The sequence below is a fragment of the Brassica napus genome, chromosome C3 (genome assembly GCF_020379485.1).
Source record: "Brassica napus cultivar Da-Ae chromosome C3, Da-Ae, whole genome shotgun sequence".
In the NCBI taxonomy this organism is placed as follows: Eukaryota; Viridiplantae; Streptophyta; class Magnoliopsida; order Brassicales; family Brassicaceae; genus Brassica; species Brassica napus.
The window spans coordinates 5,218,666-5,355,848 of record NC_063446.1 but is presented as its reverse complement, the minus strand read 5'-3'; the positions used below and the strand labels follow the sequence as shown (position 1 = coordinate 5,355,848).

Genomic DNA, 137,183 nt, shown 5'->3' with positions numbered 1-137,183 from the left:
AAATGGCGGTGGATGCTGTCTTGAGGCTTAAGGTTCGAGCTCTGCTTCCTCTTAGAACTCGTTTTGGAGTGCTATGTGATGTTTTTCTTACATTCCTGTGTTGTCGTTCAAATAGGGAAGTACAAACTTGGAAGCTATTCAAATCATCAAAAAACCTGGAGGCTCTCTGAGGGATTCCTTTTTGGATGAAGGGTAAGGAACCACTTGTACCTTTTTTGGCACCTGTTTTAAATTTGTTTCTGTGGCTATTGATCTCTATTCAGTATTCATTTGTCCATGGTACAGAGCTAATCATCATATTTTTAAGTATAGCCTTGTGTTAAAATGATGAAAGGCATTATGTCATTTTGTTATGTTGCGTCCTTTCTTTTGTGCATCCAGTAATTTTGTCTTCTGACATCTGAACCCAAATCTATGCCTTCAGATTTATTCTTGACAAGAAGATTGGAATTGGGCAGCCAAAGCGCATAGAGAACGCAAAGATCCTGGTAGCAAACACTGCAATGGATACTGATAAAGTGAAAATTTATGGTGCGCGTGTCCGTGTGGATTCTATGACCAAGGTTGCTGAAATCGAAGGGGCTGAGAAGGAAAAGATGAAAGACAAGGTGAACAAGATACTAGCCCATGGTATCAACTGCTTCGTTAACAGGCAGTTGATCTACAATTTCCCCGAGGAGCTCTTCGCAGACGCTGGTGTACTTGCTATTGAGCATGCTGACTTCGAAGGAATAGAGCGTCTTGGTTTGGTTACAGGCGGTGAAATAGCTTCCACCTTTGATAACCCAGAGTCTGTTAAGCTTGGACATTGCAAGCTCATCGAAGAGATCATGATTGGTGAAGATAAGTTGATCCATTTCTCTGGTGTTGAGATGGGCCAGGCTTGTTCAATTGTCCTAAGGGGTGCTAGGTATCCGTTATTCACTCCCGCTTCTTAAAATGAATCTGCATAGACTTGCCTTGTTTGTATTTTTTTCATTATGGTCACTTTGTTCTTGCAGTCACCATGTTCTAGACGAGGCTGAAAGATCACTCCACGATGCCCTGTGTGTTCTCTCCCAAACAGTGAATGACAGTAGAGTGTTGCTGGGAGGTGGATGGCCAGAGATGGTGATGGCAAAGGAAGTAGATGAGCTTGCAAGGAAAACTGCTGGCAAAAAGTCCCATGCCATCGAAGCTTTCTCACGGGCTCTAGTGGCTATACCGACAACGATCGCTGACAATGCGGGTTTAGACAGTGCGGAACTGGTGGCTCAGCTTCGTGCAGAGCACCACACTGAAGGGTGCAACGCCGGGATTGATGTCATCTCCGGAGCTGTAAGTAAACTCTATATACAAAAACAAAAAGGATTTGGTATGTGGATTAGACTTGAAATGTGATGATGAATGATATTTGGTCATTCACAGGTAGGAGATATGGAGGAGAGAGGAATCTATGAAGCATTCAAAGTGAAGCAAGCGGTTCTGCTTTCAGCGACAGAAGCAGCTGAGATGATTCTGCGAGTGGATGAGATCATTACATGTGCTCCTAGGAGGAGAGAAGACAGGATGTAAAAACACAGCACGTGCACATGACGGGAGAGAGCTTTCGTGATTGTGTATCACACCCTCCCGAATGACCATGTTCAATGCATTAGATTGTGTTTTGGATTTGGATTAGAAAACAGTCTTAAATGTTTAATGTTTTGATTCTTAAACTTATCTGTTTTGTTGGTTTTTTTTAATTCGAATATTGTTTTGATTATGTTTTCAGAGGTATCGATAAAATGTGTTCCTAGGAATTAATCGGAGTATTTTCAACTATGTTGCATATTTGAGTTTCTTTATAAGCTTTTAAATATTCTAACCTTGTCAGATGAGATTGACTTGTTTTTTTTTTGTTTTTTTTTGGGCGGCCATTGACTTGTTTCTTATTCGATAGTTTTTTTTGTTTGGAAAGTACAAAAACATTTTGTAGAAAAGAGGAAACAGAATACCAAATCTGTAAGTTGCATGTATTCATTGAACAACAGAACTCAAATTCATGATTCTTTCTGACTTGTCTTAGCAAAAATGATTCTTTCGGACTGTAAGAATTCTTTAGTTCATCTTATGTAAAATTCTACAAAAGATATTAGTCGTCACCTATAACTACAAACGTTGTGGTGGTTTGGCGTTGTAAAGTTTGGTCAACCGACCAGAACACGTTGTAAAGGGGAGCAGATCATAACATGGGACCTCATAATCGCGAGCTTTACTTATAGCGACACCCTTTTTAACAATTGTCTTACCAGAAAATCATGTAGCTTTTATAGAAGATTTGGTGATTTGAATCTCAAAAATATCCATGATTTTATAGCTTTAGATTTCTTTTACCAGAACAGTTACAAGACACATCAATTTGATAGAAGTGCATGATAATATTTGATCAGACATGAACTCACAGGGTTTCTTTTCAACATCTTGTCACCACTCTTTTATTCTTGAAACTTTTGCTTTTACTATCGTCCATGTAATGAGCCTTCCATTTTGTGTTTAGATGAATGCATCTTCCCTAAAGAAAGAAATCTTGACAATATCTTGTAGCTACATCGGATGACAGCAATTTTCTTGTTAGACACTTCGTTTACATTTTCTTAAGTTGTAATTATTGCTTTGAAGCAACCTAGTAAAAAATAATAAAATACACATAGATCTATGGATTCATATGATAAAACCATATTCATTTACAATTATAAGAGTTTGATTCTGATCAGTCTGGTAATAATAAAATAAAGGGTAATCATCAAATTAGATGATTGATTTGCATATGAGCCGATTAGGTGGTTGGTCGACTAATCTCAACTGACACTATCTCATTTGTGGTGTATATAAGTGTTTGGTATTTAGAATGATTTGATTAATTTTCAATAACATTTTTTAAAACATTGCTAGTTTCGAAGCATTTTAGATAATTACTGGGAGTGATTGGTTGGGATGTAAGAGCTGGATTTAGCTTTAATATTAATCTACAGTCTTTAAATCACCAATCATGTTTTATCTTGTTTTTTAAAACTACAGCCAATTTCTTTAAAAAAATGACTGTAAAAGCATTCTTTCTAAAGCTCCATATTTTTGGCGGTAGAAAATATATTGTTGTACCAATCAATTTTAAAACTACACCACTTACAGCTAAATCAAAAAATCATACGGTCTAAATTCTACGGTATAGTTTCTACTCTTACAATCCAATTAATCATCTCATTGTTATTTTGAAAAAAGAAGTACGCTATGGCGAAATGGTTAATTCAGACAGTATAGATATATATTGGAAGAAGTGCATTACAATGGATATATATGCATGGGTTGTCAATTCGTATCAGGTCTGCTTCTGACTGGGTCGAGCAAAGGACTGCGAATGAACAGCATTACTTACCAGAACAAAAGCAACCAACACCAATGGGAATGATCTACTATTTGTATGGATGACATGCTTTCTTTTGTCGACAAGCTGATGTGTTAATTAGTCAGATAAGACTCATTAGGAAAAGGTATTGCATAAGCGTAAGTATTAAATATAATTAAGCTCTTGGCCGGTCAATAATCACGTAGGTTTTGTAGAAGAAGATTGTGACCCTGCTAATGTGTCAAAAGCCAGAAATGACGCCACATATTTTAACTTTTCAAAGCATAAATTATTAAATTAAGATATTATTACAGTTTTCAACTCCTTTTGGTCATCGAATGGTCATATTCCACAAAAATCAAGATAACAAATTGTAAAATAGTATTTTCTCCTTTTGGTAAAGAAAAAGAAAGTAAAAATTAGAAAAGAGAAGCTGACTTAGTTGAGACCAGATGAGTATGACACGAACGGCATAAATGCCTTCCATCACGTCATTAATTTGAGCCATATAGTTTTTTTTTTTTTAAGAACCACAAATTGACACGAATCTCCTCCAATTTTCTTGAAACTATGTGAATGATTTGTGTGAATTAATCAAATAAAGCTGCAATAATTATATTATCATTACATTTATTAAACATATCGTCTCCTTTTACATTATAATAATTAAAGTGAATATTCTCAATTCAAAATACTAAAAAAAATAATCATGTCCAACATTCCCTTTAGTGCACATAATCACAAACGAAAACTCGACACCTGGTTTGTCAAAACTAAAAAATAAAGACATCCTAAATAAACATAATTAATTAACAAAATTGATTGTTCAAAAAAAAAACTGAAAATAAGAAAAAACAATTAAAGGCCATAAGTAAAAGAAAGGAACCCACCACTAACATAAAGCATCAGCAAGTAGCTTTACTCCTACTATTTAAAACGTATCTGATTCTTCATTTTTTCATTCCCTCTCTCTCTCTCTCTCTCTCTCTCTCACTCTCTCTCACTCCTCAAGCAACATACAATGAGCTTCTTCATCGAAGATTCCGGTCTCTTCATCACTCAGCTCCTCTACAAAATGGCTCTTCTAATCACCGTCCTGAGATGGATCTTCTCCTGGATCTTACGCTACCGATCCAGATCTGCATCCTCCACTCCTCCGATCTCCTCCCAAACCATCAAGGAGAGCCTCTCCGTGACGACGTTCCGCGACGCGACGGAGCGGTATCCGGAATCGATCAGCGACAGTTGCGCGGTGTGCCTCGGGGATCTGGAAGACGGGGACGAGGTCAGAGAGCTCAGAAACTGTAGCCACGTGTTTCACCGAGAGTGCATCGACAGGTGGCTTGACTACGAGTGTGATGATAATGATGGCGAGGAAGATAATCACCGCACGTGTCCTCTGTGTAGAACTCCGCTGCTTGCTGCTAATACGTCGTCGTGTTACGGAGATTGGCCGACGAAGAATGAACCTAGCTGGGCCGTTGAACGGCTTCTCTACCTATTCGGAGACGATCTTCTCAACTGATTTTTTTTCTTTTTTAATCTTCTTTCCAATTCTATTTGATTTTAGTAGGGGTGATCATGGTCATTAGAAATTGTTTTGGTAAATTTTGTATTTTTAAAAAATTGTAGGATAGAATACGAAATATGATAATAATATCAATTTATCAGAATTTGTTTGTGTATCAGCAAATCTATGACTTCGGTAACGTTTAATTTAAGCGTTACGAAAAACGTTTTAGTTCAAAAAAAAGATAGAAACAAAAACTTTAATTTGGTGTTTATGTGTTCATACAAAAATTAATATTAACATTCTTGAAAGTTCAACTAATATTTTTGATTGAAAGATGTCTTATTCCTGTCTCAGTGAAAATCATGTCAAAAGTGATGAATGTTATATTTGCCATTAGAATCATCCATCAACTTTAGAAGTTTATATTTTTAACTTGATTTGCTATATTGTGCATAATTTTTTTTGTTAAGATTAATTCTTTTTATTATTATGTCAATTCTACCTAACTTGATTTCCGTTGGCCGCTCAGACTTTTTTTTTTTTTTTGTTTGGGGCAATTCTCGAACTGACTTAAATGGTAAGAATACATAGCTGCTGCGAGTCTCATGGGAATAGTCTATAGCCGGAAAAAAAAATTACCAGTCTCGCCAACATTTTACTAATTTAATCCACAACTGGAAAAAGAAAATTAAAACCTAGAATGGCGAATCCAACATTTTCACAGTAATCTCACTCTGGGAACCCAACCCAATGCCATCATTAATTTAATTTGATCATGTTTCATAGTGTTGTGTAGAAGTAGAACTGTAGAACCAATACATTTCCCAAACGTTCTACTTTCAATCCTGAAACGGCCCAAACCTGTAAAATGACTAGTGGTTTTAACGAAGCAAATGAAGCACAGTCGTTTTTGACGAGTAGGGCAACTGGTGGGGTCCACTCTTTCTTTTTCTTCTGGATAATAAAAGTAAAAAAATTGTTCCTATCAATACCACCCATCTTTCAATGGCGGCACAAACACAGATGCTATACCAAGCCCAGCACGATGGATCTACAGATTCACTCATGGAATCCATAGGAGAGGTGCAAACGACCATGTCCCAGCTTCACTCTTCCGTCGGCGTACTGATCAATTCCATGGCGGAGATACTAAAATCCATGGCGGAGATGAAAACAGCACTCCAACACACAACAACGACGACGGAGGAAGAATCAACAGTCACGGAGGTCAAACAAGATCTCCCCGAAGCTCCGGAGAAACAATCGATCCCGGTAGATACCTCCGTCAAGGAGGAGACTCTCCGCATCTACACGAAGAGTATCGAAGTCGAGATGCCAGCGTTCGACGGCCACACTCGAAACCTAAACCACTGGATCATCAAAGCCGAGAGATACTTCGAGTTCGGAGATTTCACCGAGAAGGAGAAGATCCTAGTGTCTTCCCTTAGCTTCGACGGTCCAGCGCTGAACTGGTTCATCGTCACGGAGCGTCTTCGTCCTTTTGACGATTGGGATGATTTCAAGGCTCAGCTGCTGGAACGGTTCGGGCCTTTGGAGTCTGCGATGACTCGGTTACTCGCTTTGAAGCAGGTGGGATCTGTTGGGGAGTATCTTACGAAGTTCGAGGAGATCGCGTCGGAGTTACCCAAGGGTAAGGATAGGCACGAGATGTTTCTGGAAGGCGTGTTTGTTAATGGGCTTAGGGATGAGATTAAGGATATGCTTCCTTTGTTTCAACCTAAAGGGTTTGATGAGATCATTGCGCAGGCTAGGAGGTTGGAGAATAGTCGGTTCTTGGAGAGGTTGGTGATGAGTTCTCCACGGGATGATTAACGAGGTGTGAATAGGTAAGCTCCGTTAGGTTATAACACATTTCTAGAATGTTCTGGGTTGTTTTCGTTATTGGACGATAGTTTCGTGGATTTCTTGATGCTTATTGCAATCTATAAAAGTCGTCTCTTTTAATTTAATCTCCAAAGGCTGACACTTTACAGTGGTGTAAAGTTTGAGACTTGCGATCTTATATATTAGTTCGAGTATTTGGGTTCGGTTCGTACGATTGTATTGTGGGTTAAAGAAAGTTTCTAAACTTTCCTCGAATATTCTCTAAGTAAGACCCAAAAAATGGTCTCCATCTCATACACTCCATCCCTTTCTTCTTCACCCTCCTCCCTCTTATTCATCTCTCTTTCGTATAGTTTTATATAGTATGCGTAAATGACATTAATCTCTTATAGGCTGACCATGTGATATCCTTTTTAATATGTTTGTTGAAATAGTAGAAGCAGTAATCTTCGCTTGGATGATTTAGTTTGAGGTTTCTCCAATGGAATCAAGTTACCTTTCTTTTTTTTTTTCTTTGGTCGAAAGGAATCAAGTTACTTATTACATCTCTCTTGTATAATTTTATTTACACGTCAGTATATGCCTAAATGATATTAATATTTTATATGCTGACCATGTGGAATCATTTTTAATATTGTTTGTTGACATAGCAGAAGTAAAAGAAGTCCTTGCTTGGAGGGTTATGAATGAGATTTATCTCAAATGGAATCAAGTTAACTTATTGAACCACCTTCACAAATACCTTTCCTTTACCCTCTTTCTTCCACATACTCATCTTCCTTAAACTCCAATGTCTGTCTCTGTTTATATTTGTGTATATAAACATTCACACAAAACATAAATTTCTCATTAGACCCCACTCACTGAAACAATCTTCCAACCCAAAACATGGGTCGTCATGATACGTACGACAAACTCATCTTCTTCTGCCTATCCATATTGTTACTTCACATCCCATTGAAGAATGCCGACGCCTTGGCATGTAACTGGGGGACACAAGCGAGCCATCCTATTCCACCAAACATAGTGGTAAAGCTCCTCAGGGACAACGGGTTCAACAAGGTTAAGCTATTCGAAGCTGACCCTGGCGCACTTAGAGCCCTTGGTAAATCAGGTATTCAAGTCATGGTTGGTATCCCCAACGATCTCTTGGCAACCATGGCGTCCACTGTCACCAACGCCGAGCTTTGGGTTCAACAAAACGTCTCTCAATACATCTCCAAATACGGAACCGACATAAGGTATAGTTTCTAAATACTGAATTTTAAAGTTAAGATCATGCTTAGAGTTTCTAAACGATTGGATTTTTAAATTTGATTCAGATACGTAGCCGTGGGGAACGAGCCGTTCTTGAAGACCTACAAGGACAGATTCGTCAAATCAACATACCCGGCGCTGCAGAACGTTCAAGCAGCTCTGGTGAAAGCTGGTCTCGGCCGGCAAGTCAAAGTCACGGTGCCTCTCAACGCAGACGTCTACGAATCCGGCGACGGTCTCCCTTCCTCCGGCGACTTCCGTTCCGACATCAAAACACTAATGGTCTCCATCGTCCGCTTCCTCGCCGACTCCGTCTCGCCCATCACATTCAACATCTACCCTTTCCTCTCTCTCAACGCCGACCCAAACTTCCCCCGCGAATACGCCTTCTTCCCAGGCTCCGGCGGCAGCGGCGGCGGCGGAGCTAAGCCTGTAGTCGACGGATCGATCTCTTACACTAACGTCTTCGACGCGAACTTCGACACTTTAGTCTCGGCGTTAGAGAAGAACGGATTCGACGCGGAGAAGGTGGAGATCATCGTCGGAGAAGTCGGGTGGCCTACCGACGGCGACGTGAACGCGAGTCCGGCGCTGGCTCAGAGGTTCAACCAAGGGTTGTTGAACCGTATCGTTCAAGGACAAGGGACGCCTCGCCGGAAAACGGCGCCGGAGGTTTACGTATTCTCGTTGGTCGACGAGGACGCGAAGAGCATCGATCCCGGAAAATTCGAGCGGCACTGGGGAATATTCTCTTACGACGGCGCCGTTAAGTATCCGCTCAGTCTCGGTAACGGACGTCAGTTGGTTCCCGCGAAAGGGGTTCGTTACCAGGCACGTGAGTGGTGCGTGCTCTCTCCTCAAGCTGCGGCGGGAAACGGACCAAACGGCGCCACGTGGACGTCGTCTGTAGAGTATGCGTGTCAGCTCGCTGATTGCACCTCTCTGGGGCCAGGATCCTCTTGCGCGGGTCTAGACTCAGCCGCGAATGCGTCTTACGCGTTTAATATGTATTTTCAGAAGATGGATCACCGCCGAGGATCATGCGTGTTTAACAATCTAGGGGTTGTTACTAAGATTGATCCGTCTAGTGGTTCGTGTAGGTTTCCTATTGAGATTGACACGAGCAGGTTGCGTCCGCGGAAGAATTCTGGTGCGGGTGAAGGGAAGTGGGGGACGGTGGTGACGGTGGCGATGGCGGTTGTTTGGGCGGTGTTTTATTGATCGTTAAGTCTTCTCTTCGCTTGTAATTTTTTTCTATAATTATTTTCATTCTTTTTCTTACACCTGTAAATAAGACAATGGATATATCATTTGTCTGTCTTGGAATTGGTGTACGCAACTATGCCATCCGAATTATATAAATTAGATATGGGCTTAATATGATATCAAAATTAACAATGGGGGGTTTATATTGACTTGATCGAGCTAAATATTAAAATATATCATGAATAAAAAACAGCAAAGTGGGTCCATAGCTCAGTGGTAGAGCAATTGACTGCAGATCAATAGGTCACCGGTTCGAACTCGGTTGGGCCCTATTCCTTTTTTTTTTCAGTTTAGCAATAATTCATGTATTATATAATAGCTTTAGTTAGATAATTGGCTAGTTTTTAACTTTTGGTTGCTAATATTCCCACTCATGATTTCAATTGGCAATTTTTATTCCTGAAATATATTTTTTAACTTTTAAAAGTATTCTATACATTTTATTTTAATGAATAAAAATGGATTTTTATCCTCTCAGTGTTAGCCAAAGAAAACCTACATGATACGCCAAAGAAAATTAAGATCGTGAGTTGTTAAGAAAAGAAAAGAAAAAAGATCGTGCTATGCCAAAGAAAATCTACATGCGAGATGTTGTTTGTGTTCCCAAACCATCTCTATTAGGAAAATATATGTGTTTATAATCAAGTCTCTCTATGGGCATCGCAAAGACCTTAAAAGCTTCTTTTTTTTAGCCAACTAATGTTGTTTGTTTTACAATGCATCATCGAGATTACAATTTACATAACGAGAGATGGACAAGAATACATCCATTGATCGAAAAGTGTTATCACCTTTTCGGGCTCGAGTACCGGCACAAGAATTTGAAGTTCTATTCAAACAAGAGAACTTGATGGAAGTGTACCTAATTCGGGACAGTGGTGATGTAGGTAGTGTTGCTGCTTATGATGATAAGTTGTTTTTGATTAATACACCATTATCTAAGTTAAATCATATAAGGAGAGTAACTAACAAATTTGGACGTTTTCTATTAGTGGGAAAGAGAAGTTTCATCGTTGAAAATTTTATTTAATTAAGAACCATAGTTTTCAAACAGCTCTACAGATGGTATATATAATGAATTCAAATTAAATCACTTGTGGACCGAGCAAATATCATACGGAAAGAAAAGAAAGTACTTTGAAATTGAATAGAGGTTTGGAAGATATCAAATACTGTCTTGAAAAAAAGTAACATAGCTAGACAGTATGTAAACACAAAACTATAATTTTATTAAATATAAATAAATAAACTGAAAAACTCCACTGTTTAATATTGCAGCATTACATTACTGATATGCTATTGGATAGCTAAATAATCTAGAATTTTCGTTAAAAAAACATAAAATCAGCTTAAAACCAAAACAATAGTTAAACAAAAATACTTATAAACCACCATCATCGGGTGCAACTTGTTGGCGGTTGCCGCCACACCAAATCCATCCAAAATGCCAGAGAACAACCAAGAAGATCAAACCGAACACAATAGCGCAAGTTATGATGTAACCAATCTTAGCATCCATATTGTTTCTTCAAAAAAACCAAAATTTTGTTCTTTCTAACTTTCTTTTTCTTCTTTTAAGTTCAAGAGAGAACTAGCTTATATATATATATATATATATGGTTAACTTTATTAAAATAGAAAAAAGTTAGACATGAAAAATTCTATTTCAAAAATAGAAGAAATCTTCTAAATCTCTTGAAAGTCTTTGGCTTTTTTTTCTTTTAAAGAAATTTGGCGAAAATTGTAAATCATGCATATGTCATTAAGGATTATTAACAAAGAAAAACTGAAAATTTTACATAAGTCATTCACAAACGTTTGATGACATATTTCTAAGCTATTTGATCGAATATGTCGTTAAAAAAAAAAGTAAGGACTACGAAAATTTGGAAATGTAACATTTTATGGTTCTCTATAAAAGTAACTATGGGCTTTAAAAGCTAAGGCGAATGAGGTCCAATAAGGAAAGCTAGTCCCAAGACTTGTTGGAGAAGCCTTTGCATAACAGTATTAAGTGGCTGTGGCGCTTCTTTCAATTCATTTTCACAATTTCGCCATTTCCCTCCACTCAGAAAAATCTCCTTTTGCTCCCTCTCGCTTTCTCCGGTGCTACGAATCCGTTCTGATCGAGAGCGATGACGACAATGGAGCAGCGTAGAAACCAAAACACTGTTCAGCAACAAGACGATGAAGAGACCCAGCACGGCCCTTTCCCCGTCGAACAGCTTCAGGTACGATTTCTCCAGAAATTCACCTTCTCGGAGCATAATCTCCCACAGATCTAGTGCTACTCGAAATGGGTTTGGCTTAAAATCACCAAAGAACCTTGCTTTTTTCTACCCTTTGTTCGTTCTAGAGATGATGATTAGGTGTGAATCCGAAGGAGAATTGCGTTTCGCTACGGACTGTAGAGTGAAATAGTTTTAGGGTTTTTGTTTGATTCAGATAAAGCTAACATCTTTGAAGTATAAACTATGTGGGTCTTCTGAGTTATTTATGAATCAATGTTTTTCATGCTCTCTTTGATTCTTATTTCTTCAGGCGGCAGGTATAGCTTCTGTTGATGTGAAGAAGCTTAGGGACGCTGGTCTCTGCACTGTTGAAGGTGTTGCATATACTCCGAGGAAAGATCTCTTGCAGATTAAAGGAATCAGTGATGCTAAAGTTGACAAAATCGTTGAAGCAGGCATGTTGTCATATGAATACAAATTCACTTTGATCCTTTTTGGAGTTTATGCATTTTCTTATTTGTGTGTGTTTTACCTCTGTGACAGCTTCGAAGCTGGTTCCTCTGGGTTTCACTAGTGCTAGCCAGCTCCATGCCCAGAGACAGGAGATCATTCAGATTACATCTGGATCCCGGGAGCTCGACAAAGTACTTGAAGGTTGGTTAATATGGTTATGGTTTTTGGTGCGTATTGAAAGGTCATTTTGCTGTTATGATCTTACTTTGTCTTTACTGTCAATAGGAGGAATTGAAACCGGATCCATCACTGAGTTGTATGGTGAGTTCCGCTCTGGGAAGACTCAGTTGTGCCATACACTGTGTGTAACTTGCCAAGTAAGTACCATTTTGCTGAACCACTCAGCTATTCTTACTTATCTTGTAGGAACCAGTGAACTTTAAATTGAGAAATGTATTCACATTGAGGTTCGTGCTTTAATGTTTAGCTTCCCATGGATCAAGGAGGTGGAGAGGGAAAGGCGATGTACATTGATGCCGAGGGAACATTCAGGCCGCAAAGACTATTACAGATAGCTGACAGGTATGCTATCTTTGTACCACATGTGAGAGCACGACGAGGGTTCTTGAGGCAGAATATTCCGAAAGAAATCAATTTAAAATGATGCAGGTTTGGACTTAATGGAGCTGATGTTCTTGAAAACGTTGCTTATGCGAGGGCGTATAATACTGACCATCAGTCAAGGCTTCTGCTTGAAGCAGCATCTATGATGGTTGAAACAAGGTGCGTTGAGTTAGAGTTTCCTTTTGGTGTTCAGATCCATTATTGTTCATGATGAGAGTGCTAATTGTGAAAGTTATGATGTCGCAGGTTTGCTCTCATGATTGTGGATAGTGCTACCGCTCTCTACAGGACAGATTTCTCTGGAAGGGGAGAGCTTTCGGCTCGACAAATGCATCTTGCAAAGTTCTTGAGAAGTCTTCAGAAATTAGCAGATGAGGTGACCATTCATTAGTATTATTAACTGTTTAAATTCCTCTGAGACACACCATCCTGAAACTTTCTCTTGAATGTTTTTAATGGCTCTCTAGTTTGGTGTGGCTGTTGTTATAACGAACCAAGTAGTTGCGCAAGTAGATGGTTCTGCTCTTTTTGCTGGTCCACAGTTTAAGCCGATTGGTGGGAATATCATGGCTCATGCCACCACAACAAGGTCTGTAATGTTTGCAAATTATAAGCCTTGTTTTCTTTTCTAAGGTTTCATTGGCAAAGTGTGTGTATTGTTTATGATGTATGTATCAATAATACAGGCTGGCATTGAGGAAAGGAAGAGCAGAGGAGAGAATCTGCAAAGTGATAAGCTCGCCATGCTTGCCTGAAGCAGAAGCTCGATTTCAAATATCTACAGAAGGTGTAACAGATTGCAAGGACTGATTGTTTTGCCCTTGGTTCTCTGCCCTTTTCCAATCCTCTTCACTTGTAGTTATGTCAAGAAACCTTTTTTTATCTTTTGTTTCTCGTCACTGTGGATCAAGAAGAGATTGCGTAAGCATAAAAAGTAGTGACGAGTGAGTAAAAAATAGATTTGTAAGTAGGAGTAATCACGGTAATGAAAGTTGCTACCTGTTGTTGTACCCAGCCTCGTGCATATGGAATAACAATTATAGGTTTGTGACTGTTTCACTCTTTGGTGTGTGGTGTGACTAATCTTACTTCTTACGGCCACTCTCAAACCTTCACGTTTTCTTTAAAAGGTTTACTTATGAAAATATACAAATTGTACACGTTAAAAGAACTATTTGACCATTCAGAATATTAAATACTAGTTAACTAGGATAAGACGTGAGCTTATATAATAAAAATTAAAAATATATAGTATTGATAAATTAAATATATATATATATATGTTTGATTGATTTTTTTTAATATGCATATATTTATGTTTTCTTTATATAATCATCAATATGTTGGACTGTGCATTTGTAATTTTAATTGTGGACCAAAATCTATTTTGAATTTATGATGAGCCTGATCGATTTGGGATTAAAATTTTTATCACCTTGTTTATACCTATAAAAACCGTAATGTGGTCATAAAGTGAATTTTTATTACAAAAACATGTTCTACATTTTTTTTAAATAATTTACTTTAACATCACTAAGAACCATTTTAATGGTTTTAGAACTAACAACTTAGTATTGTTTCCAAAATCGAATTACTTTGACCTTAGTCTTCCACATAGTTTTGAAGGGTTTCAACTGGACGACTAAATTGATGCAGTCCATTTTCTTGCTTTAAGTCGTTAGCTGAATATATATATTATTTAATTTGAATATTTATTAAATAAAAATCCATATTATTACAATTTTATGATTATTTGTATTGTGTTATAACAAAAAAATAAGCCATTGACCCCAAAATTTTCAAAGTGGGATTTTAAAATTTCTAATAATTTATATTCATTTTAAAAGATTCAAAATATAACATATAAGAGAAAATCTATTTTTTTATTATACGGTTAATGTGATTGTTTAATATCTTTTAATAAAATAAAATTAAACAAAAAAGATCTAAGATACAAAAATTGTTATCACATATTTATTATTCATAACCATTAATTGTCATATATACGTTAATCATATTAGGTAATTCCGTAACTTTTATTTAAGGAAACTGCGAGAATATTCTTTTTACACTATTTATCAATTTGATAGTTAATTAAATAAAAAGCATATAGGACAAGACTTGCGCCTTGCGCATGGTGAGTTTATTTGTATATATTATTGACATTTTTTTTATATATTTGATCATTTTATTTATACATGTACAATGTTTTTTGTTGTTATTATATAATTTCTTTAAAATAGACCGGATTAATTTTTATTAAAAATTGTGGAAGTAAACTATAATTAATATATCATGGGTTGGTCGGATTGGATATTAAATAAATTATGACACAAAAACTTTATTTTTTTTTCCACCGAACACATTCTTGAAAAAAGTAAACCGTAATGTTTCCACAGTTAAATTAGTTTGACTTTTATCTTCTATTTTCTATATGGTTTTGAAAGGTTTCAGATCAACAATCGAATTGATACATGTCATTTTAATGCTTTTAGTTGTATGCTTAAGAAAAACTTACATTTTGTAACTTAAAATTGTTTAAAAAAATTCAAAATAAAGTATATAAGAAAAAATATAACATATAAAGTTTCCTCATTTTGTAATTTAAAGTCGTTTTAAAAAAATTTAAATATAACATATAAAGTTTCCTCGTTTTTGTAATTTAAAGTCATTTTACAAAATTCATAATATAACATATAAGAACAGATCTATTTTTTTATTATATGGTTAATGTGATTGTTTAGTTTTTTTAATAATATAAAATTAAACAAAAATGAAGAAGGATGCCAAAATTGTTATCAAATATTTATTATTCGTAATCATTAATTACCATATATATGTTAATCATATTAGGTAATTCCGTAGCTTTTATTTAAGAAAAAAATATACGCTTCATATATTTTGGGTTAATATAATGTCTTCTAGTAATTAGATTTGGACCAACATTTTTTTTAATTGATTGTTAAGGTGCCACATAAGCGAAATTGACATCCTAATTAATTGACACTTAAGCAGTGTCTCTTTTTAATTAGTACAAACTTAAGATTACAATTTTTTAAATGATTCTAAATTAATATATAGAGAATATAAGTTAAGATGAACCAACCTATTTTTCAAATAATTCTGAATTTCATTCTCATGGTGACACGTGGCTACAAAACAATGTTGTAATGTTTCTCAATTAATATATCCTAAATAAGTGACACCTAAGTACTGTCTCTTTTTAATTAATACAAACTTAAGGTTACAATTTTTTAAATAATTCTCAATTAATATATAGGAGATATAAGTTAAGATTGACCAATCTATTTTTTTAATAATTCATTTTCAATAATGACACGTGGCTACAAAATGTTTTTCGATTAATATATAAGGATATTTATGGTAATCTTCGATGGGGTTCTTGAATAATCTTATTTTACTGTATAAGCTAACACGCAAACACGGTAAGCACAAAAAAATTAAAACATAAAAAAAGAGAGAGAGATAGTAATCGTTACTGTCTCAAAAGGTTTAATGGGTCAGGAGGAGTGTTTGCATTGCATGCCCCTATCTACCAATTACCATCACTGAATATAGTATTATTATTCAATTTCGTGTTGGCGTCAGCATTTTCCCTGATAAGCTAAACATGTTTTTGGTTACCTTCTTTTTTATAATTTTGCTAAAATTGAGGCGTTCATCTGTAGATAATTGATTTATTTACAGTTGAAAAAGAAGAAAGAGTAAGAAGTTGTAGAAAGTGCAGCTATTCCATTAGTGTCCAGACAGCTGTAAGTATAAATCATTGTCACGAGACTATTATTTCTTCTTTCTTTTTTTTTTTTCCCGTAAATCCCCTATATAAAATAAAAATAAAAAATAAAAAATAGAAAATTGTGGTATGCGTCGGCTCTTTGTTTCTCGATCCAATCTTCTCCTTCCTTCTCTCGACCGAAACAAAAGAGAACACAAGACAGAGCTGAATCATATCATCATCATCATCTCTCTGATCTCTCCCTCTCTACATCATAAAAACCCCTTTCTCTTGTACAATTCTTCGTCTAAATCTCTTAATTCTCCGAATCTGAGCTTCCTTCTTCGTTTTTCTTTTGAGATTTTCGAGCTGGCGATCTCATTGATCGGAGCTGCCTTACCTATATCCCTTGAAAAAAAAGCTCGCATTTTTTTATTTTAGATTCGAGAGCAGCAGAAGAATCTCAGTAGAGAATCTGCGTCTCTGCTGCTAGATTGTTTGTAAGTCCCAAGGTTTGATTTGGTTTGTTTGTTTCTTTCTCTTTCTTTCTCCTCTGAGAAAGTTCGAAATTGGTGAATGTTCCGGCGAGAGAGATTGTTTGTTCCGGCGGCTTTGGCTTAGATCTGTAAGTCAAAAGGTCACTGTCGAAAGGAAACGAGTTAATTTGGGAATCAGCTATGACGACTTCATCCTCATCAATGGAGAATGGAGGAGGCTCATCCTCCTCTGGATCATCTTCCCTTCATGGCTGTATGCAAGAGTTCAAGCTCTTCCAGACTCATTCCGTAAGTAAAGCTTCCACCTTTTGAATCCCAAGGATCATTTGTATTACTGGTTCCCTTTTAGATCATTTTACTAACATGTTTTTTTTTCCAGAATTTCTATATGATTGGTTGGAATGGTAGTGGAGTCCATAGAGTACTCAAGATAGACCGTCTTGATGCGTCTGAGCTTAATGTCAGTGAGGACTCTACTGCTTATACCAAAAAAGAGTGCTACGAGTTGCTAAAGCGGATACACGAAGGAAACAAGGCCACAGGCGGACTGAAACGTGTTGCTGTCTGTTATGGCATCATTGGTATGTGTCTTTTTTGTGTCTCAAGTTATGTTTACAGGAGAGTAGATGGCTTTTGCTTTTTACAGCTTGTTCTCACCATTTGTTTTTTTTTTCTTCTTTCCTTTTTGTGTGGTCTCAGGATTCATTAAGTTTTTGGGACCATATTACATGCTGGTTATTACTGAAAGAAGAGAGATCGGTGAAATTTGTGGTCACCGGGTGTATGAAGTGTCAAAGAGTGAGATGATTTCATTGCAGCATTCTAGCGTGCTTTCAAACATTGCAAATTCAAGAGACGAGAACAGGTATTTTGATATATCTTTTTACTAGATTTTACCCTTTTTGTTTGTTTGTTCCAAGCTCATTTTTGAAGAAAGTTCTGTTTGGTGAAAAGAGAGAGTGCATGTGTTTAGTTATTATACCCTTCTACCTTTCTTATGAACTTTGCGTATCTTTATCTGGTGTTTCTCACTTGTTGTTAAACAGGTACAAGAGGCTGCTGAGTATGGTGGACCTTACGAAAGACTTCTTTTTCAGCTATTCTTACAATATAATGCGAAGTTTCCAGAAGAATGTGTGCGACCATGAGAGTGGTGGTACTCTCTATAAGAAAATGTTTGTGTGGAACGAGTTCTTGACTCGGGGAATTCGACATCATCTTCGGAATACCGTGTGGACTGTAGCATTGGTGTATGGTTTCTTTAAGCAGGTAAGAATAGAAAGTTTCTGGGAGCAAATACACGTATTCTTTTCTTTCTCACAGCAGCAGTCGTTTTTTTTCGTAAAAAGGCATTCTGTCTCACATGCAATTTTTATTTCTTTCCATTTTTATATACTTGGATGTGCTATTTCAGATACAGCTATGAAACACTGGCATCTTTATTTTCAAATAACTTGTAGTTTCACAGTACTGTTTAGCTTAATGGGTTGAACCTTCGTTTGTTGTGCATGTAGACAACTCTTTCTGAAGCTGGACGGAATTTCAAACTCACTCTTATTGCTAGGCGTTCCCGCCATAACGCTGGAACCAGGTATCAGATTTCATCACTCCCGAGTTTGCTGCTCTGTGGTCTAACATGATTTTAATTACTCGCTCTGTATTCTAAACAGTAGTTGTAACTTGAAACCGTTTCAAATAAAGCCCAGATTGTTAATCACATTAGAATACATGTGCAAGCACTGTTCAATATTTCTCCATCTCTTGGGTTCGTTCCAGCATGATGAGAATTAAAGTATACACCTTTACTTGAGTTAGTTATTATGCTTTGTTTCTCCTAAACGCCTTCTGATTTTAGGTACTTGAAACGAGGAATAAACGAAAGTGGCAATGTCGCTAATGATGTCGAAACAGAGCAGATAGTGTCTGAGGACGTTCCTGAAGACAGCCCCATGCAAATAAGTTCTGTTGTGCAGAACCGTGGCTCAATTCCTCTGTTCTGGTCACAGGAAACCTCACGGATGATTCTTAAACCGGATATTGTATGTGAGTATTTTCATACTAATTATACTGCCTTGTCCCTTCTCTCTCTCTCTCTCTCTCTCTCTCTCTCTCTCTCTTCTTTGTGTGTTTGAATACCTCAATGTCAAATGCAGTGTCAAAAAGGGACCTGAACTATGAGGCAACTAGACTTCACTTTGAAAACCTTGTGGAGCGATATGGAATCCCCATCATTATTCTGAACTTGATCAAGGTGAGTTGCCTAATTTTGCTTGTTTTAACGTTCTTATTATCTTTCATGCCTTAAGCATTTCAGCCTAGGTACTTTTTGTATTGGCAAGTGATGCGTCTTCTTGCACCTTAATCTAGATAAAATATCAATGAAAGGAACTATTGTGTCTGCATTATCATTTAGATACTTTCACACCTCAAACATTCCATTGATTTTTCCTGTTGCCCTTGACAATCAATAGACAAAAGAGAGGAGACCCAGGGAGTCGATTCTCCGGGCAGAGTTTGCCAATGCAATTGACTTTATAAACAAAGATCTGCCTGAAGAAAATCGTATAAGATTCCTTCATTGGGACTTGCACAAACATTTCCAGAGGTATACTTTAAATTTCTGCTTCTAATTATGAGTAGTTATACATAAATTTTCTCTTTTCTCTGTCTTCATTTCAGCAAAACAGCAAATGTCTTGGCACTTCTTGGCAAAGTGGCTGCATGTGCTTTGATGCTAACAGGTTTCTTTTATTATCAAGTTACCCCAGCAATGAAGCTCGATGGTGGTATGAGCTTGTCTTCTTCTGAGTAAGTGTTCTTACTTGAGCTCCTGGAACTTACTTGTTCATCATATCCGACGTATATTATATTTCGTGATCGATTTAAAGATGAACCTTGTCGGATGTGGTAACTTGTTGACTTTCATCAACTATCCGTAGTTTGTGTTACTATCTGAAACTCGGTGATAGCGTTAACCTATAACTTGGTGGAAAATGATGGTGTTTAAAATAATTCTATCTGAAAAGTTTTGTTTTTTTGCAGCTATATACTAACTATTTCAGTACTTATACCTTTATATTGCAGTGCCGACATGTCTACACATAATAGCTCTGATGATGATAGTGGGGAATATGATTCCCTAGAGAAGAATCTTCCCCCAAGTAAGAATGTTGCTAATGGCGATTATGATAAGCCTGGCATGCTTCAGAGGGGCGTGCTGAGGACCAATTGCATAGATTGTCTTGATCGTACAAATGTTGCTCAATATGCATATGGTTGGGCTGCTCTAGGACAGCAGCTCCATGCTCTGGGAATTAGAGATGTTCCAACAATAGAACTTGATGATCGTTTGTCTAGTGCTTTAATGGGGTTATATGAAAGAATGGGAGATACGCTAGCTTACCAATATGGTGGATCTGCTGCCCACAATAAGGTAATTTCTTTTCTTCTTTTCTTTTTCCGGTCTATCCTGACATATCATCGGTTCAGCCTATTTTATATTCAGGGAACTGTCTTATACTATAAAATCTTCTGCTGGAGACAGTTGACACTAAATTCTAGGCTGTTTATTATGAACAAAGTTTATCGTATTTAGCCCCACTTGAGATTTTTTTTGTGACTGGCTTCATGAGATGAATTTTTGGACCATTTGATATCATTTGCAAGGATATTGGTCTAAAGAATTTTACTGAATCTGGTCTATTTTCTGATCTTGATCTTTGATATCCAATACAAGTCTTATTTTAGGTGAATTATTTTATATGTCATCTATGTTATATCTCAATGACAATTGGACCCTTTATTATTCGTGAAAGGATATCGGACTTTAGACTAGTGTTAAATTTCATTCTGTAATCTCTTCTTTTTGGTATCACTGAATAATGATGCTCGGTTCTTCTGCAACTGACTCAAGTTAACCTTATGTTCTCTATTGTTTGGATACACTTGGTTGATTCCTAGAATTTGTGGTGTGAAATAGGTTTTCAGTGAGAGAAGAGGCCAGTGGAGAGCAGCAACCCAGTCACAAGAGTTCTTGAGAACCCTGCAACGTTATTATAATAATGCATATATGGATGCGGATAAACAAGACGCCATTAATATGTACGCTTCTCTCTGTCACTCTCTATCATATATGCATGTTACGCAATGATTTGTCAGAGTCTTACAGAAATTCATTGGGCTTTTGTGACTGTTTCTATGCAGATTTCTTGGTACATTCCAGCCTGAAAACGGGAGGCAGGCGATTTGGGAGTTGCGTTCGGATTTCCGCTCTAATGGACAAAATGGAGAGATAAGCATAGAGGAAGATGAAAGGTAGGTCTCTGTGACTGCAGCCATGTAGGCATATGCATATAAAACTTGATGTTCATCTTCCACCGATTATAGGAGTTATACGAGATCTGGTAGACCTACTTGCAATGCATTTTGTATACGAACTTTGAAACAAATAGGCTTCATGGATTGGCATTCGCCGCCGTAACTTCTAGTTTCCATCCTATGAAACTTTTGTGACTAACCGTATGGAATGATCATATGATTTGGACATAAGGAGGAATGAGCTTGTGTTATATTAGACTTAAGGAGTCAAGGGGGAAACTAGGATTGATTTGTCAACTGCATCGAACTTTAATTATTTGTTTATGAATTTGCTTTCTTTTTAGTAGATGAATATTCCATTTCTATTATTGACTTTAGAATGAACAAAAATATTTTGACTTTCGCTGTATCTATGATCATAGCCTAATACCATGTTTTCCAGGTTTCTTGTGAAGAGGTGCTTATCGGATGGTAATATTCTGCATGAAAGTCGCACACCGATGTCCGCAATGAGTAGCAAGCATGAAAGCATATCACATAAAGGCTTCGTGTCTTCACGCCAAGTGAATCATGTAACTTCAGAGTCATCACCAGATATGCCAGCTGCTGGGGATGTATCATTATCGAGGTTTGTTTAAAGTCTTTCTTACATTTTCTTCTGCTTATAGCTAAATAAAATATGTACTGCTGTTTCCTTTAGCTTAAGTGTCTATTCTGTGTATGCATTATGATTTTGCTTGGTGCAGCTCTATTGTGCATGCCAATTCCATCCATATTATATCTTTACTTGTATCTCTTGTTGGTCTGAAACTTCAGTTGTAATATCTTCTGTAGGTGTACTCCGTCAATGCCTAGCACACATTTTTTTGGAGATGCGAAGAAGATTCAACATAATGGTAGTAGCTCCTATTACTTGTCCGAGCAGGAAGACATGTCTAGTGTCTCAAATTTTGTTGATGTCGAGTGGCTTTCCTCTTCGGAAAATCTATGCGAAAACGATCAGTTGTACAGGTAAAAGTAATGTGCATATAAAGAAATCGATGTACTACGTTTTTAAGCAGTCAATGGAGTAACCAGATCACATATAACTAGAAGCTTAAAGTGTTATATATCTAGAGCATCATATTGGCCATCGTTCTTAAAATCCTGCTGATTATGTTTCTTCCAAAAATGTTATCATAAGATTCCAAGTATCCATCTATGAAGGGTTTTTTCTCCGTTGATGACCAAAATAGCAGTAAAAGCCTATTTCTTATGAACGACAAACAATTTTTTGAATATGCATTGCTCTTTTGGTAGGCCGTCACCGCTCACAAGCTATTCAACCGCGGAAGTGTCATCATCAGAGAATATCATCAGTGAAGTAAAACAGTCAACGCCTGCTATAAGCGAGAACGGATCAAGCAGCAGGAAGGTCAGTACCTTCCAAATTATATTCTGCATATCTCCCTATCTAGTTTAATGCAGTTAGAGTTTGTTGTACTTGATTCTGAGTTCTAGCTCGTCTCTTAATGATATCTTCTCTGAAACTTGGATGAACCGTTGGCCAAAATTAGAATAAAAACTTAGTTTTAAACCAACTCAGACGGAAGCAGATGCTATAGTAGAGGATTTTAACAAGCAGAGTATATCCAAAAATAGCTGAACCTATCATAAATGGATGGTTCTGTTGACTCCCATCTTTTACAATGTTTATAGCGCTCGGCTTAAAACTTTGTATCATACATACCACTTATCACTCTGCTCTCAGATTATTTGAGTGCATATATTGTCATTTGGCTACTCACTTGAAACTTGACCACATTTACTTCCTTTGGCAGGGAAAAGAACCTATGGAAGGCGAACCATCCACAAAGATTTACGATGATTTTACTGATAGCTTCAAACAATGGGTAGCATACGGAGAAGCCCTCTGCCATTGAAGCTCTTTCAACTTTCCATTTCCAACAAGAACCATACTTATGGACATTTGGATATTACGGTGCAAACATGGAGAAGGGACTGGTAGAAAGATTCACAGTACCACATATTTGAAACTTCACGGTGATGACCAAACGGTCAAATGAGGTATTATACATTATAAAGAGGAGCAAATAAAAAAGTAGCTGAGAGGTTTGAGTTTAGGGAAATTCTCATCTTTGTGGAGAGAAACTTATGATATTCTGAGACTTTTGTTAGGATCTTTTATTGTTCTCTGGTTTGTAGTCTACTGTAAATATATGTTTGGTTTATTGATCCATCATGTAACTTCTTTTCTATGGGTAAAAAAGTCATTTCTTCTACCACCTGCTGAGCCTGCAATTTTATTGATCGATCTTTGAGCTAATCTTCATACTGTTAAGAGGATCTTCCAGAGCTCGTACTATTGGTTTTAGATCTTTCATATTGGTATAAAAACTTTCAGGGATTGTCCTTGTGGTATGAGCTAAGTTACAAACTGTTTGAAGATTTTTCAGGGATCCAGATGATTCTCTCCTTTGAATATCATATAGTATTGTTTGTTGGGACTGATGTCTCGTAACATTATTGCTATTATAATTTTCATCGTTCCTCGAGACGCCATTTATTTCAGATATGTTCTAGACGTGTCTATTGCTATATTATTACTACAACAGAAACACATAGCTTTTGCAAAATTTGCATGCGCCCCACATCTAGTAAACGTTAAGCCTCGATTTATTTATTTTACTTTTCCTGATCTAAGGATGATCGTTTTTTTTTTTGCACCTCTACGGCTCCCTTGGTCAGAAAGATTTACGGGTTGAACTAGCAGCTCCGAATAGGATGACTAGTTTTTACTAATTCTATATAATCTTAATATAATTTTTGTTTACCTTTGTTAATTGACTATAGCGATATATCAATTCTTGAAATTTTACTCACTAGATTTTAGGTGCTACAGATAAATTGTTGTAGAGGATAAATAAATGGCTGTGCTGAAGTATATATATTTAAGATAAATAATTTTTGTTTAGCTTTAAAGTTCCATTTAAAAAAGCATCTCAAGTATCATTTTATATAAACCACAAGTCTTAATCCATGGAAAAGTTTCAAACTATCAGGTAAGGACTAAGGAGTATATAGAAAAAATGTGCTATAAAGATTCTCATAGGTTCTACAAATAGCTAGAAAACAATCATATCGTAAAACACAGAGAATCTGACATATAGATTTGTCTCTGTCGGAATATAAAATTTCCAAGATGTTATTATATGCATATTAATGTCTTTGAATGAACAGAAAAATACAAACCCTATTTAAGAAAAGGCGACGTGTGAGTGAGTGGTAGATATCCATTATAACATATGGTTTGTTAGAGAAAGTGATGGATGATCGTATATAGCAAAAGAACTTTTACTATTTGGTGTTGCTTGCTTCAGTCTTGTATCAATTATCGAAGAAGATGGAACTTCAAATCCAAATATTAGGCAAACCTAATGGAAATCATGTCATGTCTGACATTTACCTAAATAATCAAAAAGAATTTTATATTTTAGAAATAAAACATTATTCTGTTCATATTTTACGTTAGTATTATATTTTCCCAGTTAATGAAGATCAGGTGCTGTTTAAATGAGCGACTAATATATTATTTTTTCTATAATTACTTCATATAGTAACACCATAATATTAACGCATTATTTTTCGAGACGCTGGAGAATTGGTTTTGGTTTTTCCATCGTTTAGATATAGACCTTTAGCTTTTTTTTTTCTTTTTTTCTGGGGCAAATAGACCTTTAGCTTTTGTTGAGTAGGAAAGGCAACAAAAAAGTTTAGTGCTGTAAATCTATGGCTTTGTGGAATTACACAGGCCCCCACAATGATTTTACTTTATATTTAGGGTTAGGTGGAATCTCTATTGCTAATTGGTAATTAGGCAAAAGGAAAAGAGCTAATGGCGATGTAGTTATGATTCATAGCAACCATAATTGAAGGAGAAATATGTCAAGGGATAGAAGTGTTAAAAATGTAGTATAGAGAGAAATAAAGTCGCATTTGTATTATATATAACCTACCCCACTTCCTCTAAATTATATGCACAACTATTAAACTTTTTTCTTTTGTCAACAACCCGACAATTATATTAAAGTGCGTAGTTACGTAATTTTCTCAAGAAATAAACGAGCCCAATACCACTGAACTTAAAAACCATCCCACACCCACAGAAGCAAATAACAGCGGACTGTGTTGGTATAGCACTTAGTGGACCAAATATTACTCTTTCCGTACGACATTGAAATAGTCAAAAGAGTAATACTCAAATGTTATTACAAATTGTAACAAAAATATGTTATTTTATAATCGGAAATCGGTGGGAAGGTAACATCACAATCAACGTTGGCCTTATCCAAAGTCCATCTCCTGTTTAGTTGGTGTAGCTCCTAGATTGACTAATACCCTCACTCCACGTGTTACTCTTCGTCTTTCTCGACACGTGATGGTGAGACTAGTAGATACGTGAAGAAAACATAATATACACCACAAACCATCTACAATTTTTTATTTATTAAAATGTTTCCATAATATTTCCTATTTAAAACCAATGATAACTTACCTAATGGTTGACCAGCAAAATCTATATTATAATAGTTGCGTTTTTGATCGCTCTTCAACACACCACGTCAGCGTTTTGTGGATCCTATTTTTAAAAAGTGTGAAAAAGTGTCAAGTTCATGGTTTGAAACCGGGTTATTGAAATATAAACACCAACATTTATACCACTAAGCTAAATGATACTTTGTACATTGATGACCGAACCTAATATATATTTATGAAAGTAATACATGAATATGTGGAGCAAATCAGTTCTGTCCAGGGCTCTGACCTCACCAAATAAACAACTCGAGTCGTTATTCGTCTCCTCATTGATCCGTAAGAAACAATCAACACATAATTTTCTTTATATTACTGTCTATATTGTGCTAACATCAAATCAAATATATTTCCTACCCAATATTTGTGGTCGTCTATTTATCTGTCTTACTTATCAATCTAATTTTACACAAATCTTTATTTTACAGCTTAAAAGAAACCACAATTAACCCTAGGGCTGGGCAAAAAATCCGGATCCGAAAAATCGAACCGAACCCGATCCGAAAAAGTAATACCAAACCCGAACCAAAATTGATTAAATATCCGAATGGATCTAAAATTTTGGTATTTAAAGAACCGAAACCGAACCCGATCCGAACCAAAATATTTCGGGTACCCGAATGTATCCGAAATAGATTTATAAACCTATATATTAATTATTTATTAGATTTAATGTATATTAAAAAATATCCAAAATATATTTGATACTTTAACTTATCCAAAATACTTGAAAATATATACAAATAATCAAAAGTAAATGTCTTAAATAGTTAAAGTATACTCAAAATACCAAAAATAATTAAAATATTTATTTATTCTCTATCCAAATATTCAAATCAAACCAATTTATATGTTAAGTTTACGTATTTTGACATGTGTTATTCAAATTTATATGTAATATATTATTTTGTTTATAGATTTTGAGTATTTTAAAATATATGATGAATTTTAAAATTTTAAAAATAATTTAAATGGGTTATCCGAACCCGAATCGAACCCGCAAAGATCCTAACCGAACCCGAATCGAAATTTAGAAATATCCGAATGGGACTGAAATCTTTGACCCCGAAAACCCGAAACCCGAATAGACCTGAACCGAACCCGAATGGGTACCCGAACGCCCACCCCTAATTAACCCAAACAATCAAAACACCAAAAACTAGAATCCCAAAAAGCCGAATCATTAATGATCACCTCTCTTTTTGTCTAATCTTACAAATAAACTTCAAAACAAATATATCAAACCAATAAACTCAACTAAAACTCAACGATACATTGAGCCAGCTAAACAAATACAAACTACACGGCCAACTATTTACAATTTACAAACTTACTTTCGCAGATGCTTACGAAGAAGACGACAACCAAGATCAGTGAAATTACCTAAATAAAAAAGAAGAGTAAGTTACAAACTCTGATAAATACAGCTAACAATGATTTTTGTTTACATATTACCCATCAAATAAAAGAGAAACAAACACAACCACACCAGGAGATACAAGAGACAATCCTAACAGACAAACATCTCCACCTACTCACTCCTCTTGTCTTATAAAATAGCTTACATGCTCAATGTCAAAAGACCAATGCTATTGTCTTCTTATGAGAAATACATATATTCGTTTAAAATTCATTAAGGCCTAAATACTAATTGTCACTTCTTTTATAGTTATTTCTACAAGTTTTTAAAGGTCCGGTAAAATCAACAAGTTTAAAAATAAAAAAAAAACATATAATCAACATAATAAAAACAAAAAAAAAAATTACTTAACACTCACAACTTACACAACTAAACTCGAGAAAAAATATCCATAAACAAAAAGTACTCTCAACAACCTTAATATAATTTATGTAATCTCAACAGTACAAGTAACAAATTAAAAAGACAAACAAACAATAAGTTTCAGTGACACAGCAAACAACACCACGAACTATATCAATCACATTACTAACACAATTTAGTTCTTCGTGAGTGCAGAACAGTGCATACACAGTTCATCATCACAACTCTAACCCTATAACAATAAAAAACTTGAAAAACAATGATCAACCCAAAACGCAAAATTCACAGCTACAATAACCCTAACAAATATTGAGATGAAATAAGAATTTTGTCCATAACTCCGCGCTTGCGTAGGGACAACGCCCCTAGTTAATAATAATAACTTAGCCAATGGTTTCAACCCAGCAAAACAAATTGCAGGCAATGGATGAAACCATTAACGGTTTTACATTGAAAACCATTTGAACGTTTTGTTGCACATTTCACAAAACTAAATCAAAACCGTCAATTGAAGTCGATAGTAACATTTTTTTTTCATCTATTATTTTATTAATGGGTCAAACCCAACGAATCCAAAACATTAAACATAAAACATAAAACATAAAGCATAAAGCCCAGGACAAAGGGCAAACTAAACATGGGCCTTAAGCCCAAACCACAAACCGTGCGGCGCCTCACATTGCCACGCGTCTAGAACCTCGCAAGGCCATCCACGTGTTGAAACCCACCCATGAACGGGACACGCGTCACCCGATCACGACATCGTAACCCAACCCACGAGGTTCACGTCAGAGGAGACGAAAAACGGACACGTGTTTCACCGGATAAACGCCGTAGCTAGAACCACCGCGCCCACCTTCGTCACCAATACTCTTTTTAACGGAGAGATCGATCGAGACTATCCCGAGATCTCATCCAGAGCCACCTAAACCACCACCGACGGCTTTAGAACTACAACCATCTCTTCCTTCTTCACCGTCGTATTTCAAAAATATAAACGCCGAATGAAACCGGCACAGAGCCAGCCGTCGACACCGAGGGGTAAGAAGCGACGCCGGAGTCAGAAGCCGGCAAACGACACTGAAGGAGCCATCGTTTCCGGAAGGAAAAACCGATCACGAAACCGAACTCATCTCATCTCTGACCTTATGATTTATGATTTGATATGAAGGTAAAGATCGAAAGAGTTTTCTCTCTGTAACGTAAGAGAGTGATGAACGGGTTTTTTAAGAGGCGGTCTGTTTCGTAAGTGGATAGTAACATATTGATGGTGATGATGAAAAATGATTTAATGATGGAAATGATTTAAGGAAATGGTTGTAATGTCAAATGAATTCTGTAGACTAGTCAGTATAATAGTTACTTTATGGAGCAGTATAAACAATATAGCTGAGAATAATTTTGGAAATATTCTAATTTTACCACAAATTGGATTATGTTTTCAAATTTATTCGTAAAAATAATCATTTTTATTAATTTGTGATAAAAAAATTTATCTAGCTCTCGTAAATCATTTATAAAAGAGTATTTATAGAAATTTATAAATTCAACTCCACTCCTAAATATTAAATCCTAAACAATAATCAATAAATCATAAATTAAAATGGACTAATATGTGCTTTTTTTAAAAAAAATGGACAAATATGTATTAGGTACAGGGACTTTTGTACATCTTAGTATTTTTAACTGTGAACATTTTCAGGCACCATTAATTTGTGCAAAGCAACTTCTCGTCAAGTTGCATTTGAATTACAGAGTGAACGATGTGTTTTTGGAAAGCAGAGACCAACGTCTCCGTGTCACTGTGTCCAAGCATCAACTTAACTTTATTACTTTGGTTATGAATCTTATGATTGGTAAACAAAAGCGTAACTTAAATGAAAGTAAAATGGTAGAATAAATAAAATAATGAAAAACAAAAAAAAAAAGTTAAAAGTCAGCGTTATATGTTTTCTTCCTCTTCAGCATACATGGGATAAATAAATGAACTTATTTACCACTAATTAAAAATAGTATACTGCGTAAGAGAGATGAAAAGTAAATAAACTTGTTTTCAATTGATTGGTGAAATATGAACTGAATTAAGAGTAAATTAGATATTGACCTGCGGGTGTTAATTTTCCTTTTATATATTTATATTTTTTTCATGATTATTGTTATATATTTTATATGTATCATAATATAATTAATTGTATAAATATTTTAATATTTTTAAGTTTTTATACATCAAAATCAAACCCGAATCAAATATGGTAATATGATTACTTTGGTTATTTGAATATTTTTAGGTTAATTTTAGTTTGAACTCAAAATACTCGAACTGAATCGGTTAATATTGTTACCTTTGGTACAAATATCCAAACTCGCCTCAAATGCATTAGTTTTTGAATATTTGTAGGTTTTTATATATATTTTTTTTATCAAATAGGTTTTTATATATCAAACTGAATTCAACTTAACTCGAGAAAATTCGATTCGAAACTCACATAAAAATTTAATTTATAATACTCGAATGAAACCTAGTTTCACAACTCAAAAAATCTGATAGCAAAAAAAAATAACTAGTAGTTGAACTAAATCAACAAATAGTTGTATCAACCTTTACCAAAAATTGTATCAACCTTTACTAATAATAACGTGTCTCTATAAATTTGAAAATCTAATGAACCAAACCACCACGATTCACTGAAACCACTATATACTGCAAGTCTGCAAGGTCCTCTTCTTCTCAGCTTTTTGTTTTTGGTTCACGTTATCATTTTAACATATTATAGATTATAATGCTAGCTAGCGAGACAAGAATTTTTTGTTTATTATTCTTAAAAAAAGAACAGAAAATGATTGTCCTTTTTGCCTAAGAAAATTCTTGCCCGAAAAATCTCTGGTTAGAAGAAAAACAGCAAACGTCTTTATATTCTGGAGAATCAGTCGTGCATTATTCTATTTTCTCGCTTTTTTTAAAGAGGGATTTTTTTCCAAGAGAATTTTCCAGCTGTTTTCCAAAGAAAAATGAGTGTAATTTTATTTTATTTAATTTAACATTTTTAGAAAATTCTTTTGCATGCGGAATCATTTTCTAAAAAAAACTATATCCAAAATCCACTATAGAGTATTGTACTGTTCTAGAAAAAATGTATAGTTTTCTTTAGATTTGCCAATAAGTTTATTTTTATTTTGGTGGGTGTCTTGTTTTCTTTAATGTATTGTATGACATAGATATTTGCATGCACTTTTTGATCAAAAAAAAAAAGAAGATATTTGCATGCACTTTTAAATATCTTTTTTAAGCAATATGGTACATTTTTGTATTTATATTATATTTTTGCATCCACTTTTATAAGGTCGCACTTGGATTTAAATGTGACGAGGCCTAAACACCATTGCTTTTATACGGATGGTGGACAGGAATGTTTAGCGAAACTAATAAAATTGTTGGATAAAGCTAATCCATAAAATATCATTCTGAGTTTGTACACGTCCAAGTATAGTTCAAAAAATATAATTTTATCAATTTAATAAGCTCTATGGTTATATTGTAATACCTTAGGAAGATCAAGGCTAAAATAGTTAGAAAAAGTCAAGTATTTGATCAATAAGGTCAATAAATAAATGCTATATTAATTTATCTAACTCATAGTTTTCTAGTATAAAATGTGAATGTGGGCAATGCAAAGACTCATCATCTCATTCATAGTTTTCTTTGTATCTTAATTTTCTCTCTGCAGTTTCCAAAAACACTTTCTGTTGTCTCTTTTGGATCAATGGTGAACGGTGTGTTAACGCGCGTCCACAGCCAGCGTGAGCGTTTGAATGAAACGCTCGTTGCTCAAAGAAACGAAGTCCTTGCCTTGCTTTCCAGGTATCTCCTCGCATCAATCAACTTTTAAAATGGTAAGAAGAGAAGATAAAAGTTTGATCACACTTACACATGATGAGTCTATAGGGTTGAAGCCAAAGGTAAAGGCATCCTGCAACAAAACCAGATCATTGCTGAATTCGAGGCTTTGCCTGAAGAAACCCAGAAGAAGATTGAAGGTGGTGCTTTCTTCGACCTTCTCAAAACCACTCAGGTACATTCACTCAAATGGGTTACTACTGAAAGTTTTGATCTTTGTGGTAGTGAGAGTTTTGGTCTTTTTGGTAGTGAAAGTTTTCACCTTTTGGTAAAAAGGAGTTTTGATCTTGATGGTAGTGAGAGTTTTGGTCTTTTTGGTAGTGAAAGTTTTCACCTTTTGGTAAAAAGGAGTTTTGATCTTGATGGTAGTGAGAGTTTTGGTCTTTTTGGTAGTGAAAGTTTTCACCTTTTGGTAAAAAGAAGTTTTAATCTTGATGGTAGTGAGAGTTTTGGTCTTTTTGGTAGTGAAAGTTTTGATCTTTTGGTAAAAAGGAGTTTTGATATTTTGGTAATAAGTTCTGATCTTGATTGTAGTGAGAGTTTTTGTCTTTTTGGTAGTGAAAGTTTTGATCTTTTGGTAAAAAGTTTTCACCTTTTGGTAAAAAAGAGTTTTGATGTTTTGGTAATAAGTTTTAATCTTTTTGGTAGTGAGAGTTTTGGTCTTTTTGGTAGTGAAAGTTTTGATCTTTTGATAAAAAACCTTCACCTTTTGGTAAAAAAGAGTTTTGATCTTTTGGTAATAAGTTTTTATCTTTTTGGTAGTGAAAGTTTTGATCTTTTGGTAAAAAGTTTTGATCTTTTTGTATTGGTATTGGTTAAAAAAAACAGGAAGCAATAGTGTTGCCACCATGGGTAGCTCTTGCTGTGAGGCCAAGGCCTGGTGTGTGGGAATACATAAGAGTCAATCTCCATGCTCTTGTTGTTGAGGAGCTTCAACCTGCTGAGTTTCTTCATTTCAAAGAAGAACTTGTTGATGGAGTGTATGTCTAAACCACTTTCTAACTTCAAATTCTGTTTTTTACTGTTTGTGTGTGTTGCACACTCAATGATGTCACTTTTGAATGGCAGTAAGAATGGAAATTTCACACTAGAGCTTGATTTTGAGCCATTCAACGCGTCTGTCCCTCGCCCAACGCTCCCCAAGTACATTGGAGACGGTGTTGAGTTCCTTAACCGTCACCTCTCTGCTAAGCTCTTCCATGAAAAAGACAGTTTGCTTCCATTGCTTAAGTTCCTTCAACTTCACAGCCACCAGGGAAAGGTAAACTGTTCAAATCTCTTCTTCTTTAAACACAGAATCTTGTCTGAATGATTTGTGTGTTTTGTCGTGTAGACCCTCATGTTGAACGAGAAAATTCAAAACCTCAACACTCTTCAACACATCTTGAGGAAAGCTGAGGAGTATCTAGCCGAGCTTTCACCCGAAACGCCTTACGAAGACTTTGAGGCCAAGTTTGAGGAGATTGGTCTTGAGAGGGGATGGGGAAACAACGCCGAGCGTGTCCTTGACATGCTCCGTCTTCTTTTGGACCTTCTTGAGGCCCCTGACCCTTGCACTCTTGAGACCTTTCTCGGAAGAATCCCAATGGTGTTCAACGTTGTGATCCTCTCTCCGCATGGCTACTTTGCTCAGGACAATGTCCTTGGTTACCCTGACACTGGTGGTCAGGTTGTTTACATTCTGGATCAAGTCCGTGCCTTGGAGACAGAGATGCTGCAACGTATTAAGCAGCAAGGACTCAACTTTACTCCAAGAATCCTCATTGTAAGCTTGCTCCAAACCTTGGAATCTTGTTTGAATGTCTGAATCTCACTTTGTGTGTGTGTTTTGCTTCTGTTGCAGCTCACTAGACTTCTCCCTGATGCGGTGGGAACCACATGTGGTGAGCGTCTTGAGAGAGTTGATGGATCTGAGTATTGTGATATTCTCCGTGTGCCCTTCAGAACAGAGAAGGGTATAGTTCGCAAATGGATCTCGAGATTCGAAGTCTGGCCATATCTTGAGACTTACACCGAGGATGCTGCCGTTGAGCTTGCCAAAGAGTTGAAGGGGAAGCCTGACCTTATCATTGGGAACTACAGTGATGGAAACCTCGTTGCCTCTTTGTTGGCACACAAACTTGGTGTCACTCAGGTTAGGCACCTAACTCAGTTTAAATAGTATTCAATAAATTGTGAAGCTCTAACTAGTCCTTTAATAGAGGACAATCAACTCTGCTGATTGTTCGGAGCCTAGGCCGCGTTAACTAATTATTGATTTATTTGATATATATTGCATTTGTATAAAATATTTTAATTTTTGGTTTTAGTTATAAAATTATTGTGATTTAGATATCAAAATTAGATATACAAAACAAAAGAAATTAAACAAATTTGTAGATTCCTACTAACCATATTGTTTGTTGTTTAATTTAACCGATAAAACTAATTTAGACTAGATGACAAAAAAAAAGACTAGTTAACTGATTATAACAGCTTAAACTGATTTGAATAGTATAAATTGGATTTTAAGAAAATTGTTTCCCAGCTTAGACCAATTTTTGAACCATGGTTTAAATATCTGTTTAATGATAAATTTTCAAGCTTCAAGCTAATGCTGTGTGAACTCTTTCTCACAGTGCACCATTGCTCACGCTCTGGAGAAGACAAAGTACCCTGATTCAGATATCTACTGGAAGAAGCTTGACGACAAGTACCATTTCTCATGCCAGTTCACTGCGGATTTATTTGCAATGAACCACACTGACTTCATCATCACCAGTACTCTCCAAGAAATTGCTGGAAGGTAAATAGATATTGAATGATAAATGGCTTATAAGAGAAGTGTTTGTTTAAATATTAAGAATGGCTCTTTGTTTCACTCATTTTTCTTGCAGCAAGGACACTGTTGGACAGTACGAGAGCCACACAGCCTTCACTCTTCCAGGATTGTACCGTGTTGTTCACGGAATCGATGTGTTTGATCCCAAGTTCAACATTGTCTCCCCTGGTGCTGATATGAGCATCTACTTCCCTTACACAGAGGAGAAGCGAAGGTTGACTAAGTTCCACCCTGAGATCGAGGAGCTACTCTACAGCGATGTTGAGAACCAAGAGCACTTGTAAGCTTTTGAAACACTCTTTCATCTTGGTAACGTTTTGTTTATGTGTTCTTGTTTTTTGAAACAGATGTGTGCTCAAGGACAAGAAGAAGCCCATCCTCTTCACGATGGCTAGACTAGACCGCGTCAAGAACCTATCAGGTCTGGTTGAGTGGTACGGGAAGAACAAACGCCTCCGCGAGCTTGTTAACTTGGTGGTTGTTGGAGGAGACAGGAGGAAAGAATCCAAAGACAACGAAGAGAAGGCTGAGATGAAGAAAATATATGACCTCATTGATGAGTACAAGCTGAATGGTCAGTTCAGGTGGATCTCTTCCCAGATGAACAGGGTTAGGAACGGTGAGCTCTACCGTTACATCTGCGACACCAAGGGAGCCTTTGTGCAGCCTGCGTTGTATGAAGCCTTTGGTCTGACTGTTGTGGAGGCTATGACCTGTGGTTTACCGACTTTCGCCACTTGCAAAGGTGGTCCAGCTGAGATCATTGTGCACGGCAAGTCAGGCTTCCACATTGACCCGTACCATGGTGAGCAGGCTGCTGATACTCTTGCTGACTTCTTCACTAAGTGTAAGGAGGATCCGTCTCACTGGGATGAGATCTCTAAGGGAGGGCTTCAGAGGATTGAGGAGAAGTATACATGGCAGATTTACTCACAGAGGCTTCTGACGTTGACTGGTGTGTATGGGTTCTGGAAGCATGTTTCGAACCTTGACCGTCTTGAGAGCCGCCGCTACCTTGAGATGTTCTATGCGCTGAAGTATCGCCCACTGGTATATATGCTCAATACTTGTGGCCTTTTTTACACACTTTTGGCTGTCTCTAATGCGGTTTCTGTGTTGTGTCTCTTGTAGGCTAAGGCTGTTCCTCTTGCTGAGGAGGAATGAAGAAGATGTGTGAAGAATTAAAGAGCTTGAAGAGAGAAAGAGGTTGCAGTGTGTGAAGAATAACAAAAAATCTCTTTTTGATTCTTACTGTCATTTTGATTTTAGGAGCGCTTTTTGTGTTCCTTTGCTTCTTTGTTATTTTCAATCCTTTTGCCTCTCCGGCAATGCGTTGTATTCTGATTGTTGAGGGAATGAAATTTCGATTTTTCTTTCTTGAAATTTGTCTTTGCATTGTCTTTCACAATACTGTATTTCACATATTTGTACTTCATGAAGTAAGCGCATACAAGAGAAGTGTATTGAACTTCATGGATACATAATCTTTTGTCCCACTAAAATTTCAGAAAATGAATTGACAAATCAAACCGCTCCAGCTAGTTGCAAGACTTTGTTATCTCAAAAGTATACATGTCCTATGTTTGATCTATATTGAAATGTGTTAGTTAGTAAGACCGTTGAGAAAAAGAAAACACATGTCCTAAACACATAACATGATTGTTTAACAGAATCAGTGACAATACTTGCAAATACTGTATTAAGAGTGTCATTAATCTTTGCAAGTGGATAGAGGGACGCATAAGTCCAATACACACCAACTTGTTTCACATGTCTTTTCTTGTTTGGTATGGTTAACAACGATAGTCTATGTCTCACATATGTAGTGCAGCAATCTTTGTAGATTTACATGTCGATGTTATATAATATGTGTAAAAATAACATCATCAAATAATCTAAGTTGGTAGAGATTGGAGGATATTTTTTCCTGCTATGATTACAGACTCCAAGCATCATTTGTATACCCCTGCTTGTGTCAGAATTATTTCTAAGTTATGATTAGTCCATATCATTTACATGTATCTACGCTGTGTGATTGAAACATATACAATACTAGTATTATAGATATGGGATTAAAAGATTCTTAGTAGGAATAATAAGTTGGAAGAAAAAGGGATAATAATACAGGGAGATTTTTGGTTTTCCGACAATATATTTTTTAATGATTAATAATATTTTGAATAAAGACATCAAAGGATCCAAAAGGGTCCTTCGCTTACCAACATAGTGTAGAGGGGAATAAAAATGGTTTATTAAGCATTTATAATACTTTAGGTTTTATTTTTAAATGTTTCCTCAAAACAAATGTTTGGTTTTATTATCCAGAGGCCATGTACTACTTAAAAGTGGTGAACACCTATGTGTGTGCATTCCTCTTTGGTTAGGGCACTTCTGAAAGTAACTAAGAACTAAAGCATATCATCAAAGTAGAGAAAGATTTAGTGGTTGTATATATGTTTTGAAGTGTGATTTTGGGGGATATACAAGTTGAAGATAACTACTCTTTTGTTAACAGTTTTTTTTTGTTAAAATTTGTGCACTCTTGTATTAACAGTTGATGAAAATTGTATTGTTTTGTAAAATTGTTTTATCATTTAAATTTGGATGGCAACATACATACAACTATGGTATTCACACTATTATCAAATCGTACAGCCTTTCGGGACCTTGGTTAACAAAATGCTGATAACGAAAAATGAGTAGCATCAGTATGTCATGTACTTGAGAGAGGTTAAATGGTTTGTCTACAACTTGACGCTTTGGCATGTGAAGAGCTGGCTGAAAAATAAGAAGTTGAATCTAACATTTTTTTTGTCATTTTTAACAAATTAATTTCTATGAAGTTTTTGAGTGATCGTTATACTAGTATCTTTTTCTTTTATTTCATCTCTATTTGGACTCTTTCAGCAATCTTTTCTCTCGCAGTTCTAGTTAATATTATCTCAAGTTTAAGAAGAAGATTGGTGAATATTTTTATTTTCTGTAAGTTGACAAACTAGAAGGAGGTGTGATTAGCTGACAAAAAAAAAAAAAAAAAAAAAAAAAGAAGGAGGTGTGATTATTGATTAAATACTAATATTTAATGTTACATGATTTAAAAGACATGCTCTTATGTCGGCCTATTAGGATAACAATTTTAAGTTTAAAAAAAAAAAACAAATCTTCGGAAACTCACATGCTGTAACAGTAGTCGCCAATACAAATAAATCATAAATAAAATGCACAGAAGAATAATGTCGAAGTCTAGTCTAACCACAACAACATGACAAATATAAAATTGCTATTGTTATAAGATAAGCATTGAAATGATCATCCACTCATTTACCAAATTAAGCACCATCTTTATTATTTTATGTATTGTTGTTCACTATAAATATCATCACTCATCTCACTCTTTTGTACACCAAAAAAACAAGAACAAGAGTTTATAATCAAAGAATCATTACATCTTCTTCTTCTTCCTTATAATAAACTCTCTCCCTTATACTAGTGTTATTTGCTTCCTACGGGTATTAAATTCTACTCTTATTTAAATTTCTCGATACTATAAATTATAAGTTATTTCATAACACGTTATCAGCACGATCGTTCTGCAATTCGGTAAAATTTATTGTATCATATATACTCTGCTATAATGGTCGGTATACCGCATGTACTATTATTTATATTATGTTATAATGGCCGGAATACCGCCTATATTATTTATTAATATTTTAATTAATTTATTGGTCGGCCGAGCCGTCTTATATTCTATTTATTGTTAACTGGACGGCCGAGCCGCCTTTATTTTCTGTTTGTTGTTAACTGGACGGCCGAGCCGCCTTTATTTTCTATTTATTGTTAACTGGACGGCCGAGCCGCCTTTATTTTCTGTTTGTTGTTAACTGGACGGCCGAGCCGCCTTTATTTTCTGTTTGTTGTTAACTGGTCGGCTGAGCCACCTTATATTTTGTTTATTGCTAATTGGTCGGCCGAGCCGCCGTATAATTTATTTATTATTCTGCAATGACCGGCTGAGCCGTCGCATAATTTATTATCACAAAAAAAAATATTTATTCACCATAATTTTTATTTTTATCAAAATTTTATGAAATTTAATAGATTTGATTGATCGTTTAATACGATATTTTCAGACTGATTTTTAGTGCACTCGATTTAACCCCAACGGTCACAAAGAAAAATTTTCAAAATTTTTCTCTTTTTCAAACGACTATGAACAGTATTTTCATCTATAAATACAACTCATTCTTCACTTAATTCACTCATCCAAAACATTTCATCTCCTCTCAAAATTTTCAAATCGCCATATTTCGGTTTTTCAATCGCAATGAAGATGAGTCGCTTAGCTTTAATTTTATGTACGATTTATATTTTTTTGGCTATGTATTTTATTTTTGTTGGAGGAACCACTGATGAATATTTTGGCATTAACATCGCCTTATGTTTGTTTACATTATATTTACTTGTTATTGCTTGTATGATTAATGTAAACGGTTTTTAAATTATGAAGTTCATAATAAATGGTTCATTTTAAAATTGAGAAATTCTAAAAAAAAAAAAATATATATATATATATATATATAGTCATTTTAGACGATGATATATATATATATATCAACGCTTGTCTATATGTAAGAATAATAGTTATTTGATGAATTAAATTTTGCTTATTATACTTTAATATGCTTCATGGTTTAATGGTATTAAGGAAACATACTTTATGATTCATGGTCTAACATCATAAAAGAAATTATTTGTAATCGGTTAGTTTTGTAGTCGATTAGTCTTTGGTCTAATATCATAAAAGAATTTGGATTATATGTTGATATTTACTAATGTAATGGCCATGTTTATATGAGCAAAATTTAAAGTTTTCAGGATTGTGTATTCTCTCGGAAAGATATGTACAAGTTATCAGCCAATTCAGAAACGTGAACGGCTGAAACTTTCATTGACGATATACTTCTGTTTATAAGATAAGTATTTTTATGCTTTATATACAAGTTTAACAAACTTGATTAGATAAATCAATTTGCATGAAGTTGGCAGTGATATAAATTTGTTCATTAAATTGATTTATAGGTTAAACTTTGTTAAAAAGCATGAGAGTAATAATATAGTCTATATAATAATTACTATGAAAGTTTTATTTATTTTCTGATATAATAAGACACCTTTGTTAATACATATTTATATATATTTGAAATATTTTGATTTTATTACCATTTATATTGAGGATTTTAAGTTTAAAGCTTGACTCTAAAAGATCCATAAGTTTTGGAAGATAATATATATAAAAAAGGTATTATCACCTGAAGTGATTACCTAAAGCTCATTTTGTATTTTGCATTTAAAGATTACAAGATCTGAAGTCTGTAAATAAAGCCAACTATGTTAGATGTTAAGTTTAAAAGTAAAATTTCTTCAAGAAATTTTTTTATGATGCATATATATTGAAAAATATCTATTGATAAATCACGTCTAGTTGATTATGATTCATTCTCCTGAAGAGAATATGACATTTAAAAAACTCATAAATAGTGGTTTTAGACGTAAGCATAAATGAGGTCAAGGTCCAAAGAGTTTCTTTATAGAACTCATACTCTCACTTAAAGTTGAGAAAATAAACATGGTAATAAAGAAAAGAAATTATGAATTCATCTGAAGATGAAAGAAAATTTATTGTGTTTACAATACAAGGTAGTAAAAACTTATAGAATGCTTAAAAATAGGATATATATGATGCTCCAGAAGTATACATAGTATTACTGCACATAAAAATTTAATTTAAAGTTCTTAAGAATGCAATTTAAAGTTCTTAAGATATTGTATTTTTATAAGTATCAAAAGTTAAAAGGATCTACGAAAAATACATAACCCATGTAGGATATGTTGTTGATTAAGAAAATGAGATACATTCGAGATTGATAAACCTGTAGTATTATCATCTCGAGGGGAAGAGTTAAAGAATCTCACTTTTTTTTGATAAGTCAAACATCCAGAAGATTATGTTTACACTAAAACTAAGATTGATGAATTTTTCTCAAAGTAAATCCATGAGATTTTGAGACACTTATGTTGAGACAATAAGCAAACGAAATGATATATACATTTCAATCAGAAATAATTCTCAAAGCAGTATAAGTATTTTCGAGAAAATGTCTACAGCCTCTTATATATTGTACTACACAAAGATTAGTATAATGAAGATAAATGTATAGTAAACTAGAAGTTTACATTTGGCATGAATCAGTTAGACCATTTTGGTTCATTAATAATGCAAATATATACTTAAAGGTCATATGCATAGTCATATAAGAACCCGAAGATTCTTCCGAATGATTTGACATATGTTGCTTACCCATAAGATAAAAGGGTAATATGGTTTTCACCAGCCAAAATAAGATATTGGCATAAATAACGAAGATGTTAGTGGACTGATCACCCACTATGCATTTTTATAATATTGGTGAATTCACTTCTTAAAGTCTTTAACGACTATAGCACATTCACTGAGATAAGTGCTAAACATTTTGAGCAACACTGGTTCGCATCAAGCCAATAAATATTCACTAGTTCTCCCCATCATTGGTATAGGATCAGAAACCAATCATTTTCATCTAAGAATGTTGGATGTTGCTCCGCCACAGAGCTTCAAATGAAGATGTGTTTTCAAATGAGGTTGGAAATATATGTTGGATATAAATCTCTATTGACACTTAAGAATCCAGAGCCATCCCCGAAAAATATAAGTAAGGCTACACATGAATTCTAAAAGTGAGTTAGTACTTCCAACATAAGGGGGAGAAAATAAACAGCTGGAAAAGAAAATAAGTTGAAATGAATTATCATTGATCCTCGGGCTAAACACAATGTGAAATAGAAGTCCAAAAGATAATTCATTTCAAAACTTACTAAAGCAGTTGCCAGACACGACCCATATAAATATAGTGATCAAGTCACATATACCAGCTGTAAATGCTCCAATAAGAATAAATGTTCTACAAGAACAATATCAAACTGCTAGTCACGCCTGCAGCGTGGTAGATAGATTGGTTCCCAAGATAAATCCTCGTAAATGAAAAGGAGCATATATTGATAATGGTCAAAACGAGGCAATATAGTTTTGTATGATCTCCAGAAGAGAAATTAAACATGACTGACGAAAATTCAGGTACCTGAGACAAATGAAGAGATCTCAATAAGTTATGTCATGTATGAAACAAAATGGAACCGATAAGAAAATTGACGTCGATGATATTATACATGCAAAGTAGCAGTTGATATAATAAATGAGAAAGAGGATCATGAAAGAAAGTCTATTGAAAAGTGTACACAAAGAAATGATTGGCCAAATCAGAAAGATGCAATAGACAAAGATATAAACTTCTTGTGAAATAGAGAAGTATTTGGACCAGTAGTCCATACACTAAAAGGTGTAAAACAAGTGAGATGTAAATGAACCGTTGCACACAAAGAAGGATCAATATGAAATTGATTGTGAAGAGACATAATTTCATATGGTAGATGCAACTAGTTTCAAGTTCCTTATAGTCTGGTAATAAAGGAAGAACTTGAATAAAACAATCCACTTGAAAAATGTTAATCCCTGAAAGTATAATCCATGAAGGATTGATGATATCAAAATCATGTTCCCGGGAACTCTGCATATTCGATCGAATTGAAACAAACTATTTTATGGGATATATGAAATATTATAAGGTTAACAAATGTATCCATTTGTATTTATCAAGAGATTATAAATCAATAGAATCATGATTTGAATATAATCAAAACTCCTGAAGAGTTATAGAAAAATTATATTTTGGAGGAAAACTCTTGACAATACTATATTGTTTTTATGTATTCTAAACTGGAGATCTAAAACTGAGATGTTATCATAAAGATCCTTAAAATATTTTATTTAAGACGTTCATATATGTTTGGTCCTGAAATACCATACGTAAGAGTGTTATTTAAGAAAATTATTAATCTTTTTCATTACTGAAAGATGTAATTTCATATGAAAAGAAAGAAAATCATAATAGTAACTTCTATAGTTACAAATGAATAATTCGTATGTACGAGACGAATTTCTATACGATTATATGTAAGAAATTTGGTTTGAAATCCAAATAGACCAATAAACTATTGTCTAAGTCAAAAGAGAATTATGGACAAGAAGTCTAAAGGCCCTAGATATCATAATAGAAATGAATAGAGTTTATTCTCTTAAGCTTAATTCTCTGAAGAGAGTTGATTGGAATGCATATCCTGAAGATATTGTTTCCAGAGAAAGAAATATGATAGTAAGTGTGGTTGTACTCTTTTTCCTTATCATGGTTTTTTTTTTTTATCCCATTGGGTTTTTCCATGACAAGGTTTTAACGAGGCAACAAAGAACATACAAAAGATAAACACCCAAAGAGAATGTTACAATTTGAGAGATGAAAATCTATCATTGTTCTAAAGGTTCTATGACTACTCATTCGAGGGGGAGCTTACGTAGTTGTACTCTTTTTACTTTTACTACGGTTTTTCCCATTGGGTTTTCCATGACTAGGTTTTTAACGAGGCACCACGTAATACAAGATGGATGATCAAGGGGGAGTGTTATAAGATAAGCATTGAAATGATCATCCACTTATTTACCAAACTCAAGCACTATGATCATCCACCCCTTTACCAACTCAAGCACTATGATCATCTACTCATCAAACACTATGATCACCCACTTATTTACCAAATTAAGCACCATCTTTATTATTTTATGTATTGTTGTTCACTATAAATATCATCACTCATCTCACTCTTTTGTACACCAAAAAAACAAGAACAAGAGTTTATAATCAAAGAATCATTACATCTTCTTCTTCTTCCTTATAATAAACTCTCTCCCTTATACTAGTGTTATTTGCTTCCTACGGGTATTAAATTCTACTCTTATTTAAATTTCTCGATACTATAAATTATAAGTTATTTCATAACAGCTATATGTTTTTGTAACATGTTATGTGTGAGAAATGGATGATAATTCAAAAAAGCAATATTGTAGATATATAGAATACTAGTTAGCCAATGGCATACCTAACAAATAAAAAAATCGTCAAGCCACTTTTAAAGTTCATGAACCATCTCCTTTAGTTGTTAACTTAACCTAAAGGAATAATATACTTTATAGTTGTTATTTATATTACCCATGGCACTGTTTTGGCAAGGATTCACAGTATTTACATGAAAATTACAATATCTAACCATAACTTTCGTTAAGAACTTAATTTGCACTACGTAACTATAGAAAGCAGACGGGATGAGACAGCTCACTTGGAAAGGACGTCTGTGAGCCAATTGTCATGTTCACGGGTTCGACACCAAGCGGAGGCGAACTGCCCATTCTGTCACCAAATGCGGTACTGGGTGTTGGGCCTTGTCCCCAGCCCAGATAAAGCCCTCCCGGGTGAAGTGGACCGCTGCCTAACCGGACCCAGGGGAATGATCCACGTAAGTAGAGAACCCCTAGATTATCAAAAAAAAAAAAAAAAAAAACTATAGAAAGCAATTTAATTAGGTATATGGAAAAGAACTGTGCTTTTTTCGTAAAACCCAAACTTAGCCCTTCAAATAAACTTGAGTCTATATCTTCTTTTTTTTTTCTATTTTTCTTTCTTTGGTCTCCGTTCTTCCTCATTGGTCGTGAAATTCTCTACCTCTTCCATTGATAAATAACTATTTTTTATTTCTTTTTTCCTTGTCTCTTTTCTTCCTCATTGGTCGTGCATGTTCCCAAAATAAATAACTGTTTTTTTCGAGAAATCCCATTCAATTCACCATAACCTTTTCAATTGACATTCAAAGTACAAATATAAAAATTGATACTTATGTGGATTTTATTATCACAAGCCAGATTAGCTATGTATCGAGACCCAACTTGTGACAGTTTTTTTTTAGTTTATTTTACTTTTTTGCTGATAAAAGATGTTTTCCTGAATTGTTTTCATCTTCCAACTGTGAAAATCAGGAAAATCTGAACAATAAAAAAGTTGCAGTTCGTACACATCATTTTCTTCATCGTATCTTCACCTACTTGTGATTATTACCCCCTATATTGTTGTGAAGTTTTATGTAATTTCACATACCCTCTTTGTTTGATTCTGCAAATATTTTTGAAAAACGACCATCTACCTAATTACCATGACTCTAAGAACTTTATTTAAAAACTTTAGTTAAAAGGTTATAACCAAAGGGAACTCTCTAAATTTATGTCTTAACCACAACTTTAGTTAAAACGTTAGAAAGTTTTTATCTAAATAAAATCATCATGCTTTGATATAAAAAACATAAAATGCTTTTTTGTAAGTATATATATATATATATATATATATATATATTTGTCGGACAAAAAAATAATATATAAACGAAAATAAATTAGATAATTACGAATCTACCCTTGTCAACTTAATATAAGACCCCATTCTCCATTCTTTCTTGGACATCGACATCTCTCTCCTTCTCTATATCCCTTTCACCGGAAAACTCACTCCGACGTACATCTCCGACTTTAGATTCTCAAAACCGAATTTGAAATTTGAAATGGCGAAAGGAGGTAACAAACTGATGAAGCTGAAATCAGTTTTGAAGAAGCTAAACTCCTTCAACATCAAACCAAACCAGCCACCGGCTCCGGCCAATCACGGTCGATCCTCCGCTTTGAGTGCATTTCCCTCAGAAGAACGTCACACTGTCTACGTCGGCAGTACACGGCGTCTGTACCACGTGAGCTCTGACGTAGTGAGCCATCCCCTCTTCCAGCAGCTAGCGGCGGTTGATGGTGGGTGCGGCGGCGAGGACGGTTCGATCGCCGTGTCGTGCGAGGTTGTCTTGTTCGAGCATATGCTTTGGATGCTTGAGAACGCCGACGCTGACGAGTCAGGCCTGGAGTCGGTCCACGAACTCGTCGAGTTCTACTCCTGCTAACTCCTACGATAATTAATTAGGTGTCGTCAAATATATGTAATTAATGATTTATGTTTGTATATTCTATACTTTGTATACTTTACAGTCTTTTGTTAAAATCTATACTTTTTACTGAGTGATACAACAACCAATGAATAAATATTTCAATATGTAAACATTGTCTTGCAATTTGTAATATAAAAATGTTTTTTTTATAAACTTATTGCAATGTCAATGTAGATAGGATACATATATACTCGTGGCTAGGTCGGTCAAATGAGTTGACCGGACTCTGCTGGCGCCTTGTGCGAACAAGATCAATCCTTACAAATTTAAACTCTAATCAAGAAGTTAATATGTTTACAAAAAGACGTAGTTCATCTAATTTACCGTAGATTGGCCTGTATGATTTTAAAATATTTCATAAAATCTTTTCCTTCATAATTAATCTGTATCAAAAATATATACATGCATGTACATAAACATAAAATATATAATAATACAACAAAAGGTATATACGTATACTATATATCATATAGTCTAAAGTTTCTAGACTAATGTACTAATTTCCTTTCTCCAAAGAAATATACATGATATATATATATATATATATATATATATCATATATAATATATAGGTGGAGTAGATTTCATACAAAGGTCATGTAAGAAAATCATTCTGTTTAGTAAAATACAAAATCAAGACTAATTTTCTAAAGTTTTATTATTGAAGTATCGAATAATATAAAACTCGGCAAAAAACTAGCTATATAAAATATAAATTAACACATTTTTATACAAGAGGTTATGTTTTATTAAATCTTGTGACATTTTCATCACCAAATCCTTTCACATATATGTCCTAGAAACTTAAATCGTCTCTTGAAAAAGAATGGAGAAGGAAATAAAAACCAGGGATGTACAATTACACCCCAGAGTAGTTAATCATTCCTACAATTTCCATCAATATATGGTAAACAAATTAAACAAAGGATAAGAATAATCATAAAAACAAAAGAAATGTTTTGAACAGTTTTTATCACTTGATTTGTGTACACTCTTCCATTGCTGCTACTGCATCTCCAGCTGCATAAGATAACACAAAACCATTAGTGTTGGCATTTGGTTACTCGAGTTTATCAATGTCCCAAATAACCAATCTCTTGCTTGGTTTCATCAAACTATCTGGAAATGTATGTATTAATGCGGTTAACTAAATAAGAAGAGACATGGTATAGTAGTCCTAAAGGCTCAGGCCGGCCCATTCTAAACTAGGAGATGTAAAGCACTGTTTTTATGGTTTGAACTCATCTCTGATTAAACCTGTTGGCATGTCTGACACATGAACTGGACCCGGTTAGATATGGGCAAGGTTGTGGGTTGGCATGGCCGGCCTAGTTCATTGTATGATCTCTATATAAAAGAGATGGTCTTTTAGCTTACCAGAACCATCGTCCGGGTGATGATCTTTAGAATTGTTCTCCATGCATTTAACCAAGAACTTGAAAGTCTCGACCTCGCAAGGTATGGTGAGGGCGCCACTCTGATCAAACCCAAACTCTTCCTCTGCCTTTTCGAGCAACACCTTGAACAAAGAGTGGCCGAGATAGCTTGTTGGTATGATAAACCTCCTTAGCTCGGGTCCAACATAAACCGCAAGATACCCTCTGGGAACATCAACCGGAGGCTCAGGGCTTTGGCAATTTTCCTCATCCGAGTCACAGTTCTTGACAGCTAATAGCCTCTTGTTGATCGCCGGTGAAATCATTGCCGCCGCTTGCTTTCCAGCTGCCAATGGTGGAACATCTGACTTGGACCCTATAGTTACGGTTTGCCATTTCTGCAAAATCTCCTTAAGCCTTACGACTTGCCTGATTCCGGTTAACTTTGCCTCATTATTTTCATCCATCTGTCCTGCCTAGTAAGATGACTCGAAACGTTTTCTTCAATGGCAGATCAAATGTATCATAAGATCTTTATTCCTTGTAGCTGCAATTACAAATATAATTAAATTGTATCAAAATAAAAAAACAAAAACATTAGACCATGATTAATGCAGGTCTAAAGAGGGTCTTTTAGCGAATATAAGAGATTCTCTTGCATTTTAACTAAAAAAAGTTAAAAAACATCTGTTATATGTCTCTTAGTTTTTTTAGTTAAAATCTAAAAGACGTCTCTTATATTGGGTAAAAGATCCTTCATAAGAGACATGCATTAATCATATCCTTACTAATTCTGCACGAGACCCGGTTGCGGACAACAAATCCTTCAATAGTAAGCAGATTCACAAACTAGAGAATCAAACGTGTACAAAGTGAATATATTGTCATCTGTGTTACAAAAAAAGAGAAAAGAATATGTTGTCATCAACCAAAGCAGGGGACCCACATTCGGACTGAAACAGAATCCAAAGCAGACTTTTTCAAAAGGAATGTTTTTCCAAAATTCAACGCAAATCCCAAACATGAGTGCATAGACATGGAATCTGCAACCCGAAGTCCTAGAGGGAAGAACGTTATATCAATCTCAAGAATATGTTCCTAAGTATTTATATAGTTTTCAGCAAACTCAGCAGATCTATATAACGCACGTAGCTCATGGCAAAAAGAAAAAAAGAATCAAGACTGGATCAGGATCTATATATTCGATCCAAATTTCTCAGAAAATATAAATAAGTCAGATGAGAAATCATAACCCGTCTAAACATATTTTACATGTGTGTTATGTTTACCTGAAGAATAAAACGAATTGAATCACTCGTAGCTATGGACTCGATTTGTAACGCCATGCACAAAGGAAAAAAAAAAGCTCCCAAAGATTTGTATCTTTATTTTTATTTTGTCGTTTTGTTCTTTTTTAGGTTTAGGTTTTTTCTGTTCTAAGACTGGGAAGCTCAAACGTCGATGTTTTCAAGTATTGAAACTAAAAAACCAAAAAGAATGAAGAAAAAACTGTAAATTAATAGAATCTAAAAAAATTGGTGGGGGCAAAACGAACAGAGAAGCGAATAATGGGAGATCAAAAACTGGTGATTGGTGTTTTTTGGATTTATAGTTTTTTCATTTAACTGATTTTCTCCACCGCAAAAAAGTTTTTGTTGGCTTTCCCGTCACTCTCGGCCTTTTCAGGTTCCTCTGTTATCGCACGTTCTCTACGCCGAAAGTTAGATTGTTTACATTATCACCTTGTTACTCTTAATTATAATAACGAACCTACATCTCATTTACGTGCGCTATATAAAAGTAATGAGTTTATGACTTGACTTTTTATGGACAGCATGTGATACATTTAGCTAAGGTTATGTGGTCATGTTTTCTAGTATCATATATCGAGTAGCTAGTAATAAGATGAGTTGGAATATTTTGTAATACTATTACTAGAAAAGAACATGGTTTCTACTGGTGTATATATATATACATGTACGACGAACAATATTTTGCGGTGTATCATTTTGTGTGTATTTGACATTGTTATACACATTGATAAATCACAATGATACGGAGATTGAGAGAAATCATATAAGGATATTGAGTAATTTACATATTTATATTAGTTGATATATTAAAAATGAAAACTAGAAATGAGTGACAGATTGATAATATCTAAGAAATAGAATATATAAATATTTTGATGGGCGAAGATCCCTCCAAGTATTATTGCATGCGTCGGACATGCACAAATCGTAAGCAGACAAAGAGAGCCGCCTAGTACTCTAAGTAGATGAAAACAACATTGTATATTTATATCCTAAAATATGTTGTATTTTGAGGTCCAAACTCAACCATTTGTTATATGTTGTTTTATAAAATAAATTAAATCTTTGGGGACCAACAAACCCATGGTAGAATAAGTATATGGCTGTCCGCATCTTCCTTCAACACAAAGCATCTTCCTTCTTGATCCTCAGCATCTACCAAATATTCACACTTCCACTTGACAAAATCCAACGGCTTAGCGTTCCTCTCTATGTCCACACGACCCATCTGACGGTTCAAATTTCATCTCTCTCTCCCCTCCTTTATATAAACCACTAAACCTACCACCTCTTTGCTTATTCAAAAGGCAATAATCAATAATCAAGAGAGAAAGAAGGCATGGCGACTTTGGATTCTCCACTAGAGGCGCTGGCTTTCCAGTACGCTAGCTTCGGTGTTCTCGGCGTCGTCAACAACGTCTGGACATGGATCGCTGTCGTGACGGCTGCTGTCAGCTTCTGGAGGATGAAAGTCACTACCATCGGAGACAACGATGGTCATGGGTGTAGCTTGTTGGAGGATGCAACCACCTCGAAAGCTGAACAAGAATCCGATCATCAAGAACCGCAAAAAATGGCTGGTCCGGTGGAGGAAGCGGAGGCGCCTCCAGTGAATGAAACGGATGTTAATTGGGAGCCGTTGATGTGCGATGACGGCGTGACGAAAGGGACGAAGCTGACGATGTACTACGAGGTAGACGTTGATCACGAAGAGCGGTGTGTTGATGGAGAGGGAGGGTTACCGACAGTTAACTATGGAGGTGGGTTTGGTAATAGCGGAGAGTGGTGGGAGAGATGGGAAAGAGTTGTGAAGATGAGAAATGGTGATGACGTTTGGTACCGTTACGTGGACTTGACGGTGATAGACGGAAGTGTCGTGAGGTTATGGGATGATGACAAACGGAATCCGTAACAGTGGCAGGTGTCTAAGCTAGAGGATATTCCTAATTTGGAAAATAAAATCCTTCAAACCTTGATTGGTTTAAAGTTTATTTTTGGTGGATTATGATTATAATTTGTACATAATTTTCCGCCACAAGACCAGGAACGCTCGAGTTATAGAAGAAACCAAGAAAATCAAATATTAAAATGTTGCTTCAGTAGTGTTGTTACTCGAGCATTTGGATACTTACGCTAGCTATGCCCACCAAAACTTGACTACACGCGTATACTGATAAACGCTGGTCCATTGAAAACTTGATCACATGGATTTGTTCCTGTTGGTTTGTTGCCATGGCCAATTCCGGTAACATTGGCTAAGCCCACTAGACTCTTAAGTCTTAAATTATTTAAAAAAAGAAGAAGCTATTTGTTAAATTTTCTTTGAATTGTCTATATTCCTCAAAATTTCAAAATCAATCTTAATTGCATCTTATATTTCAAAATAAAATCGCAAGAACTTTCGGATAAAATCGTAAAAATAAATGGAAAGCTAAATTAAACGGGCATATATTTATTTTGAAGTTTTTGCAGCAGAAAAAAATAAAAGAAAAGGTATATTATAGCGTAGCTTTCATTTTTAGTTGAAGTACTGGTAAATCCAACTTACTTACGATTACTTTGAAGATAAACTACATCATAAACTTACTACATTTTCATAACACAAAGAATGCAAATTGATATTATATTTACCAATAAAATGTTGTGGAATTAAATATTCATAAACATTTTGCAGAAAAAAATATTTATAGAGAATGAAATGATCATCAAATTTCACAAAAACGTAAACAGAATCTAAAGAGGAAAATCCTTCTGCAATTAGGAACTAATAGAATACATTTATGCTATTGATGCAAATACTGAATGGTATAGGTATGTTGTTCTTCCTTAACTCTGGGCCAAGACAACAAATTGTAAAATCTTCAAAATGGGAACCTCCACCGATAGGATGGATTAAGTGTAACTTTGATTATAGTTCTGCTTCTGGAGATATAATGGATGGTGTTGATTGGATTTTAAGAGATGATTTAGGAAAATTCTTGGATGCGGGAAGTGTTCAAGTACAAAAGATGCAGAGATCTTTAGAAAGGGAAGCTTTAAGTTTCCTTATAGCTCTTCAACAAGTTTGGATTCGTGGTTTGCGAAGAGTGTGGTTTGAAGGAGATAATCAGGAGTTGTGTGCAATTATTAATCAAGTTAAAGAGCATGGGGAATTGGGGAATCTGTTGTGTGATATACGTCATTGGATACAGCTTCTTCCGGAAAGCTCACTGGACTTTGTGAATAGGGAAAAGAATCAAGCGGCTGATGCTGTTGCTAAAAATGCTATTCATCAAAGTACTTTTGCTCTATTTTATCATTTACCTCATGTTTGGTTAATTAACTTTTTGTATTATCTGTTTACAACTTAATAAAATCTACGTGGTTAAAACAAAGAATAGAATACATTTATTCTTTTTTCATACTCATTCAGTATATACCATTTATCTTTGTTCCATCAATTCCATTTTCTCTTTACAATTTAGAGCCAAATTGACTACTTAGAACACACCTCCTAATTCAACTTATAACCAGTTAAAATTTTATCCCTGTAACTTGGCTACTACACATTGTGTTGAGAGATGTCGAGGTCGAAGCAAACATGGAGCTCATCGTGATGCACAAGATCAAACATGCTACCATGGCTGTTGGAGGATGGGCCGTTGGCCCATTCGCAAGTTGGGCATCAGAAAAGAAATCCAAGAAAGGCCCATCCTGAAAAGGACATCCGCGGCGCACGCAGGAAACATGAGCCTAGGACGCATAGGCTGCACCGACCGCCGATTATAGTTAGGAAACCTACGCAAGTAATAGGGTGATGATGAGTGTCGAACCAACTTCCTAACATACAACTACTACGAAGTGAAAAAGGTATATCCGAGCAAGTATAAATAGAGGGGAGCATTCAATGAAGAGGAGGACGGGCGATAGAGAGATAAAGTAGAAAGAATCAATCTCGAGTTCATCTTTAGAACGACGAGTTTTTCTTTGTATTTCTCTTCTGTTTTGCCTAAACACTTCAATAAACGAAATCTTTGGCCTTTCTTAATCTCCTTTGAACACTTTTTTGATATTCTAATTACCCGTTACCGGATTTAGGATTCAACAATGGCTAAAATTATGCATTCACACATTGATCTTGATGTATAAATGGATCTCTAGAAAAACAAAAACATACGAAGACTGGACATTTTCTGTTAAGTGGTCATTCTTGTTCAATTGGGTATCTTCACCTTTTTCTTTCGTTGGGCTTCACAAATTGAATTACTAGAGACAACTTTAACAAAAAAGAAAAATGATTGGAGGCAAAACTTTTGCTTAGTTCGGTGTTATTTGATTACCAATTGAATGTCGATAGTTAAAGAAGCTGTTTGTTATCAAACTCATTTTCAGAATGTATGATTTTTGAATTGATCTGTACTAAGTTTAATTCGTTTTAAAATTGTACTTTAATAGTAAATTTATCCTGAAATGATACTTAGTGTCGAGCAAAATAACTGGCAGATAAATATTGTCTCTGAAACCACTTTCGTCAACTCATAACAAATGTGGGTCCAATATTCTGAAACCTCTTTAAATATAATTGGCCTCAGGTGACCAGTCGGCCAATAATTTCACAACTTTTGATCTTTTTGAATCGTTACACATATATATTAGTCATAAATTTTTTATATATTAGACCATAATAATCATTCACATGTTATTCATTCAAAGAAAAAAAAAAACCATTCACATGTTACATGAATTGGACTGGACAGTCATTCGTTTGTCGCTAGACTCGCTATATTTCTGTAATTTGCGGTGCATTTATTTTCCAGATTTTGCCCATAATCATAAGGTGATGTATTCACCATGCTACCCTTATATAATGCACGTACACACGTCCATAGAGTGAGGGTAATTAAGTAATAAACCATAAATATGTTCATACAAGGACCTACGTACTTTAAATTCTTACCAACTGGTCACTAGACACAACTCGCCTCTTACCAACTGGTCACAAGACACAACTCGCCTGTTTCATATACATAGATAACTGTGTCTCGTCTCTTTCCAGTTTAAACCGAGAGAAACAATGGCTCCTCCACAGAAGCTCTTTCTCGCCGCCATTTTCGCCGCTGTCATTGTAGCCACCACCACCGGAGATGGATCTAATAATGCTGCTGGAGAAGATATTGTACATTCCTCTTGCATGCACGCTAGCTATCCATCGCTATGCATCCGTACGCTGTCTACTTACTCCGGTCCGACCATCACAAACCGTCGTGAGCTAGCTCAAGCCGCCGTTAAAATAAGTCTCTCCCACGCTAAAGCCGCTGCGAAAAAACTCGCGGCGGTGCGAGAAACCGTGGGGAAGAAACGGGAGAAACCGGCGGTTGTGGACTGCGTGGAGATGATTGGAGACTCGGTGGACGAGCTGAGCCGCACGCTAGGCGCTTTGAAGCATCTCCGCATCTCGGGTGGTTCGGTGAACGAGTTCAGGTGGCAGATGAGCAACGCGCAGACGTGGGCGAGTGCTGCGTTGACTGATGACGACACGTGTCTCGATGGGTTTCAAGGGATCGACGGTGAGATCAAGTCGGAGGTGAAGGAGTGGATGACGAAAGTGGCGAGGGTTACGAGCAACGCGCTTTACATGATCAACCAGCTAGATGATAAACGTGGCAAGCCCCACGTCGTACGTCCTTGATGTTATAATAATGCACTTGGCCTAATGGACTGTTGTGATTTTGTTAACTTTTATTCGCGTGTGTTTAATTACAAGTTATCCTCTATATAAACTATAAAGAAAAGAGTTTTTGAAATTACATGCATTGTCATTTTTAGTAGTTCTGATAATGGTATATAACTATATCCTATATTATATAAATGTTTAATTTTTTGGTTCGCTATGTCACTATATCGTATTATGTGGTTCCGTTCGGATTCGCTTGCATGTGATTTTGTCTTCACATGAAACTGAAAATAGGAATTTAAAAGATTGATAAACTAAAACGAAAATCATATATACAAAGTAGTACAAACTGACGTAGCGGAAATTATTCATATAAATAATTTTTTGTAAGCAAACTCTTAGAGCATCATTAATCCAAAAATCTATTTTGGGTCTCTTAATATTTTTTTAAGTATTAAATTTACATAAGAGACCTAGTTAAGAGACACCAACATTTTTGTGCTTCAATGAGAATCTCTTATCTAGGAGTTCTTAAAAAAAAAATGTAAACATTGTTTACCGGTGAAAAAGGGAATCGGCTTTGGCTCGTTCTCTCGACATAGGTTTCAAATTTACAGAAGAAGCACCAATCGTCGCGCCTGTCAAACAAAACATAGGAAACCAAAGTTGAAAGGGCATAAAGAAAACCAAACGAACGAGTTTGAAGCATTGATTAACAAAAGACAGAATTCTACATTCACTCATGTGTCCTCTCTCTAGTAGGTATGCAACAAGAGGACGTGTCCATAATAGGCATTGTAGAATCACATTCGCTAAACAACTGAAAAAAGAAATACATATTCAAAGGGGAGGAAACATAAGCAAGTAAAGCAACTCAATCAACCAGATCAGCACAAACATGTTTCCACAGTTTATGAGTCCACATGGAGCCAACTCTGGATTGTCCCAGTTAAAATATCTAAGAGCATCTGATGCATCAGTGAACTCCCCATGGAGTTCACGCAGTTTTCGAAAAAAAAATATATTAAAATAAACAAAAACAATGAACCTCTTGGGAGTTCACTGCACTGAACCCGGATCATCACTGTAGCGCGGACCCCACGACACGTGGCGGCCCGCGATTGGTCCGATTAATAAATTTTTTTTTTTAAAAAAAAAACAAAAATCAAACAGAAAAAAAATAATAATAAAAAAATACTTTGTGAACCCCTTTGATGGGGTTCACTAATGCTGATGCTCTAACAAACTCTTTTTCATATGGGAAAATAACCTGCAGAAGATGCAAAGCAAGAGTGCAAGTAAGATTTTTAAATGGTCATTCAACCAAAAAGAGTGTCAACATAAGAAGAACAAAGGAAAGATACTAAGAACGAGTAAACGTAGCATCTTCACATAACCAATTCAACTAAAGAAAAACAGGTGATATGAAACACAATACCAGGGAGAGCAAGAGCACTTGAGGTTCCTGTCTGCTCAGGTTGACGCGGAGGCTGCTGACTAACATGCTCCACACCTCCAAAAGCAACCTTTATCTGCACAACAAAACGTCTGAGAATCAATATCATATACGCAACTCACAGCTCGAACTAGGTTTGATCAGTGAAAGACAGAGAGTTTAAGCAAATTATAAAACTTTTAACCTAAAGTTAGAAGCTAACATGTTCAATTAGCAAAAAAGACCAATTACAAGAGTATCAGTTGAAATCAAACAAGTAAAGACAACATCTTCAATGTCCCTTAAATTTTTTTTAAATATCAAAAGGCATAAAAGTTTCAAAGCTGACAACAAATCTATCTTATTACACAACATAAACTGCTGCAAGTAACACTTTGTTTCTGTAAAGCCAAAAAAACTGATGTATCTAATCTATTAAAACAGAAGTACAAATATAAATTAACCCTTAGTTTTTCAAATTATTTACAATCATATGCCATTGAAATAATAATCACCTACCTTTCAGTATTCTTGTCTTTTACAATTTAATTAATGCATTTTCCTAAAATGAAGTACAACAAATTATGTATTACTTATTTAAAAAATATTTTCTATAATCTAGCTAAACAATAAATTATACTTAATCAATGTCAAAAATATAACAAGATTTTATTATTACGGGTTGGTGATCTTTTTTATTTTGGTATACTAACTATGTCTAAAACAACATAAAAGTGTTATAAAATACATAATATAAAAAAAAATTGTAAATAATATATTGAATTATTTGATCGTATAAACCAAATATAACCACAGATAACAATTTTATTTTACATTTTATTTTTGATCCATAAAAAATACATTTGCACGGACACACGGGTTATATTTTAAAAATATGGTTTTAACGGTTAACGGATCGAAAAATAAAATAAAATTATTCATTATAAATAGTAAAATTATTGTGTTTAAAAATATATTAAATAATTATTTAATATATATAAAATTTAAAAATATATATTACCATTTATATAAGATAAATATTTTTTTGCTAAACAAAAACGAATACCCGCGCATAGTAAGCATTAAGAATCAAACAAACACAGAGCATTCAGAGAGCCAATGTAATTGAATCTTAACAAGCAAATCACACCAAGATCAAGACTTGCACATTTTCTCAAAAAAAACGATCTTCATAACCCACCACCGACAACATCAAAACAAAGCCAAAGTCACGTCCTTTTTTTGATCAATCTTCCATTGAAACCCCACATGCAGAAACAGAGAAAGAATCAAGCTTTTAATACATACCTCTTCGATGCGAGAGAGATTGAGATGAAAACGGCCGACTGGTTCTCGAGGCCGTCTCTGTGCCGTCGCACAACAACTTCTCCGCCAAGCGCCAAGACCTCCTCACTTTTGCGGAAATCAGGGACGAACCTAGTTGCGAAATTGACGTCGTTAGCGACGTAGAAGAAGAGGAAACCGATGATGAGCTTCAGTGGTCCAACGAGGAAGAAGACGTGTTTGCTTCGTCGAGGAAAGCACCGTTTTCTTTTCCTATCAGCACGTGTCCAACAAGAGACGCTTCTTAGAGCATCATTATTGCAGGCTCTTAATGGGTCTCTTATGTTAATTTTCATTTAAAACAAAATCAAAAACACAAATTAATACAAGGGACGTTTCTTATTTAGGGGAAGCAAGGGACGGTTCTTAATGGACACTTGTCGTCGTTTGGTTCTGTTATTTCTCTCTCTCGAAACCTTTCTCTCTCGATCAAAGTCGCAAACTTTGCTTCGAATTCAATCCATCTCTCACCTTCCCTTGCAATCAAATCTCCAAATAAATTAATCTCTCTGCGCGATTCTCGCTCTTCTTCTCCGACAGAGAAAGGTCTCGAGCTTCGTCTTAGGTTGAGCCTAGGTCGAAAAGGGTATCGAGATTGTAGAGGTTTCTCACGCTGATGATTATTCTTCTTGTTCGTCGTCATCACCTTCTGATTTTGTGGCTTTTGTGTGATCTAGAATATCTATCGTGGCTTCATCTCTCCTATTTTTAAGCAAGTAAGTAACCTTCTATCTTCTCTTTCTTACTCCATCTATTGTCGTCTGATCTGTTGATTCTGTAGTTCTGTAGTTCTGTTATGCTTTGATGTTTAATTCCTCTTTGCGAGCAAGTAATATTCTATTGGAAACTTGAGAGTTTGGGTTTGTAAAGTTCTTGCGATCGTCATTGTTACTTTAATTTTCTAATTACTCTGTCAAAGGTCAGAACTTTGCTTCAACCCTTTAAGCCACCAACGAATATTTCATTGTTTTCTACAGGAAAAGAAAAAGCAGATAGTGGGTGGAGACATGATGGAGCAGTTTGTTCTCTATCACTTGCAAACACTTTTCGGCAGCAAAATCTTTGACTATATGATCATTGTCTTTACCGGTGGAGATGATTTGGAAGACAATGATGAGACTTTGGAGAACTACTTGGATGCTTGTTGGTGATGTTCCGTGGAGGTATGAATGTTTATATATAGTTCTCATGCTTTCAATGTTTAGTTCAACTTTACCTCCAAATTTGAATCCTGAAATGAGTTTTACTTGTGACCAGGATGTTTATTGGTTCTGTGAAAAGGCATTGGAGTCACTTGCACTCTTGTGTAGAAGTTAAAGAGTGGAGCATTGGAGTCACTTGTCTTTCTTGTACTCCCTTGTATTCTCATATTATCATGTCACGGACTGGAGCTGATCTTGCGCTTCCGCCTAGAATCGTATGTTGCTTTGTTCTCCCTCTTCTGATGTAAATATAGTTGCTTCTTTGCTTGACCTTAACATATAAGTTTTTACTTCTTAATAAAAAAACTTATTTTTTTTTAAAAACCCTTGATTAAGAGACTTGCATTGGAGCACATAAATTTTTGGGTCTCTTAGTTCAATCTCTTAATTCACTTTTGCATTTTAAAAGTATTAAAAAAAAAATAAGTGACCCATTTAGAGTATGTGGGATAATGATGCTCTTACTTCCCCTAATTAAGAACTGTTCCTTATCTTAATATCTATTTTTTTAATTACTAATTACCCTAAGAAACATCCATAAGAACTTGCGATAATGATGCTCTTAGAGCAACATTATCAGTAAATACTATGAGGGGTTTAAAAAAAAATTAATATTTTAATTATTTCAACTCTAACTCTAGAAACTCTAACTCTAGAAACATGTGTTGCTTTAATGTTTCAATCAGTTCTAAACTTCCTTAGTTTAAGATTTTTTGTTCATTTTCTTTAATATCTTTATGATATTTTTTTTTAAGTTAAAAACTTCTTATAAACGTTGGAGCTGCTCTTATACGCAATTTTTGCTAACTATCGAATTTAAAGGCAACGGGCCTGCGGCATGAATATTTAGATACAATAATAAGCTTCAAGAGGAAACCTCGGCTCACGTACGTGAACGATTGAAAAAAATCATATACTTGCATGGTTTTGATTTTGCATAACTATATGTTTGTTTATTGAAATCAGTGGTGGAGCTAGTGCTTTGTGACTTGTGAGAGTTGTCTCTGACCCATGTGGATTTTCATATAAAAACAAATTTTACTTGTATTTTGAATAAAATAACTGGAAAAATGTTACGAAACTTAGCATATTGACCCATGTAATTTATGTTTGTTAGATAATTGTCCCCATTGAAATATGCCTTGTTCAAAGCCTAATTTGAACTGACAAATATGGTCAATAATAGAGGAGAAAATCATGAATTGGATAACTTGCTATATGACATGAGTTTAGATGATGATGCTTCCAAATTTATCTGTCATTAGGACAAAAATCAATCATACTAATACTAATTAAACACTACTAGTTAGTGCCGCAAAGTAACATAAATACCTACAAAGATGCAACACCATCATGCACCCGAACATATTACATCATTTTACCCACTGGTGCAAGGTCCACCACCTTAATATAACTAACCAGGGTCGATTCAACGTTATCGGCGGTCCTAGTCGAGACTAGAAAAATTTACCCCTTTTTATTTGTTATTAAAAACGCATAAACCGTACTTAACTATTGAACATGGTTTATAACAACTAGTTGAACATGGTCATAGAAAGATTAATATCGCTATTTATGTCACCAAAGTCGCCTTACTTTTTCCGTCGTACATCCGTTAAGAACTCTAGAGTTAAGCGTGCTTAAGCTGGAGTAGTGGAAGGATGAGTGACCTATCGAGAAGTGATTCGCGATACCGTGTGAGTGCGGCCAAAACACGAGAAAAAGTTATGTGGTGATTGTAGGGTCAGCAAACAATGATTTCGGGCCTTGGAAAATTAACGCACCGCCTGTTGGAACGGGATGGAGCCCCCGGACTGAGAGAGTGGGGGTGAATGGCCATTAGCCGTGGACGGTCGGAGCGTTACAAGTGGTATCAGAGCTGATTAGCCATCCCGGTTCTGACTCGAGAAGCGTCTTGAGACATGTCGTGGGGTGCAACGAAGATGTTGCGTTCTTTGAGAGAGAGTGAATTATAACATCCCGAATTGTGATATATGAAAAGGCTTAAGATGATTGATTTGACTATCTATATCACCAAGGTCGACTTACCTTTTTCCGTCACACATCCATTTAGAACTCCAGAGTTAAGCGTGCTTGAGTTGGAGTAATGTAAGAATGGATGACCTAGCGGAAAGTGATTCGCGATACCGTGTGAGTGAGACCAAAACACGAAAAATGTCATGTGGTAATTGTAGAGTCAGTAAACAAGACCTTCGGACCTTGGAAAAATAGAGTACCGCCCGTCAGACAGGATGGGGCCCACGGACTGAGAAAACGAGCGTGGGTGGCCCATTAGCCGTGGGCGGTCGGGACGTTATAGAGGTTGACTAATCCAAGTCCACTGTGAAATAGATTTTGCAAAACAGCTCATGTAACTAAACAACAATTAGAGCCAATGTAAGTATGTAACAATGTATATTTTATTTTGAATCAAATTTAACATTATCTGACAGGTGCAAAAGCAAGGTTCAGTTGGGGAGATCAATAGACGTCAACCGTTACAGAGGTTAGAGGTTAGAGGTTATGATGAGCTGAGGCATGATCTTGCACGTACGTTTGGGATCCAAGGACAGCTTGAAGATTCGCTAACATCAGACAGGAAACTTGTGTGCGTAACTACATTGATCATGAAAAAGATATACTTCTTGTCGGTGATGATCCATGGGAGTAAGTAGAGAGCTATCACATTCTTCAACATAAGACCATTTGAAAGTTCCATTCCTTTTTTATAGCTTTTGAAACTTTGGATTTTTGCAGGGAATTTGTAAACTGTGTTCAGAGCATATTTCATCAGGTGAGGTTCAACTAAGTTAACAAAAGTAACTTGGTATGAAGAATCAAACTCAAGTCTTAATTTCAGATTATGTTCTCAGGCCGTTTATGGAAAAAAATTCCACAATTGGGGATACAAATTGCAGGTTCACAAAGATATAATAAACTAAGAAAGGATAGCCATCACATCTGAAGCTCTCAGGGCAATGTAGTTTGAACCATCTTTGCCCTTGAAGTCGTTACCTGCATACTTGGAGTAAAGTACTGTGCTTCCAGTCGATATCGATAGTGGCTGAACCTTACCTTCCTCATCTAGAGTACCTGGTCCAACTGCTATCACCTGCCAATAAGCAAATAGGATATTATGTACAGTTGACACTTGATGAGTGTCTTGAAGTGTATATGATGATATCAATGTGTGCTTACCGTGCCAATAGAAGGCTTCTCTTTGGTAGTCTCAGTTAGCAACAACCCTCCAGCTGTTTTCTCCTCTGCCTCAGCAACCTAAACCCACAAATTTCAAAACAAAAGCTTCCTCTGATTATCAATATTCTTGCATGCACAAGCAATGAGATTACTGAGATAAGCACAAGACGCGAACCTTAATGAAGACTCGGTCGTTCAAGGGCTTGAGATCTTTGATGTCCTCTGTCTCAAGAAGACCAACAATGTCATCTTCCTTGAGAATGAGATGCTTCTCATCGTTGAACTCCACCTCAGTTCCTGCGTACTTGGAGTAAATGATTTGTGCTCCAGTCTGCACCAGGAAGAAATGTAATATTAGCACGAAACGAAGCAAACAAAGAAAGAGCGGCTTGAGGGGGTGTCTTACAGGGACAGTGATGTCGATTTTGTTCTTCCCAATAGTTCTTCCTTCGCCCACAGCAACGACTTCACCTCCTTGAGGTTTTGATTGAGCAGTAGATGGAAGTAAGATACCTCCCATAGTCTTCTCCTCTGCCTCCTTGATCTTCACCAAAACTCTATCTCCCAATGGTTTAATTGAAGTATACTGTAAACAACACAAGAAACAAAACAAAACTTATAATTCATAACTAAAGGAGAATGAACCTATCCAAATATCTAACAAGGCTACCATTAAGTTACAAACCAAGGTTGCAATGTTAAAAGCTAAGCATCTAAAGCTAAGTTTTTTTTTTTTTCAGACTTCATGTAGAGGATTGAGATAATACAAGAGACAGAGCTATAGGAAACAGCAATAAAACATTCAGATAAGTTACACATGTTCGTTCACACCAACTAAGACGAAACTACGAATCAAAAACATAGAATTGAACAAGTAGTACCTTAGGAGCAACGACCGAAGCAGCTCTGACAACCAAAGAACGGAACTGGCTCTGCTTAAGGGTGCCTGGTTTCAAAGTTCCAAACTTGGGACTCGAAGCTCTGAGACCTTCCAGCGAGGCTAAACTCCTGGCTGAGACAGTCACTGGTGATGCTGTTAGTTGTGTCGCCGCCATTTCTGCTATCAGTCAAAACAAATAAAACTTTCAGTTAGTCAGATTCGACCCAGATTTGCCTAGTTCTCCGCAAAACCCAATAACTTATTACTTTCTCCGCCCAAAGTTGAGACCTTTATGGTCAATTCTAGTTGTGAACCGTATAAGAACCGTATAAGAGAGCAGAGAGAAAGAGATTCATACCTTGAGGATAAGAATGTGACTTTGGAGAGTAAAACCCTAAGAATTGCAGAAGAGATGGATAGACTGGAAACACACACGACTGTCTCTTTTTATTGCGAGGAAGAGAACTCTATCTAGAACGCTCTACCGGGTGGGTGGGTTAAACCGGTCGGTTCGGGTCGGGGCGTTACCTAATCCTCTTAGCACACTTTCTATGTTTTCTTTCGTCACGCAAACATATTCTAACTGTTGTTGTTGCTTAGTATAAACGTCACAGTAACCGCATAAAAACAATTATTTTCAGAGAAATTAACCATTAGTCCACTATAAGCCAAAATTATGAAACTTTTGGTAAAATATAATAAGGGAACCATTGTTTCTACTCCGACAGCCTCCATGCACCTCACTGCAACATCGGAAGAACTAAGACAGGTTTTCAACTGCTCTCAAAATTTTGGTTGGAATTTTCATTGTTGTTTTCTACTTATGTATGTTTTCTCTGAACGTGGACTCTAATATTACAAGTGAAAATTTTCTGAAGGTTTCCTCTCTTTTTAGCCACCTATATTTTTCGTTATGTTTTAGTTATGTTAATTTATGAGTTTATCGTCCAGTATCTCTCTGATTGTAACTGAATTAGTCCATCTTTAATATAGTGTTCGAATAAAAAGGAACCATTGTTTATGTACAAACCGGAATTAACTAAAAAAAGTTTAACCAATCCAATTTCTTCAAACCAAAATACAATTGACATTGTTTGTTTGTGAGGGTTGAGAAGGCAAGGGTGACAAAACGTTCAGAGAACACAGTAACAAAAACAGATTTCCAGAACATAAATTTCCAAAAATTTCTATTAATCGACTCAAAAAGGACAAAAAGTTGAGTTAGGTTCTGTTCTGTAAACATGGTCTGACAAAGCCAGGGTATGGTTGTTTACCTGTAAGTCCTGTACCAGAATAAATACTATAACTTACATCTCAGGCCCTACTACCTCAATGTTGTATAAAAAGCTATCAAAAAGGCTCACAACCCCTTTCTCTGCTGATGCAAAAACATTATATCATTGCGAAAAGGATCTCATTCCACGTATCAGGAACACCAGGCAAGCACCAATGGAGACAATCCTGACCTCCTCTCGAAGCCGAGACACCAAACCTCGATATATGCCCTTCGTCTCTAACACCAGACAACGCCGTTACGTCCAAAAGCTTAACCCCCGTACCTTTGACCGCATGTCCCGCGCTGTAATCACTAGACTCCTCTTGCAAAACCTCTTTCCCGATAGACATTGGCGTCGTGTTATTACAGCTCCCTCCCGTGTTCCACTCCCCTCCCACAAAATGTCTCGGGGAGAGGCTTCTGTAGAAGGCCTTAAGACCCGGATGGTTAGTGAGCTGTGAGCTAACCCAACTCACAGTGCTGTGGATCGTGAAGTTCTTGGCGTCGCCAAGAGCGGCTAGCTTCCTGTTAGCGTTGGGGACGCCGTTCACGTGCATCACCCATCTGTTGCCGTTGAGCTTCCCTCGGTTCCAGTGGTGGCCCGTGTTCATCACCAAGACATCGATCTTGTGAAGGTAATTGCGTAAGAACGCAGGTGGGCGATCTAGATGCATGGCGTGTTCGGTTAAAGGGTTGGAGATTTTGATCGGTTGTATGTCGCAGAGGGTTGATGACCAGTGGTATAGGACCGTTGTGTTGGTTTCTTGGAATCTATAAGCCCATCCACCGGGACGAGCTCCGCCTCTGGGAGTTATGAATCCAAACTCTGGTCCCACGTCGTGGACATTGAGTCTTTGCTTGCCTCCTGTGATCATACACATCATGGATTGAAACTGTTGTCTTCCTAACGAGTCTCCAACGAAGGCTAGGGTCTTGTCCTGCATCCTGAGAGGGGCATTTGAGAATTAAGGTCTTGATGGGAACACTTGGCTTACCACAGAATTTTTTTTTTTTTACCTTCTCAAGAACTTGGAAGCCTCAAAGTTTTCCATAGAGCAGTCTTTAGGTTGCCATCTTAGCCTTTCGAAGGCGAAGTCTTTGCGTTGCATTAACCTGCACGCCCACATAGAGGCAAGCCACGGTTTGCAACGACGTCCTGAATACAAAGGACGGTGCTTGTCCACAACCCATTTCCCTTTTGCGTAATTGCAAGCTGTTATATTCACAATGAGACAGCATCAAGACGGTTTAGAGACTTGAACTAATATGCAGAATAATGAACGCTCGTAAGATACTTTGCCCTCTACCTTGATTGACGATGGAAGCGGTTGAAGTACTACCATTATCTTTCTTGGCTTCTTCTGTTGCAAGAGTTTTATTCTCTGGATCTGAAGTAGTGTTTTCAATATGTGTTGTATTTGGTTCGGCCTCACCAACGAAAACCTCTTGTGTCACCTGTTTTAGTTTATTTTCTTCACTAGTTGGTGTGTTCTGATGTTTCGGCTCACTTGCAATAACTTCATGTTCTATTTGTTCTAGATTTTTTTCTTCACTAGTTGGTGTCTTCTGATGTTTTGGCTCACTTACAATAACCTCATGTTCCACTCGCTCTAGGTGCTTTTCTTCAATAGGTGATGGTTTCCCTTGATTCGTCTCACTGACACTAACTTCTTCCACTTGTTTCTGTTTTTGTTCTGTATCTTTATTATCGGTCTGATCCTCTTTGTTTTGCTCTGTAATAGAAAAACCGGGAAAGGGAATAAAGCTATGCCAAGCTTAGTAAAATCACAAAAAGTTTTAAGAAAAAAAAACTTTGAGCAGATTACAAGATGCATCACAGAGCTGTTGTAAATGATTGAAATTTACCTTTGTTTACAAAGGGTGTAGCTGATGAGTAGCTATCTTTAGTTTCAGTATTCTGTGCCGTAGGTATTTTCTCAGCCTTTTCTTCTGCAACTGACAAAGAACTCAGTCATATATATATATATACACCCCAGGATCTAACTGTACTATTAGTTTCAAGAATATCTATATTAATTTTATGAAATATAAACAGGAGAAACTACAAGTGAACAAAGAAAAATATTGACATTTTTGTTGCCAAAGAGATTTTTAGACTGATGAAACATAAACAGGAGAAACTAGATTTCAAATATTTTAGTGTCATACAGAATCAATGTAGCATTGTTCCAGCATTGAAACGACATAACAGTATGTGGTAGAAAGAGGAGTTTTAGCGTCATGGTTAAACCTGTTTCCAGCTTTAAAATTCGACTTTCAGGTGGAAGAAAGGCCGTGGTTGGATTACTATCCCATGTCCATATGCCGACGGTTGCACAAACAAGCACAACAAGTACAACAGAGATATGCCTAGCACTCCGTTTAAGAGCTCCTCTTTTCATCCTAAAAAAAAATTCCAATAAATGAGCTGTTCTAGATTTCATTCTGTCAACCTAACAAGAGATTACAAGAAAGATGATAAAAATCACATCACCACCCATCAAAACACTTGTCTTATCAGCTTTAGACTGCTTAGTTACATACACATGTCAGCCAAAAATAGAAGCTACAATCAACTAGGAGATGTCTACCTATTTCTATGGAGGGTCATATGCTTCTCAGGCGTTCCAGAGAAACTTTCATTCACACTATAGATCAAGAAGCCTTAATATGTCCAGCTAACTCGATGTTCAGTGTGATCACCAACTTACATCTCATTAGTAGTAGATTCCTTGTCAAACCATATAAGATCAAGAAAACTTTCTGGATGCACTTTTAGCAATAGAAGAAAAAAACACATCCTTGCACACTGATCCCATAACAGGAGACACCAAAAGTGCATCCAGAAAGAAAAGTTTAATCATTTTTTGGTCAAAAAAAAAAGTTTAATCATTTAAGAGTCAAATTTGATGGGTAAATCATATACACAAATAGCTAAATTAGCAAATCCCACCTACCAAAACACTGTTCCATACAAACTAAAACTGGTAAAGAAAACACACATTAATTGAATTGGTTGATTCAGTCAAAGTTATAGAGAATGAGGCAATACTACAGAACAAGAAAGGTTTGATCTTTTGATCCCCAAGTCAGAAAGCAACTAAACTAATCTCTCCTCAATATTACTAATTAAGGAGATTCACATTAACACCCGGCAACACGAAAGGAAACTTTTCCATATACAGTTTTATGAGAGACGAAACGAGTAGATCAGATCGAAACGAGCGAAGCGTGGAGCATAAACTGTATATAAGATCGAGAAAATACCTGGAATCTCTGGGTTGCTTGATGTCGGCGATGATGGAATCCGAGAGGCGTGTAGAGGAAGCTACGTTAGGACAAATCGAATATCAAATTCAAATAAGAGAAGAAGAAGACAAAGCTTTCGACGTGGTCGTATATATATAATAACCTTAATAATGACTCGTCGGTCGTGGAATCGTATTTTAGTGACTTATAATAAAAGTTTCTTTGTTCTGTAATTGCTTGGGAAACTTGTTTTGTCAAAATCCAACATCCACGTGTCATTAAAATGTTGAGTAGTTCGTTCAAATTTCACAAAACACTTCGATCACTAACTTTGTTGAATCTGACTAACCTCTGGATGAGCCATCTAACTTTTACTGATACTTACGAGTTGAAGTTTTGGGTTTTACCGATTGTCGTTTGCTTCCACGTTTTTTACCCTTTTTTTACCGTGGAACCAATTACCTTAGGTGTTACGGTTTATCAACAACTTATTGTAACACCTTATTTTCATCTCTTGAAATGATATTTACATTTTTAGCAAAAAATGATCATCACTGATTAGTAAACAAATAATATGATTTTATAAATAAAGTTAAACCATCAGTGAGTTCATCACTCAAATAGCCCAAAAAGGCCCAAAAAATACATGTGGATCTGCTTAGAGCAGATATTTATTTAAAGCCTTCCCGCCTCGAAAACATGAAGCAGTACGTCCCTCAATTTTCTTATGGTATTCAGCAAACTTCACTTCTTTCATTTGTGGAAAGATTTTGAGAGTTGCTTTTTTTTTTGAAGAAGCTATATGCTGTAATTATATTCCTAAAGATAACACAAAAAGTATTATAAAGATGTCACTGGAAGGTCCTTCATAACTGCTGGCAACGAAAGATGTCAAAGAACATTTAATACTCTCTTTAGTTTTAGAATTTTGGTGTCTATTTTATGTGCTCTAGATTTAAAGATCTTACTTATCATACAAGCACAATCCTTGATGAGTTTGATGGAATAAACTTCAGCTGTTGTAAAGATTTATGGATATGCATGGGATTGGGCGCATTTATTAAGTATATCAGTCATAAATTTGATATTCTATTGTTCAAATCTCAACAGTTTGCAAATAATCAATTCGAACTAAACTGTTGATCCACTGGTTTATTCGAGAATAAAGTTGCCAAAACTGTATACTGAAAAACCTGCTCACTACAGAATTTATTCTACACTTGGATGATCTGGAAATCACATGGTCCTAATAAAAAATAGTAACACATTTTGGCTTATATAAGCCAAAAGACCACAAAACGCCGCAAGTTGGTAAAGGAAAAAAAATGTAATTAACGATCGAGATTAGAATAAAAGTATAACAACAATAAGTGGGTGTTCTTATCATTCATGTGAAAGAGAAAACAAGGCCAGCTGTAAAACTCGGTTTTCTTTCACTGGTAGTGGCACCACATAATATACATCTTTGATATATTACACTTGTATTTAATGAATCAAAGTGATTTCACTACTAAATATAGACAAAACTAGTACTGCTCCACTATGTTGTATCTGTTGTACCAACATATATGGGGAAACACATTACACATGAGCGAGCGACAGAGACAAATAACATGTTGCTAAAACGAAAATGATTCTAAGACGTAACTTGTTGCGATTGGTTACCTATCTTTCTTGTTTTTTCTTGTTTAAGAACACGATTCTAAAACGTAAGTAACTATATGAGTTTTAATGATTGATTAGTGTGAAAAGAAAAAACTGAAGACACTGTTAATTTGGTTCATTGATACAAAGATGTATATCACAGTACCGGTCCTGAAATGAAAAAGAGCACAAGCAGTTTTAAAAAGATTGGCCACTTTTATAAATTTTGTAGATAATTTTTTTATAAAAAAAAACTGATTTATGCAAATATTTTTTGTGGACTGGAAACGAGTGCTTGTAATGCTTTTCCTCAGGGCCGCCACTGTGTATATACGCAACCATAGGAGATCCGCAAGATCAGTGATCTCTCCTAATTAGTACATAATCAAAAGAATATTTCTAAATATCAAAAGCAACACCAAATGTACCTACACAATTATTTTGTATGATTCCTTCGTCAGTCCATTTATAATACTTATAACTCATTATTGGCAATTTGTCATCAAACAAATAATATATGGTACACTTGCGTATTAATTGAGGTTGCAAGTAAATAAATTTTAAGTTTTTTAGCTAGTGACTAATTATCTATGCCACTTACAAATTTAAGACTTTAAATTTTCAGGTTTGTCCCTTCTAAAATCAGTTGTGTTAAAGTAGTCGTGATTTTGAAATGTAATAGACATACTTGTGCGCGTGCAGAACATGCATTTGAAAAATCTTACATGCTATATAGTATATTAGTATGTCATCAAATCTCATCGAAAAATTGATTTGATCTCCCCCCCAAATATAGAGTTAAATCGACTTATAACCAACAGCATACCACACATGTAACAAAAACTACAATAGTTTCCATTACGATGGACCAGCTTGCCTTCAATTGATTCCAAGAAGTCAAATCGCTTCTGATGTAGTTAGAATCCCCCCTATAGTCGGGAAATCTTAGGAAAACTCCAAGGCAACTTTGCTTGAACCATTGATCAACATTTATCAGGATTAATGTTTTTTATAAAAAAAAAGGTTGGGCCTAGCTTATATCATATGTATCATCCCATTATTATATTGGCAAACTATAAAAGGTTATACACTTTGTGGTATGGTTGGAAAAACGTTTTAATGTTTTTATCTTTCCAGGTCTAAACTTTAATCAATAGATTTTGACCCACGCTTTCAAAACGCGAGATATTTTTCGTTGAAAATTTTATTAATCCATCTATTTGTTCACTAATATGTTTAGGCACGTGCGTTCAATTTTCAGTTCGACTGTAATTTGTTATTTTTTTTGGTTTTCGGTTTCGGTTGTTATTTTGTTTCTTTCGAATTAAAAAATATAGAGACCGTTCGATTATTTGTGAATTTAGGTTTGGTTCGGATTAATTAGTTTAACTCTCAGTTTGATTGGGATAAAAATATTAAAAACTCGAAAGTTTCGAGTTTAATTTGGTGCTGGATCGGTACCTATTTTTTGGATAATACGGTTAAAAATCACATTTTTGTATTTTTAGAACAAAATCGGCTAAATTTAAATATTTAACATATAATATTCTTGTGATTTCGTTGTATTGAGAAATCCGTATCTTACATAGTAATATTTCTTATCTTTTATAAATCTATTTATATTGAAGTTGATTTTAATAATGAAAATAAATTATATTTAAAACTCTTACAATATATAATAACTTCCCGAAAACTATCAAGGTTTTTTATTTTAAAATTAACATTTATAATACAAAATAACAACCAAAAGTAAAAACTGAGCTTTAAAGCCTATAGGATCAAAAATTACATGAAAAGTTACTGGTAAATTGGGTTTACAAATCAACGACCAACTTTTGCTTTCTATAACCTAACTCAAAACAGGTTTAAGTATCCTAAAACCGACAAAAGAGAATGCTTAGGTTTTAGGAGAAACTTGGGGAGAAAGTTGGGAGATCTTCTCTTTATTATCGAATATCTCTATCTTTTAATATTAGTATTTGGAAAATTCAGTTACCATGTTAAACATAATATATTCTCTGCGTGTTCATCAAGTCAACTTAGTTAAATCGGAAAATCTTGTTTCTATATATTATCTTTTGAATTTATTGTATGTAGCAATTACGAAAATGGATGTTATAGAGAATATTCTTGGAATTTATTTGATTTGAATCCAAAAATATATGAGTTTCTATTTATTACGTTTTATATTTATATTTATATACCAAATTTGGTAAATATAAATATTTAATTATTTAAATATTATTGGTTGTTTAAAAGGTCAATAACATTGAAAACCAATGATTTCAAAATATGCTAACCCTATACTTTAATAGTATAATTAATATTATTGAAAGATAATATTTAATATATTTCGGCAACTTCATGTAAGAAAATTTTAAATAAGACATAGACATTATAATAAATTTTAATTTATTTGGTATAGTTTTTTGGACAATGAGTTTTTGATGGTGTTAATACGGTTTGAATAGAGTTAGGGCTTGAATAGAGTTTTAGGGTATAAGGTTAGAACACAAACGAATATAGATGGGTTAGTAGACATACACGAAATGAGCTTAAAAACGATGGATAAATTGTTTAAATTATTAGGCTGTTTTGTTTAGTTGGACATAAACATGTTACTTTCTAATTTTTTGGATTTTTAATTTCCGAAAACCATTAAAAATAATTGGAAAAGGTAATGGAAATTTTTGTAATTAATTGAAAAAGTCAGGGGCATAATCCTAAAAATGATCCTACTTTAATGGTATAGATTATGATGTTGTTTAAAAAAAAGAATATTCGTATATTTAGTCATACATGATTTACACTTTTTGAAAAGTGAATATACATATTTTGAAGTAACACTAATAAATGTATTTTTACATTTCCATATTTGATTAAACTGCATTTAAAAGTTTGAAAGTAATATGCAAATTGTGTTGGTAAGATTGATATCGATTTGGTTAATGTAGTAGCTTAAAAATAGGAGTCGTATTTGGAGTGTCATTGATTTTAGGATTCTACAAAATTAATGATTTAGATTGTGTGCATCGAAAATTCTGTTGAGTATACATTCCAAAAGTTGTATTTTAGAAATATTTTGTTCAGCTAAGTAATATTAGTAACGTGTTTTTTGTCAACTTAAAAATGTGGTTATACAAACATATGTATGTATGCAGTTAGTTATGAAATTTTTATACGGAAAACCGGATCCAAATTCCACAGATTAAAATACATAACTGAAGAATTACATTTTATGTGGAATATCTAAAACTTTTTTTTTTTGCTAAAGAATATCAAAAACGTTGTTATACAAACCAAATGTATGTATGCTGTTTTATATGAAAATCTTTTACATGCAACCAAATAAAAATTTATCTAATATTAAATTTCTTGATCTGAGTACATAATTGAAGTACCCGCTTGATTAATATTAGATGAAATATAGTTGAATTGATATATGATAATTTTATCTTATAGGTTTGATAAACATGGTTTATAATAGCAGTCTACCACATTATGGATATATATTGACTGACTTTCAAAAAATTAACCGAGTTAAAGTTGGTTAATTACACTAGTAGAAAACTTTGATATAGACACGGTAATTTTCGTGACTGAGACTCATTTTTCGTGACTATATGACATCATAGACACGAAAAGTCACGAAAAAAAAATGTGTCTATACGGTCGTGACCAAAATTAACCGTGATAATTCGTGACTAAAATAGTCACATGTTGGACACAGTTTCATTCGTGACTATAATTGTCACATTAGTCATAAAAACAATTGTATCTACTCAGTCACGTTTTTTTATTGTGACTTTACGTGACTATCTGCAAAAAATATTTAAAAAAAAAACACAAAATAAAAATAAATTTTTAGTAATTTAATTCAGAAAACACAAATTATGTAATATACATAATTACATATATTTACAGAAAATTACATACATATATATATATATCAACGCCTCCACCGCTCCACCATCGGCTCCGCCACCGGCTTCTCCACCGACACCTCCATCAGATTTTACACCGACACCTCCACCTGCTCTGGATGCCATGGGTTAAGCGATGAGTCTGCTGGTGGTAGAGCCACCGGTGTTACGGCTGAACCGACGAACCGATATGCTCGCCACGCCTTCTCCGCCGTCAGGCTTCTTATGCCTCCACCGCCATCAAGCTTCTTCTATCTCCTCTGCTGTCAAGCTTCTTCTGCCTCCTCCCCCCCCCCCCCCCCCCCCGATCTGTTTCATATCCTCTTCTTGTTTTAATCTGCATCTGAAAAAAGAAAAAACACTGAGATTATAGAAAAAATAAATAAAAAGAGTAATCAGGTAGAGAAGTGATGAATGAGGAGGTGGAGATTGAGATAATGGTGTCGGAGGTGATGGTGTGTGATGGTGTTGGTTGTTGAGACAGTTTAGATTCACGAAGACGGATGGAGAGATAGGGGATACGAACAGTTAAGAGGAGAGAAAGGAAGAAAGAGATAGAAGAAAAAGTGTGTTTTTTACTTTAGTGCATTTTGGTCCGTTAGATTCACTTTTATCAATGGATGTGGTTATATAGAACATGATCCGAGCCCTTGGATCTGATAGGCTGCTTTTATGTTGACCAATCAGATCTTATGTATTTGATTTCCTATTTTTTCCATTGATTTCCTATTCTAATTTGTTTTTAACATATATAATATTTATGATAAACTTCAAAAGAGCAATTGGTGCCAAAATTCCATCATAAGTCCAAAATTGAGTCTAGTGTTTGATATAAAATAGGGTTTAGTTTAAAATTTGAAACTGAAGTTTGGAAAAATATATTTAAAACTTAAATATAAGATTTAGAGTATAGATATAAGAAATAGAGTGGTATATAGGGTTTGAGGTTTATATTTAAGATTTTAAATTAAGTTTTGGAATATTAATTACTATATTTTATAATTAAAATTAGTTAAAATTTTAGAAGTTAGTTTTTATCAATATATATTAATTATTATATTTTATAATTAAAATTAGTTAAAAGTTTAGAAGTTAGTTTTTATACTTTAGGGTATGAAAGGAAATAGGATTTATATGTTATATGTTTAAAGTTTTCGATTAAGATTTGAAAAATAGATTTGAAAATTTTGATCCTTTGTAGATATTGATTTTAAGAATATTGTAATAACTGAAAAGTTATTTTAAAATTAAGGCTTAGGGTTTTTAATCTAGGGTATGTAGTATATATATCGTATTTTGAGGTTTATAGTTAGGTGTATATAGTGTTTGGAGTTTAGATTTAAGATTTGAGTTTAAGTTATGAAAAACAACAAATCATGAGTTTAGTTTTGAAGATTTGAGGTTAAAATATTATGTTTTTAGGTTTGTGTGAAGATTTTAGGGTTTAAAGCTCCATCTAGGGTTTAGGGTATCATATAGTCACGAAAACTTCGTGGCAAATTCGTGACTTTTTTAGTCACGTTTTTAGTTTCGTGACTATTTCGTGATTTTTTTAGTCACGTTTTTTACTTCGTAACAATTTCGTGACTAAAAAATTTCGTGACTTTCTTAGTCACGTTTTTTACTTCGTGATAATTTCGTGAGTAACTAAAAAATAGTCACGTTTCTTCGTGACCATTTCGTATCTATAAGCATTTTTTCTACTAGTGTAAGGAAACACTTGCTGTGATATTTGGTTAAAAGAGAATTGAATTAAAATGGTTTTGTAGTGTTGGTAAATGACATTTAAGGCCAGTGGCATGTTCTGTAATATTTTGGTTGAAGTTAGGGTTAATTTCCAAATGTACTTCACTTTCAATAGATCAGATGTTTTTCAGAACAATATATATAATTGGCACTCGTCTTATATCAACTACGTGCCTTTCTAGTATAAACGTTAGATCTTCGTTAAAACTATACAAAGTATATCAACTTGATATAAAGATTTGTTGTTGGGTGACCACAAGTTTTTTGTTAGTATGGTTGCTACTTGCTACCTTATCATCTAAGTTAAAATTCCCATAACCGACGTTATTGATGATAAGATATTTTGCTATTGGATATAAAAATGATGCTGAGCCATTGATTGGTTTGATTTGATTCTAAAATTGTTGAAAAGCATGACTGTGCGGATAAGTAATTAGATATTATAAACAAACTTTTACTAGATGCTAAGTCAAAAAAAAAAAAAAAAAAAAACACATGTATTAAAGTGAACAAAAAGAGTTTCGATATAGAAGAGAAAAGAGGACGTATGGTCTAGGAAAATGAGGTTTCTAGATAGACCAATGACAAGTATCGTGTTCAAAGCAGAAAGCTGTAATACTTTTCAAGCCTCCCCATAGCATGTTCCTTAACGTTTAAATGATTTAATCTTATGAAATGGTGGGACGATTAGCAGGCCTGACGATTATAGTTGTAACATATCACGCCTTGAATATTTGGTCCCAGCATGTGATGTTGTGTATATAGTACAATGTATATTTGGCTTACGAAAATAATTTAAAATGCCTAGGATTCTAGATTCTTCCTACACTAGTCCACATCGATTTGCTTTGAGATTGCATCTCCATGGAGAGTGGAGACTCATGTTTCCATACTTTCACACTTAACTTTTTTGTTTACATAAAACAAATTAGATTTTATTTTGCATAAAGTATTTAAAATTTTGGGTTCATTTAGAATACACATACACTAAATTTTTAAAAAGAATTCAAATGAGATATATAATAACCAAACTCACCAGTGAAGTATTGCTTCAAAGACTAGGTACCTTCTCTCTCTCTCTTATATAACCTCATCTCTTTTTGTGTTGGATCGGTTAACCTTAGTTTAGGTCCGCTTTCTCTTATACCTATGGTTTCAAGCAACCAACCAACTATTGACATCATGTTGAAATTTATAATTGATAAAGTCAACTCATTAGTTAGTCTTACTATTCATATCTCTATGTTTAAAACTAAATTTTATTTTTAAATAAATATATTAATTACAGTCTATAACATCAATATTTCAAATCTAAAAAATGTCTAAATATAATTATTTTTTCAAATCGCCTCACAGTTACTACATGTTGCCGCAAGAAGTTGCAATATTTGGTCATTATTATTGTTACAGCGTCAACATTGACACAATCTCTTACAAGAGTATTGTCCACATATGATATCATTATAATTAATTTTTATAATCTTATATATTAAAACAGAATTCACAGCATTGATTCATGTGTGATTTTTTTAAAAATGGACATAATGGACATATTCCTATAAAGTAATGTTACATTTAATATCAAATCTTCTTATTTAAATTTTGGGCCTACCAAAAAATTTTATTGGGCTATCAATAATTGGATTTAAACAATAGATGATCCATTGGATTTATAGATAGTATAAATTAATGTTGTAATACTATACCTCTATATGCTAAATATTTAAATATTTGTCGATGTTAACTTTTAAAATTATAAAGTTTTTTTTTAAATAACAAAAATCAGATTATCTAACAATGATTAATCTTTATTACCTTAAACCAATGAAAACAAATTTTAAACTATATTGTTTATTTTAAAAATGAAACAAAAACTAAATGTTTAATTATTTACTCGATAATATAAATCTATGAAGCAAAAAATTTATTTTTTAAAAAACTTTATAAATTTGTGAAATGTTACACTATCTTTGAATATGATAATAAAACAATATTTTACTAATCTTTATATATATAGTTACGATTTTAATAATAAAATAATAATCCGAAAATATATATATATAGAAGAAAATACAAATACATGTGAAAGTTTGAAACAATTTATTCAATGAAAAAAATATACATTAAACTTATTATGTTTTAAAAATTGATAGACACATATATATTATATATGTACCAATTTAGAATTGAAAACAAAATATTTATATAAAAATAAATGAAAACAAAAATCTGCGCGGTTGCGCGGATCGAGATCTAGTTAAATGTTAAATTCAAAAATTATTAGACCAATAGAAAGATGACATGTAAGAGAAGAGTCTCTGATCTATTTTTGTGCGTTTCTTGAAGAACAGTCGCTTCTGCACTTCTTTCCTCATTTTCTAATTCTCTCTTACTTTTTCTCTTTATTTCATTATTAAAAAGGTGGAAATCTCTTCCTCATATTTTCACTGCGTCAGCTCTTATTGGTTACATACCAACATAATGAAATCATAAAACATTTAAAAGATCAATTCCCTCCATTTATCTTAGTGTTCGTGGTAGTATATTTTCATATCTAACCACATACACAAATAAAGAATGAATCTAGACAAGTTATAGTCAATATATGAAGATCTATTCGATATGGAAAATTATAGATAGAACTTCCATAGGAAAAGATTGTGTATCTTAACCGTAAGATTGCATAACTATTTTATAAATATTACTTAAAAAGAATATCAATAATTGTCCATCCACACCCACATGCAAAATTTCAAGAAACAAACAAATAGTTTCTCGCCTCATTATCTCACTCACATGAATCCAAATCATCCTCCAACCTCACATTATTTAACATTATACATAATTATTTCCTCAAAGAAAAACAAAAAAAATAACATTATATATAAATTTCCTCGAAGAAAATCAAAATAAAAAAATAACAAAGAGATATATCTCCATGTATATCTCTATTTATACATTGATATAACCTTAAACTTAGAAAAGCCAGAGACTCTCTCATAACACAGAACTCATTAGTCTGATCTCAGTCTGGTCATTTTCCACAAACCAATGATGTCCTCATCATCATCAGCCACGGATACCATCACTAAGCCGTTGTCCTTGCCGACGGTGGAGTCAGTCACGTGCGACACGTGCGGTTTCACAGAAGAGTGCACGCCGGCTTACATCCACCGCGTCAAAGACCGGTACAAGGGACACTGGCTTTGTGGTCTCTGCGCGGAGGCGGTGAAAGACGAGGTGGTTCGATCTCCGACTCGAATCTCCGTCGAAGAAGCTCTCCGCCGCCACACAACGTTCTGCCACCGGTTCCGTTCTTGTAGTCCAGACGAGGAAGAAGATCCCATTTCAGTCATTGGTAGGATTTTACGGCGGAGCCTCGACGGCTCTCCACGTCGAACCACCACTAGGACGAGCTCGAGTGGAGCTTTGCCGGGGATCGACGGCGTAGAGTCGCGACGGTCGCTTCTCCGAACTGGGAGCTGTTTCCCGTCTCTATCTACTTAATCAAATCTGTTAGTTGTAAATATCTTTTTTTTTTGTATTTCCTTAATTTTCGTTTAAGACTGTTATTATATTTCATTACATTTTTAGGTAGGAGAAAGGGTTAGAATCCGAGGATTTAATCTCCTGTGACATTAGTCTTTCTTCATAAGTGAGTTAATAAAATGGTTAATGAGCAAAGCTCAGATTATGTGATATCTAGATTTGCGGTACTTATCAAATGTAAGTTTTATATGTGATTAATTGTATGTTGAGGTTTGTGGCTGGAATGCCACTAAAGGTTCAATGTCTAGTACACATAGTTAATGAGTTATACAATATATGTAGCTATGAGAAGAGTAGAAAACAAATTAAACAATGGACGTGTGGTATGGGTGTTAATAGTTAAGGTTTTCTATTGTTGAAACTTGCTAGAATGTATAGTGTTGCAAAACAAAAGTCTGATAAAAATGCACGTTTATGTAACACATGGATTAGATATGTCGCTTGTTTGTACCATTATTCATACAAATATATCGCACGAATGATGTTGATGAGACTGCTAATTAGTAGATACATTAACTTAAATATTAAGAAATCCTCTTTATTTTGCTCAATCATAGTTGTCAAAACTGAGAGCGTTTTAAACAGGATTTTTTTTTTGTGTTAGCCAATTGCTAACATATTTATACTACAATCTTATAAATTAAAACAGAAGTCATGACTTTGTTCATGTGTGATTTTTTTATTTGGACCATCCTCTAGAATGTTTATAAAATTTTACATAACTTAATCATCATATCTTTATCTTTTATTTAAAATACAAATAAATATTGTTTAAGAAAATTTTAAGAAAATCTTTTCATAATCAAGATAAATTTTTTTTTCAAAAATTAATTAACTTAAATTTTAATTATCATAAAATATAATTAGAATTTCAAATTAGATTTATTTTGATTTATGAACGAAAATTAAAATCATATAAATATTTTAATTGTATTTTAATGATAATAATAATTTAAATTGATTATTTTTCAAAGATCTTTCAAAGATTTTGTTAGAAATAAATATCTTTTCTGTTTCAAATAAAATATTTACTACAAAATTAGTTTGTAAGTATGATATATTATAGTTTCTCTTTTAAAAATATTTTTGTTGTTCTTGACAATATTTCAAAATATTTTTTCTCTATTATGTAGGTCCAATTTAATTTAACTTCCATATATAAATTTCAAATTTAAAAATAAAACCAAAAATTATGTTGGTAAGTTCCATATATTCACTAAAGTTAATAATATAAAATCCTTGTAACTACTTTAATAATAATATAGTTTAATTTTAAATAGAATTATTATTATGCATTGATATATATTCAGTTATCGTTTATAAAATAAAAAATAAAAATTTTATTTTATTTTTATATATTTTATAATAATAATAAATCGTGTTAAAATAAACTATTATATTGAATTAAATATGATAAATTATATTAAATTGATAAATTTATAAATTTATTTTCATAAATATAAATTTTATGTTAAAATGATGACATAACGGCTTAATATTCGTAAACTATATAATACATGTATAAAATTTACATATCTTAAAATTTTATATATACAATAATATATTATCTAAAATGAATAAACATAAAAAATATTGTTAACAAAAATCTAACTTTGAAGGACGGTGGATCAGAATTTAGTATAAACTAAACACAAAATAATTTTCAGATATGTTGTTTCAGGCATATATTAATTTTTTTTAGTAACTAAGTGCAAATACAATAAGATAAATATATAATAAGAAGCGACAAATGCATGTGACGATTTTAAACAACTGATTAATTATAACATATAAACTATGAAATTATTGTATTTGAAAAAGTTATAAAAATATTTTAATATATGATTAACGTTAAAAATGTGTACCACCATTGATTTAAAAAAATATCTATGCATATAAATTGAAAAAAATATCTGCGTGGTTGCACAGATCAAGATCTAGTGGTTTATTTAAAACAATAATTGTAATGCAGAAAATGACATATACACCTTTAATTAGGACTGTTCAATATGGTAAAACCGAACCGTACCGAACCGAACCAAACCGAAATAGACAATATGGTTTGGTTTTAGTATATACCATATAAACCGAGTGAATATAATTTTATAAAAACCGTAAGATTTGGATATGGTTTGGTATATAACCGATTAAACCGAATAAACCGAACAAAACCGATTAAAAGTAGAAACATGTAATTAAACCGATTATAAAAATACGTGAAAATCTATTTGTTACATAAGTTAAATTTGTGTTAATAACTATTATCATAATTTATAGTAATAAAGATCTTTAATTTGTACAACACTTGAACTATAATTAAATAACAATTAATCGCAATTTAGATATTTTATTTTCTAAGTCTTCTTTTGATTTTTTTGCTTTATTTTAGTCTTCACTAAATTAATATGAAGATTATAAATTTGATGGACAATAATTAATGAAAATATTTCACAACTTTTTTCTTATCTGTAAACATACAGAGTTGCGTGTTCAATTGAAAAAACATGACTTTAATGAACACTAAATATAGAAGTGGAAAAACTTTTCTTTCGTGTTTCTGTTTTGTTTCATATTTTTATTTTCAAAATTTCAAGCTTTGATTTTAGTTGTAGATTTGATTATTTTATTTGATGGTAGAAGCATTTTTACTTTTTTGTTCATTTATTTGAAGATGTAATATATTTTTAATAAATGACTGTGTTGACAATATAACTCTAAAATTCATATAATATGATCTCAAACTAAATAATTATGTTTTTTTGGTATAAAATCGAATAAACCGAAAACCGATGGTATATAAACCGAACCGAACCGAAGTAAATATGGATTTAGAATGGTAGTTATATTTTATTAACCGAAATACCGAAAACCGAAAAAACCCGAACCTAAACACCCCTACCTTTAATGGAATTTAAGATAATTACAAGTACAAGTAGAAAGAGCATATAAGCAAGATAGATATGCATGTGAGTGTCTTGTCATATCTCAACTGGAGTAAATATTTTTTTTAAATCATTTCTTAAATATCGACATTATTTGATCCGATGCTGTCTGACTAGTTGATCTGACTTGGTTATGACTTATGATATTGATTTAAATAAGATCCAACAACCAACTATTTCAAATAGTATAAAAGTGAAACTCTATCAAAGCCAAATTAAATTCAATTTGGTCATTTCACAAAAGAAAAAGAGGAGGGGGAAAAGCAACGCGCATGGGTCAATGGTATATACTGGAAACATAAACGACTTATGTAATGGTTATGAATTACGAGAGAAAAAAGTCAAAAACACTACAATTGTTTTTCAATGCATGCCACTTGATTTTGCTTCACTAAGAAAAAATAGGGGTAGTTTTGTTACATAACCACTACAGAGGGTACACTTTAAAAAGTACTACAAATAAGATACACATTTTGAAAAATAACAAAAGACATACATAATTTTTCAGTTTTATCCATGCATTATTGTGTAATAAACTCCAAGACTGCATAATTGTTTCTGCTATGTCTAGAACTGGGCATAAAATCCGAAACCCGAAATCTGAACGGAATTCGAACCGAAAAACCCGATCCGTACCCGATCCGAAATATAAAAAATACCTCAATGGATCTTGTAGGGTGTTATAAAACATATTCGAACCCGAAGTGTTATTAACCGAACCCAAACGGGTAACCCGAAAACCCGAAAAACCAGAGAATCCAAAAAAATATCCGAAAAACCGATCCGAATGTCCAAATTAATATATAATATAAATATTTGAAACATGAATATGTATTTCAAATATTTAATTTCATATTTATTTGGATATGATATCTAACAATAACTATTTAAAATTTAAATAAATACCTTAAATACTCCATTATATTACAAAGAATCAAATATTTCTTATGTTTTACTTTTAAATTTTAGATTTTACTTTGGATATATCTGAACCGATCCGATATAATCCGAATTCGAATGATATATGGTTACTTCAGATATATCCGAACCGATCCGAAACCGAAGTGTTATATCCGAATCCGATCCGTACTTGTAAATTTACTAGAATGGGACCTATGACGTGTTACAAAATAGAACCGAAATCCGAAAAACCCGATCCGAATCCGAACGGGTACCCGAACGCCATCGATCGGTAGAGCTCTAAAAATAACTTGTGGATTATTAAACAATAGTAATTAAGTATCTACTAATACATATACTTTCACAGTCAACTTGAAATTCATCAATGTTTACCAATAAACTATATACGATCTATTATATTATGCAGTTTTATCATTAAATCATATATATGCATGCGCCACATACCATATTTATCACACCATAAGGCAATGCATGTGTCATATAAACTCGTATATTATGCTAACTGATGCAGATGTTAATAACATCTTCAGAGTTCTGACCCATGGACTCATGGTGCATGTATACCTAACCTAGCCATAGCAATACAACATTAGTACGACATCCCCTTTGCAGCCCTAACTAGAAGAACATAAAAATCTAGCATGTTAGATCCAGTTAAAATGGATATGTATGCACATGTATAAACATATATATGTCATATGTGAATGCATGACACATGCGGATGTATGATAAGGAGATACAAGTGTTTCTTTGTTATATTGTCACATCACTTTATTGTTTGTGTGGCGCAATGGGTCCTTCCTCTTCATTTTGTTGCCCACTTTTCTTGTACACTAACTTGGCATTTTGTTCTCTATTCGTTCAATAATTGTTTTTTAAAGGTCAATTTCATGTTTTGGTTTATTTCTAAATATTCCGGTCATTTTTTGTTGTTTGAGTTAAAAATATCTCCAGTCCCTTTCACAATATCTTTTGAATATACCCAGTTACCCACCAATATTTGTACCCACCGTTCCATAAATTATTGCATGCCATAATTAATTAACTTTAGAACTATGTGAATATAAAACTAGGGTTTGTTAATAGTAATAATGATACAATGCTAATGGAAAAACAGATCAGAGTTTTAAGTAATCCAAATCTGATGGATTTTGAGTTATCTCGATATGGGTTCCAGATATTATGAGAAGTATCCTAACCACATATATAATCATTTCTGATGAATCAAATTTTAAATTTTGTATATATATCTTTTTTTTTTAAATGGATTATACTTCAACAAGATCTAATATCTGGATCATGTGATCATTTTTTATTTATCATAACTTTTAATATCTAAATTCATATCTTAACTTCTTGAATAAAATTTATTAGAGACTATCTTAAGAAGATTATCTCATCTTGTTGCAAACCAAACTCCCGTAGCTTTGTTGTATCTTCCATTACCGCATCCTCGGCGAAAGTCAATGCGATTTTGGCCTTTTGTCGATGTGTCTGATAAGACGAGCTGGATCCAAGGAGGTTCACCATGTCTCCTACCATTTCTCTCTCTCCAAAGTGGACAATGTCACATTCATGTTCAAAGACCATGATTAACCCAAGTTCTTAAGGTGGGGTTCTTAACTTCGGTTAAAAACCGTTTCTTAGTTTTTAATTAAGAAAAACTAAGAACCAACTCTTAAATAAGAGATATAAGAGCATGATTATTGGGAGGTTCTTATGGTGGGGTTCTTAGCGGAATATAAAAACCTGTCTCTTAACTTTTAACTAAAAAACTAAGAACCGTCTCTTAAAACTCTTATTTATGAGCCGATTCTTAACTTTTTTAGTTAAAAGTTAAGATACAAGTTCTTATATTCCTTTAAAAACTCAATTTTAATAACCCTCTAATAATCATGTTCGAAGAACTGGTTAAAATAAAAAAAAAACAAAAAAATATCAAATCATAAGTTAAAAACCTCAAATTAAGAGTTCAGGTTAATCATGCTCTAAGTTATATCAAATTATTTAGAGTGGTAAACAAACATTATTAAAAAAAATCAGAATGTAGTGCTGTCACTGACAAATATGATTTTATCAGATTTTATTTTTCTTGGTGTAGAAGAGTGGAAAAAATAACCAATGTATGGTATATAACATACAAAGTATATAAAAGCCTCTGACTTATTGGTAAGCCCAGTGGGCTATAATTTAAGCCCATAATGATAATTATCTTGTAAACAAGTCAACAATCCACTTAGAACAGCACTTCGATAATTTCTCTCGTTTCTACTTCATCTTCTTCTTCTCATCGTTTCAAGCAATCAAAGAAGCTCAAGCCTCGCAAAGATGATGCATCAAAGCTACAATTCTCTTCGATTTCTGGAAAACCGATTCATGGCTCAGTTACATCCTCACCTTACTCGCTTGCTTCGTCTTCGCCGCCTTCTACCAGTACCTTGAGAACCGCCGCCTCCAGTTCAAATCCCTTTCGTCCACCCGTCATCCTCCGTCTCCTCGCACCGGCGTTTCCGCTCCTCTTATCCCCAAATCGAGCACCAGATCCGCCGCGAAAGCTGCGTCGGTGGTGTTTTTCGGCGTGAACGCGGCGATCGGTTACTTGCTGATGATGCTCGCGGCTATGTCCTTCAACGGAGGCGTTTTCATCGCGATTGCCGTCGGTTTAACCGTCGGGTACCTAGTTTTCAGGTCTGACGACGACGGTGTTAACGCGGCTGTAGAGAATCCATGCGCGTGTGCTTGATTCTGGTTCTCATCGAATGTTCCGACAAGAATTGTGTGTTGATATGATGCTTGTGTAATACGGTTACAGTTAGTTGAGTTGGATCTATGACAAAAATGTTTTGTTTCTATAATACGGTTTACAGTTGTCGTTTTCTCCACTGATCTGACTATTATCAACACCGAACTAAATGCGTTTCTGGGCCAACTCTCAACCCCAGCCAGCCCAGGCCCAATAACAACACATTTGTTTCAATAAAAAGATCCATGACTAATTTTTAGGTGGCTTGAGCAGAAATAAACCACACATGGTACTACTTCAAAACTTTCTTCATGCAGTGTCTTATAAATTTTGAGTTTATATTCAGGACGAGATCATTTCCACGTATCGTCCACCGAATTAATGGTTTAAAATAATAAAAGCTCAAAATTCAAAGAGACACAGAGCCTTAAAAGGGGCAGAGGGAGGTAACTAAACTATCCATGATAGCTAACCATAATTACTGCTTCTGCCACCCACATCCCTCCTCTTTCTTCACTATAGAGAGAGAGAGAGAGCGTCTCTCACTAACCTCTCTCTTTGCATTGTTTTTCTCACTAGCCGCTTCTTGTTCCTCTTTTTTTTTCCTTCTTTCTCTTGAGGGTCACTGCATGTTTTGTTCTTTGACTCGAACCATTACTCTCTGGAGTTTATTCTATCAGAGAAGATAAACAACGGGGACAATGTCTGCTCCTTCATGCAGTGTCGGAGGAGAAGTAGGTGGTGAAACATGTTCGGCTCTAGCTAAGTCGTCCCTGCCACCACCGCCTCGCCCGAAGTCTCCGCCAGAATATCCAGATTTGTACGGGAAACGCAGAGAGGCGGCGAGAGTCCAGATGCTAGAGAGAGAGATTGGTTTTCTCGAGGTAAGTTAATTAATATTTTTGATTATTAATTCATTTTAAAAGAGTACTATCTTTTCTTTAATCTGCCACATTTTGATTACTGTGAGGAAAGTGTCCGAATATTTTGAATTTCATGATTCATTTGTTTTATTAGTCCCAACTCCTAGCTAAAACAAATTGTATGTACTGTACTGGCTTCTGATTATAAAGTTAATTAATCACTAGTGCTCCTTTACTAAAAATTTTGCGTGAATAATCTTGTAACTTTGAAGAGGGGTGTGTGTGTATGTTTGACAGCAAACTATGGACAACAAGACATTTTATTTACTTATTTTTCTCTTTAATGCTATCGACATTTATATCAAATAATTTTCAAACAAGTACTCGTATGTATGCAAAGACCTTACTCATTGAAATTAATTGCATGCTTTGATTGAAAATTAATTTGAATCATTGATAAGATTCTTATATAAGAACTTTTGTTAGTTGGGGATTCCTATGCTTTTCATGTAGCCTCTACTCTTAATAAAATAATACAACCATAATTTTCTGCTTAATTAAATTCTGTCCTTAAGCTTGGAAATAAGTATTTGCTATATAAATACAAAAACGTCTGATGATCTTGTAATGTGAAGTGATGGATGAGACGCCCATTTACTCTGATGTTTGCATCACTGAGGCATATGTGTTCGCTCGTGCATGTGTACTATGAAAGTGAGTGCTTAGTCAAAGTGAGTATTTAAAGTACAATATAAAGAAAAAGAAGAAAAGGAAAAGAGAGAAAGGGCGAAGCATTAGAGAAGCAAAGTAGAGAGAAAGCTGAATATATCTTAAATATATATATATATATATATATATATATATATATAATTAATTTTGTTAGCTTACTTCTTTTCCTTCTGAAATCCTTTGTAGTTTTTAATATAATTTTGGCTTTTACATATCAATCAATTTGTGAAAGTTTTTGTTTTTATTGCTATTTGTGTTTGGAAGGACCATATCCTTCTTCTCTTCATTTTGGTTTAATATCTCCCCTTATATTTTTACTTTGTATAATGTGCTTTTCATATACTTTGAGAAAAGAAAAATCATTCTTAAACTGAATGTTGTCATGAGCAGGGGGAAATTAAATTCATCCAAGGCGTACAACCGGCTTCCAGATGCTGCAAAGAGTAAGACAATCTCTCTCTCTGTTCAGTGTAGTTTATTTGGTAAAAGTAAATATGTTTATGGAATCTCATCTATGTTATATATGTTTTTTTTTATTGTGGCAGGGTCTCTGATTTTGTCGTTGCAAATTCTGACCCATTGATCCCTGCGTAAGAATATGTCTATTTCACTCAACGGCTTCAACATTTCCGTACCCTTCCCGCACTTACGATTACGTTCTTTTTTTAATACGTACAGACAACAAAAGAGTCAAAGACACGGCCAGTTCTGGAAGTGGCTCTGGTAAGAACTTACCACCCTTTTCATTGTGATTTATATCTACTTCCTTGCGACCAATTATGATATATAGTTGCCTGCCGTCCAATAGAGCATGCAACATGTGCATTGTCACATGATCTTAGTTTCATATTTATATTCTAAAAGTATTTTGAATAAAAATTATATATAAAAGTACATATAAATCGGAGGATTTTTGTAAATCACTTACAATATGAATTGCATGTTTGATATTCATAATGAGACCGTCCAACTAATCAATTGACGGAAAAATATATATCTTAATAACAAGATATGATACTAATCAACTAACTCGTTGCAGTTGCGGTATTCCATGTTTGAGCCTAGCGAGTTTCTTCTGTTGCTGCCGATCCAACTGTTCGTGCCATCTGAGGAAGCCCAAGTGCTGTAACTGCACAAGTTGCAGCTGCACTGGTTCCAAATGCTGTGAAGGATCATGTTGCTCAAATAGCTGTTGTTGCCCGAAACTGAGCTGCCCGAGCTGTTCATGCTTCCGAGGTTGCTGTTGTTCTTGTCCGGACTTATCTTGCTGCCTACCCACCTGTCTGAATAAGAAGAAGAAGAGCTCCTGTTGCAGCTGCAACTGCAAGATCAGATGGTCATCTTGTTTCAGATGCCCCAAGGTACAACTTTGTTGTTGTTTTTGCAATTGTAAAAATCTATGTTCTAATCCTTGTTGTTTAGCTTTCTAAACGTTATTATAGTTATAGGTCTCTATAGTCATATTTTTGTTCATTTCTTCTTGTTTTTTTCTAAACATTATTATAGTTATATGTGTTCATTTCTTCTTTATCTGCTTACTATCTATAACAAACTTGTGGATATGTTTTTTTTTGCTTTTTTGTAAGTGATGTTTTCTATTAAGCGAGCCTCTCGTGAGATAATTAGCATTTATAGAAAAATGACAATTACAAGGAAAGTTACACGTTAATATAGCTATGCATTATTCTTTGAGGTAACTTATTACATAATTAATTAATTATATCATCTGTTTTATTTCAACTCATCATGAGATAATTGTTTACAATAATATATGTTTCAACATATTTTTGTTTTGCATTTTAAATCATGGACAAGTTAACATAAGATTTTTAAGATATATAAAGTTTGCCGTCAAGTTCAACGCCTATGGTTGAGTTAATTTTGTTCGGTACATGTATCTCCTAGGAAGACTTTTTTTTATAAGCCCTATCAGCAATCCGGTAGGGAAGAACGCACTTAGTGCTACATAGTGGATTAACCCGAAAGCGTACCTCACTGCTTGATTCCAGTTTGGAATACTTTTCGACTAATATCGGAGATGGACCAATCATTTATTATGGTCCACCATGTAAACCATTTGGACCGAAACCCAAGCTCAGACTGGCCAAGTAGTGATAATTTAGTTCTCAGAAAAACTGTTGTGGGTAAATTTTTTATAACGACTAACCCATTTTAAAAGACTCTATATCCAGAAAACTCTGAAAAATTTATTTGGAAATGTATAGTACCACCGCGCCGACAGAGTATCGAATCTGCGATGTCTGTCAGTCGTCTCTGAGAAACTCAAAGAATTACTAAGCCACCTTGATAAAGGATTTTTTTGTTAAAAGAAAACGAACTTACGATGCAAAAGAATGTCTTCAGTGTAAAATTTAATTAGTTTTAGATAGATACATCGGTACATATCTCAGTACCTCAAAAAGACAATATGCACTTCACTTTCCCGCTTGCATCTCAACCCAAGTCGGTTAAGCCCAGACCAACAAAAGAAAAACTATATCGGCCAAGGCATTACATCATATTTCCTCACGGTTTTGTCACACCAGTCTGAAATAAATCAGAAGTAAATACCAAACTATAACTAATTTGTAACGATATTCGTAGGACAAAGTTATATATATATATATATAATTGACTAAACATCTATAACAGAGATTCTGACATAACATTCATTGCTTTTCTCCGATGGTTTTCCAGAGAGATCTTAGAGATATTTGTACTAATAACTAAACTCTTTTTGTTTTTCAAATAAGCCAGAGAGAATAATTGAGGAGGTAAAAAAAGATTTGATTTCATGGTGAAAATATATAAGAAAAAAGTCGTATTGATTTGCGTAATAATTTTTTTTTTTTTTTTATAATCCAGGGGTTTCCCACTTACTTGGATCATTCCCCTGGGCCTGGTCAGGCAGCGGTCCGCTTCACCCGGGAGGGCTTTACCTAGGCTGGATCGAACCCAGTACCGCTTTTTTGGTGACCAGAATAATTGTGACTTAGTTTCGCGCAGCAGGTCGATCGAACCTGAAACGTGTTGGCGTCTCAGTCCCGTCTTCTTACCACTCGACCACAATCACCCGGTCGATTTGCGTAATAATTGATTAAGGGTTTCTGGGTTTGTACGGTACGGATCTTAACTGGTGATCAGAAGTCAGAAGTGAAGGTCTTTTCTACTTTTGCCTCTTGTTTCTGAGCTTTCATTGTATTTAAGAGGTCCCATTAAAGAAAGACTGAGGTGTTGTCTATGTCAAGAGTGGTCGAAAACGAAAATAGATGAAATTTAGGGTGCACAATAGTGTCAGATAGGAGAGAAAATACAGAGGTGTAAACCTCTCTGCAAGTAGAGCGCTGGAAAATTATTAAATGCACTAGTCAATTTTATGTTTTTCTAAAAATTTTGAATTTCCTGGTTAAAAAAAAATCTACTGTAACTTTTAATCTCAAATATTTGATTTGTAGTGATTATAAAAACTTATAAATAATATGCTTAGTCGTAACTGTAGAACAGAACATTTTTCTTTTGCAATTTCACGAGTTGCTTAGTTTGTTTTATTGTTCATACATGCATGTTACTTTAAGTGAGCGTAAAGGCCCAATTATTCTGTCAACAAAGCTAAATAGAACCCAAATCTATTGTACAAAATGGCAATAAGCACATGCATGAACCAAGCTTTTTCTAAATTCAAGAAGCCCTGAAGCAAGTTTTTACCATAATGTAGCTTGAATTAGTTTCATACTAGAAATGTAGAAGTTATAACCAGCATCTGCAATAGTATGAAACCTTTTCTCAGCAGTATGCAATAGTATGCATGAACTAGTACACTAAAACTCTCGGTCTTTCACTACCGGATACAAAAATGAGTTATACATAATTAACTTTAGTACAAATAGACAAACGCTCACGTGGCTTGAATTTGTTTCATACTAGAAATGTAGAAGTCATAACCAGCATCTGCAAATAGTATGGTGTATGAAAACCTTTTTTCTGGCAGCATGCAATAGTATGCATGAACTAGTAGACTAGAAATATCGGTCTTTAACTACCGGATTCAGACACGAGTTGCTAACATACGGCAGCAACTTTTGTTCAAATAGGCAAATACTATGCATCGAATAAAAGAAAGAGGATTTAAAATTTTAAATCATAATACTCATCGTAATACTCATCAAAAGACAAGAAGATATAGTAAATGCCCTGAGCAAGAGGGAACGTTGAAGAGCCACACAAATTCGAAAGATGATGAGATGATAGGATAAGAAACTGTGCAGAGGAGTCCAAATTAGAGAAGGAAGAGACATGTCTACTCTTTACTCAAAACTGGTCCACACCAATCTCGCTTCTTCTCCACTCCTTTCGATTTTTTCAAATATCTTAAAAAATATCCCATAAAAAGCTATTCCTCCTAGATATTTTGATTTCTTTTTCTTTTTGCTAAACTGTAAATATCATTAAAATGAACCTGATGATATTTCCTTGAAAAACCGCTAGGAGCTTCTAACAGTTTTTTACCCTTCAAGCTTCGAGTTCTTACCATGCTGTCAAGTTCTTACCATGTTGTACATTTGTCAGAATCCAACCTTAAAGTAGTTCAAAACACTGATTCAAGATTTTTTTAAAAATATAATGTGAATTCACCATTAGCATACTATAAAAGATTAAAAGACTGCCACAGCCGTGTAATTAGGTTTATACTTTGCATGAAGCAGATGACTAATTTTAGTGGAATGGAACAAAAGTTTCTTAAGTTTTACTGAAAACGAAGCATTTATCACCATTTTCCAAACTGACAAAAATCTCTGACATGATACCCCATACATGATACATCCATGTGGGCTTTTCTCCACGTACGTACACCCAAAGTTCACATGCATGCAATGCTACAAAAAAAAAACTATCTCTCTGGCTTGCTTCAAAACCCTCCTCACGTTAACCATATCAATATCTTCTAGGTCTCTATATAAACGAGACGGCCTATTTTTCTTCCTCATAACTTCAAGACTATTTTCTAAATAATCTCTATAAGAAAATGAAAATGATAATCCACATTTTCTTCACCCTCTCCTTGGTTTCATCCATCTCTTATGCCTCAGTTCAAGACTTTTGTGTAGCTGATCCAAAAGGTCCCCAAAGCCCATCAGGATACTCTTGCAAGAACCCTGACCAGGTCACCGAGAATGACTTCGCATTCTCCGGTCTCGCCAAAGCCGGCAACACTTCCAACATCATTAAAGCCGCAGTGACTCCAGCCTTTGCTCCAGCTTTCGCAGGAACCAACGGACTTGGCGTCTCAATAGCTCGTCTTGACTTAGCCACTGGTGGTGTCATCCCTCTTCACACTCATCCTGGTGCTTCTGAAGTTCTTGTAGTCATACAAGGAACCATTTGCGCTGGATTTATCTCCTCTGCTAACAAAGTTTACTTGAAGACTCTTGAGAGAGGTGATTCTATGGTGTTTCCTCAAGGGCTTCTTCATTTTCAGCTTAACTCTGGGAAAGGTCCTGCTTTGGCCTATGTTGCCTTTGGAAGCTCCTCTCCGGGGCTCCAGATTCTATCGTTTGCTTTGTTTGCAAATGACTTGCCTTCAGAACTCGTTGAAGCCACTACGTTCCTCAGCGATGCAGAAGTTAAGAAGCTTAAGGGTGTGCTTGGAGGAACTAATTAAGCTCCTCTTTCGTTTGTTCTAAGTTTTTTGTGTGTGTTATGTTTTTTATTCAAGTTTGTCTAGCATTCTGATTTTTATTCTAATGGATGTTACTGTTTTCAATGTTTCATTTATAACCTCTTTGGCTTGAACTGTTATAAGTAATAAGCATTCCATTGCGGATGTATAAGATGCATCTTAATGTGGATATTTTATTTTCTACAATTCACCACACCACTTAACATTATCTTTACATAGCATCCAAAAACACAAACCAGACAAAGACTCTGTTGGGGGTGGATTTACATCATCTCTCAAGGCCCATTAGACAATGTACTAGACCCATTTGGCTAGAAAACCCTAGACATATCTTTCTATAAATAAGGAGTTACCTCCTTATGAGAAAGGATATTTTCTCACATTTTTTACACATTAAACACTTCATACAAAGAGCTTATTGATTCTTAGATTTATTTACACTTGTAATCATACATGTAATACAATCTTTAATCAATAAATTCTTTTTGATGTTCATTTTCCATTTGATTTCTATGTTGATTTCTCTTTAGCCTCAAGAATCTAAGAAATCTATTTCTTAAATTCTTCATTGTATGAATCCGACAAACACGCCGTTTTCGGTTCAAACAGTTGGCGCTAGAAGGAGGGGGTATAAGAGAACAATCTTGATAGCATATCAAACTTGGGAAAACCCGAGATCTAGGGTTAAAAAAAAAAATCAACTCTAGATCGGGGAAGACACGAGTCTACAGAAAGGGGGAAGCTTTCTTCGAAACCTGGCGGTTGAGGTCACGAAAGAGCCCAATATTCTCATGAGCATGCCGGCTCGTCAAGCTGAGAACTTGTCGTTATGGTCCCACCTCGGCATCTCGTCTCCATGGGTGACGAACTCGTCAACATCGAGACCAAGACTCATCGAGATTGGTTCGACGGAGGAGGAGATATTGACGAGAACAGGTGAAAGTTCGAATCTTTCTTCAACGAAGATGAAAGCTTTGCTTTCGATGTACCCACCAACGAGACCAAGACTCTCAGCTCGCCGTCGGGTCCTTCGGCTCACGGAGATGGCTCGGAGCGGCTCTGGCGATCTCGATGATTGAGTCTCGTTCCTCGGTGAAGCTTCTGAGATTGCTCTTCTCGGACTGATCAAGGTCAAGCGATTGTAGCGAAGAAGACGAGCAGAGAAAGCCTTGGAAGGTCATCGGGATCCCGATCTCGTAGGCACAGGAGAGGGACGATGACATAAATCAACAACGCCGGAGCCGATACTTTCTGGTACGAAACATTGAAAGGACGATCAGAACCGTTATGATGCGCTTGCGACGAAGGTCAAGTCTTCGCTCGATCCGTTAGCTCCTTGTAAGTTCTCCCATCCGGTTTGGATCAAGACTTCGATGCTCTCATCTCCTATGCGTCTTCTTCTCGTCAAAGCTCGAGGCTTAAACTCACAAGAACCATCTTGTCACAAGCTTGATACACAAAGCTCGCCACCATCTCAGACAAAAGCGAGCCTTTGACGGTTCTGCAAAGAAACGTGTACAATTTCAATTACATGAAGAGAGGGCACTAATGTTACTGATGATGTCAGTGATGAAAGTGATGACTACGTTGAGCTCTCTCCAGCGTCCTAATGGCCGAAGCAGTGCGGCCTCTAACTGATGCAGCCAAGCGGTTCCTTGCCTCGTGCTTTGAGGATATCACCAAGTTTCAGGAGGAGGTTATAGCCCCACCACTGGCTGGAATCAAAACGATAGCATCACGCGATGATCTCCAGATGAGTTTCATTTGCCTCCAAGCTCGTGGTCGGTGAGGACACCTTCATAGACTCTGTCAACTCGGCAGAGGCGGTATGATAAGGAAATCCCATCACGCCTCTCGACCTTGCCAACGAAGATCACGAACTCGTCAATTTCGAAGCTTTGTCCATCTCCTCTCACCGATCTTGGCATGATAAGTTTTAAGGTCAACATCACCTTACCTTCTCCTCTAACGTTCACCAAGCCTGTCGCTACCAATATGAACCTCTCGTCGAAATGCAAAGAAGGCGCGACCTCTTGACGTATAGACCTCACCGCAACCTCCTCATCTCGTCATATTTTTCTCGGCTTAGTCTTGCCACGAGCGGTTTCGAGATCGACGAGGAAATGTCATCAGACTGTCATCAAGCTCTTGCTTCTGCGTCAAGAGAGCTCTCCCGACAGGCTGGCCACCACCAGCACAAGCTCCTCATGATTATATCGAAGAGAAATGGTGTTATCTCCTTCACTATAACTCATCGTCACGAGAACTCAGCTTGTGATTCTCTTCAAGATGGATTTTGGTTTCATGGGAATGGATGAGAACTCGTCACACCTTCGCGAAGACCATACATAGCAGAAGAGAACACATCTCTATTGTTCTTACACAAACAAAATGGAGAGGATGGGATTGAGATTCTCGTCGTCTTACCTCACGTACAACCAACCACCTCTTCACGGCAAAGATAAGTTATTTTATCATCACATACTTTTCTTTGTAATCACACATGTGTCACAATATATATTATAGTTGTGGTTTATATTATTAAACAACTCCAAGCTGCTCACTCTTATATAATCTTTGTGAGATAACTTCATGTTTTTGCTTTACTCACTAGCATTAAGTGATAACAAGTTCCACAGCTTGCTTATTGATTATGTCTTGTGGTTTATATTGATCTAATCATGATCATGTTTTTTGTGAGCCAGCGTTGGGCCAAAGAGAATCAACAAGTGGTTGCCACCATCATGTCCTTATGCTTCGAAGAATGGCCTCAGATACGAGCTTGCCGGAAGCAGTACAAGCGATACAAACCAGCTCGTTTCTCTTGACAGCAACGTTATCATAGCCTGACGAGTCGTACACACCAACAACTTGCTCGGCACACACGATCTCAACACGAGACTTCGGGTCGGCAATAGCTCGGTAAACATGTATTTCAGGCACGAGTTTAAATTGAACTTGCTTTTTATTAGGCACGAGTTTGCGGTCGACTCGCTTATTGTTAGACACGAGTTTACAAAAGCTCGTCTTTGGCTAGACATGAGTTTACAGAAGTTCTCCTTCCACTAGGCACGAGCTCTCAGTAAACTCGCCTCTGTCTTAGCATGAGTCAAGTAAACTCGTCTTTTGCTAAACACGAGTTTAAAGCAAACTCGCTTCTTACTAGGCACAAGTTCGAAATAAACTCGTCTAAACCGTCATAGGCATGAATGTGTCTAGTTCATTGTCTAATAAACCCTATTCGTAAACTTCGCAGAGATCGATTCCATCTCTCTCAACGAACTTGGGGGTGGATTTACATCCTCCCTCAAGGCCCATTAGACAATGTACTAGGTCCATTTGGCTAGAAAACCCTAGACATATCTTTCTATAAATAAGGAGTTACCTCCTTATGAGAAATGATCTATTCTCCCATTTTTTACACATTAAACACTTCATACAAAGAGCTTATTGATTCTTAGATTTATTTACACTTGTAATCATACATGTAATACAATCTTTAATCAATAAATTCTTTTTGATGTTCATTTTTCATTTGATTTCTATGTTGATTTCTCTTTAGCCTCAAGAATCTAAAAAATATATTTCTTAAATTCTTCATGTTTGTCGGATTCATACAGACTCTTTTCTTGATTTCCCTCTTTAAATTCATTTTGGCATTATCACATTTGGATTCCTCACGTGTGTACTTTCAGTCTTTCACATTTCCGGAGCTGTTTCCATTTAAAACCCGAACCAGAGACACTCCACAACTTATCACCAGACTTTGTAGAAGACTGATTTTGGTTTCATAAGAGGAAGTTTGGTGTTCCCTTTCCCCATTCCATTAGGCATCAACCACCTTGAACCAGACTGCGCCTGCTGATATGGAGTCGTGATTCACCATGGCTTCTTATCGGTCTCGCTCTTTCATACCAGTAAATGCACCTCTGAGATTTTTTACTGAGGGATTCCTTGTTCCTCCAACAATTTGTTTTTAAACATATAACCTGATCATTCTTCACATATATATGTTACAGAAGATAAATTAACGAGAATTCGGCCAAAAAAACCCTCAACTTTGCACAAATTGCCAAAAAAAACATAAATTTTTGGGCTGACCAAAAAAACACCAAACTTTCATTAACTTTAGAATTAATTAATAATGTTTTCGCTGACTTCCCAATTTAGCACAGCGTCAACAAATTTAATAACAGAAATATTTGACGTCGTTTATTGTTGGCGTTAAGTGAAACGACGTTTTACATGATTTGAAATTAAAAATATGTAGACCCCTGGATTCGAACTCAGGTTGGTTGATCAAATGGCAAGGTATTTTACCAATTGGCTACTGGCACTTTCAATGTACTTACTAACATGTTTAATTTTATTTGGTACATATTAAATATAAAAAATTCTCTAAAAACTTAATAAGATCTTTAAAATTCTAAAAAATTAAAAAAATAAAGAAGATTTTTATAAAATTAATTTCTAAATTAAAATTAAAAATAAAATTTTATTTTTCTTTTTAAAAAATAAAAACTCTTCCAAAATTTTCTAAAAACTAAAAAAGATCTTTAAAATTCCAAAAAATTGAAAAAATAAAGAATTTTTTTATAAAATTAATTTTGAAATTAAAATAGAAAATAAAATTTTATTTTTTCTTTTCAATTCGTGAAAAGTTCATGTTTTTTTTAAAGAAAAAATAAAATTTTATTTTCTATTTTAGTTTCTAAATTAATTTTATAAAAACATTCTTTATTTTTTCAATTTTTTAGAATTTTAAAGATCTTTTTAAGTTTTTAGAAAATTTTGGAAGAGTTTTTATTTTTTAAAAAGAAAAATTTTATTTTATTTTTAATTTTAATTTATAAATTAATTTTATAAAAATCTTCTTTATTTTTTAATTTTTTTTTGGAATTTTAAAGATCTTATTAAGTTTTTAGAGAATTTTTTATATTTAATATTTATCAAATAAAAATAAACATGTTAGTAAGTACATTGAAAGTGCCAGTAGCATAGTCGTTTTGTCGTTTCACTAAACACCAACAATAAACGACGTCAAATATTTCTGTTAAATTTGTTGACGGCGTGCTAAATTGGCAAGTCAGCGAAAACATTGTTAATTAATTCAAAAGTCAATGAAAGTTTGGTGTTTTTTTGGTCAGCCCAAAAGTTCATGTTTCTTTTAGCAATTCGTGCAAAGTTGAGGTTTTTTTTAGCCGAATTCTCATAAATTAATGAATATTTCAGTTACCAATTTTATGCAACCCCAATTTCTAATCTTAATCAATTCCTAAGAGAATGTTTTGAAAACTGATTTGTGGAGTATCTTTGAAAATGCTTTTGTTTTTCACAAATATATAATCGTATCTTCATAAAAATAATAATAATCAATTTCACACAATTGAAAACAAGAGCTACTTTCCAAATATTTTTTTGTTATATTGATTTATTTACTATATTTTTCCATTATATAAATAATATTTTTCTATTAATCTATATAGTTAATGAATTTTTTAATCAAACCATGAGATTAAACCCAAATTTTTTAATTAGTGGTTACTTAGAGATATAAAAAAAAACGTACCACAAATATACATGAGATTAAACCCAAAATGTACCAGAGCCTAAACCCTGAAGTTTTAGAGATATTAAAACAAAACTAGATCTCGACCCGCGAAACCGCGCAGTTTTTTTGTTTTCATTTATTTTTATATAAATATTTTATTTTCAATTCTAAATTGGTTATATTATAATATATATATATATATCAATTTTTAAAACATAATAAGTTTATGGTATATTTTTTCATTGAATAGATTGTTTCAAACTTTCACATGTATTTGTATCTTCATATATATATATATATATTTTCGGATTATTATTTCATTATTAAAATCGTAACTATATATATAAAGATTAGTAAAATATTGCTTTATTGTCATATTCAAAGATATTGTAATATTTTACAAATTTAGAAAGTTATTAAAAAATTAAATTTTTCGCTTCAAAGATTTATATTATCGAGTAAATAATTAAACATTTAGTTTTTGTTTAATTTTAAAATAAACTATATAGTTTAAATTTTTTTTTTATTGGTTTAAGGTAGTAAAGATTAATCATTGTTAGATAATATGATTTTTGTTATTTAAAAAAAATCTTTATAATTTTAAAAGTTAACATCGACAAAAATTTAAATATTTAACATATGTAGGTATAGTATTACAATATTAAATTATATTATCTATAAATCCAATGGATCATCTATTTTTTTAATCCAATTATTGATAGTCCAATAAAAATTTCTGGTAGGCTTAAAATTTGAATGATAAAATTATAGATTAAACGTAACATGACTTTGTAAGAATATGTCCATTATATCTATTTTTTTAAAAAAATCAAGGTTACAAAATGTAAACAAGATGAAAGAAAGAAAGAGAGCCTAAACCCTAAACCCTTCTTAACGTCCTCTCCCGCCGTAACGTACCTTCTTCTTCCGGTAGCAATGGTGAAACGTAACCAACTCTCGCCGCCACAACCATCACTCCCAATCGAAGAACAATGCAAATCACTAATAAAAAACCTCGCTTCCTGCAAGCAAACCATCCGCGACAGATCACTCCGAACAGTCCTCCGCACATGGCTCCCGGAGCAAACCTCAATCCCCGACGAATCCATGAAGAAGCTATGGCAAGGCCTCTTCTACTGCCTATGGCACGCGGACAAGTCTCTCTACCAATCCGAGCTCATCGATCGCCTCGCCGCCGCGTTACAATCCCTCCCTCTCCCTCTCTCCCTCCACTACTTCGCCGTCTTCCTTTTCACAATGCGACGCGAGTGGTCACGCATCGATCGCCTCAGGCTGGACAAGTTCTACCTCTTGATCCGCAGGTTTTTGAACGGATTCTTCGAGATTATGGACGGTAGCGCGTGTGATTTGGAGCTCACGCGCCGTTTGATGGGGGTTTTGTTCGACGGGACGTTTTTCGCCGGTGACAGGTTTAATGGGAGTGGTGTTAGTTACCACGTGGCGTGTGCTTTTGTTGAGGAGGTTAGACCGTTTCTTCCGTTGAGGAAGGAGGTTTCGGAGGTTGTTTTTGCTCCGTTTGTGGTTGTTATGGGTGTGGTGGATGATAAGGTTTTGGTGGGGAAGATTAAGAGTTGTTTGTTTGATGAGTTGTTGAAGAATGGGAAGAGGCTGGTTGAGGTTAAGAAGTGTGGGGGTGATGGTGGAGTGTGTGAGGAGGAGGAGGATGATGTGGTGGTTTTGGGGTCTGTGGCGTTGTCTATGGAGTTTGGGAAGAGGTTTTATGAGATGGGGTCTTCTCCTGATTGCTGTCAGGGGAATAGGAAAGTGATTTTTGCGCTTCATAAGGAGTTCTTGCAGTTGGGGAAGGATGTGTTGGCTTCTGGTATTGAAGTTTCTGTTATGGAAGGGTCTCGTCGGTGTGAGGATCAAGTGCCTGAACTGGTTCCTATAGAAGGAGATGGGTTAAATGCTGTTTCTGTGTCTAAGAAGAAGAATGGTTTGAAGAAATGTTCAAAGTCTAAGAAGGATGCTGATGCTGTCAATCATGGTAAGAAAGATACCTCTTGTCAGGAGGCTATGATATCGGATCTTCAACAGGAGTTTGAGAAGATTGCATCCGAGATGGGACCAGTGAAAGATGAGGTTGCAAGTGTCTGTGAAGAAGCAGAACCTGTTTCAGTAGCCAAAAAGAGCAAGAAGAGGAAAAGAGAGGACAAAGGTGTTGTAGGGCAAGGTAACAGAGATGCAGCAGAGAGTGGCTTGCCCGGGCCGAGTAGTGAGGAGAGCTCAAAGAGAGTAAGATTCTCATTAAAGAACAATGTGGTGTGGAAGCCACATTGCCCTCTACCACCAAAATACTTGAGGTTGCCTCCGTCTGCTACACCAAGAGGAAGTGCTCTGAAGAAAGGAATCCCGGCGGGTCCAGTGAGGGAGTTTTGTCAGAGTAGGAAGACGAAGAAGAAAGTGAAACCCAGCACACGTAAAGTAGTGAAAAGACGATCAAGAGTTTGAAGAAGTAACTGTCGCCATGGAAATGGAGTTTTTGAGTTGCTTGTTGCTTTGACTGCTTGCTTTTCTTTCAGTTTTGATATAGTCCTAACTACAGTATTAAGTTTATGCCGCCAACATTTTTTTTATTCTTTCTCATTTCTCATCAAAGACCGATCATGTCATTCACCTTTACCAATAAGATGAAGAAACCGACCATTAGGTAAGATTGTCCACCTTGTGAGGTGTACTCACTCGTCTCGGTTGGTACTTTGCAACTCACCTCGACAACATGATCAGCAAACTTTAGATTCAGTAGAGAACGATTTATTCAATGGGTTTGTTTTGCGGATAAGATTGGGCTATATATGTTTAGTGACATTAACATTCGGGCCCACTAGATTATAGAATCAAAAGCCCAAAAGCCATGATAAATGAACGAAAATAAAAAAAACGTATCATCCTCGTGATTGACTGGTTGTTCAGCGAGTTGAAATCAAAGTGCGCATACCAAACATTCCAATCCACGACCATGTTACAGCGAGGAGGAGAAGCTTTCACACTGAAGCTCTTCTAATTCATACGCTTACCCTTCACATCTCTCAAATCAAATCTCCAGATTGGGGAAAGGAATATGATTCAACCCTAATTTCAAGCAAACCTCCCCCCTTTCTCTCTCTCTCTCTCTTTCTCTCACTACAAGTATAGGTGATTACAGTTAACGAGAGAGAAGAAAGAAGAAGCACAATACTAGAAATGACGAACCACCGACACGCTCCTTCTTTCAATCCGACGACTGAGGAAGACAATGCTCTGTAAGCTTTTTTCAATCGTTAACGTGTTCGAGCTTTGGCTTTTTTTTTTCAAATGTTTATCGAGGAGGATTCAGCGAAATTTCCTTGTGGTTTTAGGTTCCTTGATATACTCCACGAAGCTCCTCTCTTCGGTCATCGAGAATCTAGAAGTCTTGTTGGAAGCTGCATTTACCTACTCATCTTGGCAAGTGCTTCCAAACTAATGATTGATACTTTTTTGGGAATAATAAGAAACATGAGTGTCTGACTTTATATATTTACCTTTTCTTTTTGTTACAATGTAGGCAGGTTATGCTGTTTTAGCAGCAGGAGCACCGTTGATACTTCAGCCTGTACAGTCTCTTATCCCATCTCTGCTTTGCAGCTGCAATGTTGCTCTCTTGATGTTAACAGGTAACCCTCATCACACCACTTCAGCTTATCACTACAAAGCTTTGTTTATTATTTTCTTTCTGCAGCATATGTAATCTGTATAAAATATCATGTGTTTTTTGTTTGTTTTTGCAACAGGTATGTTTCAGCAATATTTCGTCAATCAGGTCCAGAAAATACGCTTGCAGGTAACATTTATTTATTTTGCTAGCGATGTAGACATTAGGTTGATATTCTCTAGTGTAGCTGTTGTCATTTCATATTAAGACCTTCTGAAAAGAACCTTCTGTTGCAGGGCTATTACAGTTTTAGTCAGAAACTGAAACATGTAGTTCGTCTGCCTTTTGCCATCATGGCGTATGGTAATCTTTAGTGATGCTTTTTCGAATCCTATATTTTTGGCATATATCTATTTCTTACCCTCGATAAAATGACTCCATTCTGTTTCTAGGAACTGCATCTATGCTGCTTTTCATGGTGTGGAGACCATATGTCAGCGTTCTTCCCATTCTAACTGTGCAGAGGTCTGCAGCATTATTTTTGACTACATTAACTTTAGTTATGGCAAGGTCCAAAACGCTGACGAGTACTTTATTGTTCCAGGTTTATCATGTCTGTTGAAGCAATTTCGGCTGCTTCGTTTATGATTGTATTTGTTGGTAAGAATAAGATCCAGAAAACCATTCTTATAATTTTGGTATGCATTCAGCATTAATTTAGTACCTCAACTAGAGCAATATACTGCCAAATCTATTCAGCTATTATGCCTAGATGATTTCTTCGTCCTGATTTTTTCTTGCAATGATTGCCAAGTGCAGATATAAAATCAGTTTGTATTTTTCATGTGTACTCTTTTGCGATCATATGCATGCTAAATCACCATCGAATCGTCTACATTCTGTGATCATATCTATGTATTTATATGTGTGCAATTCTTACAACTGCCTGTAGTTTGTGGTTGAACATCAGGAGATAATTGAAGTTCCTTTGAGAATTGCTGTTCTGGGTTTCAATATCAGAACTTTTTCTGTGTTCGCATTGCTAGAGCATTATGCATTCTTTTGGCATCTTTTGTTACATTATTCTGCCACTTGTTTTTCTTTACTAAGAGACTCTATAGCTAGTTTATTATGCAGCTCTTCTCATCTGTATGTAATACTGGTAGGTTATGTTCGCCAGTATAACTCTGTGAACTCTCAGCCCGATGTCTTGAATTCATTATATTCTCCTCTCCAACCAGCTGCTTTGGAAGGATTGAGGTATTTTCACAATCACACTGGAATCTTAAGCCTTGTGTTCATGAAAATAAGTCTTACTTAGTTTTGTTTTGCTTGAAAAACAGATACCATGAAGCAGGTCGCCTGTCTGATCAGCAGATGGCTCTACTGCAATATCAGCGCGAGAATCTCCATTATCTCAGTGAAGAGGTGAGAATACATGAATTGTTTGTCATGCATACTTTTCATTTCTGAATCTTGAAGCTCTCTATAATTCATCATATACCCTAATTTTCTGAATAATCCCATGTTTTTGCTAGAGTGAGTTTTCTGACCTTTTTTGTGTATGCATTCAGATTCTACGTTTACAGGAGTCCTTAAGCAAATATGAAGAGTCCAATGGGACTAGCACGCCCCAGGTTTGAACTTGCTCCGTTACAAACTGAAGAATTGTTTTATACCCTCCGTGTTTTTGATGTTGCAATTAACGTGTTGAACTTTCAGGTTGATCTGGCACACCTTGTGGCAACTCGTGATCAAGAATTACGGACACTTTCTGCTGAGGTAAAGCTCGCTTAACAAAACGAGACACTTGCAAAGTCACATGGTTAATATTTCTTACAAACTTGGTGGAAGATAGTTGATTGGCATTTCAAGGCTAAACTCTTTTTATTAGCATATTTGAATGAGGACGGATACTAGTAAATGAAAACGGTATGTGCTGTAGGTGGATCAACTCCATTCAGAACTTAACCTTGCTCGATCTTTGATCGCCGAGAGGGATAGAGAGATACAGCACGTCCGGAATACCAATAATCAGGTACGAATCTATCTCTTAAGAACTTATGAGAACAGAACATACTTGAATCATCGCCATCACAGGCTGCTTTTCCATGAATCTTTTTAGACCGAGCAACTTGCCAGGGTTACACATTTCTGGAAGTTTTTATTTGTTTTGACAAAAATGCTCAAAAGAGAAACTCACTGTCTTTCCTGAAACAGTATGTAGCAGAGAATGAGAGGTTAAGAGCTATTCTGGGAGAATGGAGTATGCGTGCTGCAAAGGTACAATCGTCTCTTCTTTCTATAGTGTTTTAGTAATGCATATGGTTTGTGAGAGTCTAATATCAAGTAGTTTAGTATGGAACCGTCTTCAAAATGATTCTCGTTCCAAATTTTCGAATCCAAATCATTTTGTATGAGAAATTCTCTTACAAATTAAATGGGATTTGTGTAAAGCTTGAACGAGCGCTGGAGGTGGAGAGGATAACAAATGTTGAACTGCGGAAGAAAGTTTCGGGTCTGAGAGAGCAAAGGCAGATGCAATGAACAAGGTCGTTGGGGGTTTAGCATATACAGCATATAGCTACTATATATTGACTCACGAAGCATTGGTTTGTAGACAATTATATTTGTGACATTGTTTTATAAGATATCTTTGATGCACATTCTTGAAATATTTGATTCATGAAATTTCGAAAATTAATAACAAAAAGATTGATAAATATGTAAAATATTTTTTTTTGAAAGACCAAATATGTAAAAAGTATAATTTTCCTTTTTAACGTCAAATTAGATTTTGATCCGCTCTTTAATTTTTTTTATTTTTTAAAAAGGATGAGTATATTTTTTGTTTTAATTTTTTTTTAAATTAATTTTTATATTTCTGTTTTTTTTTGTAATCATACTTGTGTTTTTTTTTGTAATCATATTTGTGTATAAATCTTAATAATAATTTATTTTATAAAATAATAGCAATTTAAAAGTTGATCTGAAATACGTTTGTTTCTTTGAAATCATATGCTCGTATACCTATTTCTTGATAATATTTTTCTGTAATTTTTTCTTATATGTTAAAGATAATTAATCTATAAAAATTATATAACCGCCTTTTGACTTCTTGTTTACTATAAAATTATATAAACTGCTTCTTGTTTTCTTTTACTTCTTGTTTCAAAAATATAATATGAGTTATATATATTATTATTATTAGGCATGTATAAAAACTGTCAAAAAGCAGGAAGTAGTTTAAATATAATCAATGTTGATATTAGAAGTAATATGTGGTTAAATTGTCCATTATCTAAAAAATAGGAAAATACGTTTTTTTTTCTTTACAGGAGATAGGAAGTTATTTTTTAAAACTTTAAAATCAGAATGTTACGTGCAGTTACATAAAATAAAAAGTTATATTTTAATTTTGAAAGAGAAAAACATGGAAATAAGTATTTGGACGTAACCTTGCATCAATTGGTCATGTTGGTGTTTTACTGGAATAGATATGTAAATATTTTTTTAAAAGATATACATTATTTACTGAGTTAAGATTTTTACATTATTTATTTTACCAATTAAAAAGATAAGAGAGGAGAAAAAATTAAAAATTGGGGAGAAAACAAAAGAAATACGGATTAAGGAAATAAAGGAACCCTCCATATAATAGCCCACGGCTTATATATACCTCTTTATAACATATATCATCAGAGTTTCAATTATTTTCTTTCGATCGTCTCGCATCGACTTTTATTAGGGTTTTCGTTTCCTGAGAGATCAATCAATCGATATGGCTTCCCTCGATTCCGACGTAAACATGATCCCTGCCGGTGAATCCTCCAGCTCCGTTGCCGCTTCTTCGTCGAGCAAGAAGGCCAAGAGATTCGAAGTTAAGAAGTGGAGCGCCGTGGCTCTCTGGGCTTGGGGTAATCACGAGCAATCCTCTTTTATACTATCTGATTGAATATGCGCTTCGATGTTTTCGTTTTTGGTTAGGTTAGGTTAAGGTTTGATTGATTGATTGATGTTTGTTGTTGTGGTTGGCAGATATCGTTGTTGACAATTGCGCCATCTGCAGAAACCACATCATGGATCTCTGTAAGTCGATCGATTCTTAAGGAACCTGTGTAACGATGATGAATCAGGAGATTGTTGAATGGTTTTAGGTTAAGATCGTTCTTGTGTGTTTGTAGGTATTGAATGTCAGGCTAATCAGGCCAGCGCTACGAGTGAGGAATGCACTGTTGCTTGGGGTGAGTTCTTGTTTCTTCTTCTTCTACTACTCTCTTTTGATTGCTGCAAATCTTTGAAACTTGATTGAACAAAAAACAACTGAATGCAACTTGGTGACCTGTGTGTGAATCAATCTCTAGTATCTTAAGATTGCCTATGACATTGAGTTACATGTTTAGTGAGTAGTGGAGTTGATTAGATTTATGTAATTTAAGATGTTAATAAAAAAGATTCAAATTGTAGTTGTTGTTTTGCATGCTTTAAATCTCTTGCAGAGGTTTTGGTTCCTGAGATTTCTCTATGATTGAATGATGAATCATATACTAAGACGTAATTTCATTTGCATTATATATCTATGTCTCAATTTCTCCATGTAATATAATCAGTTTAAGGGTTGGTGAATAGAGAAACCTTTTGTTTTCTTGTAGAGAGACTAGCGAGTTTCTATAAAGAGATATGTTCAATGTGCGAGGCACACCTTCTTGAATCCTGGATATTTTTATGTGTCTGTGCAACTCAAAGTTGATATACATAAAGTTAGTGCGTTCCGTAACTAAAAGATTGTTTGCTCTTGTACAGGGGTTTGCAATCACGCCTTCCACTTTCACTGCATCAGCAGATGGTTAAAGACTCGTCAAGTTTGTCCATTGGATAACAGTGAGTGGGAGTTCCAGAAATATGGTCACTAAATCAACTAATCGTGCCAGCAATTGTGTCTAATATTAAGATATCATGTTCATTTCGCTGCCGCATGAGATACTAAGATTGCTCAAACTTCTTGTTTCCGTTTTTTTTTTTTTTTTTGGGTTGTGAAAACAGATATTACTTTTACTGAATCCATTATTCGTTTTACTTCGGTAATATCTAAAAAAATTCTAAAATTATGTAGTCCCTGCCATTGAAGTTTTAGTGGTCAGATGTAGTAGGTGCACTTGAGTATTGTCAACTTCCACCAAGTCTTGCTTAAGACTTTCATCATCTGCTGTTAAAGGAAAACAAACTCATATAGAATGGGTACTACTAAACCAAGTCATGCCCCCCACTTTTACTAACAAGTCTCAGTCCTCTAGCCACGGCCTATTTCAAATTAAAATTAGTACGTTCAGTGTGCCAGTTAATGATTATCCGACGTGAATTCTTGATTAATACTAGTATGAATGAAAGATTTGTAGCTGGATGCTGATAGCATGAAGGCGGACCTTTTCGAAGTTCCATTTCCGTATCTCTCCACCACAATCGAAACTACTCCTTCAGCCGTAAAATGACAAGAGCAAACCAGTCAAAACTCCACTCTCGAGAATCTAAAAATGTTCACCTCGGTGGCTTCTTCTTCTGACTGAGCACAGCGGCACCGCAAGTGCTCCTCCACACGCCGTCGTTTCAGCTTACAGGATGCCCCTGTTCGAGTTCGGGGAATGTGAAGAGGCAACGGCAATCGTGCATGACTGACGAGAAAGAAAGATTATTTGATTCAGAGGTCCTTCGAATCCCCATCAAACCGGTTTTATTTGGTTAACCGACAAATTAAACGTAAGCACAAGCAATTGAGAGAGTTTCGAATCCCCACCAAACCGGTTTTTATTTGGTAAACCGAAAAATTATTCGACACAAAACATTTATTACCATACATTACATGAACTACTCAACTCTCTGCGTGAGCTTTCATGATTCAATTCAAAAATCATGTCTACCACAAAAACATTCAACAAAGAAAAGATGATAGGATTAAAAAGAGCTTCAGGTCTTGCGATTATCATCCGCTATTTTTTGCTACTCCTTCTCACTCGCTGCTTCACGATATCAAATGTTGTCAGCTTTATACTGAGAAATCACATTAAAACAAAACAAAGATGAGAAAGCACAAGTCTATATATATACCTTAAAAGAAACTCTACGTACCTGCTGTTTGGCATGCTTTTCAGGGCATTCGGGACAAACCCACGGTACAATCCAATCACTCCAAAAGGCCAAAACTAATCTTATTAATCAGCAGATAAGGATGTCTTTTATTATACCTGACAAGGCGTCAAACACGGATTTATAAGGATTACCCTTCAATTCAATTGCATCCGTCTTCTAATGGTATCCAACGGATAGCAAGTACCCGTAGCAATGGCTACCCTGCATGCAGAGTGTATCAATAATGTAAAACAAACCACATCTTCAGGGAGGTAAAGGACTTAACAGTTAGCAGCAGACTTACAGATCAAAGACGCAGAAATTGAGGCCAATGTAAGGAGCTATACTTAAAAGCCAAGGACCCAGACCGTTGTTCAATGATGCAAGTCCTTCCTCCCTCAGCATGTGGCAACTTGCGCTTTTTAATTTGAAGAATTTATGGAGCTTTAGAGTTTATGGTCTATATATTCCAATTAACATACCTGGGACATGGTTCGATACCCCGGTTCAACAGCTAACCTCAATCTCAGCACATCTAAGGGATATGTAATCTGCAATTAAAAAAAAAAAAAAAACATAAAAGGTATTTAAGATTTTTCGTGAGACTAGATGAAGTAGATAAACAACACTAGTTACCAGAGTAGAGGTCATGCCAGCACAAGCACCAGCCCCAAGAACAGACAATTGACCGTCTTCTCCCCTAAAGAGTTTCCGAATTAAGAATATAAATGTGCACAGTGATTAGACTGGTTTTTAAAATTGTGAAATGAAAACCAGAATAAGATGATTGCCTTGTATGCTTCATATGCAAACAACTGGACCGCGCTATAAGGCACAATCCGTATCACCTGGTATATTCAAAAGATTTTGAGCAATCAAAATCCACTAAATTACACGCAGCCTTTTATGTAAAGAGCTTGCTAGAGTACCTGAGGCAAGTTTCCTTTCCAATAACCTTTAACACCTTCTTCTCTTCCAATAATCATAATCGCCTGTAGTTATATATATATAATATTACAAAATTACAAAACCAAATCAACAACGAGTTTACAGTAAGAAGAAACAAGCCTCTACATTACATGATTCTGGAGGATATTATATACCTCTATGAAACCAATAGCATTCTTAGCACTTTGTTGCCCAGCTCGAACACCATGCGTCTATAATTAAATAATAAGTCAAATTAGATTGTAAGAATCAATAATTATTACAGTATGTCTGTAATAAGAGTACAGTCACACTAGTTAAAGAAAAGAAAGAACGTTGGACGTAAGGGTACGTAGATGATGGTCTCGCTGGTTCACCAGCTCTTGTGACACAAGCAACCTCTGGCTTAAACCCTTCGATGTGGTCCTTCTCCTTCTCGAGGGAATCACGTTTTATTAACATGGGGAATTTCTTTTCCTCCACGCCACCGAGGTCTGCATCCATGTTACTTCTTAGAATGTTCCAGATCTTTGTTGCTGATGGCTCTAGAACATAGAGTCCTTTTGTATCGGAGAGGGTTATTAGACTTGCGTGACGTTTTTAGACTGTATGCCCTGACAAAGTTTTTAGACTTGCGTGACGTTTCCATAGTTTGAGAGTTTGGTCAGTAGAACCTGATAGGAGCTGACCACATGGAAGGTTTAAAACAGCATGAATAGACGACTCGTGTGCGTCCCAAGATTCAGTACGATCTTTTGTCAATCGTCTCAGAGTTCTTCAGAGCAAAAAGAGGAAACAAAAAAACAGTTCAGAACATGTGTTACACTACACAACAGTAAAGAGCCATCCCAAATTCGATTTGATACTTGTATTACTAACCAAGCTAGTATACTAACCAAGCTTAGGCTTGGGCGTTCGGGTACCCTGGAGTTCGGGTTTTTCGGCTTTACGCTCCTAGGTCTCATACTAAAATTTTATTAGTACGGGTCGGGTTTGGATAATAACACTTCAAATTCGGTTCAAAATTGTATTGCGTCCTAAAACCCATAAAGTAATTATATATCGTACGGACTCGGGTTATATCGGTTCGGTTTGGATATAACCGAAGTAAAAAACAAAAAAAATTGAAGCAAAACATAAAGAAAAACATCTAATTAAATAAAAATTAATCTATCACACATAAAATTGATAAAATAACAATAAAATATTAAATTAAGCATGAAAACAAACATCATTTGTAAACAATATATATTGCCTTATAGAAAGTAGACTTTTTTATTTCAATGAGCAAATTATAAAATACTTATTTATAACTAATTGTGTATTTAAAGCATTTATTAAAATTTTAATTTTATTATTATATATCATATTACCACAAATATTAAATTTAATAATTTAAAAACTTATATATATTTCAAAATATTTATATTGACTATTAATTTCGGAGTTTCGGATTACTCGTTCGGGTTCGAATATTTTTTGTACCACCCTACAAGATCCGTTCATGTATTTTTACATTTCGGGTCAGATAACGGGTCGAGTTTTTCGGTTCGGGTTTGGTTCGGATTTCGGGTTCCGGATTTTATGCACATGCCTAACCAAGCTAATAAGAAATGTTAAGAAAATAAGGCTTACGCTAACAGCAAATGAAAATCACAGGGTAGGATACGCTCACTGGATTTCAAGCAAGAAAGTTAAAATGAGTGAACAGTTACAATTTGTAAGTATCACACTAAGTGAACTACGAGAACAGGAGAAGAAGACTTACTGATCAGCTGAAGATGAAAGTATGTACTCCCCATCGACAGCAAGACCAGTGACTTGCATCTTATGATGACTTTAGCTCTGGTGATGAAGATTGGATTGACAAATGTGACTAATACGAGGATTTTGATAATGATTAGTAACAAAATGACTTTTATGTTTGAATTTAAAGATAGTATACTTAATTGAATATGTTCAATAATAGTTCATTTCTTTGAAAGTACTATTCTTGTGGGTTATTGAAGATTTTAATAGTTTAATTCTTCTAGTATCCTGTTCCACCATTGTTTTCAGTGAAATCAGACCCAACACTATCACTTTATTCAAAGAAATAAGCACTATCATGTCAATGGTGAAGTTCAATACGGTCATGGCTAAAGAGTGTGTTGGCAAAACTCGATTGCACTTTATACAAGTCTTCCAACAAGTTTGAATCATTTATCTTTTTTTTTTTTTTTTTTTTTTTTTGAACACATCTGAATCATTTATCTAGTGAATCATATTTTTTAAGTAATAGATATGAACTTTGATATTTAAATAATGATGTTCTTGCTTTTATCCATCATAATTTTTACATATATGATTGGAAATTTTATCGATTCAAGTATTTTTCTTTGAGTTACTAAGAGAATAATAATTTTAATTAGATTTAGAATAATTGTTAAAAATTTCAAATTTTATTATTATTTTACTGATTTACATTTTTTTATTAAAATCTAAAGTATTAGTTTGATAGTTTTATAATTCTATACAAGATCATTGTTACTCAAATTTTTTAGATTTTTATTCTATAAATTTATTAAAATTAATTTTATTAAAAAAACATATCGTAAGTAATTTAACTAATAAAATAAGATATTAAAAACACTACATGAATCCTTTATATTCTTAACTCTACTGCGCAGTACCAACTGCGGAACATCTTGACTCTACTATCTGCTTAACACCATTGGCATCTCTTCCGGAAGATATACAACATGAGAAAGAAACTCCAGTTTGAAATAGCAACTGATTCTCAGGATCATACTTTATTGGATGACTCTGAGGTGATGATGTCTCCACGCTCCCCACCAGCTAAGGAATGTTTCACCTCCTCGTCTCCATTTCAGTTCAATTCTACTGTCTCAAATGAGACAACTCCCAGGCAGTCTTGTGATCGATACTTAGACTTCCGCAACGGAGTCTTACGACGAAACGGCTCTCAGATCTCGTAGTGGTAGAAACTTGAAGCCATCGCAAAAGATGAAGGAAATGGGATGGATCACAGTGACAGGTAAAGGAAGAAGAGGTAGGTGGTCGAGGACCTCAAAATTGGTTTCATCAACCTGAGAATGTTGATTCTTACTGTGTTTCTTTTGATGTTACTCTTCATCTACTCTTTCTCACAACTTAAACTATTTGTCTTTGCTAGGATGTTAACTACAGGGTTAGGGCCAGCCCTCTTTTGTTTATTATAAGCCCAGCCCTATTTTAACTCAACCCTATTTTAACCCTATTATAATCAAGGGTTAGGGCTGGTACCAGGGTTAACTCATTTAATTGAAAAAAATATTTCATTTATTTTTGTTCTTAAATTTTAAAGATAAAACTAGAAAAATTAAGATATGATATGATTCTTTCCTCCAATTTGTTGAGCATCAAAATCAAAAGTTTTCTTCCCAAAATCGCAAAATCGAGTTTTTGCTCCACAACTAAGAATAAAGTTTTTCCGTCAAAAAAAAAATTGTTTTTTCCGCCAAAACCTAATTTGAGTTTTTCCACCAAAACCACAAAATCAAGTTTTCCCGCCAAAACCGCAAAATTGAGTTTTCCCGCAAAAACCGCAAAATCGAGTTTTCCTGTCAAAACCGGCAAATAGAGTTTTCCCGCCAAAACTGTAAAATCGAGTTTTTCCGCCGAAACCGCAAAATCGAGTTTTTCCGCCAAAACTAAAACCTCAATATCGAGTTTTCCCTACAAAACCGGCAAATCGAGTTTTCCCGCCAAAACCGTGAAATTGAGTTTTACGGGTTTTCCAGAAAAACTTAATTTTACGTTTTCACGGGAAAATACGATTTTGAGGTTTTGGCGAAAAACTCGATTTTGTTGTTTTAGTTGAAAACTCGATTTTGCGGTTTAGACGGAAAATTTCGTTGTTCAGTTTTTGGCGAGAAAACTCAGACTTTAAGTTTTTTTTTATGAAAAACATTATTAAATATTGTATAATAGTTGTGTGAATCAAAATAAAAGGGTTAGAATTTAAACTCTGGTCCTATTAGGGTCAACACTATTTAAACCCTGTTTAAAAAATGAGGGTTAAGGTTACAAATGGATTTGCAGTGTTAGGTTGAGCCCATATTAACATCCCTAGTCTTTGCTCAGTTTCTCTAACCAATTTGAAGCTTTAACGTAGCTGTAACACAGTCCATGTCACGCGTGCGAGAAGACAAGTAAGAAGGTAAAGTTTTACTGTTTTGGTTGATATTTAAGATTTGTGGGACAGGGGAAAGGAATATCTCTTTGAAAGAAAGAGAAGACTTGCTTGGAATAGATTTAAAACGGTATACCGAGAACGAGTAATAAGAAATACAAAACCGTTTTGATGAAACAAAACCGAATTTTCAAGACGATAATCACAAGTAATGTTCATGTATCCTTGCCCTGTTCTCTTCCCACCATACCCTCGCTTGCATCTCTCCGAATATCTCTCGGCTGCAATCCAAAAAAAACAAACAGTTTTGAGTTAAAACCGATCGATGAAACAATGTAAATGAAGAAGTTCTATTCTGTCTGTTCACCTGAATCTGACTCTTCTAAGCTCTCTTTTCCCATTTGGTAAAACTTTAATAGTGATATAAACGCCAGGCTCATCCTGCTCCACCCATTCGTTCGGATCAACATCGCTCGCATTGCTCACCGACATTTCCTCTGACCGGTCTGCATCTCTCGACGAGCTATCCATGGAAGAAGTTTCTGTTTTGGCCCCGCTTATGCTTGACAGTTTAGGAGTTGAGTTTTGTAGACCAGAGTCGTGAAACTGCTGGCTTTGCGTGGAACTGTGGTCGAGTGAGTCCGAGGATGAGTAAGCCGCTAATCCAACTGGACGGTGTACGGTACGAGGCAACCGTTCTTTGTTCAAAGGAGGTGTTGCAGGAGTGTCCTCTGGATGGTGGTACTCCACTTTTGCCTTCTGACAAAAGATTTCCAAAGGACATTAGTGGATGATGATCACAATTTTAGTTGTCTTGTTTAGAAGCTAACCTCGTCTTCGGATCTAGGAGGCGTGGGAAGAGGGAAAGCGTTGCGGCTTAGTTTTTGAACGTTGTAAAGTTCCTTTACTTTGTCATAGTTATCTGCCCACCATCGTTGAGCTTGTAACTTGTTGAACATGTCTCGGCTGATCAAGATTAACAGAAGTGAGAAAAAAACTAGATTTTGGTAACATGTTATATTAATCTTATAAAATTACAAGTGGTATATTATAAGAGTGAAAGACCAAAATATAAAGTAATCAATCTCATATGAGCAACTTTAAGTTAAATAGCTTAGGCTAATCATAACTCACATACATGATATTCATGAGATTCTAAGTTTTAATTTAGATTGTCAAATAAAAGTAGGAAAAGAAATAACTTTAATCAGAACTAAGAGACAAAAGTGGGAATTAACCAAAGCGGATTAAGGGGAGGTCTGACAAAGTAAACAATAGCTGTTTTATAAACCTTTTTGACAAAATTGAACCAACCCCATAGGCTAGGGCTAAAAACTAAAAAGAGAGTTGAAAACAAGAGACACCAATGCAACATTTTGAATGTCAATTTTCTTTTTAAAAGGTAGTTAATGGAGTGATTAATAGTAATAATCAATCAAAATTACGTAGAAATTAAGAAAAAGACATTGAGAAAAAACCAGAGGCAACAATGGTCAAAGCTAATAATTAGATAAGATGATTATGGCTAACAGTGAAAGTAAATAATGTGGGAGGTGGGTACGAGATAATTCCCAAAGCACTCTCATTTTTTTCTAATAGTATAACTTTAACCCAAAATTAATAAATATACTCTATGTTTGCCAAAAATCTAAACTAAACAATACAGAACACAAAAGTAACTCAGGACCATTAGGACTCGAACTCAACCAAGATTAGTCTGATGGAAAAGAAACGAAAGAACATAAAGAAAGCCCAAGTATGTGACAAAAGAGGCAGGCAGTAAGTGATAGAAGTGGAACTGTGGTTAATATGGAACAAGACAAAGAATGGAAGCAAGGAAGAGACAAAATACGTTGAAGGTTGTCGTTTTCAAGAGGCGACATAGGAGTGAAGGAAACTGTGCTAAAGGCTAAAGCTGTTTGCTTTGTTTTATTTTAATTTATTTCTTCTTTTGTCTTTTGGAATAACAAGACATTGCCACCAACAACAGCAATAATGTGATTGCATGACAGAGAAGCGGAGAATAAGGCACTCATTGAATTAATAAAACAAAATTTCTATTGAAGCAAAACAAAAATGGTGAAAAAGAAACCCCCAGATAGTAGTGAAATGATTAAAAAGATAAAACTCTACCAACCAATGATTCTGTATCTTTGATTGAACAGAACAAAATCTAAAGAAACATTTCCTAGCATCTTAATAACTTTTTAATATACATATATATTTATTTAGTGATTTCATATAGCTGATAAAACATATGCAAGAGATCATTTCTAAGTTTAAATTTAAATCTTTTTCTTCTTTTTAAGAAAATTTTTCCGTGTGGATAGAAACTATGATTTTGAAGATAAACAAACAAAAAGAGAAGGACCTAATAAAGTAGTCGTCAGTCAAAATAGCTAATTTTGAAAGAAAACACAAAGGATAAAAGCAAAAAAAGGAGAAGAACAGAATGAGAAGAGATGATGATGACCCAGAGAAGCACTTTAAAAAAAGAGGGAACACCAAGTTTTGCTTTTTGGACCTTTGCTTCTTCTCATCAGGCGTGAAGGCGTTACAGTCAACAACTGTTGGTCCCATCACTCTTATTTTTTTTCACCATTCTATTTACATTTTCACACCAAGATATTACCTCTTCTTCTATTCAAGACAAGACATCAAACAATGTCAAATGGTGGTACTATTTTGGTTTTATTTTTCCTACTTAAACATATCATCCAAAATGGATAATAAATTTACTAAAATACCAATTTGTTTTAATTCAGAAAAATACAATTATTAACCATAAAACATGTATCAAAATATTAAGCCCAAAAAATGTCCTATAAGAATTCGTTAAAAACTGTAATGTTCTATTTGTAAACTCGAGATTCTAAATTGCTTATAAAAATAATTACGTGGTAGATTTCTCTAAAATACATGGCATGATTGGTAGATTGTAGTTTCTTAAGTTGTTTATCAACATATATATTGCCTAGACATGGAAATCCACAAAATCATATTCATCTACTATACTATTATATACGCAAATTTATTTTTTATACACCACTAACATTTTTTATTCACCACTAACATTTTTTAAGATTGTGTTTTGCGCTGATTTTTATACTATAATTTCTTTAAGAAAACAAAAAAATCAGATTCAGTTCCGAGCATCTTCCGAACATTCTCCCATACCAAAACAAACGTGGAGAAAAAAAAAATAGAAATTAGAAAACGAGCCGACAACGACGAAGCTAAACGAAACACCAACCGTAGGATCAGAATAACAGAGTCAACACAAAAGACTCACGACCGTTAGATTAAAAGCTAAGTACAGAGTTTGCGTACCTGAAACGTATACGCTTGAGATCATTACCACCGCCGGGAAGAGACACGAACGTGATGAGAACACCTGGCTCCACTTGAGCGACCCATTCCTTCGGCTCTTTCTCCTCCACGAACACAATCGGGTCAACCCGGTTCCTCCCGCTCGCCGATTTCGGAGTCGCTTCGCCGCTCGATATCCCTTTTAGCCTCGCCTCCATCTCTTTTCCCCATACCCTCGGCTGCTGCTGCTGCATCGCCGCCGCCGCCGCCGCCGTGGCGTTGATGGAGCTGTTTGATCTTCCGTACAGCATCTTGAGCCGTTGATCGGATTCGGTATCCGACTTTGCCGCCGTCGCCGGATTGTTCTTGATCGGTTGCCCCTGAGGCTGAGACGCCGTGCACGGCGTGCAATGCCGGTAAGCGCCTGAAGCTTTCAGAGCCATGTCCTTGAGCTGTGGATGAATTGACGAAAATGCCCTCGATCAGAATTAGAAGGGGCGGAGGTAGCGGAGAGAGAGAGAGAATCGTACCTGAGATGTTAGAGATTTGGCGTGCTTGGAATCCGGATCGTCGGGTTGACCCGTGGATTCATCTCCTGCTCGCTTAGAACGAGCTATACACGTCAGCATTTTCCGGCGACTGATTCTTTCTCTTTTTGGATAGGGAGATAGAGAGAGAGAGATAGAGAGATAGAGAGATAGAGAGATAGAGAGATGCTCTCAGTTTCTTACTTTGGTTTGGGTTTGGTCCTCTTTTTATGTGTTTTGATCGCTCTGTTTTAAAAATTATTTAATTAAAACTTTAACCGGGATTACCGGTTTTTATTTATTAAAGAAAGGTCCCGCTTCTGTTAACGGTAATTCCGGTATTTTTTATGCCCACTCGGTGGTAAAAAAATGTAAAAGGTTAAAAGGTAAACCATGCTTTGGTGTTAGTGATTAGCTAAACTCTAAACAACTTGAACGTACTCCACTTGTCCACATAGCTTAAATCGATTCGGGAGAATATATTCATTATTGTTGCTTCTTGTGGGTTTAGACTTTCAGATGTATCAAAGGTTGTTCATCGTAGTCGAGTGTTGTGCTCAAGGATTAGATTATCGATGTATTCAAATTTGGCTCTGACTTTTGAGAAACCTGAAACGAAAGAAAGTGTTGGTTGTGACTAATAAGTTTTGCGGTAGTAAAAAGTTGTTCATAGCTTATTCATGTTATTTTGTAATAGTATACTAGTTAGTTCAAACTTGAATGACGAGAGATACCTGACATTAAAAATTCCTCTCTGTTTTTTTATCATGTTGAGATACAAAACATGTCATGTGAGATCGGATCCACGTTTTCTTTTTAAAGAGTTATAACCATCATAACATTGAAGAGGTGACAATGGCTTGACAGAGCTTTCTTTGCTACGTTTCTCACCGCATCTTCAAATGCTTGACAATAGTTTAATCGTTTGAACAACTTTACTCTGTTATACAAACACATATCAATCAGAATATATACACACAACGAAAATTATAAGTCAATACAGAAAGTAGAAACCATAGAGTGATCAAATGTAATGTATCGCTAAACCATATAAACTCTGGCTGAACTGTTTTGTGTTTCATATATAAATTCCCTAACACATCTATACAATCAAATTTTGAGAGAAATTCCCTAACACGAAATTACACTGCCATAATCTCGTTCAGATCTCACTTCATTTCTCTACATGAATTTATACTCTAATTTTGCTTGTAATCATAATAGATTTTAGACCAAACTCGGACTAGTAATAAACAATCTCAATATTCAATGATGGGCTTATTTGGGCCATTATAGGAATTGCAGGGCTCTGCCGTAATCTAAAAAGCTCTTTCTCTTCTCAAAGAAGAGTGCTACGTACTCAAAATGGGTTTTTGTAGGCTTTTGGTATAAACGGTTGTTTAAGCCCATAATCCTTAGTTCTACTATATGTTAACGCCTCTGTAAACACTCTTTTATCAAAAGCCCACGATTTACCCTTTTCTCAAGCTGTTTCATTCACTTATTGGTTCCCTCTAGGCTGCCTCTAACTCCTTTTGAATGCTTATGGTCTCTCATTTTAGGAGTTCCTTTTGCAGATATTGTTAATGGACAGCTTGCTACCTAGGTTCTATTGTAAATTTGATGTCTGTAGTTTTTGTGTTTACAGAGTCGTAGCCAAATCAATAGTGACACTGTGTACTTGATCATATAGAACATTTAATCAGTGTTTCATACTTTCTGTGCTAGTTGGGAAACTCAAAATTTGTGCTACTTGCGAAACTTAAAGTCTGTATTGTACATTTGTATACCTATTTAATGACATTTGCAGAGAAGAATAATCTTTGCTTGTATGTATTCCCGAATGAAGTATGGGAAGTTAACTTACCAGCTGAAGAAGTACCTCCAGAGCTCCCGGAACCTGGACTCGGCATCAACTTTGCCAGAGATGGAATGCTGGAAAAAGACTGGTTTGCTCTTGTTGCTGTCCACAGTTGATGTGATGCCTGGTTACTTTCTGTCTCCTTTTACTTCGGTTCAAGATTTGGTTTCGATTCATGCTGTAATAACAGATTCAAGTCAAATTCAAAAGTGGTAAGATTCATGATGTCCTTTAATGAGGAGGTTAATAAATTTTATGAACTAGGAACAAACCAAACTAAAGAACCTTAAGATGAATTTAATAGCTTCTGTTAGTCTCCCAAACCCTTTCCCTTTGGTTCTCTAGTTAACTCCTCTCATAGTACACTAACCGATCTAAGGCCACCTCCATCGGAGTATTTAAACAAGGTTCTTTAAAAAAAAAGCAAAAAAAATAAATGAAAAAAGAGGAAAATAGACAGAACCGCTGTCTAAAACAGCACTTGTGGAACTGCTAAAAACCCCTAACGTGGCGGTTTTTTATAGGTTAATCGTTTTAGACAAAAGAGAAAAAAATTAGGACTCTCCGTCTCTCTTTCGATGATGTCTTCTTTCATCGCGTGAAAACTTAATTCCTTTGGAGGTGTTCTGATTCTTTGATCATACTCGAGATTAGGGTTTAGGATCAATCCATCAATGGCTTCCGTTACTACATCTCCTTCTCTTCTCTTCTCTTTCCTTCACGAAATTTTACATCTTTTCCATCAATTCCACACCATAGAAGAAGCTCTGTGTCCTTCATTCGTTTTACTTCTGAGAACCCTTCTCTGTCCGCCACCACCAGCAAGGAGGACATTCTTCGTTTCGTGACGAACACCGACGGAAATACGACTCAGCTCGGCTCAGCCTCGTCGGCACAGTAGATTTCGATCATGCTTTAACCGCAGCTGCAGCCGGTGGCGAAGCCACCGATGACCACCTTCGCGAAAACGTCCCCGTCATGGTGGTCGAGACCGTTTTTTCCCCGAAGGATCCGACCCGAAGGCTACTGCCTCGACCCGATTGGTAAAGAGATGGTGGAGAAGTTCACTGAATTGGGAGGATGCAAATGTGACAGTCCTGCTGATGTTGGCAAAGGTAGCAGATTTAGTTTGTGTTAGAAGTAAATTTGAAACACTTGAGATACATGGTATTATGTTATTTTGAGGCATCGTTGCGTTTCATCTCTGTATTTTGAAGTTTCCGCTTCAGTCGTGAACTGAAAATAGGATTTGGTTTTGGATGCAGAGAGCAGAGAGCAGATCTTTGTAGTCGATGCCTATGTTTTAAAAGGGATGTCTGAGCTTCTTGATGAAAAATAATGGTATAATCTCTCCTCTCTTGCTAAGTCTTCTTGAAATGAAATTGCATAAATCTTGTTAGGTGTTTAAAAAAGCTTGAATCTTTTATGTGTTGTTCCTTGGGGTTTGGTTTTTAAAGAAACTGGAATTGTTGCTAAGGGTTATTTAAAAAAGAACTTGTTTATGTGTGGCAGAGGAGTGTAATGGCTCTTATACAATTTTGAAGCTCATGTGTTACTCTGTGGAGGATTCGTCGGACAGGTTGCAGTCAAAGCTTCTTACTTTCCAAGCAGATTGGAATCTCACCAAGACAAGTAAGATTCTGAACTTTACCATGCCTTAATTTGTTGAGATTGCTTCTTACCATTGCATAAAAGTATAGAATTTATGTACAGTTTTTAAGTTGCTGTCATGACTATGGTTCTTCTCGTTCAGAGATTGATGACCTTCGAGAAAAACTTTTTAATTATAATTTTGTATTTCTATTTTTAATTTGTTTTTATGTCATATTTGTTTAAATTTTATGAAATCCAATAATTTATAAGTTTTGTAAAATTTAAATTTAATAATTCAATTTCTAAACGAAAAAAAAATTTAAGAACCTCATGAGGGTTCTACCATTGGACCTTATTAAAACTAATTATATTATTGAGGGTTCTAAACTTCGAAAAGTACATAATTAATAATTAAATTAATTTTAAGAACCCATTAAGGGCTCTAACCAATGGAGATGGTCTAAAGCTGTTTGTCAGCTGAGCTGGCAATTTAACTACACTCTTACACCAAAAAGGTCTACCATAGTTGTAGACAATATCCTGTAATCGTGGGATCTACAGTTAGTATGAACTCTGAGAGGCAACTTGTAATGAAATGGCTCCATTACTTGTCGATTAGTATCTTTGTAAGGTTTACACTGCTATCTAAAATGCAGAAAGATTTAGATGACGAAGGCTCAAAGACAATACAAGCGATGGACGAGGAAGAAGGACTTAATGAAGATGAGAAGGAAGAGGAAAAAGATGAAGAGAAACACGGTGATACCCTGTGTGGAGCTTGTGGAGATAACTAAGCTTCAGATGAATTCTGGATCTGCTGTGACATGTGCGAGAAATGGTTCGATGGGGTATGTGTGAAGATTACTTCAGCTAGAGCTGAGCATATCAAGCATTACTAGTGCTCTTCTTGCAGCAACAAAAGAGCTCGAATAGTACAATGTTTTATTCCACTAGTCTTAGCTTTCTATCCATCACCAAATTGTACAATGCGCTTTAAATATGTTTGTTGTTCAGACAAAATTAGTTTGAAGCATGCCCAGACTCGATTTCTCAATCCAACTGAGTATAACTCAAATTGAAGTCTTTGATAAGATACAGCCCATGACCAAGCTGTTTGTAAAATAATCATGACTACTTTGTAGTAGCCAGCTAGCCGCCTAGCCGTAATCATTTTCACCACTTGGTTTCAAAATTTATACCGCAAAATTTATATTTGTAGATCTCCTGTATTCTAGTTGTTGATTTCCTAATCACAAACTTATATATATATATTTGTGTTCTTTATAATTAGTATAGATTTATTGTTGTAATTAGTCACAAATCTAGCCAAAGTCCATACACACACGTATCTGAAAGTTTAGACGTTATCTATAAATAATACATCATCACGAAACAAATTAAACGTTTGTTTGTTCATGACAAATCCGTTGAAACAAGAGTCAAATCAATTTTTAAAGGTCAGACGATACTTACAAGTTATATCCAAGAGGGGAATTTCAAAATAGAAAAGCTCTCCACCAGAATATAAATTTCTACATCTAACAAGTCCTAACGAAACTTGTTAAATAGAGAAAAGAATTAGAGACAATTGGCCATTATTTACTCAAAATTAAAATACTTCCTTATTTTCGGGAAAAGGGCATGGAAGTGCAAAAGATCAGCAAGGCAAAGAGCAGAGACAAAAAAAAAACGTAATTAAAAATTTGATTTACCATAATAATCTCTCTTCTTTTTCGTTGTCTGCTTCTAACCTATATTCCAGTGTGTGTGTTGGTATGGGTGGCTGACCACAAACGAATATCCAACGCGATCCACCTCACCGTCCCCTAAGTCTCAGTGGACCCCACTTGAACAATCTCTATTCTCAAGCACCAAAAAAAATAAAATCTTTTTTTAATTGTTTCTTGAAAAAAATATTAATAATAAAAATAAAAAAGTGTTAGAGAGAGAGAGAGAATGACACAGCTCAAAAGAAAAACATTTGCTGCTGCTCGAGGAGAGAGAAAAAAGCCATTAGACGTCTGCTAGAAGACCAAGTCCCCATCTTCATCTTCTTCTTCTTCATCACCAACATCATCAGCTTTCTAGAGAGAGAAAACATTCCGATTCGTCTTCCAAAAAAATCAGCTGTGTGGTTGATTCTTCTACTCATCCGATCTCCCCGATTTCAATTTTCTGCTGTGCTGACTCCGAAGAAAACTTGTAGACCACCAAAACCTAGAATCTTCCCGATCTGACTCGCTGAGTCCGCGCTCCCAAAACTCGGCCTCTCTTGGATGAGCTAGTGGCGGCACAGAGAGGATCTATTTGGAGGAAGAGTAGCCATGGTAATCCTGCCATCATCCTCTTCGTTTTCTCGATTGCTTATTCTGTTTTTTTTTTTTTTGTTTAATCTATTTATTTATTAACTGGTTTATATGATTTGATTCTCGTTGGTAGATAGATAGATCTTGTGTATGAGATTAGCGTTTCGATCCTTAGTCTATTCTCTATTGATTTGTATGTTACTATTGCCAAGTGAATAAATAATATCTGAATACTATTTGAATGGCCGCATATTATACAAGTTAGTTAAGCTTGGACCCATCCCACTACTTATCTTATAGTTTTTAGATTATGTCTCTAACTTCTATTATTAGTTTCCCTAAGATAGCATCTCCTTGTGAAGTCATGCTAGTAAGCTTGTGTGAAGTTATTGGAATCTATGTACCTCACACGTTCAGTCTTGATATCCTGTAGGTTGGTCCAGTCAATATAATCGTTGGTTCTCATGTTTGGATTGAAGACCCTGGATTGGCGTGGATTGATGGAGAAGTCGTCAAAATTAGTGGGGAAGAAGTTCATGTACAGACCACAAACGGGAAGACCGTAAGTTGTCTATCCTTTTGCCATGTTTTTGCATGTAATTTACTTGTGAGAAAAAATGTCATTTTTCCTCTAATCCATCTCGCCTTGAATAAATGTTTCATTCCTGACAAATCAATTTTGCATTATCACTCATGAAATTAATTTCAGGTTGTGGCCAAAATCGCGAATGTATTTCCAAAGGATACAGAGGCTCCACCTGGGGGCGTTGATGACATGACAAAGCTCTCATATCTACATGAACCAGGTGTTTTGAATAACTTGGCCATGAGATATGAGCTGAATGAAATTTATGTAAGTTATTATGCATTTTCTGCGCTGAGTTTCTAATGAAATCACATATTTATTCCTAAGTATTTTCTTTATATTGCCTTTGCAGACTTATACTGGAAACATCTTGATTGCTGTAAATCCGTTTCAAAGGTTGCCACATCTCTATGATACTCATATGATGGAGCAGTATAAAGGAGCGGGTTTTGGTGAATTAAGCCCTCATGTGTTTGCAATTGCGGAAGTTGCTTACAGGTAATTAGGACCAATCAGTGATTCCACTTGCACAGATTCTCTGAATCACTCTTTATTCGTTCATTGTCTCATGCTAGTCTATTGCTTCTATGTGTAGGGCGATGATCAATGAGGGCAAGAGCAACTCAATTCTTGTTAGTGGGGAAAGTGGCGCTGGTAAAACTGAGACCACAAAGATGCTTATGCGATACCTTGCTTACCTGGGTGGTCGATCCGGCGTTGAAGGAAGGACTGTGGAACAGCAAGTTCTGGAGGTGACGCGTCACAAATCTATGTTAGCTACTGTATTGATACATTTATAGAGAGGCTTGTAGATTAACTATTTTGCTTTCTTTTTGTTGATAAACAGTCAAATCCTGTTCTTGAAGCTTTTGGAAACGCCAAGACTCTTAGGAATAACAACTCCAGGTATGCGCATGTTCACTGAGAGTTTTTTTCCTACGAATTGTCTCTTGAAATGCTTTTATCAGTTGCTTAGTCAAACTTCTTCTTGGCCAAAAGCTTCTTCAGACACTACTTGTCAGAAAATTTGTTAACTAAGAACCCTCAGTGATCAGTTGCACAGATGGCACATGACATAAGTTGTCAGACACACACGTTCTTTTCATGCCTAAAGTGCCGGATAAATATTTTTTTCCCACAAACTACGTGATAGATTATTGTGTTATGGAGTTATTCTAATGAGTAATGACTTCTTATTAAAAAGCTTCAAAGCAGACAACCTCATTTCAACCTTGTCTTGAAATCATAATGCAGTCGATTTGGAAAGTTTGTCGAGCTTCAATTTGACAAAAGTGGGAGAATATCTGGAGCAGCTGTCCGAACATATTTGTTGGAGAGGTCTCGAGTGTGTCAAATATCAGATCCAGAAAGAAATTACCACTGTTTTTACCTTTTATGTGCTGCCCCACCGGAGGTACTGGTGCTACTCAAGGATAATAATAAGCCTAGCTGTGAAGCTTTCTGATTTAAACCTCATGAATAAGTAATTGGGGGGAGCTCATTTCTTTTCCCATTCTGTAGGAAAGAGAAAAGTTTAAGTTGGGAGATCCTAAGTCATTCCACTACCTAAATCAATCGAAGTGCTTTAAACTGGATGGAGTGGATGACACCGAGGAATATCTTGCTACCCGAAGAGCTATGGATGTTGTTGGCATCAGTGAAGAGGAACAGGTCAGTTTTCCACTTGCTCATTTTTCCATCAAGAGATGATTTCTCTGATAGATCATAATATTGATTCTTCTGATAATTGGTATCAGGATGCAATCTTTAGAGTTGTTGCTGCAGTCCTTCATCTAGGTAATGTTGAATTTGCAAAAGGAAAAGAGATCGACTCCTCAGTTTTGAAGGATGACAAATCAAGATTTCATCTGGATACGACTGCTGAACTTCTTAGGTATGTGCTGCTTATTTGTTTAATCTTGATTTCTGTTTTTTTTTTGTTTATTAAATCTTTGACCCTGGACTCATTCCTTTCCAAGGTGTGATGCAAAGAGTTTGGAAGATGCATTGATAAAACGTGTAATGGTGACTCCAGAAGAGGTTATTACAAGAACACTTGATCCTGATTCAGCCACGGGTAGCAGGGATGCATTAGCAAAAACTATCTATTCACGCTTGTTTGATTGGTATACAAAAAGAATCTCTCTCTTTGCATTTGCACGCTCTTATGTCCTATTTTGTTTTGTATTTTCGCTAACTGCGCTCTTCTATAGAAAACATGTTTCAATTATTGCAGTAGCTGCCACTTGAAATTTCGAACTTCTTACACATATTTTTTTTCCAGGCTTGTTGATAAAATTAACAACTCTATCGGGCAAGATCCAAATTCTAAGACTATAATTGGTGTTCTTGATATCTATGGGTTTGAAAGCTTTAAAATCAACAGGTAAATTTGGTAGCTTGCAGAATTATTTCCTCTTATGTAATAATGTTAAAGGCTGTAATGAGATTCATGTATTATTTCAGTTTTGAGCAATTTTGCATCAATTTTACCAATGAAAAGCTGCAACAACATTTCAACCAGGTCTGTTGTGCTCTTACCCACTAGCTTCTAAATATATTTATCTCTTCCTACTTAGGTTTGAGTACAATTTTTTTTTTCACAGCACGTCTTCAAAATGGAACAAGAAGATTATACCAAAGAAGAGATTAACTGGAGCTACATAGAATTTGTGGATAACAAGGATGTGTTGGAACTCATTGAGAAGGTATCCTAATTTTTAATATATGTAAATTTATTCGTAATATAGTTTTGCGTTGAATTATAACTAATTCCTTTTTGACACTTATGGTGTATATAACTTGCTCGTACAGAAACCTGGAGGAGTCATTGCACTTTTAGATGAAGCATGGTAGGCTGCTAGACTCTTTTGACGAAGCTGTTTTAGTTTGTGCTTATGGATTAAAAAATCTTCTATTTGACTGAGGTAATGTATATAATACATGTTCGAATCTTTTGCAGTATGTTTCCCAAGTCTACGCATGAAACATTTGCTCAGAAGCTGTATCAAACGTTCAAAAATAGTAAGCGGTTTACCAAACCAAAGCTATCGCGGACCAGCTTTGCAATATCACATTATGCTGGAGAGGTAAAACATCTTTCACATACTTATGACAAGCTTAGATATTATTTCTGTTAACATCCTCTTCCCTACTGAAACAGGTAACTTATCAGGCCGACCTGTTCCTTGACAAGAACAAAGATTACGTGGTGGCAGAACATCAGGATCTTTTGATCGCTTCCAGTTGTACTTTCGTAGCTGGTCTATTTCCTCGCCTAGCAGAAGAAACATCAAGTAAAACCAAATTTTCTTCCATCGGGTCACGCTTTAAGGTATGGTGACAGCAATTTCCCTCTTTGGAACATATTTTCTCTCGGCTCTTCCTGAAAGCTTTGTTCACTTAAAACTGTTATGATACGTTCTGCAATTAAGTAGAAATCTAAGGATCTCGGATATTCTCCTTAGCCAGATAATCATAAATGGTGTATATAGTAGATACATCTTATATCATTTGCTTCCTCTGTGTGTTTGATAGAGCAGCAATACGGCTGATTTAGACATTACTACTTGTTTCTTTCAAACACTTTGACCTTGTTATTTTTTGTTCTGTTGCTGTTGGAGAGAGTCATAATCTGAAACATTAAGTAGCAGAAACTCTAGTTCAGGGTGTCACAAATGTTGGTATCTGTTTCTAACAAGAGTTAGTCTCTCTCAAATTTCAGCTTCAACTTCAGTCTTTGATGGAGACACTAAATTCTACTGAACCTCACTACATCAGATGTGTGAAGCCAAACAACGTACTTAAGCCTGCCATTTTCGAGAACGTGAATGTAATTCAACAATTACGGTGTGGTGTAAGTGCAGTCCGAACCTTTCATATAATTGAGGCACGTCAACCAAGATTTTTGGTTATTGAACTTACAAGCTTATTTTTGCCTTGATTTCTTTAAGGGTGTTTTGGAAGCTATTAGAATCAGCTGTGCTGGTTATCCTACAAAACGGACCTTTTATGAGTTTCTCAATCGTTTTGGTGTTCTTGCTCCGGAAGTTCTGGAGGGAAAGTAAGTTGCAGCTGATATAAATTTGTTTTACCCTCGACCCTCGTAGTTTTTTACTATCCTGATTATGGGCCTGGCTTTAAACATAAAGTTGATAGGTTTCGTTTCTTGCAGTGCTTTCCATTAAAACATGTCTAGTACTTTTCCGCTGTATCTAAGGGCTCCTATTTCTGTGCAGTTATGACGACAAAGTTGCTTGCAGAATGCTTCTGGATAAGATAGGCTTAAAGGGTTATGAAGTAAGTCATTGGTAATTGCATCATGTAACAGTTCCTAAATGGTTGGTTAGAAGATTATGTATAAATTATCCAACATTCTGCCACTTGCAGTTAGGGAAAACGAAAGTATTCCTTAGAGCTGGGCAGATGGCTGAGTTGGATGCAAGAAGAGCTGAGGTTCTTGGAAATGCCGCTAGGAAAATCCAAATGCAGATCCGTACTTATATTGCCCAAAAAGAATTCCGTGCTCTACGTGGAGCTGCTATTGTATTGCAGTCCAACTGCCGAGGTATCTTCTCCCCTAAGTCATTGCAAAAATGTGCTTCTTCTCTTTTGCTACCATTCTTGTAGTTGTTCAGCCTATTATATGTGTAGCCATGAAATTAGTGGCTTGTTATGATCCGTTCGTTTGTATTGTTGAGCAACTGTGAAATCATTTTAGTATTTATGTGCCTTTTTTTTGTCTCTGCGGATTGAATTACTTTTAGAATGAGCTTCTCAAATCTTTATGATGAATGCTAGGAAAATTGGCATGCAACCTTTATGAGGAAATGCGACGCCAAGCAGCAGCGGTGAAGATTGAGAAGAGTTTCAGAAGACATGTGGCCAGAGAATCTTATCTAAGAATTAGACATTCAACAATTGCAGTTCAAACAGCACTAAGGGGAATGGTTGCTCGCAATGAGTTCAGATTCCGAAAGCAAATGAAGGCTGCTACTATTATTCAGGTCATTACTGAGAATCTCTTAGAGCTATTCTTGTTTACCTAACTGAGAAATGAGAGACCATATATCTTTGATTGGCAAAACTCTTGGTTTTGTGTCAAAAATCTGATAGTTCTTGATTTTCAAATTCAGGCTCGCCTTCGTAGTCATCTGGCATATTCTTACTACAAGAAACTCCAGAAAGCTGCGCTTGCTTCGCAATGTGGCTGGAGGAGCAGGCTTGCACGAAAAGAACTGAGGACACTTAAGATGGTTCGGTTTCCTTTTTTCTTGTTTTATAAAATTATTCTACTAAATGTTAAAACTTCATGAAACTAATCAGGTTCTAACCTTTGCAATTAACTGAATCAGGCCGCACGAGATACCGGAGCCCTTAGAGAAGCGAAAGACAAACTTGAGAAGCGTGTTGAAGAATTAACATGGCGTTTACAACTAGAGAAGCGACAGAGAGTAAGTTCATTTCCATACACTAGCATTATATTATGCTTTGTTTACACTGTTATTGACAATTCCTGGTAACATAGACCGATCTGGAAGAAGCAAAAGCCCAAGAATATGCAAAACAACAGGAGGCTCTGCAAGCTATGTGGTTGCAAGTTGAAGAAGCAAACGCTGCCGTGATACGGGAACGAGAGGCTGCAAGGAAAGCTATTGAAGAAGCACCACCAGTCATTAAGGAGACTCCGGTATTGGTCGAGGATACTGAAAAAATCAATTCATTAACATCAGAGGTGGAGGCTTTGAAGGTATGCCTTTTTTTAACTTATCGGATCATCCTTCATATGTTCACTATTATAGCTAGTCGATATATGCTACTTAGTCCCTTAGTATTGTAAGCTGGGTGTGTTAATTTATGTTATGTTTTTGTTACAGGCTTCGCTTCAGTCTGAACGAAAAGCTGCAGAAGACTTGAGAAAAGCTTTCTCAGAGGCAGAGGCTAGAAACTCAGAGCTAGCCACAGAACTTGAAAATGCTACAAGAAAAGCAGACCAGCTTCATGAATCGGTACAAAGGTTCGTAAAAGGATACTGCTGAAGGATAAAACAATAGGCCTTTTATACATTTGACTGTTTCGTTTTGTTTACTAGTCTTTGTTATCCTTGTTGGTTAATTAAATAAGTTATAATTCGTTTCTTCGCTTATGTACTTTTACATATTGATTTTGCTTCTGCTTTCAGATTGGAAGAGAAGCTTTCCAATTCAGAGTCAGAGATTCAAGTTCTCCGTCAACAGGCACTTGCTATTTCTCCAACCAGCAGAACCATGGCCACGCGATCAAAAACAATGCTTTTACCGGTACCAACAACATATAAATTCTTGTTTTTCTTTACATATTAACACAAAAAGGCCTATTTAATCATTTATTCTTTCCTTCTCAACGCTCAGAGAACCCCAGAGAATGGAAACCTTATTAATGGAGAAACAAAGATTACACCGGTAAGAGGAGACCTTTTCTGATTAAATTTGCAGGTTCGACCCGGACACGTTCTTGTTTCTTTAATTGGTTTTTTCTATAAATATCACAGGACATGTCTCTTGCTGTACGAGAACCAGAGTCTGAGGAGAAACCACAGAAATATCTGAATGAAAAGCAGCAGGTAACATATACTTGAACTTCTTGTGCTAATTGTAATTCTGGGACTACGTTTCCTGCAGTATTGCATTCTGCTTTTCTCTTTAACATATGTTATGCAGGAAAACCAAGATCTACTAGTCAAGTGTATCTCTCAAAACCTTGGATATGCTGGGGGCAAGCCTGTTGCTGCGTGTGTCATATACAAAAGTCTTCTTCACTGGAGATCATTTGAAGTGGAAAGAACTAACGTCTTTGACCGTATCATTCAAACAATAGCTTCGGCCATTGAAGTAAGTTTATTCTTTCTTGCTTTATTGTCCAGAAGCACTAATAAGCTATTTTAACATGTTTGACACTCCAAAACCTTGAAAATATTTCTGAATATCAATATGGAAAATGTTGTCTTCCATTCAGGTGCCAGATAATAATGAGGTTTTGGCGTATTGGTTATCTAATTCTGCCACACTATTGTTGCTTCTGCAACGTACACTTAAAGCTACTGGAGCAGCTAGTTTAACACCACAGAGACGAAGAACATCATCAGCATCTCTATTTGGAAGGATGTCACAAGTAAGAAGCTGTTAATCTATTTGTTCTTTTTTCTGGTTTCCATTTATCTGCCCTTTTGTGCAGCCTCAATTCATATTGTGTCCTTCTTTAACAATTTAAATAGGGACTAAGGGCATCTCCTCAAAGTGCTGGACTCTCGTTTCTGAATAGACAGGGAGTCACCAAGCTTGACGACCTGAGGCAAGTTGAAGCGAAGTACCCCGCACTACTTTTCAAGCAGCAGCTTACTGCATTCCTGGAGAAGATATATGGAATGATCAGAGATAATCTAAAGAAAGAGATCTCTCCTCTTCTTGGGTTATGTATTCAGGTAACTTTTTAATTGTATTTGTGTTCATACAGTTTCTAGGAAGAGAGGTTATTAATTTAACAGCTTAATAACTGAATTTTCCTGATAAACATTTCTTAGTCGATGCTTTTGAGAAGGGATTTCTTGTAGCATCTTGTGGAAGTTGATATGCTGATGCTTATTAGCTCAAACTTTACAAATTCATCGATGTAGTGTATTAAGACTTGAATACATGATACAGGCACCAAGAACTTCAAGGGCAAGTTTGGTGAAAGGGAGAGCACAAGCCAATGCTGTTGCTCAACAAGCTCTAATTGCTCATTGGCAAAGTATTAGGAAAAGCTTAAACGCTTACTTGAATCTAATGAAAGCAAACAACGTGAGTCTGGACTTCCACTAGAAATTTAACAAAAAAAACATATTACTTTTTGGCAATCTTGATTACATTCTATGTTTTTACATGATACAGGCTCCACCGTTCTTAGTCCGCAAAGTATTCACCCAAATATTCTCCTTCATCAATGTTCAGCTTTTCAACAGGCATGTTTCAGTTGTCACATCTCCTTTCGTTTTCTCACATTTTCCTTGATTTGACATAAAGATTTCTCTGTAATGAAATTGTGCAGTCTTCTTCTACGTCGTGAATGTTGCTCATTCAGCAACGGAGAGTACGTTAAAGCAGGCTTGGCTGAATTAGAGCAGTGGTGTACAGAGGCTACTGATGAAGTAAGCCACGCTTTCGCTTTTCCTCTTAACATTGCTTAAGACACATGTTCACACCTTCTGAGTTTTGATTAATTTTTTTGCTTTTTTTTACAGTATGCTGGCTCTGCTTGGGATGAGTTGAGACATATCAGGCAGGCAGTTGGTTTCCTGGTATAATTCTTAATCGATCCTTTGCCATTCCTTTAATGCCCTTTAATGCTTCCATTACGTGGCTTGCTTATGTGGACTTTGCTTTGTTTTCGCTATCTGTTCAGGTCATTCATCAAAAGCCGAAAAAGACCTTGGACGAAATAACAAGAGAACTCTGTCCGGTATTACTTTAAGCTCGGTGAAATTTATCCTGTAAATCATTTACTTTTTCCCCCTCGTGAGCTTAACATTGAAGTTTCTGTTCTGGTTTAGGTGCTAAGTATACAGCAGCTATACAGAATCAGCACAATGTACTGGGATGACAAATATGGCACTCATAGCGTTTCTTCAGACGTATGTCTCAGTTTTAAATAACTAAGTTTTATTTGTCTAGATATTGGTATTAATTGTGTTCTTTCCAAAACCATAGGTTATTGCAAACATGAGGGTTATGATGACCGAGGACTCAAACAATGCTGTAAGCAGCTCTTTCCTTTTGGACGATGACTCAAGGTATGCTGAAAATAATTTGTGTTCAGTCTCCTTTGTACCGTTCCCATTTCTCGACTAATCCAAGCAATGAACCCAAACGCAGCATTCCATTCACGGTGGAAGACATATCAAAGTCAATGCAACAAGTGGATGTAAATGACATTGAGCCTCCTCAACTGATCCGTGAAAACTCAGGTTTCGGATTCTTGCTCACACGTAAAGAAGGCAGTGCATCGTAAGTGAGCTCGGTATGGTCCACCAAATACGATTGTTTCTGCTGCATACATAAATACATCGTGCGGGCATTTTGTGTATATTAATTTTCTTGCTTTGGTACTCAGTCTCTGGCCTTTGTATTTGTGGAAAGGCCAAAGTTTATTTCATTCTTTGCATCCCTGTAGTTATGGCAACTCGCAGGGGTTATTTGTTTTGCATTTGCTTTTGTCATAGAAATGTGTTCGATACTGTCCTGTCCAGAGAGGGGAGGAGAGTATTGTTGTTTTAGTCAATTATTTGTATCTGTTGGTTTGGGCGAGTCTTTATAATCGTTGTGTGAAATTGTAATGAAGGAACTAGACTTTTTTTCATTGTTTTATATATAGGTTGCACATCAAATACCTTTCACATGTGATTTTTTTGCGATTTCCTTATTGCCTCTGATTCTACATAAAACAATGAAGAAAGGTTTTGATTGTTTTAAATTGTCTTTTAAAAACCGTAGTTGAGCAACGGAAGGTAGAGAATCATAAGACTAAAACGTAGTATTCTGTAACAAAAGAATGTTATAATTACATTATTCTGTTTTGAAATGGTTATAGTACTATTTCAATACAGTAAATCCTCCCAACATTGCTCTGTTTGTGATGAAGCTGAAGCAGAGACACATTCACTGTGTCCCCATAAGTAGTTGAGAAGGAGATTGTGATGACATTATATTGGGGTCTGGATTGTATGTATGTCCGCATTTAACATCCATTCCTGAGGAGAACTTTGCACAGCATCCCGATGACTTGGCTCTGTAATAGTCGTCTTGGAATTAAAGAACTTAGTTCTGATTGAGGTTAATTCTCGTAGTGCTTCAGTTATTCTCACCCTATCACTTGGATACTCTTCAGAACACCTTATTCCCACCTGCAAAACCAGTCTCAACCACTCATCAATGGCATTGCTGCCTCCACCCTCCTCATCTCCCGACAGTAACGACTTCGCGTAGCTGTGGAGGTTATAGTCTCCTGCAAATGTTACGTCTGTCGGTTTCTTTCCAATGAACATCTCCAAAACTAGAACTCCAAAGCTGTACACATCTCCTTGTATTGATGGTTGGCCTCCCATACCATATTCTGTACATAATTTCAAAAACAATAAGATTGGATCATTGGCAGCTATACACTACTTTTTTCATATAGATGTGTTATTTACCTGGTGCAGCGTAGCCAATGGTGCCTCTGACACCGGCAGAACTAAAATTGTTTAGGAAGGTTTCTCGGTCGTATTTATAGAGAAACCGAGCCAAACCAAAGTCACCAACATGAGCAGTAAGATCATCGTCCAGAAGAATGTTGCTTGGCTTAAGATCACAGTGAGCTACAGGGTCATGACACTCAACATGCACTTACTCCAAGGCGGATGCAACATCTATTGCTATGTTGAGTTTTTCTGGAGGTGTTAAAATTCTAGAGTGATCGTTTGCACTTTCCAGATCTTCTGGCTGCATCCACATATCCAGGCTTCCTTTTGGCATAAACTCATAGACCAGAGCTCTGAATTCATTTCCCTTGGAATCTAGGCTTGCACAAACCGTTATCAGTTTCACAAGGTTACGGTGCCTTATACCTTTGAAGGTTTCACATTCAGCCATAAAACTTTTCGTCGCTCCAGGCTTCAGGAGGTTCAGAACTTTAACAGCAACGAGTTTATGATCACTGCGAAGAAATCCTTTGAAGACATCACCAAAGTTGCCTGAACCAATCAGTTTGCTTGAAGAGAAGCCACTAGTTGCATCACGAAGCTCTTCAAAGCTTATCTTCTCAAAGAACATCCCCAAAGTAGAAGAATCAGATGGGTTACCCCCACTGGCGTTGTTCTTCTTCTTGAACCAACACAGAGAAGCAACAATTAAACGTGTTTCCAATAATTTGTGGATTTTTTTTTGTCATCAACTTGTGGACTTAGTCTGGCAAAAAAAGGGTATTCTTAAATTCAAAACTCTAACCTGGCTTTTTATTCTTGATCGTTGTCCAACTAGAAATCGTTTGATAAGCTGGGGCCTTCAATCTGATCCTACTTGCCTACTTTGTAATCGTGAACCGGAGTCAAGGGATCATCTCTTCTTCTGCTGTGATTACTCCTTCTCAGTTTGGGGCACACTTGCTAGAAATCTCAATCTTCTCTTACAGTCAAACTCTTGGAATGATACTCTTGAAGCTTTGATAAATCTGAATGGGGATCGCCACCTGCGGTTTCTGATAACTCTGGCTTGGCAGGCTTCAATCTATGAGCTTTGGAGAGAACGCAACAACAAGCTCCACCGAAAAGTTTATCGCTCCTCCTCTGCCATTCTTTCATCAATTAAAGCGGTGATCAAAAACATGATCTCTTCTTTCAGGGATATCAACGGCGACTTCTCCAGCACCACCATGCAACTGTGGTTTGCTTCAGTTTGAAAGGGACTATCGTTGTTCAGTCAAGCTCCGTGCTCACCTACTACACCTCTTCAATTTCTCGTAAAGAGAAAACGGGTCTCGTTGGGCCATCCATACACTTTCTCAATATTTCACTACGTGCTTCAAGTCCAATTGGCCATCTTCAGTCTCCCATCACTTTACCTTTGCTCTCCTGGGCGTTGATCCGTCCATGTCATCACGTTACTCATTTGATTCTTGTCATGGGGTTTTATTTTTGGGTTTTACTAATGTGAAAGCACTAGAGTGTTTGTAATAAACTCTTGCCACCTTTTAATATAATGCACCAAATGTTAGCAAAAAAAAAAAAATTGTGGACTTTTGAAGGTAAGAAAAGTCAGTCAACTTTAAGATCATGTGTAAAGAAGACTAAAACACACGCAATGGTGCAAAACCTCATTGTCATTTTCATTGTAGTCTTATGAAAACTTGAACCGACATTTGACAAAAGCATCATCCTTCTGAAGTTACTTCAAAGACATTTGGTAGCAGCTCTCGTTTTCTGAAACAAATACATCATCTAACGGAGAATTCTAAATATCAAAAGAGCAGTCTCTATATTATTATTTGAAAAAATAATTTTTTACATCCCCCTATATATTAAAAGAGAAGTCACTTTAGTGATTTCTGGTGACGTGTCGTTCATAGGTGAAGTTTCAAGAAAATTGTTATAATTTGATTGGTCGATGATTTTTAATTTTTATTTATTTAATTTTGATTTAAAATTTAAGGTAAGTCTAAAATCATTTAACATCACTTGCCATATAATCTACAGAATAACAATTTATGGAAACTGATTCTCGAAATTATAGAAAGATTAATAATGTTTTATTTATTACTTTTAATATTTATAAACTATAAAATATAATGAACGAAATTTTATATAAGATAATTATAATTGTTTTATACTCTAATTGATGAATTTTATTCGAATATAATTATATAATAATTATTTTAAATATTAAAAAATTCAAACATGTTTATTAATATTATTTTTAAATTATTTATCGTTGTTTAAAGAATAAATTTATCATAATTTTAAAATAATTTACAGAATGTTATAAATTATTAATAAAATTAAATTTAATTTATATTGAATATTTGTTTATTGTTAAATATTTTTTAGAATTTCTTTTTGATTTATTTTTTCCATCGACACTACTAAAAAGGAAAGCCCTCTAAATACTTACCTTATTTTGTAATTTCGATATATCATTTAATTCATCGATCCCACTATAATAGGAAAGTACCATTGAATACTAATTGCAAGGGAAAACATAATTTAATGACCAATTAACATCACTTTCCAAATGACTTACATAATATTATTAATAACTATTTATGATAACTAATTGTCGAAAGTATGGTATATAAATCTATTTTATTAATTCAAATAAATATTTTGGATTCCAAATGACTTACATAATATTATTAATAACTATTTATGGTAACTAATTGTCGAAAGTATGGTATATAAAGTCATTTTATCAATTCAAGTAAATATTTTGATTTATTATTTTATGTAGTCTATAGATATATTAGAATATAAAGTCATTTTATCAAATCAAATAATTTATTTTAATTCATCGATCCCCTATAAAAGGAAAGTAACATTGAATACTGATTGAAAAGGAAAAAATAATTTAATCCCTCTATTAACATTACTTGCGCAACAATATTAGTTAATACATGTAATAATTAGTTTCCTTATTACAAATGGAAAGAATTCTCTTGATTTTGTTGATTGATTTTTTAGAATTTCTTTTTCGATTTATTTTAATCATCGACACTACTAAAAATGAAATCACTTTAATACTTAACTTTTGTGTTTTCTCGATTCAAAGAACATCTTTTTGCGATCATTTCTCTATTTAATTCATTAAATACTCACTAAATATTTTAGATGTTAGAGAAACGAAATTAATTGACAAGATATTTTCTCTCCTAAAATCATGCATTTAAAACTTAATATTTATGGTGAGACTTGTCAACCAAAATTCTGGTGCAATCTATTCACGAGATGTTCTCTTTTAGCTTTATTAACAAGATATTCCAAAAATAATATTACCTTATAAGTATAAGATTTATTGAGAATTTATTAAATAATATTCTACTTCTTAGCTTATCATGCAAGCTAAATCAATGAGAAACATCTACCAATTTACTATAAATAAGACATTCACAGTAGAAGAAACGAAATAATTGAACTTTGTATTCTGAACTTTTAATGTTAATAATGTTTTGAACTTTTTTTTCTTCTTATTTTAGAACATTAAGCTTTTATATTTCATGAGAGCTGATTTTTCTTTTGGTTTATATGCAGATACCCTATTATGACGATTTCTCCACTGAAGCTATATATGATTTGATTGTACACCTCTTTGATATATCATTTCGATAACATCTTTGTTCCTCAATCTGGTAAAAAAATTTTACTCAATTTGATAACATTTCTCAGCTAAATCATTTCAATAGCATCTTTTTGTGCTGCGAAAATTTTTCTTTTTTTGATTTGTAGATTTATATTATTGTTTAGAATTATAAGCTTATATATACACATATTTGTTTTTTGGTTTGCTGATTGTGATTTTGCTTTATATTTTTTCAGAGATGATTTGAGAGAAGTGGTCATATTTCAGACCTCTAAGAGTTCACCATTCCGATCCTGCAAAAGATGTGCACTTAGAATGATATTTTCTCTACTGTACATCAAAATTGGATAATCAATTATATTTTAAAAATATCTATAGTAGGATGGTATTTTCTCTACTGAAATAATATCTTATTTCCTAATCTCATGCTTTAATATTTAAACTTTTAAGGACAAGATTTGTTAATTAAATCATTAGTGTAAACTACTCCCGAGATATTCTCTTTTTTATATTTAAAATGTAATTTTAGTAACAATATATTCCATAAATAATCCTAACTTATAGGTAGATACATTTTTAAAATTAATTTGAGAACATTCTATTACATAGCTTATTGTGAAAGCTAAATATTTTAGTAAAGTCTAGCATTTTACTTATCTTTTGTGTTTTCTTGATTCAAATAACATCTTTTTGAGATCATTTCTCTGTTTAATTCATTAAATACTCACTAAATATTTTAGATGTCAGAGAAACGAAATTAATTGACAAGATATTTTCTCTCCTAAAATCATGCATTTAAAACTTAATATTTATGGTGAGACTTGTCAACCAAAATTCTGGTGCAATCTATTCACGAGATGTTCTCATTTAGCTTTATTAACAAGATATTCCAAAAATAATATTACCTTATAAGTATAAGATTTATTGAGAATTTATTAAAGAATATTTTACTTCTTAGCTTATCATGTTTTTATCAAAAGAAAACGTCAGTAGATCAAATTAATTTTTACATGTTCTTTCAGGCTTGAGTTTATCAGAAGATCAAATTAAGAGTTTATCTTTGGCGGAGATTGAATCAATCATGCGTTTGAACGGAAGCTCATTTACATTGTTTAAGTTTTGAAACATGTTATCAATAATATACTCTTCTATTGGTTAAGATGTGGTTTTTGTTAGATTTTCTATTAATTAATTTTTTTTGTTTTACTTTTGTGGAATTCGCGATATTGTAATGTTGTAAATCAATAATAAAGACATTTTTCTCACTATTAATAGGTGAGAGAGAGAGGGAGGGAGAGAGAGGGAGGGAGAGGGAGGGACGGAGAGAGAGAGGGAGGGAGAGGGAGGGAGGGAGGAGGGAGGAGGAGAGGGGAGAGAGAGTGGGAGAGAGAGAGAGAGGAGAGAGAGAGAGAGAGAGAGAGAGAGGGAGAGAGAGAGAGAGATTAGTGTTTACGGTATATCCAAAAGTTTTGAGTTTATTGTTTATGATTTATCCGGTAAAGCCAAAAGGTTAGAGTATACTCAAGGGTTTAAGGTTTACCAAGAGTTTAGAGTTTAAAAATTAATGAATGTAATTTGTATATTTTACAATAAAAAATAAAAACTAACAGCAAAGTAGATTGCATTATATCTTGAATTAAATAATGTTAAGAAGATTTATAGTTTTCAACCACAAATAATGAATCATAACTATGTGATTATTATACACATAATATATATTATGCATATACATGTCATTGTATGTAAAAATTAACTAACCATGTAAAATTAAACTAATCATAATATTAATATCCGCATATGCGATAAAATATCCGCATATGCGATACAATATCCGCAGTCACTCCATAGAGAGCTGGATATTTAATCGCCGAGTTAATA

General features: G+C 35.1%; 22 protein-coding genes, 3 long non-coding RNA genes and 1 other non-coding gene across 33 annotated transcripts in view; 20 read left to right on the top strand and 6 right to left on the bottom strand.

Moving 5' to 3' along the window:
- The window catches only part of LOC106386986 (T-complex protein 1 subunit beta), a 3,062-nt gene extending 1,222 nt beyond the window's left edge, over positions 1 to 1,840 (top strand). The window contains exons 7-11 of the mRNA XM_013826815.3: positions 1 to 32; positions 116 to 192; positions 425 to 910; positions 1,002 to 1,317; positions 1,408 to 1,840. The exon at positions 1 to 32 is cut by the window's left edge and continues 84 nt beyond it. Coding sequence (XP_013682269.1) covers positions 1 to 32; positions 116 to 192; positions 425 to 910; positions 1,002 to 1,317; positions 1,408 to 1,554 — 1,058 coding nt within the window. The 3' untranslated portion in view covers positions 1,555 to 1,840. The remainder of the gene's footprint in view (positions 33 to 115; positions 193 to 424; positions 911 to 1,001; positions 1,318 to 1,407) is intronic.
- A 2,473-nt stretch (positions 1,841 to 4,313) lies between these two features.
- On the top strand, positions 4,314 to 5,037 carry LOC106385155 (brassinosteroid-responsive RING protein 1). The gene has a single exon (XM_013825111.3). The coding sequence runs from the start codon at positions 4,386 to 4,388 to the stop codon at positions 4,887 to 4,889; it is 504 nt and encodes a 167-aa protein (XP_013680565.1). The 5' UTR covers positions 4,314 to 4,385; the 3' UTR covers positions 4,890 to 5,037.
- Positions 5,038 to 6,488: 1,451 nt separating this feature from the next.
- LOC106386987 (glucan endo-1,3-beta-glucosidase 6) lies at positions 6,489 to 9,394 on the top strand. The gene is made up of 3 exons (XM_048752126.1): positions 6,489 to 6,724; positions 7,376 to 7,963; positions 8,045 to 9,394. The coding sequence occupies exons 2-3, from the start codon at positions 7,611 to 7,613 to the stop codon at positions 9,198 to 9,200; spliced, it is 1,509 nt and encodes a 502-aa protein (XP_048608083.1). The 5' UTR covers positions 6,489 to 6,724; positions 7,376 to 7,610; the 3' UTR covers positions 9,201 to 9,394.
- A 50-nt stretch (positions 9,395 to 9,444) lies between these two features.
- Positions 9,445 to 9,516, top strand: TRNAC-GCA. Its single transcript has one exon. It is a non-coding gene; the product is annotated as a tRNA-Cys (tRNA).
- Positions 9,517 to 11,272: 1,756 nt separating this feature from the next.
- On the top strand, positions 11,273 to 13,614 carry LOC106385156 (DNA repair protein RAD51 homolog 1). The gene is made up of 9 exons (XM_013825112.3): positions 11,273 to 11,476; positions 11,787 to 11,931; positions 12,020 to 12,130; positions 12,215 to 12,306; positions 12,417 to 12,511; positions 12,599 to 12,712; positions 12,800 to 12,929; positions 13,021 to 13,142; positions 13,240 to 13,614. Exons 1-9 carry the CDS (start codon positions 11,381 to 11,383, stop codon positions 13,361 to 13,363), a joined length of 1,029 nt encoding a protein of 342 aa, XP_013680566.2. The 5' UTR covers positions 11,273 to 11,380; the 3' UTR covers positions 13,364 to 13,614.
- A 2,816-nt stretch (positions 13,615 to 16,430) lies between these two features.
- On the top strand, positions 16,431 to 23,388 carry LOC106386988 (phosphoinositide phosphatase SAC4). Its single transcript, XM_013826820.3, has 16 exons — positions 16,431 to 17,074; positions 17,166 to 17,367; positions 17,486 to 17,651; positions 17,833 to 18,055; positions 18,301 to 18,377; positions 18,642 to 18,829; positions 18,940 to 19,037; positions 19,258 to 19,391; positions 19,466 to 19,594; positions 19,871 to 20,219; positions 20,766 to 20,887; positions 20,990 to 21,100; positions 21,546 to 21,731; positions 21,938 to 22,114; positions 22,403 to 22,517; positions 22,924 to 23,388. The coding sequence occupies exons 1-16, from the start codon at positions 16,967 to 16,969 to the stop codon at positions 23,023 to 23,025; spliced, it is 2,487 nt and encodes an 828-aa protein (XP_013682274.2). The 5' UTR covers positions 16,431 to 16,966; the 3' UTR covers positions 23,026 to 23,388.
- A 7,441-nt stretch (positions 23,389 to 30,829) lies between these two features.
- LOC106386990 (sucrose synthase 1) lies at positions 30,830 to 35,571 on the top strand. Its single transcript, XM_013826821.3, has 10 exons — positions 30,830 to 31,338; positions 31,423 to 31,549; positions 32,203 to 32,354; positions 32,443 to 32,635; positions 32,708 to 33,139; positions 33,218 to 33,508; positions 33,993 to 34,159; positions 34,251 to 34,475; positions 34,543 to 35,245; positions 35,327 to 35,571. Exons 1-10 carry the CDS (start codon positions 31,241 to 31,243, stop codon positions 35,357 to 35,359), a joined length of 2,421 nt encoding a protein of 806 aa, XP_013682275.1. The 5' UTR covers positions 30,830 to 31,240; the 3' UTR covers positions 35,360 to 35,571.
- A 9,089-nt stretch (positions 35,572 to 44,660) lies between these two features.
- On the top strand, positions 44,661 to 45,368 carry LOC106386396 (auxin-responsive protein SAUR76-like). Its single transcript, XM_013826250.3, has one exon. It carries the CDS (start codon positions 44,786 to 44,788, stop codon positions 45,167 to 45,169), a length of 384 nt encoding a protein of 127 aa, XP_013681704.1. The 5' UTR covers positions 44,661 to 44,785; the 3' UTR covers positions 45,170 to 45,368.
- A 558-nt stretch (positions 45,369 to 45,926) lies between these two features.
- Positions 45,927 to 48,216, bottom strand: LOC106386273 (auxin-responsive protein SAUR50-like). 2 transcript variants are annotated; one of them, XM_022698048.2, is made up of 4 exons: positions 47,879 to 48,216; positions 47,378 to 47,477; positions 46,591 to 47,136; positions 45,929 to 46,233 (listed from the first exon to the last, which is right to left on the bottom strand). In XM_022698048.2, exons 3-4 carry the CDS (start codon positions 47,054 to 47,056, stop codon positions 46,187 to 46,189), a joined length of 513 nt encoding a protein of 170 aa, XP_022553769.1. In that variant the 5' UTR covers positions 47,057 to 47,136; positions 47,378 to 47,477; positions 47,879 to 48,216; the 3' UTR covers positions 45,929 to 46,186. The 2 variants fall into 2 exon arrangements, with proteins under 2 accessions (XP_013681596.1, XP_022553769.1); XM_013826142.3 differs by lacking the exon at positions 47,378 to 47,477 and having other exon boundaries at positions 45,927 to 46,233; positions 47,879 to 48,214.
- Positions 48,217 to 49,051: 835 nt separating this feature from the next.
- Positions 49,052 to 50,223, top strand: LOC125584151. Its single transcript, XM_048752125.1, has one exon. It carries the CDS (start codon positions 49,242 to 49,244, stop codon positions 49,812 to 49,814), a length of 573 nt encoding a protein of 190 aa, XP_048608082.1. The 5' UTR covers positions 49,052 to 49,241; the 3' UTR covers positions 49,815 to 50,223.
- Positions 50,224 to 52,822: 2,599 nt separating this feature from the next.
- LOC106385157 (pectinesterase inhibitor 3-like) lies at positions 52,823 to 53,688 on the top strand. The gene has a single exon (XM_013825113.3). It carries the CDS (start codon positions 52,956 to 52,958, stop codon positions 53,568 to 53,570), a length of 615 nt encoding a protein of 204 aa, XP_013680567.2. The 5' UTR covers positions 52,823 to 52,955; the 3' UTR covers positions 53,571 to 53,688.
- Positions 53,689 to 54,236: 548 nt separating this feature from the next.
- Positions 54,237 to 56,568, bottom strand: LOC106386055. Its single transcript, XR_007321140.1, has 3 exons — positions 56,299 to 56,568; positions 54,994 to 55,087; positions 54,237 to 54,825 (listed from the first exon to the last, which is right to left on the bottom strand). It is a non-coding gene; the product is annotated as an uncharacterized LOC106386055 (long non-coding RNA).
- A 113-nt stretch (positions 56,569 to 56,681) lies between these two features.
- Positions 56,682 to 57,854, top strand: LOC106404624. The gene is made up of 3 exons (XR_007321139.1): positions 56,682 to 57,050; positions 57,312 to 57,497; positions 57,592 to 57,854. It is a non-coding gene; the product is annotated as an uncharacterized LOC106404624 (long non-coding RNA).
- A 2,512-nt stretch (positions 57,855 to 60,366) lies between these two features.
- LOC106386993 (20 kDa chaperonin, chloroplastic) lies at positions 60,367 to 62,206 on the bottom strand. Of its 2 annotated transcripts, none has more exons than XM_048752123.1 (6): positions 61,973 to 62,206; positions 61,616 to 61,791; positions 61,141 to 61,320; positions 60,910 to 61,065; positions 60,735 to 60,812; positions 60,367 to 60,648 (listed from the first exon to the last, which is right to left on the bottom strand). In XM_048752123.1, exons 2-6 carry the CDS (start codon positions 61,787 to 61,789, stop codon positions 60,475 to 60,477), a joined length of 762 nt encoding a protein of 253 aa, XP_048608080.1. In that variant the 5' UTR covers positions 61,790 to 61,791; positions 61,973 to 62,206; the 3' UTR covers positions 60,367 to 60,474. The 2 variants fall into 2 exon arrangements, with proteins under 2 accessions (XP_048608080.1, XP_048608081.1); XM_048752124.1 differs by having other exon boundaries at positions 61,616 to 61,794; positions 61,973 to 62,117.
- Positions 62,207 to 62,777: 571 nt separating this feature from the next.
- Positions 62,778 to 66,261, bottom strand: LOC111213331 (protein trichome birefringence-like 16). 4 transcript variants are annotated; one of them, XM_048752121.1, is made up of 6 exons: positions 66,158 to 66,261; positions 65,142 to 65,293; positions 64,757 to 64,840; positions 64,198 to 64,623; positions 63,908 to 64,103; positions 62,778 to 63,835 (listed from the first exon to the last, which is right to left on the bottom strand). In XM_048752121.1, exons 2-6 carry the CDS (start codon positions 65,290 to 65,292, stop codon positions 63,007 to 63,009), a joined length of 1,686 nt encoding a protein of 561 aa, XP_048608078.1. In that variant the 5' UTR covers position 65,293; positions 66,158 to 66,261; the 3' UTR covers positions 62,778 to 63,006. The 4 variants fall into 4 exon arrangements, with proteins under 4 accessions (XP_048608078.1, XP_022570785.2, XP_048608076.1 ...); XM_022715064.2 differs by having other exon boundaries at positions 64,757 to 64,846; positions 66,158 to 66,196; XM_048752119.1 differs by lacking the exon at positions 66,158 to 66,261 and having other exon boundaries at positions 64,757 to 64,846; positions 65,142 to 66,124.
- Positions 66,262 to 76,358: 10,097 nt separating this feature from the next.
- On the top strand, positions 76,359 to 77,151 carry LOC106385810. The gene has a single exon (XM_022715065.2). The coding sequence runs from the start codon at positions 76,504 to 76,506 to the stop codon at positions 76,957 to 76,959; it is 456 nt and encodes a 151-aa protein (XP_022570786.2). The 5' UTR covers positions 76,359 to 76,503; the 3' UTR covers positions 76,960 to 77,151.
- Positions 77,152 to 83,196: 6,045 nt separating this feature from the next.
- On the top strand, positions 83,197 to 83,715 carry LOC106383537 (copper transporter 5-like; the record flags this gene model as incomplete). Its single annotated transcript, XM_013823622.3, has 1 exon — positions 83,197 to 83,715. A coding segment is annotated over one exon (411 nt), but the record flags the coding sequence as incomplete, so codon positions are not given.
- Positions 83,716 to 83,943: 228 nt separating this feature from the next.
- LOC106385330 (guanine nucleotide-binding protein subunit gamma 3-like) lies at positions 83,944 to 86,722 on the top strand. Its single transcript, XM_048752118.1, has 5 exons — positions 83,944 to 84,491; positions 85,590 to 85,642; positions 85,745 to 85,789; positions 85,878 to 85,922; positions 86,239 to 86,722. Exons 1-5 carry the CDS (start codon positions 84,309 to 84,311, stop codon positions 86,627 to 86,629), a joined length of 717 nt encoding a protein of 238 aa, XP_048608075.1. The 5' UTR covers positions 83,944 to 84,308; the 3' UTR covers positions 86,630 to 86,722.
- Positions 86,723 to 90,141: 3,419 nt separating this feature from the next.
- LOC106386997 (germin-like protein subfamily 3 member 3) lies at positions 90,142 to 90,967 on the top strand. The gene has a single exon (XM_013826828.3). It carries the CDS (start codon positions 90,223 to 90,225, stop codon positions 90,856 to 90,858), a length of 636 nt encoding a protein of 211 aa, XP_013682282.2. The 5' UTR covers positions 90,142 to 90,222; the 3' UTR covers positions 90,859 to 90,967.
- Positions 90,968 to 97,293: 6,326 nt separating this feature from the next.
- On the top strand, positions 97,294 to 99,104 carry LOC106385701 (ribosomal RNA processing protein 1 homolog). Its single transcript, XM_048752116.1, has one exon. The coding sequence runs from the start codon at positions 97,364 to 97,366 to the stop codon at positions 98,897 to 98,899; it is 1,536 nt and encodes a 511-aa protein (XP_048608073.1). The 5' UTR covers positions 97,294 to 97,363; the 3' UTR covers positions 98,900 to 99,104.
- Positions 99,105 to 99,331: 227 nt separating this feature from the next.
- On the top strand, positions 99,332 to 102,784 carry LOC106387000 (protein FIP1-like). 2 transcript variants are annotated; one of them, XM_013826831.3, is made up of 14 exons: positions 99,332 to 99,690; positions 99,787 to 99,874; positions 99,975 to 100,083; positions 100,201 to 100,250; positions 100,358 to 100,424; positions 100,514 to 100,586; positions 100,666 to 100,721; positions 101,228 to 101,321; positions 101,405 to 101,489; positions 101,636 to 101,698; positions 101,784 to 101,843; positions 102,007 to 102,099; positions 102,282 to 102,344; positions 102,519 to 102,784. In XM_013826831.3, exons 1-14 carry the CDS (start codon positions 99,632 to 99,634, stop codon positions 102,606 to 102,608), a joined length of 1,050 nt encoding a protein of 349 aa, XP_013682285.2. In that variant the 5' UTR covers positions 99,332 to 99,631; the 3' UTR covers positions 102,609 to 102,784. The 2 variants fall into 2 exon arrangements, with proteins under 2 accessions (XP_013682285.2, XP_048608074.1); XM_048752117.1 differs by lacking the exon at positions 99,332 to 99,690 and having other exon boundaries at positions 99,979 to 100,083.
- Positions 102,785 to 103,705: 921 nt separating this feature from the next.
- On the top strand, positions 103,706 to 105,139 carry LOC106385158 (RING-box protein 1a). Its single transcript, XM_013825114.3, has 4 exons — positions 103,706 to 103,978; positions 104,100 to 104,150; positions 104,246 to 104,305; positions 104,865 to 105,139. Exons 1-4 carry the CDS (start codon positions 103,843 to 103,845, stop codon positions 104,972 to 104,974), a joined length of 357 nt encoding a protein of 118 aa, XP_013680568.1. The 5' UTR covers positions 103,706 to 103,842; the 3' UTR covers positions 104,975 to 105,139.
- A 1,222-nt stretch (positions 105,140 to 106,361) lies between these two features.
- On the bottom strand, positions 106,362 to 107,615 carry LOC106383538 (thylakoid ADP,ATP carrier protein, chloroplastic-like). The gene is made up of 7 exons (XM_048752968.1): positions 107,418 to 107,615; positions 107,288 to 107,344; positions 107,114 to 107,176; positions 106,959 to 107,032; positions 106,821 to 106,884; positions 106,667 to 106,735; positions 106,362 to 106,406 (listed from the first exon to the last, which is right to left on the bottom strand). Exons 1-7 carry the CDS (start codon positions 107,613 to 107,615, stop codon positions 106,362 to 106,364), a joined length of 570 nt encoding a protein of 189 aa, XP_048608925.1.
- A 3,744-nt stretch (positions 107,616 to 111,359) lies between these two features.
- On the bottom strand, positions 111,360 to 115,361 carry LOC106387002 (protein Brevis radix-like 4). 2 transcript variants are annotated; one of them, XM_013826833.3, is made up of 5 exons: positions 115,125 to 115,361; positions 114,616 to 115,046; positions 112,116 to 112,251; positions 111,653 to 112,044; positions 111,360 to 111,566 (listed from the first exon to the last, which is right to left on the bottom strand). In XM_013826833.3, exons 1-5 carry the CDS (start codon positions 115,221 to 115,223, stop codon positions 111,488 to 111,490), a joined length of 1,137 nt encoding a protein of 378 aa, XP_013682287.1. In that variant the 5' UTR covers positions 115,224 to 115,361; the 3' UTR covers positions 111,360 to 111,487. The 2 variants fall into 2 exon arrangements, with proteins under 2 accessions (XP_013682287.1, XP_013682288.1); XM_013826834.3 differs by having other exon boundaries at positions 111,653 to 112,041.
- Positions 115,362 to 116,740: 1,379 nt separating this feature from the next.
- On the top strand, positions 116,741 to 119,629 carry LOC111204167. The gene is made up of 4 exons (XR_007321138.1): positions 116,741 to 118,097; positions 118,248 to 118,323; positions 118,495 to 118,614; positions 119,232 to 119,629. It is a non-coding gene; the product is annotated as an uncharacterized LOC111204167 (long non-coding RNA).
- A 906-nt stretch (positions 119,630 to 120,535) lies between these two features.
- Positions 120,536 to 130,871, top strand: LOC106387003 (myosin-17). The gene is made up of 39 exons (XM_048752115.1): positions 120,536 to 120,902; positions 121,315 to 121,443; positions 121,591 to 121,734; positions 121,820 to 121,965; positions 122,063 to 122,219; positions 122,315 to 122,373; positions 122,722 to 122,881; positions 122,989 to 123,138; positions 123,225 to 123,361; positions 123,447 to 123,593; positions 123,752 to 123,853; positions 123,934 to 123,991; positions 124,074 to 124,175; positions 124,282 to 124,319; positions 124,430 to 124,556; positions 124,631 to 124,801; positions 125,192 to 125,323; positions 125,421 to 125,530; positions 125,706 to 125,766; positions 125,857 to 126,034; positions 126,268 to 126,473; positions 126,603 to 126,722; positions 126,822 to 126,920; positions 126,995 to 127,216; positions 127,344 to 127,483; positions 127,649 to 127,766; positions 127,857 to 127,907; positions 127,997 to 128,068; positions 128,166 to 128,336; positions 128,461 to 128,616; positions 128,720 to 128,926; positions 129,147 to 129,284; positions 129,375 to 129,445; positions 129,532 to 129,631; positions 129,725 to 129,781; positions 129,886 to 129,942; positions 130,034 to 130,114; positions 130,191 to 130,273; positions 130,356 to 130,871. The coding sequence occupies exons 1-39, from the start codon at positions 120,900 to 120,902 to the stop codon at positions 130,489 to 130,491; spliced, it is 4,596 nt and encodes a 1,531-aa protein (XP_048608072.1). The 5' UTR covers positions 120,536 to 120,899; the 3' UTR covers positions 130,492 to 130,871.
- The last annotated feature ends 6,312 nt before the right edge of the window (positions 130,872 to 137,183 follow it).

Excerpts from the sequence above, each read along its gene's own strand:
- LOC106385157 (XM_013825113.3), top strand. The coding sequence starts at position 52,956 with ATGGCTCCTCCACAGAAGCTCTTTCTCGCCGCCATTTTCGCCGCTGTC.
- LOC125584151 (XM_048752125.1), top strand. The coding sequence starts at position 49,242 with ATGGCGACTTTGGATTCTCCACTAGAGGCGCTGGCTTTCCAGTACGCT.
- LOC106385810 (XM_022715065.2), top strand. The coding sequence starts at position 76,504 with ATGATGTCCTCATCATCATCAGCCACGGATACCATCACTAAGCCGTTG.
- LOC106386993 (XM_048752123.1), bottom strand. The coding sequence starts at position 61,789 with ATGGCGGCGACACAACTAACAGCATCACCAGTGACTGTCTCAGCCAGG. Across the intron at positions 60,813-60,909 it reads ACGACCGAGTCTTCATTAAG|GTTGCTGAGGCAGAGGAGAA; the intron begins GTTCGCGTCTTG and ends TTGTGGGTTTAG. Across the intron at positions 60,649-60,734 it reads AGAAGCCTTCTATTGGCACG|GTGATAGCAGTTGGACCAGG; the intron begins GTAAGCACACAT and ends GCTTATTGGCAG.
- LOC106385158 (XM_013825114.3), top strand. The coding sequence starts at position 103,843 with ATGGCTTCCCTCGATTCCGACGTAAACATGATCCCTGCCGGTGAATCC. Across the intron at positions 103,979-104,099 it reads CGTGGCTCTCTGGGCTTGGG|ATATCGTTGTTGACAATTGC; the intron begins GTAATCACGAGC and ends TGTGGTTGGCAG. Across the intron at positions 104,151-104,245 it reads AAACCACATCATGGATCTCT|GTATTGAATGTCAGGCTAAT; the intron begins GTAAGTCGATCG and ends GTGTGTTTGTAG.
- LOC106385701 (XM_048752116.1), top strand. The coding sequence starts at position 97,364 with ATGGTGAAACGTAACCAACTCTCGCCGCCACAACCATCACTCCCAATC.
- LOC106386273 (XM_022698048.2), bottom strand. The coding sequence starts at position 47,056 with ATGGATGAAAATAATGAGGCAAAGTTAACCGGAATCAGGCAAGTCGTA. Across the intron at positions 46,234-46,590 it reads TCACCCGGACGATGGTTCTG|CTGGAGATGCAGTAGCAGCA; the intron begins GTAAGCTAAAAG and ends TATCTTATGCAG.
- LOC106386396 (XM_013826250.3), top strand. The coding sequence starts at position 44,786 with ATGGCGAAAGGAGGTAACAAACTGATGAAGCTGAAATCAGTTTTGAAG.
- LOC106385156 (XM_013825112.3), top strand. The coding sequence starts at position 11,381 with ATGACGACAATGGAGCAGCGTAGAAACCAAAACACTGTTCAGCAACAA. Across the intron at positions 11,932-12,019 it reads TGACAAAATCGTTGAAGCAG|CTTCGAAGCTGGTTCCTCTG; the intron begins GCATGTTGTCAT and ends CCTCTGTGACAG. Across the intron at positions 12,512-12,598 it reads CTATTACAGATAGCTGACAG|GTTTGGACTTAATGGAGCTG; the intron begins GTATGCTATCTT and ends AAAATGATGCAG.
- LOC106386987 (XM_048752126.1), top strand. The coding sequence starts at position 7,611 with ATGGGTCGTCATGATACGTACGACAAACTCATCTTCTTCTGCCTATCC. Across the intron at positions 7,964-8,044 it reads AAATACGGAACCGACATAAG|ATACGTAGCCGTGGGGAACG; the intron begins GTATAGTTTCTA and ends AATTTGATTCAG.
- LOC106386997 (XM_013826828.3), top strand. The coding sequence starts at position 90,223 with ATGAAAATGATAATCCACATTTTCTTCACCCTCTCCTTGGTTTCATCC.
- LOC106387003 (XM_048752115.1), top strand. Across the intron at positions 129,285-129,374 it reads ATCTAATGAAAGCAAACAAC|GCTCCACCGTTCTTAGTCCG; the intron begins GTGAGTCTGGAC and ends TACATGATACAG. Across the intron at positions 129,632-129,724 it reads GTACAGAGGCTACTGATGAA|TATGCTGGCTCTGCTTGGGA; the intron begins GTAAGCCACGCT and ends TTTTTTTTACAG.
- LOC106386988 (XM_013826820.3), top strand. The coding sequence starts at position 16,967 with ATGACGACTTCATCCTCATCAATGGAGAATGGAGGAGGCTCATCCTCC. Across the intron at positions 17,075-17,165 it reads AGCTCTTCCAGACTCATTCC|AATTTCTATATGATTGGTTG; the intron begins GTAAGTAAAGCT and ends TTTTTTTTCCAG. Across the intron at positions 18,830-18,939 it reads TCTTAAACCGGATATTGTAT|TGTCAAAAAGGGACCTGAAC; the intron begins GTGAGTATTTTC and ends TGTCAAATGCAG.
- LOC106387002 (XM_013826833.3), bottom strand. The coding sequence starts at position 115,223 with ATGCTGACGTGTATAGCTCGTTCTAAGCGAGCAGGAGATGAATCCACG. Across the intron at positions 115,047-115,124 it reads CCAAATCTCTAACATCTCAG|CTCAAGGACATGGCTCTGAA; the intron begins GTACGATTCTCT and ends ATTCATCCACAG. Across the intron at positions 112,045-112,115 it reads CTCCTAGATCCGAAGACGAG|AAGGCAAAAGTGGAGTACCA; the intron begins GTTAGCTTCTAA and ends ATCTTTTGTCAG.
- LOC111213331 (XM_048752119.1), bottom strand. The coding sequence starts at position 65,334 with ATGAAATCTAGAACAGCTCATTTATTGGAATTTTTTTTTAGGATGAAA. Across the intron at positions 64,624-64,756 it reads TACACCCTTTGTAAACAAAG|AGCAAAACAAAGAGGATCAG; the intron begins GTAAATTTCAAT and ends TTTCTATTACAG. Across the intron at positions 63,836-63,907 it reads GCTTCCAAGTTCTTGAGAAG|GATGCAGGACAAGACCCTAG; the intron begins GTAAAAAAAAAA and ends TGCCCCTCTCAG.
- LOC106385155 (XM_013825111.3), top strand. The coding sequence starts at position 4,386 with ATGAGCTTCTTCATCGAAGATTCCGGTCTCTTCATCACTCAGCTCCTC.
- LOC106386990 (XM_013826821.3), top strand. The coding sequence starts at position 31,241 with ATGGTGAACGGTGTGTTAACGCGCGTCCACAGCCAGCGTGAGCGTTTG. Across the intron at positions 31,339-31,422 it reads GTCCTTGCCTTGCTTTCCAG|GGTTGAAGCCAAAGGTAAAG; the intron begins GTATCTCCTCGC and ends ATGAGTCTATAG. Across the intron at positions 32,355-32,442 it reads GAAGAACTTGTTGATGGAGT|TAAGAATGGAAATTTCACAC; the intron begins GTATGTCTAAAC and ends TTTGAATGGCAG.
- LOC106383538 (XM_048752968.1), bottom strand. The coding sequence starts at position 107,615 with ATGGATGCAGACCTCGGTGGCGTGGAGGAAAAGAAATTCCCCATGTTA. Across the intron at positions 106,885-106,958 it reads AAGGCAATCATCTTATTCTG|GGGAGAAGACGGTCAATTGT; the intron begins GTTTTCATTTCA and ends GAAACTCTTTAG. Across the intron at positions 106,407-106,666 it reads GGTATCGAACCATGTCCCAG|GGTAGCCATTGCTACGGGTA; the intron begins GTATGTTAATTG and ends CTCTGCATGCAG.
- LOC106387000 (XM_013826831.3), top strand. The coding sequence starts at position 99,632 with ATGACGAACCACCGACACGCTCCTTCTTTCAATCCGACGACTGAGGAA. Across the intron at positions 100,084-100,200 it reads TGCTCTCTTGATGTTAACAG|GTATGTTTCAGCAATATTTC; the intron begins GTAACCCTCATC and ends TTTTTGCAACAG. Across the intron at positions 100,251-100,357 it reads TCCAGAAAATACGCTTGCAG|GGCTATTACAGTTTTAGTCA; the intron begins GTAACATTTATT and ends CTTCTGTTGCAG.
- LOC106385330 (XM_048752118.1), top strand. The coding sequence starts at position 84,309 with ATGTCTGCTCCTTCATGCAGTGTCGGAGGAGAAGTAGGTGGTGAAACA. Across the intron at positions 84,492-85,589 it reads GAGAGATTGGTTTTCTCGAG|GGGGAAATTAAATTCATCCA; the intron begins GTAAGTTAATTA and ends TGTCATGAGCAG. Across the intron at positions 85,643-85,744 it reads GCTTCCAGATGCTGCAAAGA|GGTCTCTGATTTTGTCGTTG; the intron begins GTAAGACAATCT and ends TTATTGTGGCAG.